The 144,179-nt window shown below is 43.5% G+C and overlaps 4 protein-coding genes and 1 pseudogene across 11 annotated transcripts in view; 2 read left to right on the forward strand and 3 right to left on the reverse strand.

Moving 5' to 3' along the window:
- Positions 1 to 11,691, forward strand: part of PAK1IP1 (PAK1 interacting protein 1) — a 15,007-nt gene extending 3,316 nt beyond the window's left edge. The window contains exons 2-10 of one of the 2 annotated variants that reach the window (XM_079777668.1): positions 580 to 745; positions 5,068 to 5,188; positions 5,264 to 5,338; positions 5,751 to 5,803; positions 6,398 to 6,543; positions 6,637 to 6,734; positions 9,832 to 9,931; positions 10,920 to 11,043; positions 11,196 to 11,691. In XM_079777668.1, the coding sequence (XP_079633794.1) occupies positions 580 to 745; positions 5,068 to 5,188; positions 5,264 to 5,338; positions 5,751 to 5,803; positions 6,398 to 6,543; positions 6,637 to 6,734; positions 9,832 to 9,931; positions 10,920 to 11,043; positions 11,196 to 11,410 (1,098 nt within the window). In that variant the 3' untranslated portion in view covers positions 11,411 to 11,691. The remainder of the gene's footprint in view (positions 1 to 579; positions 746 to 5,067; positions 5,189 to 5,263; positions 5,339 to 5,750; positions 5,804 to 6,397; positions 6,544 to 6,636; positions 6,735 to 9,831; positions 9,932 to 10,919; positions 11,044 to 11,195) is intronic. The other variant, XM_079777669.1, reaches the window with a different exon arrangement.
- An 18,522-nt stretch (positions 11,692 to 30,213) lies between these two features.
- Positions 30,214 to 36,940, forward strand: TMEM14C (transmembrane protein 14C). 3 transcript variants are annotated; one of them, XM_079778381.1, is made up of 6 exons: positions 30,214 to 30,325; positions 31,324 to 31,392; positions 31,716 to 31,792; positions 32,985 to 33,086; positions 35,440 to 35,527; positions 36,449 to 36,940. In XM_079778381.1, the coding sequence occupies exons 2-6, from the start codon at positions 31,370 to 31,372 to the stop codon at positions 36,498 to 36,500; spliced, it is 342 nt and encodes a 113-aa protein (XP_079634507.1). In that variant the 5' UTR covers positions 30,214 to 30,325; positions 31,324 to 31,369; the 3' UTR covers positions 36,501 to 36,940. The 3 variants fall into 3 exon arrangements, with proteins under 3 accessions (XP_079634507.1, XP_079634508.1, XP_079634509.1); XM_079778382.1 differs by having other exon boundaries at positions 30,267 to 30,325; positions 31,310 to 31,392; XM_079778383.1 differs by lacking the exon at positions 30,214 to 30,325 and adding an exon at positions 30,379 to 30,578.
- Positions 36,941 to 38,365: 1,425 nt separating this feature from the next.
- On the reverse strand, positions 38,366 to 40,022 carry LOC307102470 (D-3-phosphoglycerate dehydrogenase-like; annotated as a pseudogene). Its single transcript has one exon. The product of its transcript is annotated as a D-3-phosphoglycerate dehydrogenase-like (transcript).
- Positions 40,023 to 48,328: 8,306 nt separating this feature from the next.
- MAK (male germ cell associated kinase) lies at positions 48,329 to 107,928 on the reverse strand. Of its 4 annotated transcripts, XM_079777664.1 has the most exons (16): positions 107,841 to 107,928; positions 99,823 to 100,152; positions 98,346 to 98,400; positions 97,560 to 97,681; positions 93,642 to 93,721; positions 88,642 to 88,774; positions 76,559 to 76,730; positions 75,168 to 75,335; positions 68,976 to 69,284; positions 63,311 to 63,483; positions 61,111 to 61,259; positions 58,100 to 58,231; positions 56,371 to 56,445; positions 53,853 to 53,972; positions 52,259 to 52,300; positions 48,329 to 49,790 (listed from the first exon to the last, which is right to left on the reverse strand). In XM_079777664.1, the coding sequence occupies exons 2-16, from the start codon at positions 99,921 to 99,923 to the stop codon at positions 49,639 to 49,641; spliced, it is 1,983 nt and encodes a 660-aa protein (XP_079633790.1). In that variant the 5' UTR covers positions 99,924 to 100,152; positions 107,841 to 107,928; the 3' UTR covers positions 48,329 to 49,638. The 4 variants fall into 4 exon arrangements, with proteins under 4 accessions (XP_079633790.1, XP_079633787.1, XP_079633789.1 ...); XM_079777661.1 differs by lacking the exons at positions 52,259 to 52,300; positions 56,371 to 56,445; XM_079777662.1 differs by lacking the exons at positions 48,329 to 49,790; positions 56,371 to 56,445 and having other exon boundaries at positions 51,873 to 52,300.
- Positions 107,929 to 141,070: 33,142 nt separating this feature from the next.
- The window catches only part of GCM2 (glial cells missing transcription factor 2), a gene marked incomplete at both ends in the record, with an annotated part of 12,667 nt that continues 9,558 nt past the window's right edge, over positions 141,071 to 144,179 (reverse strand). The window contains 2 exons of the mRNA XM_079778230.1: positions 141,071 to 142,009; positions 143,220 to 143,345. Of these exons, the coding sequence (XP_079634356.1) occupies positions 141,071 to 142,009; positions 143,220 to 143,345 (1,065 nt within the window). The remainder of the gene's footprint in view (positions 142,010 to 143,219; positions 143,346 to 144,179) is intronic.

Consider the following 144,179-nt stretch of genomic DNA (forward strand, 5'->3'; position numbering starts at 1 on the left):
AATATCTAGGGCTTATTTTAGTACTAATGGAAACATACTATTAATCTTTTTTATTTTTTCTTTTAGGACTTGTGATTATAGTTATCTCTGTGCAACATTTTATTAGTTTGTTTCTCCCACAGGAATGGCAGCTCCATTAGAAAAAGGATTTTCATTTCTTGTGTTCACTGCTATATATCAACTGTCCAAAATGGTGCCAGGCTCATAGGAGTCACTTAGTTTTTGAGTGAATAAATTCAAATCAAAATTGAACATTTGAATGAATGAACAGTATTTACTTAAATATATGTAAGTTTAATAAGGAGTTAAGGATTTAGCTGGGAACTTAAAGTTCCTATAGTCCACTCTTCATAACTGTTTTGGAATCATGATACTCATCATTACAGTCCTATCTTCTTATTTTATCTTCCTTATTCAATTATCAGGTTCTTTGTTTTAATCTACCTATCATTGCATAGCTTTTTCTCCATTTGTAAGATCTATGGGTAGTTTTCAAGAATGTGGAATCACTTATCTGTTTCTAGAGAACTATGATGAGATTGTGACATGGATTGATTGTATGTATGTTTTACTCTTCAGCAGAAATGGACTCCTGTGGCTGACTTCACGCACCATGCCCACACGGCCTCTTTGTCAGCGGTGGCTGCAAATAGTCGTTTTGTAGTCACTGGGAGCAAAGATGAAACAATTCATATTTATGACATGAAAAAGAAGATAGACCATGGGGCCCTAGTGCATCACAATGGTAAGAAATTATATCCTTCAAGACAATAATGTTGAGGTATTATCACTTTACAGTTTGACTTTAGTTGCACAATTCATTAAGCAGATTCTGTACTAGGAAATACAGAAATGAAAAACAATGTGGTCCTTTGTCCTTAAGTTGTTCACAGTCTGTATTGAGAGACAGAAGGGAAGCGGTTAACTCATTTCTGGTGGGGGAGAGGGGAGTGAAGGGAAGGAGGAAATGAATTTTCACTGAAAACTTCCTTAAAAAAGAAATAACAGTTGTTAGCCAGGTGAAGTTTGCAAAGAGGGAGGCATTCCTGGCAGAGCAGGCAGCATGAGGAGCACAAGTAGCAGCATCATGTTGATAGCTAACCTGACTGAAGGGGTAGATGCACCCAGCAGTGTGCCTCAAAGGCACAGTCCTGTTTTCAGTTTATAGAAGAGAAAACCTTGGTTCAAAGATGTTACATGACTTGCCCAAGGTCACAATACAGTGGAACTAGTTGAACCTGGTTCTAGAGCCCACGTTTTTAATCACTAGTGTGCATGGGAAACTGCAAGCAGGTCAATATTACAAGAAGGATAAAATGAAGGTTGGGGTGGCTGGAGAAGTAGATGGGGCCAGATCCTGGTGTTCCTTGAGAGGAGGAGGTTATGGATTGAATGGGAGGGAGGTGTGATCTCAGTTTGAGGAAAGTGCTGGCAGTTTGGATATGAAAGAGGTGCTGACTAAGAACAAGCAAAAGGACTGATGAGAGCTGCCCAGTTGAATTCTGAGGCTGTGATTTGGTAACATCACTGCAGTAAGCTACAGGCATTTCTGTAGAGGAAGGCAAGTTATTTGGTTTGTGCAATAGAAGGAATTGATTTTGGTGAAAGGATAGTTTAGGTTGTCAGCTTAGGGAAAATGGTTTGTTAAGCGTCTGCAGATCTCTGAACTAAGAAAGCAGGCGGAGTGTGAGTGATGGAAGGCATGAAAGGGCTGGAAAGATGTGAGTTGGGGTCAGAGAATAGAGTCTTAGAGTTCAAGAGTTCTGATGTGGAGCAGCTCTAGGTGGCAGCAGTGTTTAGGCTGTGGATGTGAGGGACTAAAATACAGAGAAGGCAAAGGTCACTAAACTTGAAGAAGTCATGGTTGGGTTTTCCATACAGATAGTGCAGTTGCCCAGGATAGTGGCAAGATCAAGCAATAGAAAGACTGAACAGGTCATTTATTTTCTCAGTATTGAACATTACACTGAGTTGCCAGATTATTATGATCTCTGAATGCATAATAATCTGGCCACTCAGTACACACACACACACACACACACACACACACACACACACACACTAGAGGCCCGATGCACAAAATTCGTGCACGGGGGTGGGGGTGTCCCTCAGCCCAGCCTGCACCCTCTCCAATCTGGGATCCCTCTCACAATCCAGGACTGCTGGCTCCCAACTGCTTGCCTGCCTGCCTTCCTGATTGCCCCTAACTGCTTCTGCCTGCCAGCCTGATCACCCCCTAACCACTCCCCTGCCAGCCTGATTGATGTCTAACTGCTCCCCTGCCAGCCTGTTTGCCCCAACTTTCCTCCTCTGCCGGCCTGGTCACCCCTAACTGCCCTCCCCTGCAGGCTTGATCGCCCCCAACTGCCGTCCCTTGCAGGCCTGGTCCCTCCCAACTGCCCTCCCCTGCTGGCCATCTTGTGCCCACCTGGGGGCAGCCATCTTGTGTGTTGGAGTGATGATCAATCTGCATATTGCTCTTTTATTAGATAGGATAGAGGCCTGGTGCATAGGTGGGGGCCGGCTGGTTTGCCCTGAAGGGTGTCCCGGATCAGGGTAGGGGTTCCCTTGGGGCGTGGGGTGGCCTGGACGAGGGGCCTGTGGTGGTTTGCAGGCCGGCCACGCCCCCCAGCGACCCAAGCGGAGGCCCTGGTATCTGGGGTTTATTTATCTTCTACAATTGAAACTTTGTAGCCTGGAGCAGAGCCAAGCCTTCTGCTCCCTCCAAGTCGGCAGCTATTTCTTTTGTGATTTATGTATCTTCTATAATTGAAACTTTGTAGCCTTAAGCGGAGGCCTGGGCAGGCCAGGGTGTGCGGAAAGCTTGGCTTCCTCCATTGCCGGGGGCAACCCTAGCCTCCTGTTCTTCCAGCTCCATGGCTGCTGTCATTTCTATTGTCATGTATTTAACTTCTATCATTGAAACTTTGTAGCCTTAAGTGGAGGCCTGGTCCGGCCAGGGTGTGCGGAAAGCTTGGCTTCCTCCATTGCCGGGGAAACCCAAGCCTCCCTCCTGCTCTCAGTGGCTGCAGCCATCTTTGTTGGGGTTAATTTGCATACTCTCTCTGATTGGCTAGTGGGCGTGGCTTGTGGGTGTAGCAGAGTGATGGTTTATTTGCATATCACTCTTTTATTAGATAGGATATATTAATTAGAGGCCTGGTGCATGAATTTGTGCATGGGTGGGGTCCGGCCAGCCTGGCCAGGGGGAGGGGACATGGGCAGTTGGCCGGCCTGGCTGCTGGTTGAATTCCTGGTCTAGGGGACAATTTGCATATTAGCCTTTTATTATATAGGATATACGCTGAGTGGCCAGATTATTATGCGTTCAGAGATCATAATAATCTGCCCACTCAGTGTATATTCTATTTTCATTGCATTTTCCCAGAAGACAAGGAATGATGGGTTCAACATGTATTCAAGAAAAGGGAATGGAAAGGAAGAATTCAAATTAGTGGAATCAGATGATATGTACTTAGTTTAAGGAAACTCAGCCAAGGAAGTTGGTTTCCTGCAATTAAGATAGGTACCCTTTTTCCTATCCTTTCTTCATATATTTTAGAAGTTCCACCAAAGCATTGGAATCTAGTAATAAATTTGGAGTGATCAATTTCTGTCTTAAATTAGGTAGGCCTTAGCTACTTTGACAAGTGTCTTTTCAACAAAAGCTAGGCTTTGAGTCATTTCGACAAATATTTCTTTTCCTCTCTGTCTTCTGAATCCAGGTTATATAAGGAAGGCTTCTCTCTTTCTAAGGCTTGGAAGAAGTAATTTAAACAAAACCCGTCTGTCCAAACCCATCGGTACAGGTATTCAACAATAAGAAAAGGACTTCCTTAGGTGAATGAAGTAGGACCCCTAGTTTCCTATTTTCCTCATATAAATTCTGGTTTGCTGCCAGTTGATATTACATAAGTTCTTTACCAGGGAGCAGAAGGAGTAGAAGATGTGGGAAAGCAAAATATCCAGAGTAAGAAATAGGATAATAGAGAAACAGGAAAACACCGGCAAAGGTAGCTAAAGCCTCCCACTTTGAGAAGGTGGTGTGTGAGCCCATGTAGTCTTAGTGCGGGAAGGTGGGGTGGTGGTACAGAGTTATTCCTCAGAGACTTTTGGCTCTTTCCATCTTAGGGCAACGTGCAGGATTGACCAGGAGGTGTGCAGATGAACAGTAGTGGCCCAGGGGTTCACATTCTCATTCCATAAATGACAAAGCAGTAAATATTTAGGCTTGTGGCCATATGGTATCTGTTACAATTACTCACCTCTGCCATTGTAGCGCCAAAGCAGCCATAGGTGTCTTATAGCAGAATGAGGAAGGCTGTGTTCCAGTAAAACTGCATTTACTCAAACTCCTCCGGCCAGATTTGGGCTGCTGACCCCTGAGCTATAGGGAAGTTAAGCTGGCTGACACAAGCTTCAAAGGATAGGGAATTTTACTTGAGGGTAAATGTATAATGGCATGGACTGCTTTGGGGAGCTAGAGGAATGTTGGGTTATTCCATCAATTCACCCCCTTCAGCCTTTTGATATTTGAACTATGGGAGGAGATAGAGGGCGTAGTGGAGGAGTGTAACATTTAAGTTCTTATGACAGTGAATGAGAACTGTATAGAAGTCAGGTCAGAAACAACTCTGCAGTGATAATAGCATTGTGGATGATTGGGCAGCAGACAATTTAGCAAGTAGAAGTCATATGCTGTATTAGTATATCTCAGCTTGTTCCCACAGGTTAGCTGTTAGATGGTTAGTTTTGTTTAGCTCTTCAAACATTCTTACCAGCTGTCTTCTAAATTTATGATGATGGGAATGTAGAGCAAAAAAGTGAACTAGTCAGTTCAAATATACTAGTATATCTACAACTAGAAAAACTCTGCTGAAAATATTTGTATAGGCTTGAAACTATTATATTAAAAAAATTAATTTTTCCACAAGTTGTTATGGTTTAATTCAGTAATACTTACATTGGATGTTTTACTTACCACAATATGGCCTTCAAACCAGAAGTGGATTTGCATTCAAAATATTAATTTTGAATATTAATTTTGCCTATTTTGTTTTTCCACAGGCACAATAACTTGCCTGAAATTCCACGGCAACAGGCACTTAATTAGTGGGGCGGAAGACGGACTCATTTGTGTCTGGGATGCAAAGAAATGGGAGTGCCTGAAGTCGATGAAGGCGCACAAGTGAGTCCTGCCCTTTCTGGTTGGCGGTCTCCAGGTGCCAGTCAAGTTGGGGGCTAACTGTTGGTTTCCTTTTAGAGGACATGTGACCTTTCTTTCTGTTCACCCATCTGGCAAGTTGGCCCTCTCTGTGGGGACAGATAAGACATTAAGGTAAGTCATTAATGCCCAAGAGCATCTCTACTTAGTTGTAGTCTTTGCTCTCCAAGTACAACAGGAACCCAAAAAATATTGTGATATAAGGAAAGGTTGAAAGCTAGTGAACGTTTTCATAATGGGAGGGAAAAGTGACAAGCTCTCTGTTCAAACATATACATTACCTTTCAGTCATTGTAGGCTGAAGTGAAGAGGAGCGTGGTCCTGAAAAGAAATGTTTTAGGAAGTGAAACCTCTTGAAACTATATTAAAGGGATGTAGGAATACCCCTTTGCTATAGGAAAGATGGCCATTCTTCTGAATAGCCACGTGTTTAGTAAATTGTCATTTGAGTAAGTCTTCATTATGCTTACCTTTATATTTAGTAAGAGTTACTGATCGTGCCATAAGTGAGCTTCTTGTTTTACAGAACATGGAATCTTGTGGAAGGAAGATCGGCATTCATAAAAAATATAAAACAGAGTGAGTATTTTTGTTTGGAATGTGGAATGTGAATACACAAACACATTAGTCTTTGCCTGCTTGATGGTGGTTACCTCTGAGAGCAAATGTTTTGGGTTACTTGCTTTCTTCATTTTATTTATTTATTTTTATTTTTATTTTATTTTATTTTATTGATTTCAGAGAGGGAGAAAGAGATAGAAACATCAGTTGCTAAGAGAGAATCATGGATCGGCTGCCTCCTGCATGCCCCCTACTGGGGATCAAGCCCGCAACCTGGGCATGTGCCCTTGACTGGAATCAAACCTGGGACCCTTCAGTCCGCAGGCCGATGCTCTATCCACTGAGCCAAACCGGCTAGGGCTGCTTTCTTCATTTTAGATTGAGATTCCTGTGGCTCTGCCACCTACTAGCTCTCTAACCTTGAATGATTCTTTGAACTGAGTTCATGGTCTAAATTTGAACCCCCAAAATATGCATCATAAGTTAGTTGTGAGTGTTCAGCAGCATAATGGATGTGAAAATGTGCATTATAAATATTTGCTACTTTTATTATTACTCTGATCATTTATTTTTTACTTATGAAATGAAAAGGTTTTGTTTTTTAACTTACAGATGCTCACATCGTAGAATGGTCCCCAAGAGGAGAGAAATATGTAGTTGTCATACTGAATAAAATAGATGTCTATCATCTTGACACAGCAGCTGTTAGTGGCACCATCACAAACGAAAAGAGAGTATCTTCTGTTACGTTTCTTTCAGTAAGTAATCAGAATCAGTGGTGGACGTTTAGTGTGTATGTGATGGTCTGAATTGTTTGATATTCTGGATATTATTCTTTTTCTCTCTCTTAGGAGTCTGTCCTTGCAGTGGCTGGAGATGAAGAAGTTGTAAGGTTTTTTGACACTAATTCATTAATGTGCCTCTGTGAATTTAAAGCTCATGAAAACAGGTATTTTTTAACCAATTTATTGTGTGTATGTGTACAGCCTCAACAAATATTATATGCAGTAGTTTCATAAAGGGGCATATATGTTTTATGAACAATTGCAGAGATATATGTATCTGCATATATATATATATACATACATATATATATATATATATATATATATATATATATATATATATGAGTCTGAGAGGATGATGGAAGTGTCTTCGTGGCCTTCTTAAATGCAGAAGTGGTAAAGTTGTTAGGGTCGCCAAAGGAGGGACGCATGAGGCCAAAGTGGTAAGGGATTATAAATTTACTAGCGTTCCCGTTGCAGGAAAAATCCTGCAATAGGGTTTCCTGCTGCACTCTACCCCGCCCCGCCTCAGCTCCTCCCTTGTCCCCTGGCCCGCCTTCTCCGCCAGCCCGCCCCACCTCCACTCCTCCCTTGTCCCCCGGCCCGCCTTCTCCGCCAGCCCGCCCCGCTCTCCTTCCTTCTCCCCCGGCCCCACCTCCGCTCCTCCCTTTTCCTCCCCCCGGCTTGCTTGCTTCTCCACAGCTTTGCTCCCTTCAGCATCTCTTGGCTTCTTTCTACGCTGTCTTGATATGCAAATTAGCTGCCATCTTTGTTGGGGTAATTTGCATACTCATCCTGATTGGTTGGTGGGCGTGGCTTGGGCGTAGCGAAGGTGCGGTCAATTTGCATATTTGTCTATTATAAGGTAGGATTAGCACATGGGCTGAGTCCCAAAATGGCGCCAGCCCCCAAAGACGGGGCGTCAGAGGGTTTTAAAGGACCCTAGGTGGGCTTTCTCTGGGCAGAGAATTCTCTGTCCAGGTGTGGATTCTGGGAAACTCCGGAGGGGAGAGATAATGGTCTTAGCAAGTGGAATGTGTTCTAAGCAGGTGGAATGTCCATTGTGAAGTCCCATGGGGGGGGTATTGATTCTATTATTTAATCAGACCTAACAGTTGACATCAGGACTAGTCACTCGCACAAGATACTTTTTCAATAATTTCATTAGTCTTGGTGCCTATCAACCGTATTTGAATAGGGAAAAATAATTAAACAATCTGAGCTTTGCCCCTGACAACTCTTATCTTTTTACTTTATTCCCCTTGTCCACATCTTCCCTCTTTATACCCCAGTTGTTTTTCCTTCAGAAGAAATACTGGGCATTATAGACTTCTGTTTTGTGTCAGTCTCTTACCTCATACTGCTCACTGTATTTCTAGGGATAGACTCTGAGTCTCAGAGTAAATAGTTAAGTGACTTTGCTATTACTCTTGGGGCCTGAAGTCAACCATATTTTCACTGTTAGCTACTGGAGGTGGGATCCAAACCCGGTTCTATCTGACTCTGCCCCTGCTTTTCCCATTATAATTTTGAAAAAGGTGATAATGTAAAGAGTTATACTTTAATATGCTTCATTTGTATGTTCTACATCTTAAGTAAGTCTTGGTTCTTATTTTCAAAGTAATAGGTTTTAAGAGATCTCTTTATAAATATAGTACTCAGAATACTGTGATCACTATACAGGCCTAGCTGACATCAGGAAAGGGGGAGTGGGACCCTAGGGATGAAAAAGGAACTATTTTTTAAAATGTATTTTTATTGACTTCAGAGAGGACGGGAGAGGGAGAGAGAGATAGAAACATCAACGATGAGAGAGAATGGTTGATCGGCTGCCTCCTGCAGGCCCCACTAAGGATCCAGCCCGCAACTCAGGCATGTGCCTCCGACCAGAACCAAACCCTGGACCCTTCAGTCCGCAGGTCGACGCTCTATCCACGGAGCCAACCCGGCTAGGGCAGGAACTGTTTTTAAAAAGAGGAGAGAACTGCTATCACCGTGGCTCTGAGTAGAGAAAGAGCCTGGTGTATTTCAGGAACAGATAGAAGGCCCGTGTTATTAGGTCACAGTGAGCCAAATGGTACACGGCATTGGGGGATGTGGGGAAGACTTTGAATTTTATATTAAATGCCTTTTAGATTTTGTTGTGTTTATTTCTTATTATGGAAAAATTTAAAGGCAGATAAACCATTTTAAGGAAGCAGCTGCTATAGACTGACCACCCAGCTTCAGCAGTTGTCAGTCTTGCTTCCTAAATATCCCCAACAACTTCCTCCTTTCCTGTGTTATTTTAATGCAGATCTTAGCTTTGTAGAATTTTAAGCCTGGGAGTAACATGATTTGATTGCATTTTTAAAATTTGTTATGGGGGCCTGGCCAGTGTTGCTCAGTGGCCAGTGTTGCTCAGTGGTTGAGCATTGACCTATGAGCCAGGTCATGGTTCGATTCCCGGTCGGCACATGCCTGGGTTGTGGGCTTGGTCCCCTGTGGGGGGGGGGGGGGGCATGTAGGAGGCAGCCGATCAATGATTTGCATCATTGATGTTTCTGTCTCCCTCTCCCTTCTTCCTCTCTGAAATCAATAAAAATATGTTTTTTTAAAAATTATTAGGGGGCAAAAATGAAAGCAGAGAGGCCAACTAGGCTACTTCATAATTCAGGAAAAAATGATAGTACCTTTAATAGGGGATTTCTATGTTTTAATTAGCTGGGCATTTGTGAAATTCCCGAGGTCACCGGAGGAATCCCTCCTGATTTGGCAAATTAGACTAGGGATGGTGGCACTGGAATGACAGGAATGGATATACAGGAGGAAGTTTTGATTCATCTTTTGTCTCACTTTTCTCTCTGTACTGAATGTGTAGTTTCTTGAGGAGAGGGGCTTTAATATCTTTATCTCCTTTGTGATAACCTGATTAAAGTTCTTTTTTAATTGATAGAGAAGAAGGGGGAGAGATAGAAAAAGAGAAACATCACTGGTTGCCTGCTGCACGTGCCTTGACCATAAATTGAGCCTCCACCTTTTGGTGCATGGGATGACGCTCCAACTAACTGGGCCACACCAGCCATGGCTTTTCAACTTTTTTAAAGATATGATTAACCATCAGTTTTGTCTTAGAATTTAGACCCTGAAAAATGACTCACCGACTCATGGGAAGTACAGTGTAGTTCTTGAAAAATCAAGAGCCTGTGTGTGTAGAAGCTTATAACAGTATCACATTATTTGAAGAAAGGATCATTTATGGTGTTCATGTTTCTATTCTAGGGTAAAAGACATGTTCAGTTTTGAAATTCCGGAGCATCATGTTATTGTTACAGCATCAAGTGACGGTTTCATCAAAATGTGGAGGCTTGCACAGGATAAGGTCCGTGCCGTAGCACACTATACATGCACTTCAATGCAAGTCTTACTGTCAGTGTTGCCTGGAGTTAAATGAGATAGAATTTTTCCTTAAGGGGCATAGACAGAGATCTTTAAGCTTTCTAAATCTCTTCCAGGCGTGGGTGATATTCATGGTTTTAAAGTTAGGGTTCCACAGAGCTGCCTCGGGGAGGGCACTGGTGAGTCTGAGCTGGCAGGATCCCAGAACTCCTGCTTTTTCAAAGAAGTGCTGCTTTCTTCTTTTTCGTATATTGATTTTTCTTTGTAAAATTTCATTAGATGAAATACTGCCAATACTGGGGGGAGGGGGAGAGGGGAGGAAATTCCTGATTAATGATGGAACCAATAGTAGTTTTATATATATAAAATTATATATATATAAATTTTTTTAATTGATTTCAGAAAGGAAGGGAGAGAGAGAAAGAGATAGAAACATCAATGATGAGAGAAAATCGTTTATTGGCTGCCTCCTGCACGCCCCTCACTGGGGATCAAGCCCACAACCAGGCATGTGCCCTTGACCAGAATCGAACCTGAGACCCTTCAGTCCACAGGCTGATGCTCTATCCACTGAGCCAAACCAGCTAGGGCCCAACAGTAGTTTAGAATCAGATCTTGGAAAATTAAATTCCCTTCAATGGTCTCCCTCTCAGAGACAGTCTTGGTTTATTATTCTGTGAATATGGTCTGTTAAGTGCCTACTTGGTACAAAGTTATTTGTTAAAACCTGGAAATGAACAAGAGATGGTCCTGGCTCGTTCCTCGGTGAACTTACAGTTTCTGAGTTGTCACAATTGGCTCTGGGAAGGCATAGTCAAGCCAGTCATGAATCCAGTTAATAGATTTCTTCTAAACAGCATATTTTATTCTCCAAGAAAATACAATGTTTTAAGTTAAGGAGTTGCTTATGGAAAAAGAAAGGTAATTATTTAAAATTCCCCTATGTTACAAATTTTTCTTGCTTATTTCAGAAAATTCCCCCATCTTTACTTTGTGAAGTAAATACTAACGCCAGGCTGACGTGCCTTGGAGTGTGGCTAGACAGCGTGACAGACACGAAAGAAAGCGTCCCTCCCGCTGCAGAGCCTTCTGCTGGTAAATGAAATGGTTCATTTTTTAAAAATGGGTAATCTGTTACCTTTGAATTATTGAAGTGAAGGAGATCAGATAACTTCACTTTATTGTCAGCCTGTGATTTTTCCAAAAGGGGATAAACAATCTTAAATGCACTATCTCTTGTGTTTTAGTAAGGAAAGAACAACCCAAAGGCAGCAAAAAGGAATCAGGTGGTGCGGTGCAGGAAGAAGCAAGGCAGTCAAAACCTAACACGAAGAAGCGTGGTTTAACTGGGGTCAGTGAGGAGCCAACCAAAGGAAGAGGCCTGGTGGCAGCCAAGAAGAGGCGAGTGGGAGGAATGTTGGAAAAGAAGAGAAAAAAGAAGAAAATAAGAGTAATGCAGTGAATCCCAAGTTTCTCCTAAGAGAAAAACTTTTTAGATGGACTTGTTCTTTTCATATGTACTAATCCCTCCCTTCCCCCCCTCTTGCAAAAACTAGGAATGTCCTCTTTTGGAGAAAATGTACAGCTCTAAAAAAAAAAAAGAATCACTAAAACTCAGTTTTTTGTTGTTGTTTTTTAAAAGAGTGCCAAAACATTTTCGTAGGAAATATATATCATGATATATATTATGTTAATGTGGAATATAATTTTTACTTTTGTGCAAAGCAAATAAAGATCTTTCTCAAAATAATGTAGCTTAAAATAACACAAAATCTTGAACGCATTCTTTCCCGGAGTTAGATACGAGAGTTGTTTTTTAGATTGCTCACTTAAATTGGGGGAGAATGAAAAAACTGCCTTATTTCAAAGGGTTCTAGAAATTTTGATGTAGATTTTGTTCATTTTAGAGCAGAAAAATGACATATCCAGGTGGGGTTTTTGTCCGATTTCAGGCCATCAAAAAAATTCGTTTAATTCTGTTAATCTAAGAAGTAGTTTTAAATTCAGCCTTTGATTATGTCATAATCTTTTATTCTTTCCTCATAGATTACTGGGTATTTTGAAGACACATTAATAGGGGATCTCTGTGTTTTAATTAGCTGGGCAGTTGTAAAATACCTGAGGCCACCAGAGGAATCCCTCCTGATTTGGCAAATTAAGGTATCGGACACTTGGACCCTGGAAGTGCCATTCCATCGGAGGAAATCATCTAGGAAATGAGCCAGTTGGGTGTCTGACATTTCAGTCTACCTCTGTTAACTTATTTTAGGCCTATAAACAAAGAGGAATACAAATTAGGATTTTTTTGTTTTTAAAACTTTAAGAGCAGTTTTAGGGTTATACAACTGAGAGGAAGGTACAGATATTTCCCAATACCCCTGCCTACACACATGCATAGGCCCTACCATTATCAGCATCACTCATCACAAGAATAGTATAAATTTTACCAAGGATTAATCTATGTTGACACATCATAATCAAGTTTTAACTTGGGGATCACTCTTGGTGTACATTCTGTGGGCTTGGACAAATATATAATAGCATATCAAAATTTACAAAGTATTTCACTGCTCTAAAACAACTGTCCTGCCTAGTCATCTATCACCTCTGATAATCATTGATATTTTATGTCTCCAGAGTTTTGCCTTTTCCATAATGTCATAGTTAGAATCATACAGTATTGTAGCCTTTTCAGATTGGCTTCTTCCATCTATATATATATCTTACCTTATAATAGAGAAACGTGCAAATTGACCGCACCTCCGCTATGCCCACGATTGGGCCGGCAGGAGGCTGGGGGCGGGACTTCGGGTGGCATATCCACCCTTGAGAAGATCAAGATGGCGGTGCCCAGTGGCCGGGCCCATGCCGCCGCTCCCGGGGGTGCCTGGGGCGATCGGCACCCTGGGGGGCGTGGTCGGCCCCTCCCAGGGGTCCCAGGGGGCGATCGGCCACCTGGGGGGGCGTGGCCGTGCCCATCCCACCGCTCCCGGGTGTCCCAGGGGCCGAGGCTTTCCGGGCCTTGGGCACCAGCGGGGAGCCTGCACCAATCGCAGGAAACCACTGGGGGTCGGCTCCTGTGATCGGTAGCAGGGACGCTGGGTGCGGCGAGCCCAAGGCCAGGAAAGCCTGGGGCGGAGGCTTTCCCGGCCTTGGGCACCAGTGGGCAGCCTGCACCGATCGCAGGAAACCACTGGGGGTCGGCTCCTGCGATCCTTAGCAAGGATGTTGGGTGCCGCCACCGCCCGGGGCCAAGCCCCGACCCTGAAAAAGGCAGAAGGCGGTGGCCACAGCCAAGGCCTGGGTCCCTGGTGCCGGCAGAAAACTGGTGCAGGCAGCCAAGTGAATGAAGGTCTATTGCACGAATGAATCTTCGTGCAAACGGGCTACTAGTATATATATAAAAAGGCAGTGACCTTGACCACCCATCGACCAGACGCTCAACGCAGGAGCTGCCCCCTGGTGGTCGGTGCATGGCCCTCCCACAGTGGTAGCAACCGCTCAGAGGGCAGGTCCATAGCCACTGGGCTGACCAGGCTGATCCGCACAGGCTGCCCCGACCAGTGCACAAATCACAGCACTAAAAGCTGGCCCTTACTAAGCACCGTCCTTGTGGTGGGCGAAGGCCGCATACTCCACGGAATCTCAGATAATCCCAGAACCCGCCTCACAGGGCTGATCTAAGGGTTTCTCTTCATAGCTTTCAGAATGGAATGAGATCATCAGCTTTTAAATAGTTGAGGGAAAACACACACTGCTCCTTTTTCATTCTCTTCCTCCCCCTTCTTGCAAGAAAAGGAACAACTGGCTCCCAAGGCCCCGCCCTGAGCCTGTGCCGAGAGCTCACGGGCCCTCAGCTCCAAGTGAGGCTGCCTTCCAATGGCCTTTACACCTAACGCCGCTGCCTGAGCATCTTACTCAACCGTGTCACTGACTGAGCACCGGTGCCCGGGTGCTCACAGAGCAGCAGGGAGCCAGCCGCCCTGTCCTACGGAGCATGCGTTCCACCAGGGGAGGCTTCTGTGTCAGGAGCAGACTGAGGGGGGAGAGGAAGCAGGGAGACAGCAGGAGGCGACAGCACCCTCCCCGAGGGCGATGCGGAGACAGGGGAAACTGGCAGCCGAGGTGGCAGCTTTGGGGTGTGCTGGAGGGAAGCCTGAGCACAAGGAACGATGTGGGGGGAAGGGGCAGGAGGCCCCATGCTCCGCTCGGCCCCTGGGAAGGCAGGGTCTCCGGCAGCTGCTGGCTGGGGGCCGTCTGTTTGGAGGCTCTGACTGTAAAACCCAGACCTTAGTTTGAGCTCCACACGAGGGACGTGGAATGTTCATGACCAGCCTCCCACCCTGAGGTCCAGGAGGCGGGCCATTCCCCGCTGGCTGCCCTATCCCTCCATGCCCCGCCCCCCAAGCTCTCTTCAGTGATGACAGGTGCTTATTGGAAACAAGCAAATGGTTTTCTTTTTGGTAAAACAACAAAACAGAATGTGCAGTATTATGGAAAGCAAACATTGAAAACTAGGAAAATGAAGCCCCCTTGTGGACACACAGATCAGCTGTGCCCGGAACCCGGTCACAGGTGACACAAAAGGGCTCAGGGGCCAATGCAAAGGGCTTGCCCAGGTGGTCCGACTCCAATCCCAGACTCCAGTTTCCAGGACAGAGAGGATCCCGCACCACAGAACAGAACGGCGGAGACCAGCCCCAAGTCCCGCGGCCTAAGGCAATGCCTGTGGTGCTTCTGGAGAAAGAAACGCTCCTGAGACGCTGGGACAGGGCGATCAGCATCCAGATCACTGCCTCCAACTCCACCGGGGTCTGTGGTGCTCCCAGATCTGCCCCTCCCTACCCCTCCCCCGTCCCCTCCCAGGTGAACCTCAGATGGCCCTTCCCACCCTCCACCCTCCTCAGCTCCAATGGCAGGTAGGGAGGGTGGGGGGTCATGCGGGGAATCTGAGGGCCTCGAGGAAGTGCCGCTTGAAGAGCCAGAGACAGTGTCTGTCCACCTGCCCCCCTGGATGAACCCATTAACACAGAGGCCTCATGAGTGCGTGTTTAGAACCGGTCTCCCTCCCTGCGATTCTGTCACTGCAAAACTTGGCTGTTTGGGGCAAGTCGACCTCTGGAGTGTTAATTCTCCTTTAAAATAAGAACAAGAGCCTGGCGGGTGTGGCTAAGTGGTTGAAAGTAGACCTATGACTCAGGAGGTCAAGGTTTGACTCACTGTCAGGGCACATACCCAGGTTGTGGTCTTGATCCCCAGTGTGGGGCATGCAGGAGGCAGCCGATCCATGATTCTCTCTTATCATTGATGTTTCTCTCTCTCTCCCTCTCCCTTCCTTTCTGAAATCAATGGAAGATATCCTATATCAGTGATCGGCAAACTCATTAGTCAACAGAGCCAAATATCAACAGTACAACAATTGAAATTTCTTTTGAGAGCCGAAAACCGTCTTCTGCGCATGGGCCACGAAGTTTCAATCACACTGTACGTGTGTGCCCACATGTGGTATTTTGTGGAAGAGCCACACTCAAGGGGCCAAAGAGCCACATGTGGCTCGCGAGCCGCAGTTTGCCGACCACTGTCCTATATAATAAAAGCCTAATATGCATATTGTCCCCTCAACCAGGAGTTCGACTTCTCGCTATGACGTGTGCTGACCACCAGGGGCAGGCACTCAATGCAGGAGTTGCCCCCTTGTGGTCAGTGTGCTCCCACAGGGGAGCACTGCTCAACTGACTGATGGGCACCAGACAGAGCAGCTGCTGGTGGTACAAGCCTCTCCCGCGGACACTCCCCCTGCACACACCTCCCCATCCGGACTGGGAGCAGGACCTGCATCAGACTGACTGGGCATGAGCCCATGGCTGCTTCTCGGTCATGGACGCGCCAGTATCACCCTAGGACGGGTGCGCAGAGATTGCAGCGAGCCTACCGAGTGGTGAGTGGTGGCAGCAGCAGGCACAGTGGGGTTGGATGAGCGGGAGCGTCGCGGCACCCAGGCTTGGGCTCCTCCCGGCCACCTGCCGCTTTGCATACTACTATATCCCTCTGGGGATGTTGGATTGCCTGTTTCGGCCCGATCCCTGCAGCCCACCAATCGCAGAGCATTGTCTTCTTTCCAAAGTGATTTGGCCTTGCAGTTGATGTTGATGGTTGACCTGGATCAACCCATGACTTTGTGCATTTGGGATTCTCAAAATAAATCCACTTTTCATCGCCAGTCACAATTCGATGCAAAAAAGACTTTCTTTCGTGCCGTTGAAGCAACGTTTCACTGATGACTTTTTGGTTTTCCATTTGTCTTTTGTTCAGTTGATGTGGCACCCATTTTCCTTCCTTTAAAATCTTTCCCATTGCTTGTAAACAATCGGAAATTGTTTGCTGAGCAACGTTTCATCTTTCTGCAAGTTGTTTTTGAGTTTGACACGCATCTTCATCCAATAATGCTTGTAATTGTTGGTCTTCAAACTTTTTCGGTTGCCCTGGACGTTCTTCGTCTTTCACATAGAAATCATCACTTTTAAAGCGTTTAAACCAGCGTTCACAAGAATCTTGAGATGGAGCATGTTCACCATAAGCTTCCCAAAGTATTCAGCAGCGCTTTTCTTCAAAATAAAGTAATGAATTAAAAACTTCCCGCAGATGCTTTTTTGGCACGAAATTTGACATTTTTCAGTGTAAAAATATATACGATGTTAACTCCTTCAGAAAATTTGACATATGGAGTTTTGAAGCCGGTTGTCAATACAACAAAATAGCATACATATCAAATCACATATATATCAACATATGTGTAACTCCATCTATTGAAAAGAATCTGCATTGTTAACCGGTACACCCGGTACATATTCCTGTATAGGTTTGGGAGAGCTTTGCTGCTGGGAAGGGTCTCCTCTGAAGGGTCTCCCCTGACACTGGTGGAGAGGGGACTTGTTATCAGCCAGTGGGGATGAGAGAATGAGCTCCCTACCTGGTCTTTTCTGACATCACCCAGCAGGAGTGTTGGACACATTACAGCCTCTTGAGAGAAAGCCGAGGCTCCCTCTAGGCCTTTGTTGGCATGGAATGGAGGGGGGCTGGTGCATTTTTTTTTTTTTTTGTATTGTTGGCATTTTCAGGCTGCCAGTTTCTTTAGCTGAGACAATTTAGGGAATTCACTCCCATGTTGTTCCTCTGGTTCTGAGGTCATTAGTCGATTTGCTTTCTCTCGGCCTTTCTGAATCTTACATGTGATCTATATTTGATATCCATCATCTGGGTGTCCTCACAAAAAATAGGGGAAATTATGTCTACTCCATCTTCCCAGAAATGGACATTCCCCGAAGAGAGTTTTTAGATTGAAAATGGATACAAATAATTTCCATTATGCCATTCTCTCTGGAATAATGATGTGGGATTAGCTTAGCATAAAGAAGTTACTTGATGAAGCTTCCATATATTTAATTCCAGTGTCTAGGTAGAAAGTGCACATTATTAGGACTGCGTATAATGCTAACATTCCCATCAGCTGTTAGACATTATTGGTGCGCATGCTTCGTTTTCGCCAAAGGCTGTGTTTCCCCGGGTGGAATTACAACACTAAAGCTGTCTTGTGGGACCGGAAGCTGGCTCAGTGGTTGGAGCAAAGCTGTCTCACCAAAGAGGGCTGAACTGCAACACGGGGCCAGGGCCACCTCGCCCCAGGGCTGCCTCCACCTCTTTCCTGGTGCACAGATATGAGATGCACCTTCTATCTGACTCGTTTATTTAGGAGATCCTTTGGTTCCAGGTTTCCAGAATCTTGGTGCTCGCAGCCATCATCATATCCATCCTGGCAAAGAGGGGGGGGTCTAGCTAGAAAGGAGGTGCCAGTGATAAAAGTATGTGGGATTGCTCTGAAAATAGAAAGGAGTCCAAGGCTCAGTGGAGGATGTTAAAGCCTAAAGAGTAAGTCTTCTTTCCAGCACTGATTTTGAACACTGGAGAAAGGAAAGATGGGGAAACAGTAAGTAGGGGAGGGAGGAGAGAAATGATCCTCCCCTTTTTTAAAATCCTCACCAAGTCTACCCAAGGACATGTTTTTATTGATTTTAGGGAGAGAGAGAAAGGCAGGGGAGAGAGAGAAATATCGACGTGAAAGAGAAACATCAATCAGTTGCCTCAGGTATGTGCCCCAACCGAGGGTTAAACCCGAAACCTAAGTATGTGCCCTGACCAGGAATCGAACCTGTAACCTTTTGGTGTGCAGGAAGATGCTCCAACCAACTGAACCACTGTTTTCCACAGTGGCTACACCATTTTACCTTCCCATCAGCAAAGCACAGGATTTCAATTTCTCGACACCCTCACTAACACTTATTTTCTTCTTCTTATATCCATCCTAGTAGGTGTGTAGTATATCATTGTGCTTTTGATTTGTGTTTTTCTAATGACTGATGTCACGTATCTTCATATATAGCACATTTATGTGCTTATTGGCCATTTCATCTTTGGAGAAATGTCTATTTAAGTCCTTTGTCCATGTTGTAGCTGGGTTGTTTGCCTTTTGTTGCCGAGTTGTAAGAGTTCTTTATATATTCTGGATATTAAAATCTTATCAGATATCCTTTGCAAAAATTTCCCCCTATCATATGTTTTTTAAAAATGTATATTTTGATTAATGTCAGAGAGGAAGGAGACAGAGAGAGAGATAGAAACATCAATGATGAGAGAGAATCATTGATTGGCTGCCTCCTGCACACCCCTACTGGGGATCAAGCCCGAAACCCGGGCATGTGCCACTGACTGGAATGGAACCTGGGACCCTTTAGTCCGCAGGCTGATGCTCTATCCAAACCAGTTAGGGCTCCTATCATATGCTTTTAGTGCAACTCATTTATAAACTACTAGAGGCCTGGTGCACAAAATTCGTGCATGGGGGGGGGGTGTCCCTCAGCCCAGCCTGCACCCTCTCCAATCTGGGACCCCTTGAGGGATGTCCGACCGCCCGTTTAGGCCCGATCCTATTGGGATCCTATTGGGATCGGGCCTAAACGGGCGGTCGGACATCCCTCTCACAATCCAGGACTGCTGGCTCCCAACCGCTCGCCTGCCTCTGCCTGATTGCCCCTAACCGTTTCTGCCTGCCAGCCTGATCACCCCCTAACCACTCTACTGCCAGCCTGATCAACGCCAACTGCTCCTCGGCCCACCTGATTGCCCCTAACTGCCCTCCCCTGCAGGCCTGCCCCCCCAACGGCCCTCCCCTACAGGCCTGGTCCCCCACAACTGCACTCCTCTGCTGGCCTGGTCTCCCCCAACTGCCTTCTTCTGCTGGCCCAGTCACCCCTAACTGCACTCCCTGCTGGACTGATCGCCCACAACTGCCCTCCTCTGCAGACCTGGTCTACCCCAACTGCCCTCCTGCTGGCCTGATCGCCCACAACTGCCCTCCTCTGCAGACCTGGTATCCCCCAACTGCCCTCCTCTGCCAGCCTGGTCACCCCCAACTGCCCTCCCATGCTGGCCTGGTCACCCCTGTCTTCCTCTGCAGGCCTGGTCCCCCCAACTGCCCTCCCTGCAGGCCTAGTCCCTCCCAACTGCCCTCCCCTGCTGGCCTGGTCCCCCCAACTGCCCTCCCCTGCAGGCCTGGTCCCCCCAACTGCCCTCCCTTGCTGGCCTGGTCACCCCAAACTGCCCACAACTGCCCTGCCCTGCCAGCCATCTTGAGGTGGCCATCTTGTGTCCACATGGGGGCAGCCATCTTTGACCACATGGGGGCAGCCATCTTGTGTCTTGGAGTGATGGTCAATTTGCATATTACTCTTTTATTAGATAGGATTGGGTTCTTTTTGACACTTCTTTCCCATGATAGCACCATTGCCATTGCCTTTCCCTCTCATGCCTTCAACTGTGTGGCTCATGGTTGGTCTAACGCCATGGTCGGCAAACTGCGGCTCGCGAGCCACATGCGACTCTTTGGCCCCTTGAGTGTGGCTCTTCCACAAAATACCACGGCCTGGGCAAGTCTATTTTGAAGAAGTGGCGTTAGAAAAAGTTTAAGTTTAAAAAATTTGGCTCTCAAAAGAAATTTTAATCATTGTACTGTTGATATTTGGCTCTGCTGACTAATGAGTTTGCCGACCACTGGTCTAAGGAAACCTGTTCTTCCTTTCAGTAGCAGCATGAGGGGCAGGACTAGGGTATCCTCCTGGGTGGAAGGTGACGTCAACACCTCACCTTCTATCTCAAGCCACTAGAATGTGCAAAGCTGTCACTAAATGTATTTGTTTTTTTTTTCACTTGAATGCCTTTACTAGGAACTGTTTTCTCCAGAATAAGTGTTTGATGGTCTAATGAAGAGGCTCGGATGGCACCATCTAACTTGGACTATGGCAAAGGCAGCAGGGTTTTTTTTGTGGCATTGAAAAAAAATACAGTTGGAGTGGACATTTGCTTTTGAAAATATTTGACTCTATTAAAGAAGATTACAGCATTTGTAAACCAGAGGAAAGCTTTTAGGATGAAAGTATAAATACGTAGTTAGTAAGCAGAGTTTGTTAAACGTAGACAGAATTCATAAGATGGGTTAAGTAGTTAATAAACAGAACATGTATTAAAGAAGGATAGAAAGGAATAGAAGGCCTAAGATACCCAGTTTCCTATGACATATGAACACTAAATATCCCCAATACATGAACAACATGATTATGCAATAAAACACGGCTCTTTCGCAGGCCAACAGGCAAAGTCAGCTACTGACCAGGCTTACTTGTGCCTGCCTCTCTTCCCTGGAGCAAGTGTTTGTCATGGCTTGGGTGGTGGTGGGGTTCCCTCTGTGGCTCTGCTTGCTCAAACCTCTGGTCTTCAGAACCATCAGGAGGAAGGCTAATGTTGAGGAGAGGAGTGGGGGGACATGAACACTGTGTGATGCATGGTTCTTGCACCTGGCTTGGAGCCTCTCCTATGGTATTTATCCCATCTCTTTCCCCTTGCTTCTCCCATTGTTTTAAATTTAATTAATCATGTGATTAGAGCATTTAAATTATGGTCTGTGAACTTTTCTGCTTTGTAACCTCTGGCAGATCTTGCCTGGTAATGTACGTGAAGGTCATTGCATTTCCCACATGCTAACAGTTAACACTGAAATATGCAATTCATTTTGGGAGAAGCAGGAGGATTTGTTTCCTGTTTCCTCCTAGGAATGTATAGTTTGCATATAGTCTTAACCATCTTAGGTATTGAATTATCTACTTTGATAATTCAATATGTATAAACAGATTCTCATCACAAATTCACTTATCAATATTTAGAATACCCTATATGCCAGTCATATCTTCCCCTCCATTTGTTTATTCGATAGCCATCTATTGAGGCTCACCATGTGCCAGGTACTATCCTGAACTGCATCCAGCATGGCCAGGGGTGAACCTGAGGAGGGGAGGTGAAGGATTAAAGACAACAGAATACAGTTGGAGCCAGGTGGATCACTATGCCTGGATGAGGAAACAGTGACACAGCCTATAAGCCGAAACTTTATTTTATAATCAGATCATACAAAGCAAAACAAGGGCAAGATGTTTACAATGGCCGAAACCGGTTTGGCTCAGTGGATAGAGCGTCGGTCTGCGGGCTGAAGGGTCCCAGGTTCCATTCCGGTCAAGGGCATGTACCTTGGTTGCGGGCACATCCCCGGTGGGGGGTGTGCAGGAGGCAGCTGGTCGATGTATCTCTCACATCGATGTTTCTAGCTCTCTATCCCTCTCCCTTTCTCTCTGTGAAAAATCAATAAAATATATTTTTTAAAAAAAGATGTTTACAATGTTCTTGTGAATTTCAAATCTGCTTCTTTCCTGTTGTTGCCATTCTCTGAACTCTATCAAGTTTTGTTTAGGCAGCACTTGCTGTACCCCCCGCCCCCACCCCTACCCCTCACAGCTCACATCCCTTAGCTACCTAGGACTGCAGGGTCGGACTATAAGGTCAAGCCTACAACCATAGCCTTTTGGTTATAATTGTGCTGGGAGAGCTTTGCCCTCCAAGCTGGGACTTGTATGTGGCTTTGCCACAAGTCAGTCCGAGGCTTGAACCTGTCCAAACGCTATAGCCACTCTTCACACTATCCCAGATTCTGGGAGCTAAAAGGAAAAAATACGATCCCTGCCCAAAGGACAAAAGCTTTGTAAATAACTTTTTTTGCATGCATTAATGGCCTGGGGTGGTCTGGGCAGCTTGAGGACTTTAGGAAAAGATGAGATTGAGTTTTTGAACAAGGACAAAAAGGCATTTCTGCCAGAGGGAACAGAGCACTGTCTTGGTATTTCAATTAAGAAAGACTCTTCACTGCAAAATACAAAAACTAACTCTGGCTACCAGAGAGGGTGGATTTATGACAAGAACACAGATATCTGACAGGAGCCGGGGCAGGAAGAGAACCAGAACTCAAAAGGGAAGGGTGTAGCCATGGCAACCTCTTCCTCTTATCTCCGACTCTTGCATGTTATCTTCATTCTCCCCTCTGCAGACCAGCCTCTCACCACCCCACATCTACTCATCCATTTAGCTACTCACCCATTATGTGCTAGGCACTGTTCTAGTGCTGCATAAAAACCCTCATTCTCAGGAATTTACTTTCTAGAGTGGGGAGGTGACATTTAGTAAATTATATAGCATATCAGGAGGTAAGTGGCATGGAGAAAAGTGAGCTGTGGAGGGAAATGCAGATGAGTTGCAGTTTTAAATAAGATGATCCAGGAAGGCATGGTTGAAGTGCTATAAAGACTTAAAGGCCATGAGGGATTAGGCCAGGGGTGATCTGGGGAGAGGGCTTCTGGCAGATGAAGCAGCACAGGCGGGTGCTTGAGTGCTCGCAGGTGGGAGCAAAGAGGCTGCAGCGGCATGAGCAAAGGGGACAGGAATAGGGGCTGAAGGCAAGGAGCTAGGTGTGCAGGGCTTTGGGAGCCCCACGGGAGGGTTCTGAGCTGAGGAATGACACAATCGGACTTGTAACAGGGCTATTCTGGTCACCGTATTGAGAAGAGACTAAAGGAGTTAGGGCAGCTCTACCATGTTAGACAACCTCCTTTTCCCTTAATTTCCTCAAAGTGTAAAAGCAGGAGGTAATAGTCTTGGTTGACAGGGTGGGTATGAGGAGTAAATGAGTTCGTCTATGTAAAGCACTTCATTCAGTGTCTGGCATATGATAAGCACACTGTATGTTTTTGCTAATATTATTATTATGGCTCTAACATGTGAAGTCCTAGAAACATGTGGCATATAGGACAGTTAGAAAAAATAGGATTTTTTCCCCATAATTTCACTTATTAATTTCTTGGAGAAAGGTTCATTGAATGGATGATATCATTTTTTAAACAAAATTATTCCTAAAAACCTAAAATTGTAAATGGAACTCATTTCCTCACACAATCTTGGTCACATCCCATTGACACATTTGTGGTTCAGGGTTCCAGTAATTCAGTGGGCTTCTAATTAAAAGCTTACATCACACTAAAAGGTTTTTGCACAATGAAGGAAACCATCTACAAAACAAAAATACAACCTACTGAATGGGAGAAGATACTCATAAATGATATCTATCTACATATATAAAAGCCTAAGTGACCGAACAACTGGTCGACCGGTCACTATGATGTGCACTGACCACCAAGGGACAGACACTCAACGCACAGGATCGGTCTCCCTCCTTTCTGATCGGGCCTGCAGGGATCGGGCCAAAACCGGCTACCTGACATCCCCTGAGGGGTCCCAGATTGCAAGAGGGCACAGGCCAGGCTGAGGGACCCCCACCAGTGCACAAATCCATGCACCGGGCCTCTAGTCTTCAATAAGTGGTTAACATCCAAACTATATAAGGAACTCATATAACTCAACACCCCTCCTCCCAAAAAAAACCCAAACCCCAATCTCATTAAAAAATGGGGCCCTAAAAAAAAAGGGGGGGGCCCTAGCTGGTTTGGCTCAGTGGATAGAATGTCGGCCTGCAGACTGAAGGGTTCCAGGTTTGATTCTGGTCAAAGGCACATACCTGAGTTGCAGGCTCAATCTCCAGCCTTAGTCAGGGCACATGGGGAGGCAACCAATCAATGTGTCTCTCTCTGTCTCTCCCTCTCCCTTCCACTCTCTCTAAAAAATCAATGGAAAAATATCCTCGGGTGAGGATTAACAACAAAAATAAAGTTAAAAATAAATAAATAAAAATAAAATAATTTTTAAAAAATGGGCAGAGGAACTGAATAGACATTTATTCAAAGAGAACATACAGATGGCCAACAGACATATGAAAAGGTGCTTAACATCACTAATCATCAGGGAAATGCAAATCAAAACACAATGAGAGAGCAATTGAGATTTTGCTCACGGGCATTTGTCCTCATTTTGGCTCAAATAAACTCTTATAAAAATGAAAAACAAAACAACAAAAAAAAACCCATGAGATACCATCTCACACCTGTCAGAATGGCTATCATTAAAAAAAAAAATCAAGTGCTGGCCCTAGCCGGTTTTTCCTCAGTGGATCGAGCTTCGGCCTGCAGACTGGAGGGTCCCAGGTTTGATTCTGCTCAAGGGCACAAGTTGTGGGCTCGATCCCCAGGAGGGGGCGTGCAGGAGGCAGCCAATCAATGATTCTCTCTCATCATTGATGCTTCTATTTTTCTCTCCCTCTCCTTTCCTCTCTGAAATCAATAAAAATATATTTTTAAAAAATATCAAGTGCTGGCAAGGATGTGGACAAAAGGGAACCCCTGTGCACTATGGTGGATTGTAAATTGGTACTTGGAAAATAGTATGGAGATTCTTTGAAAAATTAAAAATGAAACTGCCGAAAAAACCAAGATGGCGGCATAAGGTAAACACCTAATTGTTGCCTACCACAACAATTGTGAAACTACAACTGGAAAACAGAGCGCACACCGTCCAGAACCACCAGAAAGCTGGCAGAGTGGAAAACCTACAACTAGAGAAAAAAAAGAGAGGGGGACGCTGAGCCTCAGGAGCTGTGGAGGTGCGGAGATCCATGAGTGCGGAAAGGGTGGGCGGCTGAATACACGGCAGGCTTGCTCGCAGCGCGCGGAGAGGGAGGGCAGCAGACGCTGCGTGGCTAGCTTTCTCGTTTGGGAGAAAAACAAAACCTCCCGACTGCACTGAAATCCAGCTGCGGTCGGGGAGAAACTGGTCTGTTTGGCAGCGGACGAGGCTCGAAAGCTGCCTTCCCTCAGAGGTGTGCAGCCATTGATTAGGGCAGGAAGAAACCAGCCCTCTTAGGGCGGCGCGGACGGAAACCAAGTTTGTCTGCGCCATTCTGAGACTCCGCCCCATCCAAGCTGAGCACAGCCCTCCCAGTGACTGGATTTCTCGTTCGGGAGAAAAACAAAACCTCCGGTCTGCACTGAAATCCAGCCCCAGCTGGGGAGAAACTGGTTTGTTAGGCAGCGGGAGAGACTCGAAAGCTGCCTTCTCTCAGAGGTGCGCAGCCATTAATTCGGGCACGGAGAAACCGCCCCTCTTAGGGCGGAGCAGACGGGAAACCAAAGCTTGTCTGCGCCACCCTGAGACTCCGCCCCATCCAAGCTGAGCACAGAAGCTCTCCCAGCGGAGACACTGCTGATCCTCACAGCCAACTGGCTTGGAGATCAACTCCGCCAGTGATACCAACAATCCCAACCACTCTGAACTCCAGTTTCTGGGGACACGCGGGGGACCCAGATGCCTACGGGACTCTCGGCCATCAGTCGGAGAGTGAGAGTGACTTTTCTGTCAGTGTGGACGACACCAGATTTCAACCACTCTCATAAGGGACACATTCAAGAGGCAGACTCAGTGAGCACCAAAGCCCTACTGTGTCTCCAGCACAGCAATTCTTCCATTATAGACACAGCAGGCCCTCACAACCAAGTGGACCAGAGGTCAATTCCTCCCAGTGTACCAACAGCAATCAGGGCTTTTAACTACACCAAGACTTTCCACTCAGCCCACAAAGGGGAGTACCAAGAGCGACCACCTAGGGTGATTGGGGAAGTTGAGCTACCGGCCCCTATAGGTCACTGACCACACAAAGCCATTCCATCAACACAGGGAGGCAGCCAAAATGTGCAGACATCGAAGTATGTCACAAGTAGGAGAGATAGATGAAAGCAAACTAATGGATGACACAGTGTTCAGAACCATATTTATAAGGTTACTCAAGAATCTTCTAAAAACTGCTGAGAAACTTGAAGAGACCTTCAAGGACCTAAATGAGAATACCAAAAATATGGAAAAGGACCAGTCAGAAATTATGCATACACTGTCTGAAATAAAGAATATACAGAGTAGACCACCGCACCCGAAGAGTCAAACCAAAGATCTGGAATATGAGGAAGAAAAAAACACCCAACCAGAGAGGCAGAAAGAAAGAAGAATCCAAAAGTGTGAGGATAGCATAAGGAGCCTCTGGGATGGCTTTAAGCGTACCAATATCCGAATTTTTGGGGTGCCAGAAGAAGAGAGAGAGCAAGATACTGAAAACCTATTTGAAGAAATAGTATCAGAAAACTTCCCCTACCTGGTGAAAGAAATAGACTTACAAGTTCAGGAAGCACACAGAACCCCAAAGAAGAGGAATCCAAAGAGGACCACACCAAGACACATCATAATTAAAATGCCAAGGGCAAAAGACAAAGAGAGAATCTTACAAGCAGCAAGAGAAAAACAGCTAGTTACCTACAAGGGTGCACTCATACGACTGTCAGCTGATTTCTCAACAGAAACTATGCAGGCCAGACGGGAATGGCAAGAAATATTCAAAGTGATGAATAGCAAGAACCTACAACCAAGACTACTCTACCCAGAAAAGTTATCATTCAGAATTGAAGGGCAGATAAAGAGCTTCGCAGATAAGAAAAAGCTAAAGGAGTTCATCACCACCAAACCAGTATTATATGAAATGCTGAAATGTATTCTTTAAAAAGAGGAAAAAGAAGAAAAAAGTAAAGATAAAAATTATGAACAACAAATACATATCTATCAACAAGTGATTCTAAAAATCAAGTGAATTAAAAATCTGAGGAACAGAATAAACTGGTGAACATAATAGAATCAGAGGCATAGAATGGGAGTGGATTGATAATTCTCAGGGGGAAAGGGGTGTCTGTGTGGGGGGTATGGGAAGAGACTGGACAAAAATCATACACCTATGGATAAGGACAACGGGGGGGAGGGAACCGGGTGATGGGGAGATATAGGGGGAAAAAAGGAGAAACAATTGTAATAATCTGAACAATAAAGATTTATTTAAAAAAAAGAAGAAGAAATAGTACCAATGCCAAAAAAAATAAAAAATATAAATAAATAAATAAATAAATAAATAAATAAATAAATAAATAAATAAAATAAAAATGAAACTGCCATATGACCCAGCAATAGCACTTCTGGGTATTTATATGAAGAAAACAAAAACACTAATTTAAAAAGATATATACAGCCCTATGTTCATTGCAGTGTTAGATAGAAAGCCAAGATATAGAAGCAACCTAGATGTCCATTGATAGATACAGAGAACAACCTGGTGGCTGCCAAAGAGGAGGGTAGGATGGTTGGAAAAAAATGCTGAGCTTCTTCTAAAATATATTAATGCCATTAGAAACATTACTAAACACAAATCATTGTGTGGAACTAGTAGAAATAGAACAGAAACCAGTTTCATTAATTTATTTATGATTTTTTTTAAAAAAACTGTTATGTGTGAGATATGGAATAAATTATATGGCAAGGTGAGTATAATGTGATTAGTCCAAATTGGACAGAATATGAGAAAGTTGTGGGAAATATCTTACACAATTCTTTTGGCTGCAATTCAGAGACCCTATTTTATATTTTATGATGGTCTACACACACACAGAAAACCTGTGTGGTTTGGTTAAGGAATGACACAATAAGAGGCAGTGTAACACAGACATCCACACCTGAAACCTATATGTTTATGTTGACCAATGCCAACTCAATAAATTTAATTTTTAAAAAGAGGTAGCATAATGTAGAGTTAAGGGTGTATGACAGACCTTATTTCAAACTAGAGGCCCGGTGCACAAAATTCGTGCACTGGGGTGCGGGGGGGAGGGTGTCCCTCAGCCCTGTCTTGGCCTGCAAAGACGCCAGCATCCCTCACCCTGGCCTCTAGCCAGAGGTTCCTCCCCTCCTTCTGCACAGCCTCTGGGAAGATGCTTGTTCTGGGGCTCCTCAGGGCCCCGGCCCACGACGCCCTGCAGCTCAGGTACTTGGCGGTTGGGCTTTCAGGTCTGGCTTCCTCACCTGGCATGGTGAGCATCAGCTGCCATGGGAGCCTTGCCTTAGGAGTCACCCCTTGGACTATACTACTTGCGAGTGTGTGTGGGGGGGTGGCCTTGGTGGCAGTGATTTGATGTCTGTAGCATGCCCACTGACACCCACCACCGCGGCGCCACACTGGTCCTGTCTGGACTGCTGGCAGGGGGCTTCCAGTCTGCGACTGGGGCTGATGGGCTGCGACTTGGGGCTGCAGGTGGAGGACCCCGGCATCCATAGGGCTCTGTCAGCATCAGGAACTGGAAAGATCCATTTTTCTGGTTCCTCCCCTGCTGCGCGGATGCTGAGATCCGGGCCCCACAGGGCCCTTCCCTCCCGCCGAAAGGCAGGCCGGGGTGGGGACGTGGGCGCGTGGCCCTGGAGGCCCCTTCACTCCTGCTGCACAGCGGAGGCGTGGACGCTCCCAGTCTTCTGGCCAGAGACCCCTCCGCTGCCAAGGAGCAGATGCTGGGCTCCCGTTGCCAGGGCGGTGCCTCCAGCGTCTGCTATGGGTGCTGCCATTTTGTCCTGGAGTGATGGCTAATTTACATATTACTCTTTTATTATATAGGAGGATAACAGATCTACCAAGGACTAAGATTGTAGGAAATTTACTTAATTTTCTGTGGTTCAATTTCTTTAAGCCTAAAGGGCAGGGGCTGATCATGGGGGATAACTTAAGTTTTGAAACCTGCACCTGCATAGAGAGAAATGAATCTCTAAGTCCATCCAGCTAGTTAAAACAAGTCCTATCTTTGGTTTGTGACAACATGGATGGACCTAGAGATCCTAAGCTTTTCAAGGAGAGTCTTCCATGAAGTTGATGAGGGTCTGGCAATTGCAGTAGGAACTGCTCAGAGTTCTTAGTCATTATCAGCTGTGGCTGTTTTATGGTAAACAAGCTAGATAGGAGCTGCTGCAAGTGGAAAGTTTTTCTTTAAAATTAGAGTACGTAGGTGTTTCAATTTCCTTTCCATTGAAGATTGTATTTATAAGATTTATTCATGTTGATACTTGTAGGGGATGAAGAAGAGACATCACGGATGACACCCAGATTTTGGTGTACAGCAACTGAGTGAATGGTATGGGAAAGGCAAGGAAGAGAAGCAGATCTGCCATGGGAGTGGAGATACTGACTTGTGGGCAGTGGGACATCGCAGAGGAAGTTGTAAATTACATTTAACTTACCCTCTCTCCCCCTTTAAGGTGCTGCTCAAGTAGCCTCACTCTCCAAAGCAAACAGCGAAGTGAGCCAATTACTTACACCAGGCGTCCTCAAACTAAGGCCCGCGGGCCACATGCGGGTGTTTTTGCCGTTTTGTTTTTTTACTTCAAAATAAGATATGTGCAGTGTGCATAGGAATTTGTTCATAGTTTTTTTTAAAAACTATAGTCCGGCCCTCCAACGGTCTGAGGGACAGTGAACTGGCCCCCTGTTTAAAAAGTTTGAGGACCCCTGATCTAGACGGTGGCCACCAAATTCTCTGCAGGTGAAAAGGAGTCCCTGTGGTAGGCAAACAACAGGATCGGGCTAGAGTGAAGATCCTCCTGGATGGCCCGATCCTCCTGGATGGCCCGCAGCTAGCTTACACCTAGTCGCGTGCCCCTCCATTAATGGGGTCCTTCGGGATCCAGCGGCGACGTCTTCCTCCAGCTTCGGTGGCCTCCACTACCGGCCTGACCCATTCATTCGGCCTCTTGCAAGACCCGACTCAAACTCTGGGTTTTCCGCTTCTAGCCACACAGGTTGCTAGCTGGGACCAGCGCAGGAGGGAGCTTTCCGAGGCCGGGCGGGACTCAGGGTCTGGCGCCACGCCCCTTCTCAAGCACCGTCCGCGGGCCGCCCCGCCCCCCGCGCGCCGCCACGCCCCCCGCGGGCCGCCCCGCCCCCCGCGCGCCGCCCCGCCCCCCGCGCGCCGCCACGCCCCCCGCGCGCCGCCACGCCCCCCGCGCGCCGCCACGCCCCCCGCGCGCCGCCACGCCCCCCGGCCCGGCCAGCTTCCGCAACACCAAGCGCGCGTTGTGACATTTCCGGCGCCGGAGTCCCCGCCCACGGCTTGCTCGTCCTCCACCGGCGCGGAGCTCGGAGAAAGCGGTTCGGGTACTGGGCAATTATTTTATGCACCTGCTGTGACTTTGGGGGGTTATGAAAGGGGCTTTGCTGCCCGTGCTCTGCGTCCCCTGGATCCAGGCGGGGCTTTGGGCTGCGTCGCGGTTGCTTTTCTAGTCGCGCATTTTCTGCTTTCTTCAAAATAGGTTGTGAATCTTGCGGAAGCCTTGAGTTCTCGAGGCACATAGCGTAGTGCTGTTTAGTTCCCTGGAGATTTCATTGCTTCCTCTCCTTAGGAATCTAGGTAACTCAGTGCCGCTTTGAATTAATGACCGGGCGGGCCTCCACGCCCCTCCTTTTGTGCACGCGGAATGGACCAAAGGTGGGGTGGGTGTTGCTTTCGGTCTTGGCCTCACTGGATGTCAGGTGCATTTCTTTAAGAAATTAGGAGCTGCTTTAACAAGGGTGTATGCAATGTAATTATGACTTGAGTTTTCCTGTATTTTATCCTCCCTCTCCACCTAATGAGAACTAGGAGTCAGTAGCAAAAGTAAATAATCGTTTAAAAGTTTTACAAACGTTAAATATTGGAAGAGTTTGGTTCTTGGAGCAAAGAAAAGCAGCACCCTTCCCCCCTAAAAGGGACAACTTAAAGGAGTTGAATTAAGGGCACAGAAGATAATTTGCTTTCCGTTTTAGTAATTCATAACTTGGTTAAGTGTTGAAAGGTTAACTCAGCCTGTGCAGAGCTGGTCAGTGAATTTTGTTCACTTTGCTGTGGGCCTATGTTATTAGAATTGAGGTTATTACAAAAATGATTGGTTCAGCACTTTTACTTATTATTCCAATTAGTGCCCAGAGCAGCCCCAATAAATTTGTGCCATTGTTATCCTCATGGGACAGTGAAGGAAACGGAATTTTAGGGAGGTTGGGTACTTGCCCACTACTTCTTAGCTGCTGAGGGGGGTGGAGCTGGGACTTGGACTCCCTTATCCCTGACTGTCAGAGTTGTGCTAGTAACCACCTCTGATCCAGACCTTCCTCTGCAGGTGCAGGCCGGTGTAGTCTCTTTTCTGGACAGAGCGAAAGAGAACAATGCAGAAGGACTCCGGCCCACTGTAAGTGCACAGTGAGTGGGGGTGGAATAGCCAGGAGCTTCTCAAACCGCGTTTTTATCCCCATCTGGAAAGGGCACTAACAGTAGACTGCTGGGGCGGAACTGGGTGCAGGAGGGTGGACATGCAGGTCACGGTTTGAGTCCCATCTCTGCCACTGACGAGTTGTGTGACTTTAGGTTAGTCATCTAACCTCTGGGCTTGGTTTTCATTTCTACGGAGACAGGATTAGTCTGTAATGAAGACCTTTTTAGTCCCCGTCTATGATTGTGGGTCTTTGTTTTCTTAAAACATGGCTGGCACTGGTTTCTTATTCTTGTTTTCAGAGTGCCTTTACATTGGATTGGCTTTGGCTATGCAGCACTGGTTGCTTCTGGTGGGATCATTGGCTATGCAAAAGCAGGTATGGTTTCTAGTTATTAACCTCTTAGGATCTTCACATTGTTCCTGGTAAAGAGTGAGTCCCCAGGGTCCCCAGAGTGCAGACTTATTTGAATGAAGCTTGCTTTAGGCCCTCTGGCGTGAGTTCAGGCTTATGGTCAGTCCTGTAGCAATTCCTGTGGTGGCTGCTCCTGCACTTGCCTTTGGGTTATCTGGCTGAGCTAAGCCAGGCTTCTTATCGAATCACTTGTTTTTGCCTCTTTGTCTAAAGGTGCTGGGCAGGAGTGGTAGCAGATTGTTATTATCATCAGCTACCATACATCAGCTTTGACCCCCGAGTACCATCTCTGTACTCTTTTCTTTAAGTAGCAGGGAACTTCTAGTCTTCACATACTCAATTTTTGAAGTCTCCTTATTAAATTTGGCAAGGGTGTGTCAGAGAGCCCGCATATTTCTACACACACACACACACACACACACACACACACACACCAGAATTCTTACTCTCCAAATATTTTTTTTAATTTACTAACTCTGTTTCCTTCTCCTTTTGGGATGTCCCCAAGGTCCTGTCCATGGACAGTTCCAGTCCTTGACGGATTAATCAGGCCTGTTTAAGAGCCCTTCTTATTTTCCTTCCCTTTCTTTTCTTTTTAGATCAAAATGTTTTTATTTGAGACAGAAAAATGCAAAATTGCTGAGATACCAAACATATTTTCTCATATGCTACAATACTGCCACTATGTACAGAAGATCTGATGATAAGTGTGCACACATAAAAATACAGTATGCATGGATAGTACATGTGTAAAATGTATGGCATTCAAACATGATATGGAATTGATTTCAGGGGTGCAAACAGCAAATACAAATACATGGACCCCAAATTGCCATTATTTTTGTTTCTTAAATGGGTGCTTTAATAAGAAGTAGGAGCCTTTCTTCTTAGGTGAAAGTACCCTCCCTACTAGAGGAGAGTGGAGTGGTATGGTGTGGTGTGGTGTGTGATATGGTATGATCTGAGCCTTACTCCTCTGGTAATTTTACTTGAACTCTTTAGCAAACTCCCTAAAACATTTTCATGCTTGAGAACTCGGTTGTGAACTGTGTTGGGAGTTCTCTTTGCTATTTTCCTTTGTCAGGAAGGGAAGTCTGGTGGATTCTGTCAATGACTAAGTGTCTGACACTACAATATGACGTTTGCTTTCCTCCAGGTAGTGTCCCATCCCTGGCTGCTGGGCTCCTCTTCGGTGGCTTAGCAGGCCTGGGTGCTTATCAGCTGTCTCAGGATCCAAGGAACATTTGGGTTTTCCTAGGTATGTCAGCTTCACTCTCTCCCCAGTCAGTTATCTGTCCAGCATACTCTACCACCGGCCCTAGTTTGGTGGGATGTGTCAGGTTCCTCACATTAAGACAGTTTCACTGCTTCTGCCCAGTCCAAGGGAGGTTTTTAAATTGGGGGAGGGAGGGAGGGCATGGTTATGCTGGTTTCTGCTTTTATGTACAGAATGTGGAAAGGTTTTCATACCTCATGAATTTAGATTTACCCAGTGAAATTAGTATTAAACTTGTATAAGGCAAGCATATGTCTCTTAATCATTGTGATTGCCCATTAAAGACTGTTTGAGCATCACTAAAGGGTCACATGTCTGGGTTAAGTTCTATCAATATTGCATTTTCCCCATTTTCAAAACATTAGCCCTTGGCCGGTAAGCTAACCATGTAAGACATGGGCCTTGCCTTCAAGGATCCTGTACATAAAAAGTGACTCTGTGGGGCTGTTGATAAGATTACTTCTTATCATGGTGGCTTTTGGTACGTTTTATTGAGCTCCACCCATGTGTCTGACAGTCTGCTAGGAGTGTGGGTTCCTCACTTCTCCACAAACCCATAGTATGAGAGAACATGCAGCTCTAACTCCCTTACAAGTGTGGTGGAGATCAAGCATGTTAACAGAGTGGTTTGTACAACTCTGCCTGGGTTGGGAAGGGAAGACAATGATGGCTGATGAGGGGTGTGCTGGGGAAGGAGGAGGTGCCCGGCTCTCAGCTCTGCCTAGCAGCTCCCTCACTCAAGCTCCAGAATGACTTGCAGACCTATTTTCCCATTTGTGAGCCCACATCACTCTAGCAAGTGACCCTCATTGCCTACTTGAAGAAACAATAGCAGTCATCACACGGGGACTCGGAGCTTCATGCCATTGACCTCCACTCCTTCCCTGGCGCTACTTCTCTCCTCTCCAAGGCCAGTCCCTTCATCCTGGCTTTGGGTTTCTTCTGCCATACCTTCTTGGAACTTTACGCTGTCACTGATGCCATCTCTTACTTGCATTCCACCTTGCAGATGGATTCCTCTTATTGATGTACAAATGTGCTCATCTCACCCATTTTTTAAAAAAAGGACCTGTCGTGAACCTACTTCCTTTTTCAGTTGCTGCCATTCTTCTTCCCCTTCAGAAACTTCTCTAGAAAATGTTGTTATACTTCCTGTCTTCATTTCCACACCTCTCATACCAGTACCTTCTTGATCCACTTCACTCTCCATTTCTGTCCCTTTTGTCCATGGAAATACGTAACTCTCTCTGAGGCTGCCAGTGACCTGTATTTTTCAAAATCCAGTGTATATTAGTCATTTTATTTGGCCTGTTAGCTGCTCTCAATACAGTATACCAATCCAATCAATTTTTCACTCTCCTGGTCTTCCTTTGTATTTTCTCGTTCTCTTTTGTCGACCCCCCTACCCCCGCCCTTTTTTCTTTTTTTTTTTTTTTGCCACTAAGAAAGTACTTAAGGCCTGGGCCTTTTTTAAAATCTTCTTTATACTTTCTTGCTTGACAATGTCATTGAAGCCCAGGCCTTAAATTACCACAATATACAATGACTCACAAATTTATCTCTCCTCCAAGTTTGACTCTTTAAAAAAAAAATTTTTTTTAATTGATTTCAGAGAGAAAGGGAGAGGTAGAGAGAGAAAGAAGCGTCGTTGATGAGAGAGAACATTGATTGGCTGCCCCTTCATGCCCCCTACCGGGGATTGAGCCCACAACCCGGCATGCTTGTGCCCTTGACCAGAATCAAACCTGAAATCCTTGAGTCTGCAGGCCGAAGCTCTTCCAACTGAGCAAAACTGGCTAGGGCCAAGCTTGACTCATATGTACAGTTGTCTGCGTGAAATCTAGATGTCTCCAGGCCTGACTTCACTTGCTCACTCACATTGTGTCTTCTGATGTTCTCCCTCCATCCAGGTGTTGATTGCATTCTTCCCCTCCGTCTTTCTAACTCATCGGCAAGTCTTTCTATTCATCAACACTACTTGCAACACATATCCCAGATTATCTCCTCTATCTCCATGGCCACTCTCCTCATCCCAGTCATCCCTCTCTTTCCCTGCATTCCTGAGGAAGTTTCTTAATTGATATCCCCACATGCTCCAGTTTCCCTGCAGTTTGCTCTCCATGGTCTAGGTTGGCTGGGCCCGGACTGTGAGGGCCTTACCAGTATATCTAGTATTTGTGCTTAGTCTCCCAGGACGTGGGTATTGAAGCTCCCCAACTTGAGGAGGTCTGAGATGAGGTCTGGCCCTTGAAAGAAGGGTGAGACTTTGGCCACTTACTTTAGTTCTCCCAAATACAAGATGTCGTGATCTTTGCCTCTTTTTCTTTCCCATCAGTTACATCTGGAACCTTGGCTGGCATTATGGGAATGAGATTCTACCACTCCGGAAAATTTATGCCTGCAGGCTTAATTGCAGGTGCCAGGTACATTCTGTTCTATTGCTGTTCTTCACCCACATAGATTTTAGTTTAATGCTCATAATACTTTGTACACCCTCAGATTTACTTGTTTCAATATACCTGATGCTGGGCATCAACTAAAATGATTTAATTTATGCACAAATAGGAGGAGCTGGGAAAATAGTAGCTGATTTAATGGCAAAGTGAAAAAGTGAAATATATTCATTCATTATGGAAACAGTTTTGCTTTCACATTTGCTCTCTGGTCCATCCTGGCTCCTCCCTACAGAGGAAGAAGCCTCAGTGCTAAGCCACGACGGCAGCTCATTCAGTGTGGGTTCATATGCCTTAGTTGCATGGATGCCCTTTATTATAAAAAATTTTGCTAAAGGAATTTTTATTGATTCCTATTTTCTAATTAACTGATTATAAAATCCAAACCAGATTTTTTTTTAAATGTAGTCCTAAGCATAATAAAGAGACACTGAAGATAGGGGAATTTTTAAAACTTTGTTTTGGGAAAGGATTACTTACAGCTATGATTTTGGTTGTAGTTACAATGCTGTCAGGCAAAGTGTGTTATAGTCAGTGCAGACCGGGTTTGAGGGCAGTAAAGTGGGAGGCTGCAGATCCACCATTAGCTAGTTCTGTGACCGTGGGGAGGCCTTGGTTTCCCCAGCCTCCCGTTTTCTCGCCTCTGAATTATTGGCAGTGAGATTAGGATCGCCGGCTCTACGTACTGTTTTAAGGCCTCAGCACAAGACTGCCCGGGGCGTGTTTTTTCCTTGGTGCCCCCAGGGATGGAAGTTCCATCTCTTCCTGCTTGGCACCTGCTCACTGTGTGGTGAGAGACCCGCAGAATCCTAATCCTTTTAAAAAAATAGTCAAGTGCCTGTTCTGTTCTTTACCTGACATTTTTGCTTTGCGTTGTTGTTTTTTTAACAGTTTGCTGATGGTCGCCAAACTTGGAATTAGTGTGTTCAGCAGACCCCATTAGTCATAGTCATGTGCCAGCTTGGACTCATGAAGAATTGAAGAACTTGTACTATTTTTAGTCTATCAGGAGAAATAAATGCAGCATTTTCACATATACTGACATTTTACTTAAAAAAAGAAAAGATACTGATCTCTGCAGGAGAAAACATTAGTCATTATTATTACAGCCCTAAAGAGGAGGGTATCCTACAACATAAACACTTATTGTTATAATACCCTTATAAATTTGATTCTTGTATGTTGACATTATTCCTTCTTTTTGTATTTTTACATAAAGTCTCAAGGGGTAAATGTTAGGGGTCAACACTGGGGGCCCTGGAACCCCATACCCTCCTTAGAGAAACTGTGTACCTGTTCTTTTGTTCATCTTAGAGCACAGACCTCACTTTGAAATTATGTTAAATGAAATAGCAATGAAAATAAAATTTACTATAAATAGTATTTTCTTTGGTGTCTTCATTGCCAGGGCTGACTGGAACATAAAGTGAGATGTGAATAGTAGGAAGATAGAGGAAAATGAAAATTTTAAAAATATCTTACTTAGGGGTTATTGTTTTAAAAAATTGAAGGACCAAGGGAAGTTATTATTTGATTATACATTGCTTTGAAGCTGGTTTTAAAAATGAACTGTAGTAAGAATGTCTAAGATTAGGGCTGTGTAAACAAAAGAAAAAAATGAAAATTTGGTTAGCTAGTTTATAAATGTGAAACTAAAAGACTCATCCGGAACTTGAATTACCTAGGTGGGCTGCTTTGGACACACTGACTGTATACTGACACATCTTCAGTTCACTTTTTTTCAGCATTGAGAATTAACTCATTCTGGACTCCTTATTTTAGTTTCCCGCTCTTTAAAGAGGAGGGCATATTTGCTACTTACCTCCAACCTAACTGGTATTGGTTGGATTTAGAGTATAATTTAGTCACCTGTTAATTTTGTGTATTTGCTTAAGCTCCTTGAAAGGCATCCTAGTTTTCTCTTCTTCATTTTATGTGACATGTCTGCCAGGGCCCATTCTTACAGTATCGTGCCCAGGGCTATACACAAGGGGTGTGACAAGAGCACTGTATTTTAGACCATGCATTTCTGTTAATGCAACCAGGATCAAAATAAGGTTTTTGGACAGCCCCGCTTCAGCAATGACTCATTGAACTTTGGTTTACTGAGACCCAGTTCTTTTTCTCGAATACTGCTGTTAATGACTAATCATAGATAGCGAAAGGATTAGTGCCTGATGTCACATACTTGCAAACACTTAAAAAAATTTTTTTGCCATAATTCCTGGCATAGTCAGTGATTATATTTTATCATATAACTAGTGGCCTGGTGCACGAATTTCGTGCACGGAGGGGGGTGTTCCCTCACCCCAGGCTGCACCCTGTCCAATCGGGGACCCCTTCGGGGACATCCCTCTCGCAATCTGGGACTGCTGGCTCCTAACCGCTCACCTGCCTGATCCCCTAACTGCCTCTGCCTGCCTACCTGATCACCCCTAACTGCCCTCCCCTGCTGGCCTGATCTCTCCCCCAACTGCCCTCCCCTGCCGGCCTGATCTCGCCCCCAACTGCCCTCCTCTGCTGGCCAATTTGGTTCTGATTGGTCGGTTTCTATGCCAGTCAGTGTCAAAAGCTCCGCCTCCTAGCAGCCATTGGCTCCTCACAGTTGACCCAGATTTGGTTCTGATTGGTCAGTTTCTATGCCAGTCAGCATCAAAAGCTCTGCCTCCTAGGCAGCCACTGGCTCCTCACAGTTGACCCAGATTTGGTTCTTTTTTTTTTTTTTTTTTTTTTTTTTTAGGAGGGAGGGTGGGCTGTTTATTAAGTGGTTATTACAGGGGTCAGACCACATAAGTGGTGTCAACCCCAGGAATGTGACCTCTCAATGTTGATCACAAAGCCCCCAAGGCTGGTCCTGGTGAGCCCCAAGGTAAGAAATGAAACTGAAAGGCCTCGGTCACATGCTGCTTCCAGGCGTCCAGGCTGGGCAGCAGGGAGGAGATGCCCATGACGTGCCAGGTCTCCCCATCAGACACTGCCGAGGTTAGTAGGACAGCAGCTGCACGCCTGCCTCTGCCATGAGCCCAGTCATGGTAGGCAGCATGGCAGGGTTGGAGGGCTGAGCCCGGAACAGGAGCAGGGGCAGACCCCTGTGGAGAGGCACGTCTGATCTGAAGGCAGCTCCGTTGAGTGCCTGCAGCACAGGTCTGGTGCCCTGGACAAAGCCCACAGCCTGGCAGGGGGCACCTGCCAGGGCCACGCTCAGGAAGCCTTCCCTGCATCCTTGCTCTCTTGGCACATTGGGGTTATAGGTGCTTACATTGAGGCCGGCCTCCTTCACCAGCAGCTTGGCGTTCACTAAGTTCACATCCGCATGATTAGAAGCGTCTTTGAGGAGGCTGACAGTGACTGCGGGGCTCAGGAAGTTCCCTGCATTCTTCAGGGTTAAGCCCTGCGTTACCACCTGGATGGTCCCTTTGGGGACCCTGCCCAGGCTCACATCAGAGTCCCCAGAGCTTCTGCCAGACGGGTCCAAGGTTTGGTGTGTGGAGAGAAGGCGCTGGTAAGGGCCTGGGCATTCACGACCCCCACGAGGGCTCTCCCCTTCACCATGTCCACAAACTGAACAGCGTTCTCCTCCCCGCAGCGGCTCTGGGCCTCCTTGGTGCTGGCGCCCAGGTGGGGGCAGCTGATGACATTCTCATGTCCACCAAGGCATGCTCCTGAGGTGGCTCCTCCGTGAACACGTCCAGCACTGTGCCCGCGCACTGCCCCGACTGCGGGGCCCGGAGCGGGGCACCCTCATCCATGATCCCTCTGCGGGCACAGTTCACCACGCGCACGCCCTTCTTGCACAGGGCAAAGGTGCTGTCGTTCAGCAGGCCTGTGGTGGAGGGCAGGAGGGGGTGTGCACAGTGATGAAGTCACAGAGGGGCCAGATCTCCTCCAGGGGCAGCTGCTGAACGCTGAAGGAGGCCAAGCCCTCTGGTGAGATGATGGGGTTGTACCCTACAGTCTTCATCCCGAAGGACTGCATCTGGACGGCCACCTCTCTCCAGATCCTCCCCAGGGCAAGAATTACCAGGGTCTTTCCATTCAACTCGGTTCCCATGAACTTCTTTCGGTCCCATTTGCCGTCCTTCATCAAAGCCGTCGCCTGGGGAATCTGCCTGGCCAGACACATGATCATCCCACAGGTGAGCTCCGCAGCACTAAGACTGTTCCCATTGGGAGTGTTCATGACCAGGATGCCCTTCCTCATTGTGGCCTCCAGATCCACATTGTCCACGCCGGTGCCAGCCCTACCCACTACCTGGAGCTTCTCTGCTGCGTTGATGATATCCGGGGTCACCTCGGTGGCCAAGTGGAAGATAAGGCCTTCGCAGTCCTGCAGCTCAACTATCAGCTCCTCTTGGCTCAGGTTCTGCTTCTCCACCACCTGCAGCCCTCCATCTTGCAGGATCTTCCAGCAGCAAGGGTCCAGGTTGTCACTGATTAGCACTTTCTGTAGATTTGCGAAGGCCATTGCTAGAGCCGGCCTCGGGATCAACCACTCTCCCTGGACAGAAACACCTCTAAGCCCCCAAATTGGATTCTGATTTGTCAGTTTCTATGCCAGTCAGCATCTCTGGGCCTATCAATGGGGCCTGATCAGAAAGGCAGGGCTGATCTGCAGCCCCGGTGAAGTCCTGAAGAGAAATGGAGGCATGGCTGCTGGCCAGACTGGGGGAGAAAGAGAGAGGCAAGTGCTGGTCAAAAGCTGCCACAGAGGTAACGGGTCAGTCCCTGCTTCTCTCTTCAGGCCTCTCTCTGGCCCTGATTCGCAGCCCCCTCAGCATCTCTGGGCCTATCATCTCTGGGGCACAGCGCCTGCAACTGAAGCAGTCAGTGCTGGGTTGCTGTGGCAACCTAGCACTGACTTCTGGTCTGGTCGAGCTTCGGTCCTAACGGTGTTATACCCTGGCTCTTTATTATAGAGTCTAGGGACCTGGTGCACGAAATTCATGCACATTAAAAGGGGATTAATTAGAGGAAATAATTTAATATTTCTATTTGCCCTTTCTCTGTAATAGAAGTGTCAGAGATGAAAGAAAATTAGTAAAATGTATATGAAAACCTTCCTCCTGTCAGAGTCTGGGGCACACCACGGGACCCAGAGTCAAGTCCCCACCCACCCACATGCACCTCAAAATCGTGTGAGACCCAGACCCAGCCGCGCCCCCCCCCCCCCCATAGGGCTAGATCCAGACCCGGCCAGTCCCACTCTTGTCAAGCCCCGCCAGGCAGGGGATGTAGTCTCAGGTCCCCTGGCCCGGCGCCAGGACGGGAGGCATGGCCTGAGGTCCCCCAGCCCAGACCGGGGCAGGGGGCGTGCCTTGAGGTCCTCCATCAAGCCCTGCCAGGTGGGGGACATGGCCTGAGATCCCCTGTCAATCCCCGCTGGGTGAGGGGCACGGCCTGAGGTCCCCTGTCAAGCCCTGCCAGGTGGGGGGTGCGGTCTGAGGTCCCCCGGTCTGGTGCCAGGGTGGGGGGTACAGCCTGAAGTCCCCTGTCAAGCCCCACCTGGTGGGGGGCATGGCCTGAGGTCCCCCAGACTGGCGCTGGGGCGGGGGGAGTAGCCTGAGGTCCCCTAGCCCAGCACCAGGACAGGAAGCACACCTTGAGGTCCCCCGTCAAGCCAGGCCGGGTGGGGGGCGTGGCCTCAGGTCCCCTGGCCTGGCACTGGGGCGGGGGTGCAGCCTGAGGTCCCCCAGCCTGATGCCAGGGTGGGAGGCATGGCCTGAGGTCCCCTGTCAAACCCCACGGGGGTAGGGGAGGGCATAGCCTCAGGTCCCTGCTGATTGCTTGTTAAGGATCCTTATGGGAACTTGGCCTCAGCTGTGGGTGCAGCCATCTTTGTGACGGAGTGATGGTCAATTAGCATATTCCCTCTTTATTAGATAGGATAGTTAAATGTATTTAATAATCCTTGTCAATATTTTATATCCTCCAAACCCAGCCACATGTGCATGTATGCCTGTGACGTACATGTATGTGTGTGCACACACACTAATCCTTGGCTGTTAACAATTAAGGGGACTTGTATTGTGATGATATAAGCATCAGAAGACCATAGACCGTCTAAAGCTACCATCCTTCCAGGCTTCCATAGATATTTTGGATCATGATGTTGCCCTGGTTTTTCATATGGCTGGAGTGTTTCCAGAGGGCATCAGTTTCGTCCTTCTGTTCTAGGGGAGGGACACTAACATTAGACTGACAAGATTCCCTGAAGGTGGGATTAGTTTAGATCTAAAGTAGGTCACTACTGGTCAGTTCTGACCAGGGGTCCTCAAACTACGGCCCGCGGGCCACATGCGGCCCGCTGAGGACATTTATCCGGCCCGCCGGGTGTTTTTGCCACCGCTGCCTGTCCTGCTTAGCAGCCGACTTAGTGTGCATAGGAATTTGTTCATGGTTTTTTTTTTAAACTATAGTTCGGCCCTCCAACGGTCTGAGGGACAGTGAACTGGCCCCCTGTTTAAAAAGTTTGAGGGCCCCTGGTTCTGACAGTTCTAAGGTTGCTCACAGATTGGGGTGGTGGGGCAGGGGACTGGGGGGCAGGGAGCGTCATTGCCAGGCAGCCCTGACAATGCCCTTAGCCAAGTGCCTCCTCTCTTCCTCAGCAACGTGTCCTGAGTACTTACTGTCCTAGGTTGTGCTGGGTCCTAGAAGGAAAAGAAGACCAACATAGCTTGCATTCATGGAATCTAGTGGAGAAGACTTACATCTAAACAAAGCAATCTATATATATAAAAAGCCAGCGACCGTAACAGCCATAACAACCTTAATGACCGGTCGTTATGACGCCCACTGTGGCCAGCGAACCGGCTAGATCAGGGGTTGGGGCCGGCCGGCCAACCTTGCAGCCCTTCCCCCTGCTGGCCTGCTCCTGATCGGACTTTCCCACCCCGATCAAGAGCAGGCTGGCCTGCCAAACGTCCCCTTTCTTCCCCCCCAGCCAGCCCCGCCTCCATCAGCCCGCTCCCCCCACGATAGGCCTGCAGCCCCTCTCCCCAATTGACCCAATAGGGGGTGGGGCTGGCCAGCCAACCTCCTGCAGCCCCTCCCCCAGCCGGTCACACCCCTAATGGGCCCTCACCATCCTGATCGGCCCAAAGCCCCTCCCCTGGCTGGCCCTGCCCCTGATCACCTTCCCCACCCCAATAGGGGGCGAGGCCACCCGCCAACCTCCTGAAGTCCCTCCCCTCACCCGGCCACACCCCAAATTAGCCCCCCACCCCATCAGGGGCAGGGCCAGTCGGCCAACCACCCATGGCCCCTCCCCCAGGCCACTTGCTCCGATCGGCACCCCCTACCCCATTTGGGTGTGGGGCTGGCTGGACCACTGCCCATAGCCCCTCCCCATGGCCAGCCCCCCAACCCCAATCGGGAGTGGGGCCCGCCGGCCAATCACCTGCGGCCCCTTCCCCCAGCTGGCCCTGATCGGGCCCCAATCAGGGCAGACTGGCCAGCCAACCTCCCGCCATCTCCTCCTCCTGACAGGCCCAGCCCCAATCTGCCCCAATTGGGGTCCAGCCGGCCAGACCCCACCTGTGCACAAATTCCTGCACTGGGCCTCTAGTGTAGAAATAAATGCATAACAGAGATAGATATACATTACCATGGGGCACAAAAAGGAGTGGTAAATTCTGTTTAGGGCAGTGATTTCCAACCCTTTTCATCTCATGGCACACATAAATGAATTACTAAAATTCTGTGGCACACCAGAAAATTTATTTTTTGCCAATGTGACAAAAAAAAGTAGGTATAATTTTGATTCATTCACATCATTGATTTAAATCTGTCTATCTATCTATTTATCTATAGACTAGTGGCCTGGTGCATGAAATTTGTGCATGGGGGGTGTCCCTCAGCCCAGCCTGCACCCTCTCCAATCTCGGACCCTTCAGGGGGATGTCTGTCTGCCGGTTTAGGCCTGATCCTGGGATGTCCACAGGATTGGGCCCAAACTGGCAGTAGGACATCCCTCTCACAATCCAGGACCACTGATTCCTAACCGCTCACCTGCGTGCCTGCCTGATTGCCCCTAACCACTTCTGCCTGCCAGCCTGATCGCCCCCTAACAGCTCCCCTGGCAGCCTGATTGACGCCTAACTGCTCCCCTGCTGGCCTGATCACCCCCCAAGGCTTTTATTAGTATAGATATGACCATCACAGAAAATTTCACTAACCATGCTTTACAACAAGGGCTTGACGATTGAATCATTGGGGCCAGACACCACGATTTCCTTTCTTTGAATAGTGGAGGGAATAATTATCTTGTCTTTAAGTTGCCCCGAACATCAAATGGGATAATGACTTAAAAAAGTATAAAAGCACCATATAAAGACAACTGTCTTTTTCATGTACTGAAAAGACAATAAAGTGGTAAAATGAAAAACACTATTTTTATTCTCCCCCTTCCTTCCTTTACAACCTTTATTTAAACTCGGAAATTTATAAAAATTTCACTCCTATTTTCATTTCTTTACATTCAATATTATTTTGTATTGGTTTCAGGTTTTATATTAGTTACAGAATAGTGGTTAGACAATCATATACTTTACAAAGTGTTCCCTGATATTTCCAGTACCCACCTGGCATCATACCATCATTACAACACTATTGACTATATTCCCTATTTAAGTGACAATGGGTTTACAGGTTCCTTCCAGTCTTTCTTTTGTGTTGCTTGCCCTTCCTTTTCTTTCTCACTTCTTTCCTCATTTTCCTTATATAGTATCTCAATTGGCCCTCAAAGCTCAGTGAAGGCACTGGGACACGCTTCATCCATTTTACAAACCAGGACACTGAGGCCAATTCCAGTTGGCTGTGGAACTGCACTCAGCGCCCAGGGAGCCCTCACAGCTGTGCTCTCCGCCCTTCCAAGGGACAGCCCCCGGGGCAAACAGAACAAACCTCCCGTCAGGCTTCTGAGCCTCTTTCTCAAGCACCTCTTCATCGTGGATGCTCCACATTCTTTCCTCTCCTCCGCCCCTGGCCCCGTTCTTTACTGCCCCCCTTCTGGGGAGCAGGTGGTAGGCTTCGCACCCGTGGTGTGGGGTGGGAACTGGGGGCAGGGTGGGCGCAGGCTTGCTTTTGGGCCAAGGTGGGAGCAGGAGTCCAGGCCTCTCAAGTGTGCAGGCCTCAGCAAGGCCCGGTTGGCGCCGGGAGCTTCACCGAACCACCGCAGTGGGGTACCTGGCAGTGCAGCACCCCTCCACTGAGGTGGCGCCGCCCCTCAACCCCTGCCTCAGGGCTACGGGTCCGCGCCCCTCCTCCCGGGCGTCCTTCCGTGCTGGCAGTCATCGCCTCTTGTTTCCCAGTCATCGCCTCTTGTTTCCCGTCTGCTGACCCACTACAGAACCTCACTCTCCCGGCGAGGCAGATCCCCGCCTGCCGGCCCCCTGCCCCGGCCTGAGCCCCCTCCGGTGCACCCCGCCTCTGTGCCACTCTGCGCCCCTTGGGCCGCCGCCTCCTGGCCGGCCACTTGGTCGAAGCCCCGGCCCTCGCCCAGGAGCCTCCTGGCCGGCTGCTTTTCCGAAGCTTCCTCTTCCTTCAGGCGCTCTCCTCAGACCCCCGGGAGCTTGTCTCCGCAGCCCAGCCCCTCTGTGGCTCCCTGGAGCCCCCACTCTACTCGGCTCTCACGGGCCTGTCAGGACGCTGCCGGGGCGCCCTGCTGCGGGCAGCGCGGTCCTGGGGCAGGGTGTTGGGGTGTGGGGAGCAGCTCCAGTAGTTTAGTAAACCCCAGGTCTGCGATGGGATTCGGTTGTGGGCCGTGGGGGAGTCTGCCAGGGCTGGACGAAATCACGCTTAGACCCCGAGTGCCCTGTAGCCACGCCCACCCTGTGAAAACAGTTGTAACGTGATGGCATACCGGACAAATTTGCATATTCCTCCATTATATATGTAGATAGATAGATATATAAATATAGATAGATAGATACAGGCAGTCCTGTTTACGTCAGACTCAACATACGTCATTTTGTGGTTATGTCGCCATCTCCATTTATAAAAAAAAAAAGTTCCGTCATTTCGACGTATGTACATATGTGCTTTATGTTTTTTATTATTTATTTACCACAAGTAAAGGTCAGGAATTATCTTTCTTTTAATTTTTTTTTTACTGTTTTACTTCATTACTGGTCCATGTGAGTGACGTAGGTGCTTATGTAGGTGGGTTCTGACTTACGGTGAGAATCGCGTTACGTGGCGCCGTAGGAACAGATCTCCGACATAATCCAAAGACCTACTGTATATATAGATATATAGATATAGATAGCAGAGAGGAAGGGAGAGGAAGAGATAGAAACATCAATGATGGGAGAGAATCATTGATTGGCTGCCTCCTGCATGCACCACATTGGGGATTGAGCCCACAACCTGGGTATGGGCCCTGACTGGTAATCGAACCATGACCTCCTGGTTCATAGGTCAACACTCAACCACTGAGCCACACTGGCTGGGCCTGTGTTCTTTACTAATGCTATGTAATTCTTCGTAATTACTATATCTTTTCTCATGCTATTGAGTATCTTTGTCATCATCATTCTGAACTCTGTATCTGATAAGTTTCTTATCTCCATTTCAATTATCTCTTCTTCTGGAGAATTCCCTTGTTCTTTCATTTGGGGGGTGTTTTTTTGTCTCCCCATTTTGGCTGCCTGTTTGGGTTTGTGTCTATATATTAGGTAGATCTGCTAAGACTTTTAATCTATAGTGCAGGACGATGTCAGATGCTGTTTCTGACTGGCCCTGAGTACCCTGGTTGGAGCTATCAGCAAGTCACAGCTTGTGGCTCCCTCTGCTGGGGCTGGGTGTCTTTGCAAAGGACCAAGATGAGCATGCACCAGGGTCTGCTTTTCCTAGCCACAGGCCCAGGAGATCAGGCAAAGACTCTCTTATTTCTTATTTTATACTTTTATCTTTATTTTTATTACTATTCTTTTTCTAATTTTGTAAGCTAACTGGTCAAATTCAGCATATTTTCAGTGTTACTTGATTTTTTTCATAAGTGGATCAAGTGTATACTTTTTCTCAGATCTATTTTGGCTGAATTTGACAAGTTTAAATACAGAAGTCTATCATTGTTCATTTCTAAGGGTGTCTTTCATTTTTTATTTTGACTTTTCTTTTGGGAAGGTTTTGATTACTTATTCAGCCTTCTTTTTTTTTTAAAAAATATTTTATTGATTTCAGAGAGGAAGGGAGAGGGAGAGATACAACCATCAATGATGAGAGAGAAAATTCATTGATTGGTTGTCTCCTGCATGCCCCCCTACTGGGGATTGAGCCCACAACCCCGGGTATGTGCCCTTGACCGGAATCAAACCCAGGACCCTTTGGTCCGCAGACTGACGCTCTCTCCACTGAGCCAAACCAGCTAGGGCTTATTCAGCCTTCTTATTCATTATTGGTCTGTTTAGATTTTCTCTTTCTTTCTGATTCAGTCTTGGAAGGTGTCTAGACGTGTTTCGAGGAATTTATCCATTCTGTCTAGGTTGTCTAATTTGTTGGCATACAGTTATTCATATAAATGGCTTTCTTATTCTTCTTTTCCTTGTTTATTCCTGTTCCACTAGACCCTCAGATAATAACATACTTATTCAACACAATTATGTATGCATCTAGCTTGCTGACCATTCTGACGCCCTGGTTACCCTAGGCCCCTCCTCCTAGTCATGGTCCCATACTCTAACCTTTGCTTTTAGATTATTAGATTTCATCTTTGCTCTTGTATAGCATCTGCGTTGCTTTTCCCAATTGATAGTTCTGTCGTAATGTAATCGTGTTTGAGAAGAAAGGCTCTGTACTAAGACTATCTGGGCTCAACTTCCAGCTCTGCTGTCCGCTGAGATCTCTTCATCTTCATTTCCTCCTCTGAAAAAGGAAGAAACAGTAGTTTTCTAGGTATCGTGAAATGTAAATGAGATAAAACAGAGTGTCTCTAATGGCCAGATCTATCTCCAGAAGAGATTGGGGTTGGGGGCGGGGGAGGGGGCTGTTATTTAGGGCGGGAAGGGGATCTTTTGAAATTGTTTTAAAGCCTCTTTGGCTGTGACCTCCTCTGTGTGCAGGTGAGTTCCATGCTCACTCTTGACTGCAGCATACTGCAGGGGAACAGTGGGCTATTATTTAGTGATAAACAGAAATGAGATATCAAGCCAGGAAAAGACAGGGAAGAAACTTAAGTGTACATTAATTGAAAGAAGCCAATCTGAAAAGGCTACATAGTGCATGATTCCAACTACATGGTATTGTGGGTAAAGAGAAATTATAAAGACAAATAAAAGGATCAGTGGTTGCCAGAGGTGTGAGTTGGGGAGGGAAGGATGAATGGGCAGAGCTCCAGGGGTTTTAGGCAGTGAAACCATTCTGTATAGTACTCTCATGGTGGACACACGTCATCATACATTTTTGTCAAAACCCATAGAATACACCACACAAAGCATTCACCCTAATGTAAGCTATGGGCTTTAGTTAATAATGTATAAATATTGACTCATCGGTTATCACAAATGTCACACACTAATGCAAGATGTTAATAGTAGGGGAAATTTGAGGAGGGGTTGATGAAGGAGTATATATGGAAACTCTGTACTTTCCAATTAATTTTTTGATAAACTTAAAACTGCTAAAAAAAAATCCCACAACAACTCACAGTTAGCTAACTAAAACAATAAATAGGCCTCAAAATATAAGTATAAATTTTAAAAATGTAAAGAAAAGACACTAGTTAACCATATGAATTTTAATATCTTTTAAGAATTTAAACAGTCCCAGCAAAATAATTTTTTAGCATTGAGACAGTAATTAAAACTGTACAAACATATAACCATTACCACCAACATAAATTATTCTTTAGATTTTAATATTTTTCAACAAGGAGAGCTGAGTCTTCTGTATAAAAATACCAAATTATTACTATAATGTGCCTTTGGATAATGTTCACAAGATGATACGGATTACGTTAACATTTACTACAAAGTCATAAAATACATAAAGTTATTAGCAATTGATAACATTACTCTTTTAAAAGAACATACAGTACTAATATCCAGTCCATAAAATGGCAGGTTTAAATAAAGTTGTCATAAGTTCAAAATGTCTATTTTAAAAACCAATTTAGAAATAAAACTAAGACAAAAAATGGACTAAGTGAAAGCACTGCTATAGCAGCAGCTGAATGCATTTGCTCTTTAGAGCACATGTGAGTGCTCTGAGTTAGTGCTGAGTCAATGATCAGCAGTGAGAGTTTGCTTTGGGGAACCAGCTGACATCCTATCACCCTATGTCCAATAGGAACTCAGAAACAAACATATTTTGAAAGTCTGATGAACACACATCACAGTTTTACAAACTTTCTTGAGGTGAACATGAGAGAATCTTGACTTGGTTCATTTGGGAGTCGTCAAGCCATTGGGTTTGATAGTTACCATGAATTCATAGCAATTATATTGGTCAAAATTAAATAATAGGCTCTTTCCCACTGAAATCAGATGGCATAATTTTGAAATCTCTATGTTAAAGATAAATTTATTTCTAAGAAATACATTCTGCTCAAGATTGGCATTATCTTTGCTTCTGTAATTTCCAAGTAGAAAAACAAATGATAAGATACCATGTTCCTGCCCTTGTCGAAGTGGTGGAGTAGAGCCTTGGCCATAACTGACAGCCCACAGCACTACCTAATTGCTATAAAAAACAAAAACACAACAAACCTCTGAGGCCAAATGATGAAATACTAAGTCGTTTAGGCAAATATACAACACATAAAAACTAAACACTTCTGGAGGCATTTTTTAAAAAGCTTCTTGTACTTAGTATCTATTAATTTGTATATCAAGTACTTGATACTTTGGCAAATAGTTTATTCAATACTTTGTAAAGTCCTACCCATATATCAGTCCTACCCATATATGGGCAACAAAGCCAAGAAAATGCATTTCATTTTTAGGAAAGAAAATAGGAGATGATTTTTGCTCTTCAAAGTACCACTATTACATAGTTCTTCCAGAACTCAGTAGAAGTAGACATCTGTAGACACTTCCCAGGGTCCGAGGACTCTGGGGCAATGCTATGGGGCTTCACAGCGGCTCCTACCGGTGGCCTCCGTACTTGGCCACCCAGTCTGTCCTCCCATGCACTGAGGGAACTGGCTGTGCACGGTTCACAATATTTATGTTCTTGGCTGTAGGATTGTAAGTAGGTCCTGAAAATTGCCCCCGGCCAGTTGTGTTCCAGGTATATTCTGAAAGAAATCAGAATTAGAAATTAGAATGTTTTATTTGATAATTAAATTCAAAATAAAGTGATCATCCTCTCATTTTGTGGGGAAATTTTGAATTTATCTTTAAAAGATTAATTCGGTGGTCTCTAAGGGTTTTTCAAATGTTAAAACTAGAAATTCTAGTGTAGTATTTTGTTGACACCAGTTGGAATTTTCAGTAGCTTCAGAGCTATTACTCCTGGTTTACAGTTCTGATACTGCTGCTCTTTCTGACTTGAGTTGCGACTGCCCATCACGTTTAGATAGGGAACACCCAACTAAGATGACCAAGTTCAAGTTCAATGAGCAGTATGCATAGTGTTAGTGGTTCATAAAATTGCACTGTGGTAACATCTAAGTAATCTTCAAACACAGTATGACAGAAAATGTTTTCAGAATTGTTAATCCTATGAAGTACTGGCTTCATGAAGCTACAAATAGATTTCTTTTTAAACATTAAAATGTAGTTTTTAGAGTCAAACTTAATTTTTTATTGGCTAAGGGATGGATGATACAGAATCCCTCTAAAAGGTGAGCCATTCCTAGGATTCCAAACCTTTCATCACAAGGTTTGTTATACATTTGGCTGAGTAAAATTTTGTGAAATTTTATATTGTTGAACATTTGTTATCTGAACAATTTGTTAAAGTTGCTTGAACATCTCAAATGACAAAGCAGTAAGTCACTTTACAGAGAACTTCAGTATCTTCAGTCCCTCCTTCACCCCCTCCTCACTTCAAACTGCGAGCTAGGCAGGTGTCAGGTATTCTCTCTAAGGAGGATTGTTTGATCTTTCCATTTGGAATTTAAATCTCTTTTCACACTGTGTGGCTGCTGTCATTATGGATTAAACTGAGTCTATTTTGAAGGGAGTCTGACCATTTTGTATACCTGACATAAATAGGTATACTCTACCTGTGCGGTGTCCCTGGTTTTTCTTTATTTCACTGTAAAATTGGGAATGTAGGAGGGACTTATGGAGCATGTGGGTCCTGATGTGCTGCTAACAGTTTAAAGGGAACAAAACATTAAGTGAGGAACCACCCTGGTGACAATCACTGTCTGCTGTGTAGTCTGGTTGGGACAGAGAGTCCAAGAGCCCTCCCCTTGGTATTCGGATAGATCATTTTATTCTACTCTTAACTCGTTTTAAAATCTTCAAAGGTGAAGCCAATAAAAGCGACCTCACAAAGGCAGGGACAAGGTATCTAGAAGGCAGTTAAATACATCCTGGTGTCCAGGCCAGCCCTTTAGTTCGGACCCCCTAACACAGATGAGCATCAGTCTGTTCATTCAGCGAGCTGGTGCCCCCAGCAGGGGAGAGAGCAAGTTGAGGGGATGGGAGTGGAGGGAGGAGGGAAAAAGAGGCCATGAGCCCAGGTGATTCAGAGAAGGGGAAAGGGGACCCATTCTTAAGTTAACGTTGGTGGGAAGTGAGGGGCTTGGGGAACGAAAATCAGACAAGCTTTTTCCCAGGTCCTGACAGCCAAAGTTGGGTCCTCAGTGCATTTGAAAGAAACTGTGTCCAGGCGGAGATTTGTAAAACCGTCAAAAAAGGAATCATTTTGCCAAGAAGGCAAATGCTGACATTTAGGATTCCTTTCTGAGAAGTAATAGTTTTAGGACTCAAGTACCTTTGGTCAAGAACTAGTCACTGACAAAGGAGGCCAGATCACACGACAGGGCAAGAAATGTTTTTTGTGCCTTAGCTGGAGCACGCTCTGCATGGCAGCCCTCCTGGCTGGGGCTCAGTCAGCCCCCTAATCCTTGCTGTGCATTTCCTTTAAAAACTGCAGGTGGCCTATTAAGGGCATTTCAGTTCCTATACACAATGTCTGCTGAAGGAAAAGGTGGCTACCTCTAGTTAAGGATTTAATCAGTGCAACAAGATTATTAAAAACCCTCTAAAATGGAGATCATACAGGGTAGGGGAAAAGTAGGTTTAGTTGTTTGTATGGAAAATAATACAAGAATAAATAATATAAGAATAAACTCTGTGCTTTTTGTACTCATGACTATAAAGCTACTTTTGCCCCACCCTGTAGTACCTTCTGTAACGGAGTCATTGGGAGGGTTAAATGAGTTGATGTATACTCGTATAGAGCTCTTAGAACAGGGCCCTACAGGGCGGCTCTATATGAAAGAAATCACCCCTCAAGTCTGTGTTACTGTCAAGGCAGGGGGTGAGGAGGTTTTAGCAAGTTTGTGATGAGAGATTACATGGGGAGGAAGAAAGAAATTTGACTTTTTTTTTCTTTCAAAATCTGAGAGTAAGGAAGAGAAACAGCAGAAAAGGAGACTCTGAGAGGAGGGAAATAGTTGAGTAAACATGGTAATGACCTGTTTTTTTCCCGGGGAAACTGTGACACAGGTGGGAGGGCTGGAGGACAGCTTACAGACAGTGTTTCCTAAGGGTCTGCACTGACCACGTGGGAATGATTAGTATTTACTTCTTTTTGTCCCTTTCCTCCTATCACCACCGGTAGGAAAATCTGATAAGCAGAGTAAATAAAGAGATGAAAAGTTACGAGGAAGCATTTACTTTAAAAATGAAAACAGGAATATGCATGCTAATCTGACAAAATAATTCACATAAAAAGGTCTTCAATATCCTATAAAAATATGTTTAAAATACCCATTTTCATCTTCTAAAAGCAGGTACTCAGGTAACAAAATTAATTGTAACATTATGACTTTCTGCTTTTACATTAAAAATTGCTACTGCCTGGCTGGTGTGGCTCAATGATTGGGCATTGACCTATGAACCAGGAGGTCACGGTTTGATTCCTGGTCAGGGCACATGCCCAGGTTTTGGGCTCAATTCCCAGTAGGGGGCATGCAGGAGGCAGTCGATCAAGGATTCTCTCTCATCATTATGCTTCTATCTCTCCTCCCTTCCTCTCTGAAATCAAGAAAAATATATTTTAAAAAAATTTGCTACTAAGCCATGGCTAATAACTCATTATAAGGCTGGCTTAAAAATTTGAGGCTTCATAAAAATTATTGCTGTATATAAGATGTTTATATATTTTGTTTCAGCAGAGAGGTAATGAGGCAGTTCTTTCCACAGCTAAGGTAACTTAGTACTGTTTAAGCAGCTGTGATAAGAAATAAAAAATTACAAAAGTTCAATGCTTTTTACAATTTTAGCTCCAATAGTGTAAACTTTTAAGATTGGCAACTCCTACTGGAATTTTCATATAAGATGTGAGAATACTTGTGGAGTCAACTTTTAAACTAAACTACAACTAGTACTAGTATCTTACCAAACTTCTGATTATCCACCTTAGTGTTTATTTTAGGTGCTTTAATGCGGATATCTACTTTAGATGGTCATAATTTAGAGAACATTTCTAGTCAAATCTGGTCAGCTCAGTACAAAATCATCACCCCAATTTCATGAGCATCCCCTGACTGTGGCTGTCACATGCCACACCACTGCAGAGCAGGCGACCTGGGAAGTCACACACCGCAGGCTGGAGGGACACACCCTGTCACCACCCGCAAAGCGGAAGCCAGCGACAGCTCTGCCACAGTTCAGTTCCGGGCTCCCAATGGGACCACAGCCGACGGCCTGTTAACGGATACGTAACAGACGCTCGGCATTCATTAAGCTTCCACGCTGGGCGGGCAGCTCTGAAAAATGCATCTTCTCACGTCTCATGATGCAGCACAGCACACTCTTTGGAATCAGACAGTTTCTCTCCGGGCTCCACCACTTACTAGCTGTGTGACCTCAGGTAAATGACTTAATGGCAATTCCCTGGTCTGCAAAAAATCTACCACCAGGTCCCTATGAGGATTGCATGGTACAGTCTGTGCATCTGGCTGAGTAACCACTTAATCAGAGGGAGCTCTTATGTATTGGACTCTCAAACCACAGCTTTGGTTAAAAAACAGGACATTTTGCCAAAAACAACTAGAGCTGTTGTTAATAAAGTGAGACCAGATTAAACGTCTTCACTTGGGAAAAGTGACCGTGGGAACATTGAAAAGCTCCTGTCTGAGTATAATCCTCACACACGCACCCGAAGCCGTTCTTACCTGGAGCCCCTGTGCTGAGAGGCGCTAAGTGTATCCTCTGGCCAGCTGACCCCACTTCTTTCTTGAGAAAGGAAGGAGCGTATCCTGACTGACCATAAGTAGCGTAACTTCCAGGATTTCCTAGTGATATGTCATAAAGTTTCACTGTCAGAAGGTGAGTATTTTAAAGCACCAGAGAGAGTAACTTTGAATACTACCCCTACTAATTCTACATTCTATCTTTGAGCATCTGCTAGATTCCAGGCACAGCACTATGGTTTAACATATTCCTATTCAGTCCATATAACAACCCTCATAGATGCATATTATTATCCACACCTGCAGCTCTTAGACTTCGCCGCAGTTCTCACAGTTGACAAATGACCAAGCTAGAATCTTAACCAGAGGCTGAGTTCCCCTGAACATACCAGGTTTTTAGGCTCCAGTTCTTAACACGGGGGTGTCTCCGGCCAGAAGCCCCCTCCCTGCGGTGCCCTGTGCTCCTCTTCATTTCGTAAAATCTCTGTGACAGTGAACTATCCTCAGGGTTGTTGTAGGGACTGAATGAGATGCATGCAAAGCACTGAGCACAGAATCTGTGTTCAGCAAGCGTCAGCTGTCCTCCTCCTCCTCAGCACTATTAGTGAGTGACCAGTCGAGGGGCAGCATAGGAACGGGTTGAAAGGGGAAAATCTAAGGCAGGAGACCAGTTAGGAGGGCACTGCTAGAGCTGCAAGGGGAGATTACGAAGGTCTGAACTAATGCAGTCCCAGAGGGGACGGAGAGGCAACTGAGTGGGTATATGGGGTGGGAGGGGAAGAGAGAAATATGTCTGACATTTTGGTGACTAAGGCCAACAATATGAGGAGAATCAGGTGTTGGGGAAGATACGGGGCCTATGGGGTATTCAAGTCGCAGAGACAGAGCAGGTGGGAGGTTTGGAGTGACCAAGTAAGGCGGTTATGGAGCTGCGGGCATGGAGGAGTCATCTCAGAAGGACTGCAAGAGGAGCTAAGACCCAGGGTAGAACCCCAGGGAGCACTAGCATTAGGGGAGGGAAGAGGCCCGGTGGAGGAGAGAGAATAAAAAGGTAGATGGTAGGAAGAGCAGGCTCTGAAAACTCAAGAGAACACAGCGTGTGGAGACAGGAGGAGTTGCAGACTAGGCGCAGCGGTCTGGAGGGGCGGCACTGCCCACCGGAGCTGGCCACCGGGATAATGCGGGCGCTGCTTCAGGAGCCCGAGGACAAACTCCAGGGAGCTGAGCAACCTGAGAACATGAGGAAAAATGAACACAGCTGCTCTGTTAAGGAGCATAGCTGTGCTGGAGAGGAGACCTGGCAGAGGAAAGGTGAGTCGGTGCTCACAGCTTTGGGGGCTTCAAAGAGCTGTTCATGTGGTAGCTACCACGGGAGCACGCTTTACATGGTGTGATCTGTTCGCCAGTCTGGACTCCGGCCTTCCATGTCCCTGATGTCTGCCACGGGGCTGTGCACAGTAGGCTCGCAATAAGTGTTTGCTCTTGAACCAACAAATGTCAAACCACAATGCTACTTCTCAGACACTAAAGGATTTCACACAGTAAAATCAGTTGATACAATTTTTAACAATACTGAATTTGGCAGAAGCACCGCGGTCTTACTGGACATTTACTTGCCCTCCAGTACTCATTTTAAATCACAAGTCAGTCCTTTACTTCAAAAGACTTTTTGTAAGGAAGTTCAAGGCAGTGGTCACATTTAGTAGCAACTTCAGAACATCTCTCTTGCTTTTATCCTTATTGCCAGAGCAAACACTTATTAAATACTGTTTGACAAAAATCCTAGGAATGGCTATATAATAATACCTGGGTAAATACTATTTCCTCCATTTTATAGATGGGGACACTGATTTAGGGACCCTACATAACTCGTCCAAAATGGCAAGGCTGGTGAGTAACAGAATGGTGTGTGTCGGACTCTAAAAACTACACACTGAACATCCCAGGAGGCTTCTGCCTATTGGGGGAAGAAGTTGCTCAGGAAAAATGCATACAAAATGACCTAAAGAGAAGTCTTCTTAAATTATTTTGGCTTATCACGTGACGTACCTTGTGAGCTGCCAATTTTCAGGTTGGAGCCAACAGTCAGTACTATTTAAAGCAGCAACACCGACTCTCTACAAAATGCACCATCTCTATTCACCTGGGCAACCTTTACTTTTTAATGATTGTTAATGCTTAAGAAATAAGTTTCAGAACTTTAAAAAATACAGGAATATCTATTACAAAATTAGCAAATATCTTTTTCGGTAGGCTTACTTAATTTGTACAAATTGTCATAATTTAAGAAGACAAGCATAGAGCTTCAGAGCCCCAACTACTGCAGAGAGGTGTTCCTGATGTGGAATGTGTCCCTTCTCCTCTGATCTGGCTCCGAGAGCAGGAGACCTTGCCCTTCACAATGGCCTTTTATGACAAGATTTGGGGCAAATGTTGAGAAGAAAATTGAACAAGAGGTTCAAAGAGCAAGTTGCACTCATCTATAATGCCCAGAATTTACCTTGTGGGTCCTCTAATTTCTCAGGAAAGCTTTCATTGCATGATAGTTTTTCAATTGGTTTAATTATGCTTTCTTCTACAGAGAAGGCAGATGGAAAGAAAGAATAATAAGGAAAATGTTTTAAGAAAAGTAGAGAAAAATGGATTAGATGATTAATGAAAAGATCCATAAAGAACCCTTACTATGAAAAAAATCTTCTCATGTGTTATCACAGCTTTCATTTGATGGCAAAGTTGCAGTGCTGTCATTTGCACTGATTTGTATTTAAGTGGCTGGTTCAGTAAGTAGTATTTTTTTTTAAACTGAGAAAAAAATAAGTAAGTTACAGTGCTGCAATGTTGACACCTGAGCACATGTTAGATGGGGAGCCTGAGTCTTCAAAGTGTCTGGAAAACTATAAAATGCCCAAAGTGAGTTGATGTTGTATCAGAACGACTGAATTGCTACACAGTGATCCCCTAACTTTTTGATCCAAAACTACCTACTTTTTAAAAAAAGAATTCTTTACTTCTTCACACACTTGAAGCTGATATATAAAATTTTTCACCCTAAGTTTTAGTTTCAAAAGATGTAATTTATGGCATATTATACTTATAGACATTTAAAAACAAAACTATTACATCTCTTTAAATATAACCAAAGGAGTCTAAATATCATAGTGATTTTTATGCCTACCAATACTGACTTAAGAAACACATGAACAGGTTTTATTTCTAGAAGCTGGAAATTTCATAATAATCCCTTTTCTCTCTAGAGTTTTACTTTGATTCATAACTCCCAAATATTACCCAAATAATTATTTTAGGCTTAAGAGTCTTTAAGTTGTAAACTGAAATCTTTAAAAACTTTCTTGTAACCATAAGCATATTAAAATACTTTTTTCTGCATTAAGTTAGTAATAATGCTTTACTGTATATAATTAATCAAAAAGATGAATATCTAAATTTTGATTATTACACATGAAAAGTAATTTTGGGGGAAATTAATCTATTAACTTCCCCCCAAAATTAAAAGACAAATATGGGACCTTTTTCAAGTCTTTATGTATCCACAAATGAATACTACTTATTGCTAAAATCAGACAGCATTCAATATCAATTCTATTTATTTATTTTTTTTAATTTTTGGGGGTGGAAGTCCTAAAAAACCATGTTATTGTAAACCAATAGTTGGGAATGAAAGGTGTTTTGTTACAGCTTTATCACTGTAGTCTTATTAAAGTTATAGACCAAAAGTCATATAGTGATCTCATAAAAAGTGATTTTTACTTATCTGTGAGCTAATAACTCATTTAGGTTCTCCTTCAATTTTTTGAAAGTTAAGAATTGGAAACCACTTGACTTAACAAGGCTTTGTTCCCCAATCATGTTCTCAACACTGACACCAGTACATCAAACTATCCCTTTCATAGCCACCCCAGATATTTTTACACTTTGGGGAAATAGGAAACACACCATAGTAGACAGTGAGAAGTCTTCTTTTCTTTTGTAAAGTAGGAGAACAGAAACACTTGCTCAGGCAGATTCATTTTAGGAAAGAATCCATATGGAAGTTGAGATCTGGCAAAGGATTCCCTTAAAACTATCTGTGCTCAAGCACCAGGTGGAAACCCTTTGTGTTCCCCCAAGGGTATCTTGGTTGGAAGGAGGCAGCTGCAATATATTTAAAAGTAAATATCTGCAGAAGAAAAACAATGAAAATTTATACTTTAAATGTATTCTTGCTTTACCTGCGTTACTCCTTTTGAAAGCAAGTTCTGCCCCAATGGGTCCCAATGACTTAGGAAATAATTGATTACTCCAAGTATATGGATTTATATCCTTTCCACTGGCTATTAAGGACACGTTCTTAGGATTTACACCTTAGAAGAACAAAATAGTCATTTCAAAGTTTAGAGTGTGATCATAAACTTGAAGGAAAAAATACATTATACATACAAAGATTAGAAATAACTTGGGGGAAGAGAATGGAAATAACTTTTGTTTACGTGTCGCAAATACTTGCTTTTTTCTGAATCTTAACATGATCCTAAGCCCTAATAAGCACAATCACCTGAAATCCTCACAGTTTGTTTCATAAACGTAAGATATTTTCTAAAACACAATAATTAAACTTTGGATTTTTTTTTTTACTAAAATGTCTAGTAAAAATTACAGTGGTACAAAAATTTTCTTCAAAAAGGTATTTCCAAGTCATCACTTATTTTGAGTGTGTGCTCTGTGCCAGACCCTCAAGGACCACAGTGTGGCTGGGAAAACAGACACGTGGCCAAGAACGCTGGGAGCCTGGAAGTTCAGAGTAGACATGTAAAGATTTGTCTGTGAAGCTTGCTTGTATATTAGAATAAAATCTAAACAGTTAAATTATTTCTGATTTTCTGAAATCTGAAATGTGGAGTCAACCTCAGGCTTTGGTACCAGTAATCAAAAGGTGTTATTTTAACCCACTTTTAAGAGATTGAAATCTTCTTGACTTGCTTTCTTTTTACTGACAATTAAATTGAACAATTAAGTAGGAGGCACTAGAGACATAACGCAGTCTAAAGCTCTGGGTCACACCTGTGGGTTCCCGTTAGCTAGCACAACAGAAACCCTCACCGAGGGCTGCCAACACTGCAGGAAGTTAGCAACTGTTTCCAGGTAGTCGGAGCTTCTGCTTTCACAAAGGGAATTCCTCAGCAGGGCTTCACAGTTATGAGACATGTAATTGCAGCTTTGTTTTGAAGCCAGAAACAAGCCTGCTTTTCTGTACCAAGCTTCAAGATGACCTATCATCAGTTTTCTAAGGAAAACACTCCATCAGGTAAATAATTTCCCTTTTTTATAGGATGTAGCTCCTTATGGATTTTGGTTTCTAACAGAACACCTACAAATAGAACTACGGTAGGCTGTATTACCTGACAATAAAGAAAATACACTAGGTAGCAATTACTCATTAAAAACATTTTTACAATAAAAAAATCTTTATTCAAAAACAAAGTGCAAACCCTTTCTAAACCATTTCCTCTTTCATTCTTTTCTCTCCTCAATTACTGACAACAGGAGTGGGTCCTTATTGGATTCCTAGAACTGAAATTTATATTGTTGCCTAAAAGGTAAACAGAAAAATACGTTACGCATCAATCTCTTGCTATCAGTCTAGTCTCAACCTCTTCTCTCATCTTCCTTACCCTTCCCAAACAAGCTTCTGGGAAGTAAAGACTGTGGCTTACTTCTGGAGGCTGCGGTGTGGAAAGAGAACCTTCCTTAGATGAACCCAGTGGCCTGCTTATTACATTCAGAAAGCTGTAAATGACTGTGCCCATGACAGCACAAAAGAAAAAGACCATCTCCTCCTCCTGCTGGACTAAAGATGTATCTGTATACATAAACAGTGATTTAAAAATTGATTCCCTTTAGACTTAATCGAATTTTAAACTTTTAAAAGTGGATTTTGAAGAGAAAATTCTATTAACATAAACTCCCCACCATCTGTCTAGATCTTTCCCCTAAGCTCCAGATTAATACACCCATTGTCTATTAGATACATCAACTCAGATGTTTAATAGGCATCCCAACCTTAACTCCTGATTCTCTACTTTCACACTCCAGTCCTCTCTTAATCTTCCCTTTCTCAGTTAAAGTCATCACCATCCAACCAGTTGCCAAGTCAAAAACCCAGAAGCCAACACTTAACTCCTTCTATTCTTTACCATTAACCATGTTAATCTATCAGCAATTCATATCAGTTCCACTACTGAAATACATCTAGATTTTACCCAGTTCTCTATCTGCCTTTCCAACTATGGAACACACCATTATCCTTTCTATCCAGACATATACAATGGCTTCTTGACCAATCTCCTTGCATGTCTTGAGCCTCTAGCACAGTGGTTCCCAACCTTTTTTGGCCATACTCCACCTAAGCATCTCTAACAATCTGATTGCCCTCGCCCCGACCGCCCGCCCCCCTCCCGCCGCCGTGACATATAATTCTTATTCAAAAAGTTAACGCCTATTCATGTGGAGGAAGCCTAAAAGGCCATTAACTTGGTCTAAACAAGCTTCCAAAAGAACATGGCGTCCATGAAAGAGAAAAATAAAAGAACAAAAGGACAGTTGAAAATTACTAAGAAATTGTTAAAAAATATATGAAGTGATATGAAAAAATAGCAAATAAAGTTTCAAAACATATAATAGAGAACTGAAATGTATAAATATGTCACAATATATATTTATATACTCTATATGAAGCCCCTAGAACCATAAGAAACACAAAAAATTCACTGTTAATAACTCATTCTTGAATTGCCCCCCTTAAAAATCAAATTGCCCCCCTGTGGGAACCACTGTTCTAGCATGTTCTACTCAGCAGCCCAAATGATCTTTCAAAAGCATAAATCAGATCATTAGGGAAACAGTATAAACATTCTGCATTTTCTAAAAAGCTGTAATGGGAGTGTAAGCATTGTTTTAATAAAATGCAGCATTTCCTAAAGGCATAGCTTTCCTGGGGGGAGGGTGCTATTTTTTTGAGTCATATTCTTCATCCTGAGTTTTGTCTGCCAGGCACTTCGAGGACAGTATTCACAGAGGCGGGAGGCCCAGAAAAGCACTGGTAACAAGTACTGACAAGGCTGAGCCAGCCAAGAGCATGTGATTATATTATTTCACGGGTGCCCTTTCTACAAGATTCCAAGACACGTGAGCCTGACTTATCTATATTGTTGTTAGCAGTAAACATGTTATTTTCTCTGCTTACCTGGAAGGTACCTGGATTGTGTTAAGTAGTACTGTTTAGCTGTTGAAGCCGTTGATAATTTGGAATCAGATTTCAGGGAAACAGCCGCAGGTAAGCTCTTGTTTCCCACTGCGGAGTGGTTGGAGCCTGAGGGCACGGACTCTGGAAGCCTTGGAAGTCAACAAAGGGCAGCATTACAGAGTGCAGAGTGAGAAGAGGACGCTACTGCTCACCCCCCTTTGCACACCTTTTCAGTACAGTCAAGGTGACCTCACAAATGGTTCCCATCAGTCTTTTTGCTGGTAGGAGCACTAACTGACAACCTTTGCCCCCAATTAATATAGGCAGTGCATAGAATCATTTCTAATACTAGACATTACACGACAGAAAGCTTTCTAACTGAGCAGCAAATTGCCCGTGTATATGATTCTACTTTTCCTACAATTGCTATAGTTGTGGATTTATAATGTGGGAAGACATGCGGAAAGGGAAGGCAATCATAGCCATGTCAACTGTCTACTAAAGCATATACTATGTAAAGTAAGTTTTGGGGACTCTGTTGGCTGCCCTTTGAATTTCTGGCCACCCAGCCCACTTTAGGAGAAGCCGAGACACAGGAGAAAGACTGCCACCCATTTCTGATGTCTTCCCTCCCCTCAGCCCACTGTAGTTACACCAATTGCTGAAATTCTACCAATTTTCAACATGGTTACTTTAACAAGTCTTTCCTCTAGCAACTAACCCACTGATGTCAGTGACACAAAACATTCTAGTACACTTAAAACTAAAAGCAGCTCTAGGCTCTGGTCCTTCAAGTGGTTCTGAATTTCTATGCTTTCTAACACATACTGAAATACCCTATTTGTCACACAGGCTTTTCCTCTTAGGAGAAATATGCATAAGACAAGGATCGACAGAAAGCCTTTAGAATTATTTGAAGGTGCGAGTCTTCTGATTTCTTCCTTTGTTTAGCTCCATTCAGGTTATTATACCCTTATGCCATACAAGATTTGAAAAATGGCTGAGAGGTGACTCTCTGGCAAAGTGGGAAGTAGATTAAGCAGGTTTATTCTCCAGCTCATATATTTTAGGGAAGAATACTATGGAACTCTAAGAATTATCCAAGCAGGCCCTGGCCAGGTAGCTCAGTTGATTAGAGTATTGTCCTGAGATGCCAAGGTTGTAGGTTCAATCCCCAGTCAGGGCACATATAAGAATCAACCAATGAATATATAAATAAGTGAATAACAAATCCATGCTTCTCTCTCTCTCTCTCTCTCTCAAATCAATAAAAATTAATTTAAAAAAGAATTATCCAAGCAGGTATCCCCTTTAGAGAGTCTTCATGCACCTTCACAGGTATGTGTACTTCAAAATGAAGATTTCAGCAATATATAATACCAAACAGCGATTAGATAAATTTTCCTGATTCATGATACATCTTTTCTCCCTGTTTTTCTTCTGATCCAAAGAGGGGGGAAAAAGAAAATATTTTCCCAAAACGTTCATCAAAACTTAACCCACCCTCACTTCAAAGTTGAGTAAAGTGCTCATGATTATTCAACTTATAAAAAGGGACTGCCAGCCCTAGCCGGTTTGGCTCAGTGGATAGAGCATCGGCCTGCAGACTGAAGGGTCCCAGGTTCGATTCCGGTCAAGGGCACATGCCCGGGTTGCGGGCTCAGTCCCCAGTGGGGCGTGCAGGAGGCAGCCAATCATGATTCTCTCTCATCATTGATCTCTCTCTCTCTCTCTCTCTCTCTCTCTCTCTCTCTCTCCATCTCCCTTCCTCTCTGAAATCAATAAAAAAATATTTTTTTAAAAAGGGACTGCCAGAGATATTAAAACTCCAGAAAAAGCTCAGGAAATGATAAAAAAAAAAAGGTTTAGAATAGCATGCAAATAGTTGAATCTGGACACCATCTGGGTATGCTTTGCTTTTTGCAAGTAGGCATGTGAATTTCAAACGGGAATAATGGTGATCATAATTCAAGAGGGCACACTAAAACTTTAACAAGAACCCCTTCCTCCACCCACCCACAGCACCCAGCCATCAGTACTGAGAATCATTACTGGGAGAAGTCAAGTATTACCTTTTTAGAGGTAAGTTAGTTTTAAGCTATTTATTATCTTTTAATATCTACATTCATTTATACTTAAGGAATAAAATAAGGTTGATGCATAATAAAAATATACTTTCCAGAGGAATCTGAAATCTTACCGAAATGGAGAATCTTTTTTCCTCTTTTCTCTGAAAACACTCATGCTTGGTTTCTTGGTTTGAGAGGTTCCAAAATCACTGTCCTCAAAGTCTTCCCAGCTATCTCCAGACTTGAATACAGTCTGACCCCAGCGCCTCCTCATGCTCTTGTGCCCCAGCATGCTGCTTGGCTTCTGTGGTGGAAAATCAGTCATCAGCATCTTTGATCACTTGCTGAATGCTTTTATGTACAAGCTATTATATTTGATACTAAGTGTCCCCATTCTTAAGGAGCTTTCCTATAGTTAAGTAAACAACATACATATATATACATACATTTAAAAGTATTACCAAAAATAGAGGTAGCACATGCTAAAAATACGGCAGGAATTGAGAGAAGGGAGAGATCTCTGTAAACTTGGTTTGGAGGGAGACTTGAAGACTTAGGATCAAAACTGATGTGTGGGCAACTAGCAGTGTCTGCCACATGGTCCTTTGACCTCTTTTGAGATAGACATAAAATCCAGACTTTTTTCCCCTTGTTGATAGCAAATGTATTCTTTCCTGAGCATTCCAAACACTATGAAACTGTTGCCCCTGTCACTGCATGCCACTGTAACTTTAAAGGCCTCCTATTTGAACCTGACCTTTCTAGCCTGTTGCCTTTATCACATTGTTTTGTGTGTGTGTGTGTGTGTGTGTGTGTGTGTGTGTGTGTGTTTTCTATTGTTCTCTATTACCCACAGGGTAGCTGCAATTTCTTAGGCAGACATTGAAGGCCCTTCATAATGTAGTATCCTTCTGTCTTTGCAACCATGTCCTCCACTACTTCAGCACAAATGTGTAATTTGGAAAACTGATGTGTGGTTTGGAAAACTGCCATGTGTTGGCTGTCTCTCTTTAAGAAGTGATAACTTCTCAAAGCCTTAGTTTCTTCCTTCTTAAATGGGAACATATAGTATTTATCTAACTTGGTGTTTATTAATTTAACAGTAAAATACATTGAAAGTCCTTAGGATAGGGCCTCACACATAAGACTTTCTAAAGGTTAGGTATTATTGCTGCTGTTGTTATTGTTATTAGTTTGGAAGAGGACATGTATAAAGTATGGCTTTTTAATAGGAAAGGGCCAGAGTTTGTTCCAGGAAAAAAGGGTAGACTAAGTTTACAGAAGCAGGTGGTTTGTGCTGAAGTAGTGGAGGACATGGTTGCAAAGACAGAAGGATACTACATTATGAAGGGCCTTCAATGTCTGCCTAAGAAATTGCAGCTACCCTGTGGGTAATAGAGAACAATAGAAAAAAAAACAACACAAACACAAAACAATGTGATAAAGGCAGCATGCTAGAAAGGTCAGGTTCAAATAGGAGGCCTTTAAAGTTACAGTGGCATGCAGTGACAGGGGCAACAGTTTCATAGTGTTTGGAATGCTCAGGAAAGAGTACATTTGCTATCAACAAGGGAAAAAAGGTCTGGATTTTATGTCTATCTCAAAAGAGGTCAAAGGACCATGTGGCAGACACTGCTAGTTGCCCACCCAGTAGCCATCCTACCTTCTTCCTTATTAATATTTTGTTCAATGCAGCAATATGCCCAGTTAAAATATCCAAAATTGCAGCCTCCCTTGCAGCTATATGAAGACATGTGATATGATCTAGCTAGTGAGCTGAAAGTACAAGTCTATTGGGAGGGACTTCCAGGAAAGACATTTTTAGACTTTGCTAGCATGTACCAGTGTTTTTCACTCTTTCCCTTCTCGAGGCAGATGCAACCCGACAGGAGCAACAATCATCTTATGTCCATAGGAATAAATGCTGCCTGCTAAGGGGTAGAACAGGAAGACAAAAGCAGTCTGGCCACTTTTACCAGCAGCACCAGTCCTGGCTTGCCCACCACCTGACTTCTTATAAGAGAAAAACAACCACTTATTGTTTAAGCCACAGTGGTCAGGTTTCTGTCATAGTCACTACATGTAATTCTAGTGGACACAGAGAAAGAAAGGCCAGGACACTTTAAAAGTTTGAGCCCGACCATTTCAGAATGGTGATTCTTTTACTAGAAATAACGCTGTGGTAAAAAAAGAAGGAATTCTTACCATTTGCAACAGCATGGATGGACCTGGAGAGCATTATGCTAAGCAAAATAAGCCAGTCAGAGAAAGATAAATATCACATGATCTCACTCATTTATGGAAAATAATGAACAACATAAACTGATGAACAAAAACAGATCCAGAGACAGAGAAGCATCTTTCAGACCGTCAAACCTCAGAGGGAAGGTAGGGGAGGGTGGGGGTAAGGAGGAGAGATCAACCAAAGGACTGGTATGCATGCATATGAGCCTAACCAATGGACACAGAAAACAGGGGGGTGACGGCATGAGTGTGTGTGTGGGGGTTGAGGGGCAATGGGGAGATAAGGACACATATGTAATACCTTAATCAATAAAAATAAAAGAATTAGGAAGAAGACCTGATTTGGGCAGACAATGAGTTGGTTCTATTAAAATTTACATGGGGTTGTCTGAGGACACGTAAACTAAAAAATCCAAAAGGCAATTAAAAGTAGGGAATTTGGAAGCAAGGTCAGCAAATACAGCTATGTTGGGAGCAAGAAGATGCTTAAAGAATGGATATGCTATTATTTGAAGTTGATGGAGTCCCAGTGATGGAGGATGACAAAAAGTGTTATTTGCCAGATTCTGTTACACCATTGTTTTCTTTGCCAGGGAGCATGAGCTCCAGACTAAGGAGAATAAAAAGATTTAAAGCCTCAGATGAGTGGAGTTAATCAAAGGTTATACTTAGCTGAGTTTAAGACGTTTATTTCAGCTGAATTGATTTTAGGGAGCTGATGTTGTATGCTGCTAAACAATGTCAGTTATATGAAGTAGTCTTGTATGTCTGCAAAAACTGGAAAGGGGCAATATAAATCATTTTTATAAAGTAGAGGGTGGATTTTTACAAACTGCATATTAATAAGGTTGGTATAGGATGAGGGAAAAGGTTCTAAAATTAGTTATAAAGGGAAAGTTTTTGAGCACGGAGTAAAAAAAAAAGTGTTAGATCATATAGGCCACCATGTAGTCTACATGGACTTCAGCACAGCAGGTGACAGGGTCTTTCATGCTATCAACAAAATGAAGGAATGAAAAGACAACAAATGTGCATCAGTACTGTTATGGACTGAATGTTTACATCCACCCCAAATTTATATGTTGAAATCTATATGTTTCCCCAAAAGTTATGCTCCATTGTGATGTATTTGGAGATGGGGACTTTAGGAGTTAATTGGGGATTATATATGAGGCCATGAAGATAAGGCCCTTGTGATAGGATTAGTGTCTTTATAAGAAGAGACATTAGCCCTAGTTTGGTTCAGTGGATAGAGCGTTGGCCAGTGGACTGAAGGGTCCCTGGTTTGATTCCTGTCCAGGGCACATACCTGGGTTGCAGGCCCAATCCCCAGTAGGGAGCGTGCAGGAGGCAGCTGTTCAATGTTTCTCTCCCATCATTGATGTTTCTATATCTCTCCCCCTCTCCCTTCCTCTCTGAAATCAATAAAAAATATATTTTAAAAATATTAAAAAAAAAAGAGAGACATTAGCAGGGGTCCTCAAACTTTTTAAACAGGGGGCCAGTTCACTGTCCCTCAGACCGCTGGAGGGCCGGACTATAGTTTAAAAAAACCTATGAACAAATTCCTATGCACACTGCACATATCTTATTTTGAAGTAAAAAAACAAAACGGCAGAAACACCCGCATGCGGCCCGCGGGCCGTAGTGTGAGGACACCCGCCTTAGAGAGCTTGCTTCTCTCTGCCACATAAGGGCAAGGCAGGAAGCACTGTCTGTGAACCAGGAAGAGGGTTCTCACCAGAAACCAAACGGGTTTCCGTAATAATTGACTTCCCAGACTCCAGAGCTGTGAGAAAATAAACTTCTGTTGTTTAAGCCACCCAGCCTACGGCATTGTGTTATGGCAGCCCTAGCAGAATGAGTACTTAATTCAATAATCTGACTAAGAGTACTGCTTAATGGATCAGTGTCATCTAGAAGAAGGCTCGAGTGGTCTGCCCAAAGGCTCATTGTTCGTCATAAAGGTAAAGGAGAAAAACCAAATGAACAACTAAATGAATCCATAGCTGGTGACAAGCTGGATAGAATAGTTAAACTGAGAAGACAAAATAAGGGTTTAAGTACACTTATTAGAAATTTGAGAGGTAAAAATAAGGTAATTTTTTGAATCCTAGAGATCAAGTACACAAAGAAGGTACAGAATATGTGATTTAGCAGTTGTAAAAAATAATCTTAGGAATTTTAGTTGACAAAATGCTCAATCCCAACTCTGGAATTTATTAGCTATCTAAAAATTTAGGATGAGGTTATTGATTACTTTAACTTAGTGAATGCATGCTAGGGAGTGCCTAGCAGAGTGCATGACACTTAGTAGTTACTCAATAAATATCAACTTCCTTTCCTTGTCTCTCCCTATGAATTAACATTTGATGTTCACTCCAAGAAAAATAAACAAAAACAGAAATGTAATCCTTAGTGGCACAAGTGAACATATGGCTCTGGAATGTTGGAGGTGATTCACCCTATTTTTCCCTCCTTACCTGCTGTCTGCCTCTAGTTCTGGCAGCCTCATTTTACATGGGAAGTAGGTGGTGAGGGGACTCAAAGGCTCCTTCATACACAGGAACCAAAGGTTACTCAGCCACTGGTGAACAATGTCATATGTGGAGTATGTGAGGGGACGGGGGATGCTTCTCCTAGAGAAAAGGGCAGATGATGAAGGGCTATTTTCAAACATCTGAAAGGCTGCCTTCTAGAAGAGTGCTTAACCTTTGTTAAAAGCTACAGAAAACCAGATTTTAGCTCAGTATAAAGAACTTTCTTAGAAAGTATGGCTTCTTCAAGACCCTGGAGGTTGCTCAAAAATAGTGTGGACATACATTCACTCACCAGATATTTGTTGAGAATTTACCATGTGCCAGTCCCCATTTTGGTTTTTGGGTCTGTATTGATAAATAAAACAAACATCCCTGACTTTATGGAGTTTAAATTCTTATAGGAAGAGCAAGAAAATAAACAATACACATAAGAAACAAGTAATCAATAGTATGTTAGAATGTTGCTGCTATTGGGGGCAGGGCTTACTTATATCAGGCCCGCAGGACTGGATAAGGAATTAGACACTGTTCTTTAAGATCTCTTTCAGTTCTAAAATCCGCAAATACAATGCATTTGGGAGTATAGCATACATCTTGAGGAGACAGTTAAAATACATGGCACCTGACAAGCTCCCTGAAATGAACAAAAGAAGTGGGAAGAGGAAGTTTTATATTATGCCTGACACTTAAAAAAAAAACCCATTCTGTTCATCAACATTTAAAAACAGTATAAAATTACTATTAAAATTCTTATCAGCTCTCTTTTGTCCCAGAGTTCTTGTGAATTTAAGTAACTTAAGAAAAGTCCGTAGCATACAAACTTTATTATGTTCATTCTGAGGTTTTCTTTTTAGAATTTTATCTCCGGCCAAGCTCCTGCCAGAGAAAGCAGAGGCTTTAAAAACACAGAATAATCTTTTGTATCTTCCCTGACATTTTCAGGAATGCCTAGAAATGCAATCCTAATTGAACTAGCCAAACTATTGCATCTCAAGCACTATGGGCTACTTACGGTTGGCATGTTCCTGACAATACTCGGAAACAGTGTTTGAGGCTGTTTCTGTTGGCTTTGCTGCTTTGGCGCTGGCTGGACACTCACGTTCTGTGGCAGCTGGATGGACTGCAGTGGCTGGTGGCTTTTTGACTGGGGCTGTCCGACAGTTTGATCATTTATGTCTGGCAGAGGCGTAGGCTCCAGATCAATTAAAGGTGGCTTCGATTCTAGTGGTTGTACCTGCTTATGTAAAGGCTGTTTCGATTCCAGATGATGTGAGGAAGGGCCTAACACCTGACCAACTTGAAAATACGGGTGTTTCAACGCCTAAAAAAAGCATGGAAATAACAAATGGAAAATGGTTTCACCTAAATTTAATGCATATAAACTGCTGTTTGACATTGGGCTAGGCATATATCACTAGCCTAGGTAAGTTTCAAAAATTTAGAGAGTATCTAATTTCTCCCATGTGGTGACTTTAAAAAGATAACCAGGAAAAAATGATGTGAGAAATAAATTTCTCAAGAGAAATAAAGCACAAGTTAGTAGAAAGAATGTAAAACTCACTTGTAATTTTAACATCAAGGCACAGCAACTATTCTATTTAAGATTTTATATGAAAACAAAATCTAGCTTATAAGCACTGGTTAAATTTAATGTGACCAATTCAAACTAAAATGCTAGATACTGATAATGGTTTAGAGTCCATCCTAAAGCACTAAGAAATGAGTTAGAAAACCTATGTAGACTATTTAAAACTAGAGGCCTGGTGCACAAAATTCGTGCACTAGGTGGGTGGGAGGGGGGTTTCCTCAGCCTGGCCTATGCCCTCTTGCAGTCTGGGAGCACTCAGGGGTGTCCAACTGACAGCTTAGGCCCGCTCCCTGCGCTGCTGCAGAGGCGGGAGAGGCTCCTGCCAGCACCCCTGAGCTCGCCAGCCATGAGCCAGGCTCAGGGCTTCTGGCTGAGCAGCGCTCCCCCTGTGGGAGCGCACTGACCACCAGGAGGCAGCTCCTGCATTGAGCGTCTGCCCCCTGGTGGTAAGTGGGCATCATAGTGACCTGTCGTTCTGCAGTTCGGTTGATTTGCATGTTAGCCTTTTATTATATAGGATGATTAACTATAACATATATAAAATTCAGGGTACTCTTAGCCTAAGTATAACAACATATTTACTAGCAATAAAAAACTCTTAAGAAAGAAGATTATAAATGCATACATGTTAAAGCTTATGTATCAATACATTGGCAAAGAGATGATATTTATGGGAAGAAAATATAAAACTACTAATGAAAATGATCACGGTTTGGGTTTTCACTAGCTCAGTCATCCAACTGCTGCTATTGTATGGGGTTGGAGGTGTGGGGCCTGGTGACCATCGGGATGACAATCTAGAGCAGTTCTTCTCGCCTGTGGGTGATTTTGCCCCCCAGGAGACATCTGGCAATGTCTGGAGACATTTTTTATTGTCATGACATGGAGGGTAGGAAATGCTACTCACATCTGGGCATGCTGCCAAAAATGCGCTTAACATCCTGCGTGAACACAACAGTCCCCACAGCAAAGTTATCTGGTCAGGACTGTCAGTGCCGAGGTTGATGAAACTTGGTCTAGACAAGCGGTTGTCAACCGGTGGTCCGTGGACCACTGGTGGTCCATGAGGTCCGAAAGGTTGGTGACCGCTGGTCTGACAATGTCTGAAGCCTTCTGTGCAGCTCAGCTGTGGATGCTAATCCTCCCATCAGTGTCATATGCCTTGATGAAGAGGGTAAGTGCCCAGTTCTGCTGAGTTTCTATTTGGGGGACGGTGGGGAGCCTCCATAAGATAGCCAAGCTGTTTTCCCGCACTTCCTACCCTATGTGAGCAAAACCCTAACCCAGAGTTAACTTCTTGGGTGTGTAAGGGAAGGAGGCAGCTCTCTACATGGGCCCTGTATCCTATAACTTAATCCTTCACTAACTAGGTCTCCTTACTTACGCAAAAAAGCAGGGCTATGAAATAGTGAACAAGAAAATGGTTAAGAGTAGGGAGGAATATTTTGGCAGAGGTGAAAAGAGTTATTAAGATGCCCCTTGCCCTAACTGGTTTGGCTCAGTGGATAGAGCGTCGGCCTGTGGACTGAAGGGTCCCAGGTTCGATTCCAGTCAAGGGCATGTACCTTGGTTGCGGGCACATCCCCAATAGGGGGGGTGCAGGAGGCAGCTGATGGATGTTTCTCTCTCATTGATGTTTCTAACTCTCTATCCCTCTCCCTTCCTCTCTGTAAAAAAATAAATTTTATATATATATATATATATATATATATATATATATATATATATATAGATGTCCCTTACCACAACTGATGTATGTGTTAATTATCCTGACATTGCTAAGTAGAACTCAACAAATATAGATAATTTAAATATATCAGTACCTGACACACTGAAGGTACTCAAATTCTGAATTAAGTCAGATTAATTAGTACAATAAACCCTCAATTTTGTAGACCTCGATTTAATGGACTTTGAATTTAACAGACTAAATTTCCAGTCTGTATGCCATATGTGCAAATGAATACCCTGTTAATTTTAAAATGCTTTTAACCAAGATTGCTTATAATTAAATTAACAGGTTATTTTTTGTTATTAATTTAGTTATTTTTAACCATTTTATAGGCCATATGTTGGAAAACACTATAGTAATTTCATCAACATAAATAAATATTACGTATCTATAATTATAGTTCATATATTTCAATCCAAGAATCACCCCTCATAAAAATGTTCCGAGAATGATTAGCACATGATCACAAAGCATCATGAGCAGTCATTGGTTCTATTGTCACATGGTCTAACTTTCTGCAGCAGTTGTAACTCTCTCAGGCTGATGTTCCCATGTGTTTTAAGTCACACCCCAGACCCCAGCCGTGTGCATTTGTTTACTCTGTGACTGGTGACCGCATGTATTTATAGACCTATTCAGTATAAATTTAAAATTACTGTAATACACATAGAAAATTTTTCTGTGAAATTAAAACTTTTCATACATACTTAAATTTAACTACACAAATGTGTCTACATAAGTAAAAACAGGTTAACTAATTTGTCAATTTTTTAACATATACATTTGGAAAACCTACTTTATTATAGTACTAGAGGCCTGGTGCACAAAATTTGTGCACTGGTGGGGTCCCTAGGCCTGGCCAGTGATCAGGGCCTATCGGGGACAGTCTCACCCAGTCCCATTGGGTGGGGCTGCTGGGGCTGCCAGCCGGGACCTGGGGGCCTGCTGGCTGCCAGACAGGGCCTGCTGGACAGGGCTGGAGGGATGAGGGGAGGGACCACGGAAGGTTTGCTGGCTGTGGGGAGGGACTGGGGGAGGTTGGCTGTGGGAGTGCACTGACCACCAGGGAGCAGCTCTTGCATTGAGCATCTGCCCCCTGGTGGTCAGTGTATGTCACAGCGAGTGGTTGAGTGGCCTTAGCATATCATTAGCATATTATACTTTGATTAGTTGAACAGATGACCAGATGACCGGACACTTAGCATATTAGGCTTTTATTATATAGGATGGATTTTCAGCTTTAACGTACACCCCCTTGCCTAAATTAGTTCCTCATATCGAGGTTTTACTGTAAATTAATACTCCTAAATTAATAATGCACATTTTGGAGCTAGAACCTTTATGAATGTGTTTTGTAAGTTCAAAGCTTCATCTCTAACAACTTTTCATCTTTAAGATACCAGCTACCCTTCTTCAAGAGAATCTTTTTAAAAATTAATTTATTTTTTCCTGTTTATTAAAGTGAATATTTGACCATTGCATTGTATAAGGAATGTACAGAAAGTTGTCAAGAAGAAATTAAAACCATCTCTAATGCCAACACCAAGAGAAAACTACTGCTCACATTTGGATGTTTTTCTGAGCAGTATTTTTTTAATTATATAACATATACATTTAAAAAATAAAATCATATTATACATACAATGCAGCTTACTTTTACACTTAGCACTTGAGAATTCTCTGAAATGGTTACTTTCTTTTAAAAATTTCATATTTAATGGTGGCATCATAGTTCATAAGAATGTATATACTTTGAATGTTCCCCTAGAAACATTTAGGTTTATACTTCCAATGGATAGTTTTAAATTAGCTTTGAATATCTATGGGCATATTCTTTACCAAACTTTCTGGTTGTTTTTTAAGTTTCTTTATATACATTGCAAAATTACTTTCCATTAGTACTTAAAGAAATAGCCTTTAAACTTTTTATTTTTTGTTAATTTGATAGGTAAAAAGTAGTACTTAATTTTCATTTGCATTTTATGATAGTGAACAAGGGTTGCACATTAAGAAATATTTTTGGAATTTAAATTTCTTTTTCTGTGATTTTTTTTTCATGGCTCATGCACACTTTTTTTTTTTCTTAAACATACTTTAATTGATTTCAGAGAAGAAGGGAGAGAGAGAGAGAGATAAACATCAATAATAAGAATCATCAATGGGCTGCCTTCTGCACGTCCCCTACTGGGGATAGAGGCCACAACCTGGGCATGTGCCTTGACCAGGAATCGAACTGGTGACCTCTTGGTTCCTGGGTCAGTTGATGCTCAACTGCTGATCCCCACTCAGCTGGGTCCCCCTTTTCTTTTATAAGTACATTTTAAAGACTTTTATTATAAAAGTAATAAATGTTTAGAAACATAAGTACACTATCATGTTTGTTAAAAATAATAGTTTGCCTTTCAATTTTAAGTTATATAAGAGAAAATTTTTAATTTTTATAATCACATCTTCTGAGTTTTCCATTTGTTTTCTTTTATTACTTTTATACCTATATTTTTCTTATCTTGAAATCAAATATTCACCCATACTTCCTTTAGTTCTTAATAGTTTAGTTACCCCCTCCATTATGTAAACCTGTGATTTACTTGTAAAGTATGGTAAAAAGTAAAACCTAAATTTACTTTTCCCCTAAGAGTTAACTGTTTGTTGTCTCAGTAACATTCACTGAACAGTCCCCCCTCTTCCCTCTCCCCTCCAATTTGTGATGCCATGTTTACCTTACACTGACTTACAGTCTTTGCAACTCTGAGCTATTGTCAATTCTCATGCTAGTACCCTCACTGTTGACATTATCATCACTTTAGACTATTTTATATTTGATAGGGCAAGCTGTCCACTCCTACCACCAGCTTCCAATTATTTATTTTTGTTCAAACCTGTTTTGACTATCCTTTCCCATTTGTTCTTCCAGATGACCTTTAAAAAACATTTTCTCAAGTTAAAATTTGTTTAAAAGCCAAATAATGTTTTGGTAATTTTAATGCTGAATTTACATTTAAATGATAATAAGAACACAATAATCTTAATATGACATTTTAATTTAAGCCTTTTAAAATTAAAGCCCATGTTTTTAATTTAAAACCATGGTGTTTTAAAGACCATGAAACTTGACATATAATACAATACACGCCATCCTCAGGTTATGTCGGACTCGACATATGTCGTTTCGGAAAAAAATGTTCCGTCATTTCGACATATGTACATATGTGCTTTATGTTTATTATTATTTATTTACCACAAGTAAAGGTCAGGAATTGTTATCTTTCTTTTAAATTTTTTTTACTGTTTCACTTCATTACTGCTGTGTATGTGCTCCATGTGAGTGACGCAGGTGCTTATGTAGGTGGGTTCCCACTTACGGCGAAAATCACGCTACATCGCACCATAGGAACGGATCTCCAAAGTAACCCGAGGATCTACTGTAAAGGTGTAGTCACAAAGGAGCCAAGCATGAGTGCCACGTGCTGCCCTCTTGTGGGAGAGTGAACAAGAATCCACCTCAAAGGTAAGCATTGGAAAGTCAATTACATCCCTGACTAGAGAGATGCCTTTTTACTGCCATGACTAGTTTCTTCCAAACTAGCCTGTCACATACATGAATTTTTTATCTTTAGAGATTTATTCCTTTCAGCCTTAACTTCATAGTGTTGTTCATTTGAACCACAAAACACATAAAATCACTAGCTATTTTTGCAATATTCCCAAGGATCTTAGATGCCTAGAAATTAAATCATTATATATACTGGGTGCCTCAAGGCGTTAGGACTTAATTCTCTTGGTAAACCCTGGTTGAGAATAGACTTATCTTTGCAAAAGAAAATATCCCTGATATTGTAAATCCTCAACATTTAACAAAAATATACCAGGGAGATTCATTTTACCTGGCTTGCTGTTGGTCGTTTTTTTGGATCCCAATTCAACATTTCAGTCATAAGCTGAATAGCTTCATTACTGGCATTGGGAATAAGAGTTTTTAAGTTTATAGGAACACACTGGGGAAAACGGAAATTCATCGAGGATGCAAGCTGATACCCTTCTGGCCAGTCGCTCTGTTTAAGAAATATGTAAGTTGCGGGGAGAGCAAAAAGAAATTAGCAATCAATTTAAAAACATAGAAATAATACACAAATCACATGTGAAAATTTCAATGTTGATTCATATAAATAAATGTGAGAATGAAATACCAGGCCATATATACAATTCAGTGCTACAAACAGTATATTAAAAACATTGAACTGAGAGTTAGGGAAAAATGAGAAGGCACTTTTATAAATTTCAAAATATTAAACTCTTATCTAGTATTTGGATGATGATGATACTGATGATGATGATGATGATGATGACACCCCAGTGACTTTAAACAAATAAGGACACCTGCTTTACAAAGTGTCTGATTATGACAAAGATCCTCATTATATGTTACACATTGCATCCAATGTTAAAAATTGTACATAGCTGGGAAATAGCAATTATCTTAAAAAGCTTTAATAGCTACTGTTAACCATAAGGCACACACTAATTGAATTAGGCTATAATTATGTATACTTAAACTTATTAAGTATATCCCAGAAAGTAAGATCTAGCTTAAGGAAATAATTAATTGAATAGCATTCAGTTCAGCCCAGCCAGTGTGGCTCAGCGGTTGAGCATCGACCCAGGAACCAAGGGATCACTGGTTTGATTCTCAGTCAGGGCACATGCCCAGGTTGCAGGCTACATCCCCAGTAGGGGGCGTGCAGGAGGCAGCCAGTGGATGATGTTTCTCATCAATGTTTCTCTCTCTCTATCCCACTCCCTTCCTCTCTCTTGAAAAAAAAATCAATAAAATACATTTTAAAAAAGAAAAGTATTGAGTTCAAGAGATCAAATGTCCATGGCAGAGGTATATAAAAGGAAACAAGAAAAGGTTAAGAGAAAATAAGATCCAGGACACCTGGGGTAATGGACATTCACAGAGCAAGTAGGAAAGTTTCTAAGCAAGAATGTCTATGTAATTATCAGTTGATCATCAACCCAGAGTTAAATATACAGAATTCTAAATATAGAGCATTTTCCCTTTGGTTCTTAAACAAATGCAAGCACCTTTTTTCTTCAGTCTGGTGGGATTCTTGCTTTTTATTGTCCTCATTCCACCCCAATTTAAGAAAAATTCAGAATTATAAGAAAATTCACCATTAAATCCTAAGCCTACCTGAAAATGAAAATATCAGATAGCTAGGTAAAAGTTATAAATAATCAAAAGTTATAACAACTTAAGGACAAGAGTACTTACTTTTTTTGGAGTCCCTAAAACTTGGCAAATTTTAAATATTTCATCAACCTCACTTGTCCCTGGGAAAAGTGGTCTTAATGTATATAGTTCAGCCATTATACTCCCAACAGCCCACACATCAATGGGAGAGCTATAAACTGAAGATCTTAATAAAACTTCAGGAGCACGGTACCTGTGAAAATAGAAAACAAAATGAAACAGACTATTTTGATTGTGGTTTCAAAGATGGAGTGGCAGTAGGATTCTACTCTGTTTGGTCAAGCTTTTCAGTCACAGAACAGGTATTAAGTGCCTTCTGTGCATCAGGCACTTGCACAATGTGCTGGGGTTAAATTGGACATCACACGCTTTCCCGGACCACAAAAATCAGTAGGGCTGGAGACTAATATAAATGAATTATCCAAAATGTCTATGATAGGAACGCAAATGAATGAATATGGAAATGCAGTATGTGATATATTAAGAAAAAGGGGTGGGAGCTCTGAATGGAAGCAGATATATTCTGAATGGCTACAGTTGCATAATTTTACAAAGCATTATATCTGTGATATAACCCTATGAAGAATAAAAAAACAAAAGATTATTCCTGAATAGTGGGTTTTTTTCCTTTTTTTTGCTTATCAGTTTGGAAGTCCTGATTCCCTCAGCTGACTCAATTTCCTCAATTGACAATATTTTTAATAGATAAAAATACTTTACCTATAAGAGCAAAAGTTCCTGGTGGAGGATAGTCTCAATTCTAACTCTTTTTCAGCATTGAAATGTGTAAATATTTCAGCCCAAATGTTTTGCAGTATTGCCTTTTGCTTTCATTCATAGTACCTTTGGCAGCTTTACTGAGCTACAATTCATATAATATACAACCCATCTGTTTAAAAGTGTGTGATTCAATGGATTTAAGTATATGCACAGATTTGTTGTATCATCAGGAACAATCAATTATTTTCATTATCCTAAAAAGAAACCCACACCTCTCCAATATTCCCTATGCTGCCAGCACTAATTTATTTTCTGTCTCTATAGATTTACTTATTGTGGACATTTCATATCAATAGAACTATACACTCTCTAGTCCTTTGTGACTGGCTTCTTTCACTTAACATGTTTTCAGGGTTCATCCATATTGTAGCATGTATCAGTACTTTTTCCTTTTAAATCTCTATATATAAAAGCCAAGCGACCAAAATGCTGGAACGACCAGTACGACTCGTCACTATGACGTGCACTGCAGTGGCCAACTCGCCCAATCAGGGTCCCGATCGGCCCCCCAACCTCAATCGGGGGCAGGGCCAGCCCGGCCCTGATCGGCCCCCATCGATGCGGGCCGGCTGGACCCCACCCGTGCATAAATTCATGCACTGGGCCCCTAGTACTGAATAATAATCTGGATTGGTAACTACACAATACAGTGTACAGATGATGTGTTGTAGAACTGTGCACCTGAAACCAGTGTCACCCTAACAAATTAAAAAAAAAAAGTTAATTAAGACTGTATTCTACTAAGTAAACATATAAATAAATGCCTAATAATAGTCCATTGTATGGACATATCCCGTTTTGTTTATACATTCATCAGCTGTTTTGATTATTGTTGCTGTTTTAATTATCATTGCTCTGTAGTATAATTTGAAGTCAGGAAGTGTGATAACTGCAGCTTTGTTCTTTTTTCCCTCAGGATTACTTTGGCTATTCAGGGTCTTTGTTGGTTCTATACAAATCTGGTAATTTTTTGTTCTATTTCTTTGAAAAAATGTCATTGGGATTGTGATGGGGATTGCATTAAATCTGCATATTGCTTTGAGTAATATGAACATTTTATGTTGATCCTTTCAATCCATGAACACAAAATATCTTCCCATTTCATTGTCTTTTAAAATTTTATTTCAAAATGCTTTGTAGTGTTCAGTATATAAGTCCTTCACATCCCTTACGTTTATTCCTAGGTATTTTATTCTTTTTGTTGCAATTGCAAAAGGAATTTTTTAAAATTTCTTTTCCTGAAATTCCATTATTAGTATATAGGAATGTAGTGGATTTTTGTACATTGATTTTGTATACCTGAAACTTTACTGTATTTATTTATTGTTTCTAATAGTTTTTTTGCTGGAGTCTTTAGGGTTTTCTATATAAAGAATTTGACCCCAAAGGCAAGGGAAGTAAAGGCAAAAATAAATGAATGGGACTATATCAAAATAAAAAGCTTCTGCACCACAAAAGAAACTGACAACAAAATAAAAAGGCAACCAACCAAATGGGAGAAGATATTTGCAAACAACAGCTCCGACAAGGGGATAATATCCAAAATATATGGAGAACTCATACAACTCAATACTAAACAATCCAATTTAAAAATGGGCAGCCCAGCTGGTATGGCTCAGTGGTTGAGCGTCAACCTATGAACCAGGAGGTCACAGTTCAATTTCCAGTCAGGGCACACATGCCTGAGCTGCAGGCTCGATCCCCAGTGGGGGCATGCAGGAGGCAGCTGATCAATGATTCTCTCTCATCATTGATGTTTCTATCTCCCTCTCCCTCTCCCTCTCTGAAATCAATACAAATATATTTAAATAATAAAATAAAAATGGGCATAGGACCTGAGCAGACACTTCTGCCAAGAAAACATACAAATGACCAACAGATATATGAAAAACTGCTCAACTTCACTAGCAATTAGGGAAATGCAAATCAAAACTACAATGAGATACAGCCTTGCACTTTTTAGAATGGTTATTATCAACAAAAGAAGTAATAACAAGTGTTAAGAGGTTGTGGAAAAAAAGGAACCCACATTCACTGCTGGTGGGGATGTAAACTTGTATAGCCACTATGGAAAACAGTATGAAAGTTCCTCAAAATAGAGTTAAGAATAGAGTTACCATATGATCCAGCAACCCCTTTTTTCTGTATCTATTTGAAAACATTTATTCATAAAGACATATGCACCCCATGTTCATTGCAACATTATTTACAATAGCCAAAACATGGAAACAACTTATTGTCCTTTGCTAAATGATTGAGTAAAGAAGACATGATATATACAATGGAATACTTAGCCCTAAAAAAGATGAAACACTGCCATTTGTGATAACATGGATGACTCTTGAGAGTATCATGCTAAGCAAAATAAGTGAGAGAAAAAGTTAAGAACCATATGATTTCACTCATATGAGGGATAAAAAACTGAAAGCAACAAATGAAGAAATAAGAAAAACAAACAAAAACTCATAGACACAGACAATAGTATGGTGGTTACCAGAGGGAAGGGGGTGGGGGAGTAGTAAAGGGTAAAGAGGGACAAATATGAGGTAATGGAAGATTTGACTATGGGTGGTGGGCATACAATGCAATATGAAGATAATGTATCATAGAAACCTACATAATCTTATTAACCAATGTTACCCCAATATCCTATATAATAAAGAGCTAATAGGCAAATCGACCAAACGGCAGAACAACCGGTCGCTATGACATGCAGTGACCAACAGGAGGCAGACGCTCAACGCAGGAGCTGCCTCCTGGTGGTCAGTGCACTCCCACAGGAGGAGCGCTGCTCAGCCAGAAGCTGGGTGCAGCGGCGGTGGTGGGAGCCTCTCCTTCCTCTGCCGGCAGCACTAAGGATGTCTGACTGATGGCAGGGAGCGGGCCTAAGCCATCAGTCGGACATCACCAGAGGGCTCCCAGATTGCAAGAGGGTGCAGGCCAGGCTGAGGGACCCCCTCCACGCACCCCTAAGTGTACAAATTTCGTGCACCGGGCCTCTAGTCCTACCTAATAATAGACAAATATGCAAATTGACCATACCTCCGACACACCCACAAGCCACGCCCACAAGCCACACCCACCATCCAATCAGAGCGAGTATGCAAATTAACCCAAACCAAGATGGCTACAGCTACAGAGAGCAAGGTTTCCTAGGTAACAGAGGAAGCCAAGCTTTCCGCCTGCCCTTGCCAGGCCTAAGCCTCCACTCAAGCTACAAAGTTTCAATTATAGAAAGTAAACAAATTCGGAGAAACCAAGATGGCGGCATAGGTTAAACACCTAACCTACAGCCGGGCACAACAATATCAAAAACACAACTAAAAGTCAAAACAGACATCATCCAGAACCACAGGAAAGCTGGCTGACTGAAATGCCCACAATTAGAAGGAAAAAGAAAACCACAAGGAAAATCAGAGAAGCCGTAAAAGCTTGAGGTATGGAGACACAGGCGGAGACACGAGCCCGCGAGCGTGCGGGGAAGACGGAGCCGGAGAGGAAGGGGCGGCTGACGGCCTGGCTGGCGTTCTCTGGCGGGAAGGAGATAAAAGCGCCAGATTGTGCTGAACCCCAGCTCCGACTGCACTGAACCCCATTTCCCGGCGAAACCCTGGGAAGCCGGGCTCATGCTGGGGGAGTCTGAGCTGTGGGACGGAGACACAGAGGAGCTGCGCCGGAGCCGCGCACGGGAATGCGCGCAGAGGAGGGTCTGTTGCCTGTGCCGCTGGATTGCCCTAGCGGGAAGGAGACAAAAGCTCCAGACTGTGCTGAATCCCTAGTTCCAACTGCACTGAACCCCAGTTCCGGGAAAGACCCGGGGAAGCCAGGCTCATACTGGGGAAAACTGGGCTGTGGGGCAGAGATGCAGAGAGGCGGCGAAGAGCAGAGCACCGGAGGCGCGCAGGGGATTGTGCGCGGAGGATGGGCTGTTGACTGTGCCGCTGAGTCGCCCTGGAGGGAAGGAGACAAAAGCGCCAGACTGAGGTGAGCCCCAATTCTGACTACACGGAAACCCAGTTCCGGGAGAGAATCTGGGAATCCAGATTCATTGGGGGAGAGACTAGACTGTTTGGCAGCGCGCGAAACTCCAGAGCGCTTTTCTCTCAGAGGTGTTTGCTGGGAGTACAGAGGGACACAGGAACCTCATAGGGCGGGGCTGACAGGAAGCCAAGGCGGTAGGCTCCGCCCTGTAACTCCGCCCCATCCAAGCTGAACACAGAGGCTTTTACAATTTTGCAAGTCTAGTTGAATGGGGCTGTCTCCCGGCATAGACACAGCTGATCCTCACAGCCAATTGGGCCGGAGGTCACATCCTCCCAGTGTACCAACAGCAATCAAGGCTTAACAACACCAAGACTTTGCACTCAGCCCACAAAGGGGGATATCAAGAGCGACCACCTAGGGAGATTGGGGAAGCTGAGCGATAGGGAGGCAGCCAAAAGGGGAAGGCACCGAAACAGGTCACGAATATAAGGGATGCTGTAATTCCTGCTGAGGGGCCACAGGCAGTAGCTGACCTACACTACATTGGAGACCCAGAAATGAGGGCATCTAGTGGTCGGTGTGAGATGACACCAGACTTCGACCACTCCCATAAGGGACACATTCAAGAGGCAGACGCAGTGAGCGCCGAAGCCTTGCTGCACCAAGACCCGGCACATAGGCGTGTCTTCCGCACAGCAACTCTTCCTTTATAGACACAGAGGGTCCGCACGGCCAATAGGCCTGGAGGACAATTCCTCCCAGTGACACCAACAACAATCAAGACTTAACTATACAAACAAGGACCAAGATGGAGGCATAGGGCAGAAGCCTGATTGCTGCCTACCACAACGGTTTTGAGACTACAACGGGAGAGCAGAGCAGACACCATCCAGAACCACCGGAGGGCTAACTGAGCGGATGCTATACAACTAGAATAAAAGAGAGGGGTACGCGGGATGAAGCTGATGCCGGTGACCCAAAGACCACACTTTAAAAACTACGGCTCAGGCGACACAATGGCGGCCTGGAACGTGCTCGGTGCAGTTCCCCCAGCGGTCTCCGGCTGAGGGGAAGGCTTCACTCGCTGCCGAGCACGGACAGACGAGCCCCTGGGAGACATGGGGCGGGAGACTACGCGCTTGCTGACCTCCGAGTCCTTCAAGAATCTCAACACCCCGGAAGCGGCCAGGTGCGCACGCTCGGCGACCAGCCACCGCTGCAGACCCAAGGGCCGACGAAGCCACCCCGGACCAGCCCGCCGCCGCGCACCGGGCACACCGGAGCTTCGCCGAGCCCGCCGCCCAACGAGTTCTGCGGTGGCTGCCCTGGAACTCTGAGAAAATGGCCGAAGGAATTGCTGAGAGGGAATTGACCAACAAGAATTGGGATCAAGAAGACGAAACCCCGCTGGGTCCCGGATCCGGGTGAAGCCGCGTGCCCCTGGGTATGGGTGAGGCTGGGAACTGGGTCAGGGTGAGGCTGGGCCCCGGGTCCGGGTGAGGCCACGTGCCCCTGGGTCCGGGCGAGGCCATGCGCCCCTGGGTCCGGGTGAAGCTGAATCCTGGGTCCGGGCGAGGCCGTGCGCCCCTGGGTCCGGGTGAGGCTGAATCCTGGGTCCGGGCGAGGCCGCGGGCCCCTGGATCCGGGTGAGCCCCTGGAGCCGGGTGAGCCCTGGGCCCCGGGTCCGGGCGAGGCCGCGGGCCCCTGGAGCCGGGTGAGCCCTGGGCCCCGGGTCGGGGCGAGGCCGCGGGCCCCGGGAGCCGGGTGAGCCCTGGGCCCCGGGTCCGGGCGAGGCCGCGGGCCCCGGGAGCCGGGTGAGCCCTGGGCCCCGGGTCGGGGCGAGGCCGCGGGCCCCGGGAGCCGGGTGAGCCCTGGGCCCCGGGTCGGGGCGAGGCCGCGGGCCCCGGGAGCCGGGTGAGCCCTGGGCCCCGGGTCGGGGCGAGGCCGCGGGCCCCGGGAGCCGGGTGAGCCCTGGGCCCCGGGTCCGGGCGAGGCCGCGGGCCCCGGGAGCCGGGTGAGCCCTGGGCCCCGGGTCCGGGCGAGGCCGCGGGCCCCTGGAGCCGGGTGAGCCCTGGGCCCCGGGTCCGGGCGAGGCCGCGGGCCCCTGGAGCCGGGTGAGCCCTGGGCCCCGGGTCCGGGCGAGGCCGCGGGCCCCTGGAGCCGGGTGAGCCCTGGGCCCCGGGTCCGGGCGAGGCCGCGGGCCCCTGGATCCGGGTGAAGCAGTGCCCCTGGGTCCAGCCGAGACCAAACCAGAGGGAGTCGGACCTGCATTACCACCATTTGTCCACCATCCAGAGCTGAGGGGTCAGTGCCGACATGTACTCATAGGGAACCGGTGGACATTGATATTGGGTCTCAAAAGAACTGTTGGTCCAGAAAGAAACTCACTACAGACTGATTCATTTGCCTGTCAGCATAACTATTATTGCTCGTCGCACATTCAATTCTTATAAGTATATCTATAGTGACACATGATTTCGCTCATCTAGGGGAAATGATGAACAACATAGACTGATGAACAAGAACAGAACCAGAAACAAGGAGGCATCGATCGGACTATCGGGCCTCAGAGGGAGGATAGGGGAGGGTGGGGGGAGGGGGGAGAGATCAACCAAAGGTCTTGTGTGCATGCATATGAGCCTAACCAATGCTTAAGTTCAACAGAGGGTTGGGGCATCCAAGGGGAGGGGTGTGGGATGGGAATGGGGGGATGAGGACAAATATGTGACACCTTAATCAATAAAGAAATTTAAAAAAAAAAATAAAATAAAAAAAAAAAAAAAGAAAGTAAACAAATTCAAACAAATGGTGGCAGGATGGAGCTTGAGAGAGCAGGCCAGGGTTGCCGCCGGCAACAGGGGAAGCAAAGCTTTCCGCACACCCTGGCTGGGCCCACCCGCTTAAGGCAACAAAGTTTCAATTATAACCCCAACAGAAATGGCTGCCGGCCTTGGAGGGAGCCCCAGGCTTGGCTCCGCTCCAGGCTACAAAGTTTCAATTGTAGAAGGAAAATAAATTCCAGATACCAGGGCCTCCGCTTGGGTTGCCAGGGGGCGTGGCTGGCCTGCAAACCACCACAGGCCCCTCGCTCAGGCCGCCCCACGCCCCAAGGGAACCCCCACTTGATCCGGGACACCCTTCAGGGCAAACCAGCTGGCCCCCACCCCTGTACCAGGCCTCTATCCTATCTAATAAAAGAGTAATATGCAGATTGATCATCACTGCAACACACAATATAACTGCCCCCATGTGGACACAAGATGGCCACCACAAGATGGCCAGCAGGAGAGGGCAGTTGGGAGGCACCCGGCCTGCAAGGGAGTGCAGTTGAGGAGGACCAGGCCTGCAAGGGAGGGCAGTTGGAGGTGATCAACCCTGCAGGAGAGGGCAGTTAGGGGTGACCAGGCTGGCAGAGGAGGGAAGTTGGGGGCAAATAGGCTGGCAGCAGAGTGGTTAGGGGGTGATCAGACTGGCAGGCAGAAGTGGTTAGGGGCAATCAGGAAGGCAGGCAGGCAAGCAGTTGGGAGCCAGCAGTCCTGGATTGTGAGAGGGATAACCAACTGCCCATTTAGGTCCGATCCCAACGGGATCGGACCTAAATGGGCAGTCGGACATCCCTCGAGGGGTCCCATATTGGAGAGGGTACAGGCTGGGCTGAGGACAACCCCCCTCCATGCACAAATTTCGTGCACCGGGCCTCTAGTATTTAATAAAGAGAAAAGGAAAACAGGCATTGGCTGAGACTGTCCTGGGCAAACAGGGACAAATGGTTACTCTATCTAGCTCAGTCTTCTGACCTCTTCTTTTCTCTAACTACATTTTTTCCCTTAGTGACTTAATTCAATCTTGTGCTTTTTAACCCTTTGCACTCGCTTGCTTTTTTCGATTCCTTTATTCTACTGCTAACCATGTCGAGTCACACTCGACATCCGGTGCAAAGGGTTAACATTGAGGTCTTTTAACTTTACATCTTCAGCCCAGCTCTCTCTCCTAAACTACAGATCATAGATCCAGCTATCTACTTTGACATCTCCCCGTTTGTCTCATATACATTCACTCACCCAAAACTGAACTGTGCTTCCTCCACCTCCCTCACCATTCCCTAGCATTCCCTATCTCAATTAGTCCTAACTCCATCGTTCCAGTTATCCAGGGGAAAAACTTGGAGTCTTGACTCCCTTATATTATAGCCCCACATCTGATTTATCAGGAACTCATGTTTGCTCTACTTTAAAAATATACCCAGCATCCTACACCTCTCACTACCTCCACAACCACCAGATCCAAGTCACTATCATTTCCTTCTCAAATTATTAGAACAGTTTCCCTGCTTCTGTCCTTGTTCCTCTATAATTGATTTTCTTTATTATTATTATTATTATTATTATTTAATCCTCAACTGAGGGTATTTTTCCATTGGTTTTTAGTGAGAGTGGAAGGGAGAGGGAGAGACACAGAGAGAGAGAAGCATCAATGTGAGAGAGACACATTGATTGGTTGCCTCCTGCACGTGGCCCTAGGGCAGGGAGCCTGCAACCGAGGTATGTGCCCTTGACCAGAATTGAACCTGGGAACTTTCAGTCCTCAGGCCAATGCTCTATCCACTGAGCAAAACCAGCTAGGGCTAAAATCTATTTTCAATACAACAGTTAGAGTGATACTTTTAAAACATGTCAGATCATGTCTAACCTCTTCTCAAAATCCTGCAATGGTTCCCCAGTCACTCAGATTAAAAAGCCATTACAGTCCTTTCATTGACCTATGCGATCTGCCGTCCCCAAATGCTCACCTCATTTCCTACTACCACCCTCCTTATTCATTCTGTGCTTTGCAGAATCCACACATGGTGCTCCAGTATCAAGGCCTTTCCCCTCAGCATTTTCTCTCCCAGAAAAGCTCCTGCTTACCAGGCATGTCTTCCCAGGCTCTTCTCAGCGAGACCCTCTATTTACAATAGCAGCATTCTCTTTCTCCCCTTATCTCCCCCAACTCCCTGTCCCTTTCCATATTTTACTTTTCTACATTTGATATACAAATATTCTTATTCTTACTGGAGTATAACATACATACAGAAAAATGTACATATCGTAAGAGTACAGACTGATGACTTTTCACAAACACAACACCCATGGTCCCAGAACCCAGATCAAGAAACTGAATATTATCGGCATCCCAGAAGGCCCCTCTTCTGCAAGCTTCCAGTCACTACTACCCTTCCCACCTCTGCCATGTAACTGCTATCCTGACTTATTTAATAGCATAGATTAGTTTTCTTTATTTTTACACTTTATATAAACTAGATGCCCAGTGCACGAAATTTGTGCATGGGGGCGGGGGGGGGGGGGGAGGGAGCAAGTCCGGCCTGCAACTTCTCCAATCCAGGACCCCCTTGGGGAATGTCCAACTGCCGGTTTGTGCCCGCACTTTTAACAGATGACAGCTCCATTGTTGTTTCTTTCTTTTCATGCTTAAACCCATTGGAATTAGTAGGTATTTAAAGTGTGTATACATTTTGGGGGGACACCCTGTATATGTCTAGTCAGCGGTGAAAGGAACCAACAGCGGATTTGGAACCCCCAGACAGGGAACCTTGCTCACTCCCGGTATGTCTCCCCCCTCCACTTTCCACCTTTGCGGGCAGCAGGAGAATCAATGTTTTCTCTCATTAACTCGGAAAAGCAGTCCTGTCACCCAGGAGTGTGCTAGGCCCCAAGCGAGCAAGGCTCAGTCAGGGCAGCCTTCGCTCATGGGTGCTGGCACCCGAAGTGCACATTCCTCCTCTGTGGTCACCCTGACTATCCCACCTTTTCACTGAGAGGACGGAACTCCTCGCCTCCTCTGGGTTCTCAATCTTGAATGCTGACTGAAGGCACCTCAGCGAGGGCCGCCAGTGCCCACCAGGTGTGTCTGTCCACACCTGCTCCCACCTCAGCACCTGCATTAGCCCCACGGAGGTGACCTCATCGCTGTATTGGCCTCCGTAGGAACAGGGCATCACCACTCCGCCCTGTCACTGTCATCTCACAGGCGCCCATCCTCAGCACCCAGAACACCCAGACACTCTCCAAAGGACGTGAGCATGCCAGAGGGGACGTGCGTACGTCCTGTGGGGGATGTAGGCATGCTGGGGTTGATGCAAGTGTGGCGGAGGGGTGGGGTTGATGCAACAGCGCCATGGTCTGGGACTGTTGCAAGCGCGCGTGGGTGACAGCGCGCTGGGAGACGTTCGCACTCCAGGGGGGGAGGAGAGGATGCATGCACCGGAGGCCTGTGGCTGCGCAGATCCTCAAGCCCCCGTGGCATGATCAGGAGGACGTCAATCTGGCCCGCCACAGTGGCTGTTCCTGCGATCGCGCACCTTCTGGGCCAGGAGGCGGGACTTGCGCAGCCATTCCTCGGTGCTGATGGCCTGCAGGCGCTACTTCAGCTCGGCCCGCAGGCTCCGCTTGGCGTGCTCACGGCTGCCGCCGCCATGTGGGGAGTACAGGCCGCCCTCTGCCAACCTGCCTCCCCTGCCCAGAGGTTCTCCGCGGCCACAGGTTCTCTGCGCGTCACGCCCTGCCCCGGCCGCTCCACGCCTCCACGCCTGTGTGCTGCCCACAGGCCCTCCATGGGCGGGGTGGGGCGGAAGGCCTGCATTGTCGCCGTGGCAATGACGCAAGCGTCCAGCCCGGCCACCGCCATCTTTGTCGCAGAGTGACCCTCAATTTACATATTCCCTCCTTACTGGCTGTGGGCCCGCCACATTTGTCGTGGAGTGGTGGTCAATTTGCATATTCTCTCTTTATTAGATAGGATGGGTCATACAATATGGTCTCTTGTTCTCAATATTATATCTGGAAGATTCATCCATATTGTTGCATGTAGTTATAGACCTTTCATTTTCATGGCTGTAAAGCATTTCACTGGGTAAATATATCATGCCACTGGTGATATGAGTAGTTTGAAGTTTGGGACTATTACATGTGTTTTGATGAACATGTGTTATGTCTTTCTGTTGGTAATTCATGATATTTTTAACTTATTTGTGTATGAGGCAGGGTTTTTTTTTTTTTTTTTCTGTTTAGTTCACTTCTGTGTTCCTAGTGCCTAAGATAGTATCTGGCACATAGTAGGTGTTCAATAAATAGTTGCTTAATGAATGAATGAAATCCTTTTTCCTTCTCTTATTTCATAATTTAGTATATTCTGAACCAATCCTTTTTCTCCAAAGAATACAAAGTCACTTCTTTATTTTGTTTTAAATACTGGATATGAAATATCCAAATGATGTCACAATCCATTGGAGGAAAACTTCAACATAGACATTTGCCTCTGGAGAGTTGCATGAAACTACTCACCATCGGGTAGATACATAATCAGTGTATGGTGGCTGGGATCTTAATTCTCTTGCAAGTCCAAAATCAGCAATTTTCACAAGTTCTGGACCCATACAAAGTAAGTTTTCTGGCTTCATATCCCTATGAAAAAAACCTGATAGTAACAATAATAAGTTATCATATTTAAATGTATTTGACTTATAAACAAATAGAACTGAGCCTCTCTATTATAACTAGGAATGTGAACTGGGCGGGGGTGGGGGTGGGGGTGGGTAGGGAACAACCATGTTTATTGTCTAAAAGGTGATGGGAGGTAGAGCCTCTGCTTTCAAAATAATTTGGCAAGAAAGTACACACAATATAAGGTCATTAAAAATAGCATGCATTTCTATTTGTGAATCCAGTAAATTCAGGCACTGGCTAGATACTGTCACATTATGATAATCTCCATTAATTTGCAAAACAAACTTAAGGTGGTTTATGATCACTGTTTGCAACAGATGAGGAGATTGAGGCCCAGAGAGAAGTAGCCCAATTAAAGCTTGAGGAGGGCTGTGTAATCAGGCTTCAGTTGATACAGCTGCTCTTACTACTGGTCTATCGCATTTAACATGAGAATCCTTGAGTATAATCACTTACTGGAAAAGTCTACTAAACAAAAATAGAACTCCACACATTTTAACCAATTTCTTAATTAAAAAATATTTTATTTAATAGCTCAATTCTTCCATGGGAGCTGCTTTATTGAAAAACATGATAATAAAAATGCTTATTTACCAAACAATCTTATCTAATAAAAGAGTAATATGCAAATTAACCATCACTTTGTGATAAAGATGGCAGCACAGCCAATAAGGAGGGAATATGCAAATTGATGCAACAAAGATGGCGGCTCCGGCTGGAGCCATGGAGCCAGCTGGAGCTTGACTTCCTTGGTCGCCCCAGCCGGCTCCAAAGCCATGGTGGCAGGGCTGAGGCAGAGGCGGTTAGGGGTGATCAGGCCAGGAGGGGAGGGCAGTTGGGGGTGATCAGGCCAGCGGGGGGGGCAATTGGGGGTGAGCAGGCTGGTGGGGGGGGCCAGTTGGGGGCGAGCATACCAGCAGGAGGGGCAGTTGGGGGCAATCAGGCTGGTGTGAGGGCAGTTGGGGGTGAGCAGGCCAGCAGGGGGGGCAGTTGGGGGTGATCAGGAGGGCAGGGGGGCAGTTGGGTGTGATCAGGCCAGTGGGAGGGGCATTTGGGGCCAAGCAGGCCGGGGGGGTCAGTAGGAGGTGAGCAGGCCAGCAGGGGGGGCAGTTGGGGGTGATCAGGCTGGCAGGCAGGTGAGCGTTTAGGAGCCACCGATCCCGGATTGCAAGAGGGATGTCCGACTGCCTGTTTAGGCAGTCGGACATCCCCCAAGGGGTCCCAGATTGGAGAGGGTGCAGGCTTGTCTGAGGGATCCCTCCCATGCACAAATTTCGTGCACTGGGCCACTAGTCTATACTAATAAAAGGGTAATATGCTAATTAGACAAGGAGACCTTCCAGGAGACCTTCCGGACAAAGCCATGGTGGTGGGGCCAAGGCAGATGTGGTTAGGAGTGACCAGGCCAGGAGGGGAGGGCAGTTGGGGGTGATCAGGAGGGCAGGGAGGGGAAGTTGGGGGTGAGCAGGTCAGCAGTGGGGAGCAGTTGGGGGGCGATCAGACCGGTGTGGGGGGGTAGTTGTAGGTGAGCAGGCCAGTGGGGGGGCAGTTGGGGGCAAGCAGGCCATTGGGGGCAGTTGGGGGGCGAGCAGGCCGGTGGGGGGGCAGTTGGGGGCGAGCAGGCTGGCAGGGGGGAGAGTTGGGAGGCGATCAGGATGGTGGGGGGGGGACAGTTGGGGGCGAGAAGGCCGGTGCGGGGGGCAGTTGGGGGCGAGCAGGCCGCCAGGCAGAGTGGTTAGGGGCAATCAGGCAGGCAGGCAGGTGAGCGGTTAGGAGCCAACAGTCCCGGATTGCGAGAGGGATGTCCGACTGCCGGTTTAGGCCCTGTGGGATTGGGCCTAAACCAGCATCGGACATCCCCTGAGGGGTCCCAGATTGGAGAGGGTGCCGGCCGGTCTGAGGGACACCTCCCTGTGCATGAATTTTGTGCACCGGGCCACTAGTCCTATATAATAAAAGGCTAATATGCAAATCGACCAAACAGTGGGACGACTGGTCGCTATGACATGCACTGACCACCAGGGGGCAGCTCCTGCCTTGAGCGTCTGCCCCCTGGTGGTCAGTGCGCTCCCACAGGTGGAGCACCACTCAGCCAGATGTTGGGCTCACGGCTGGCTGGCAAGCTCAGCAGCAGTGGCAGGAGCCTCTCCTGCCTCCGTGGCAGTCGGACATCCCCTGAGGGCTCCTGGACTGCAAGAGGGCACAGGCCAGGCTGAGGGACACCGCCCCCCCCCACCAGTGCATAATTTTCGTGCACTGGGCCTCTAGTATAGAAAATAAATGATTAGCTATGGAAGATAGAAGGTAGCCCAATAAAAATGAGGCAGAAAGCCCAGGAAGAAGAAAAACATGAAAGCCCTCTTTGCAAATTTCTATGGGAGATCTAAAGCACACTGCTTGTACACAGATGTGTTCTAATGTCCTTGAAACATGGTCATTGGTTGTAGTGATCATCATGAGAGGGTTTTCATGTAGCTTTGGACTAGGGACACTGTTTGAGCCTAAACTCTCTTAATTCCATCAAAGCCAGTGTGGTCTCTATATTTGTGAAATCCCAACAGTTCTGAACTCAGTTTACCTGGTACTTCTTACTCAAAATAGTTGTTACGATCCATTTCACTAACTTCCAAGAGAAATATATTGCACTTTTATAATATGAAGCTAGGAATGGGAACACATGTGATGGTATAGTGACATTAATCCATAAAATCATAGAATAAAACCAATTATATATTTGTACAGTTCACATTTTCCCCATCCTCATTAATATAAATATATTGGAAACTTGGTCCTATTTAAAAAGTATTTTCTCAAAATATTGCATCTGGGATGCTTATCAACTACAGTGAAATAAAGTTTTGTTAAAAGTTCTATTATTCTTTTAAAAATATATTTTTATTGATTTCAGAGAGGAAGGAAGAGGGAAAGAGAGAGAGAGAAACATCAAGGATGAGAGAGAATGATTGATTGGCTACCTCCTGCATGTCCCCCACTGGGGATCAAGCCCACAGCCAGAGCATGTGCCCTGACCAGGAATTGAACTGTGACCTCCTGGTTCATATATGGGTCAACACTCAACCACTGAGCAACACTTGGCAGGACAAGAGCTCTATTATTTTTAGAGTCCAGTTTCCCAAATCACTGTGTAGTCAATTATATAGCTAACTCTAGATTATTCATGTTTTTACTTTCAGCATAAATTTTAAAATCCCAAACTAACTTTCTTCAATCCCTTGTCCTCTGAAGTTGCTGATAGTATATATATATCCAAGGAAACTAAAACAATTGTATTACTAGCCTAATAGTTAATATATATCCAAGGAAACTAAAATAATTTTATTACTAGCCTGTATTTTATTACAATAAAACAGAAACCTCTTTCCAAAAATCAAACAATCCATGAGGCTTTTGATTTTCCACATCACTGGCTTTAGTAGCATAAAGTAACTCAGGCCAATAGCAAGAGTTAACATGCTGAGCAGTTTCAGTGGCATGTTATATTCACCCAGTTCTATATTTTGGGTTGAAGATCAGGAATCTATCATGAAAAATTAAAATAGCATATACACTGTTTATTTCCATGTAATTAACAAACGACTGACTTTTACCAGTGGGTTGTAGTATGTTAGCATGGGTTTTAGACTTTTAAAATCCTTAACAGTTTATATAAGACAAACAACTGGGGATTCAGTAATGTTCTTACAATGCTTCTATGGAATTCCACATCACATTTTTAGAAAATAAATTATTTCCTGTAGCAGTTAAAGGAAAAAGAAAATATAAAATATGGAATGAAACATGAAAGGAGACTAATGATGGTGTTTTTCGAGTGCTTATGTTCAGAATGCAGCAATGGTATAGCAAAATCTTTCTAATTTAATATTCACACATCTAGTGATTCTAAACAAATGTTTGCTGATTTTTTAAAAATAATACCATACTAACTTTTTGGAGTAATTGTTCTGGTTTGATAGATATGCAAAAAACTATATAAATTAAGATTACATAAATAAGAAATTCATAAAAATAAGATCACTTGCTTTAATTTCACTCAAAGAATAGAGACAACTAAATGTAAATACCAAGGGAAACTATAAATTATCATAGCATGGGTTATTTAAACTACTTAAATATCAATAATTGGTCTTGGTAGATGGAAGTATTCCCATCTTTTCCAAAAGTGGGGCCATATATATGTATCCTATATAATAAAAGGCTAATATGCAAATTGTCCCCTCGACCAGGAGTTCAACCAGCAGGCAGGCCAGCCAACCGCCCATGTCCCCTCCCCCTGGCCAGGCTGGCCGGAACCCACCCCGCATGAATTCATGCACCGGGCCTCTAATAGACACACACACACACACACACACACACACACACACACACACACTGAGTGGCCAGATTATTATGCGTTCAGAGATAATAATAATAATCTGGCCATTTAGCATACACACACACACACACACACACACACATATATGTATATGTATATATGTATATGTATATATATGTATATACGTAATTTTTTTATTTCTATGGTAAAATTAGGGGTATAAGGTTGCAGGATGGGTTTATGATGACAGACTTAAGGCTTACGATGATCAAACTGTTAAAAAATTCTACTATAAAGGAAGATAATTATAGATTATAGAAATTTTATTTTATATAGAATAAAAATTCTAAATTACTTAAACAAAATATCAGTATGTGTAGGCACACACATACTCCAAACTTGCAGTTATCCAAATATAACAGTGTTTAACAGTTATATACAATTCCTGTGCATAATCTTAACAATAATCCAAAGAGGCAGGAAGTGAAACTTAAAAGAAACCTACCATGTTTATGGATAAATGCCAGCCCTTGTAATATTTGATACATAATATTTCTGATGACTGACTCAGGGAACAACTTGTTTCTGTGAAGAAAGGAAACAAACAGTCATTTAATGCTGCTAACCAACCAACCAAAAGCAATAAGAGGGTTCCTCCTCCCTTGAAGCCCCTGTGGCCTCATAATACTGGATAAAGGTATGCTGTACGATTTCATAGTGCTAAAGATCATAAATTTCAAAAGTGAAAATTAGAATTGTTTTTGTTTTACTGGGTGGTAAAAACTCAAATAGCTAAATTCTATAGCTAAATTCTAAACTGTCTCAAGAGGAGCAAAGTAAATTGGAAAACTCATAACTATCAGAGAAGCCAAGTATGCAAATCTGTGCCATGTATGTAGGCTTTGAGTTTTAAGGACATAACTGCTTCAGTTGTACAGTGTGCATTGGTACTGTCCAATCCTATATAATAAAGAGGTAATATGCAAATTGACCTTCATGCCCTTGCACAAGATGGCCGCTCCCATGTGGTCAAAGATGGCCAGCAGGGGAGGGTAGTTGTGGGCAATCAGGCCAGCAGGGGAGGGTAGTTGGGGGGGGGACCAGGCCTGCAGGGGAGGGCAGTTGGGGGTGACTGGGCTGGCTGGGGAGGGCAGTTGGGGGCAACCGGGCCGGCAGGGGAGGGCAGTTGGGGGCAATCGGGCTGGCAGGAGAGCAGTTAGGAGTCGATCAGGCTGGCAGGGGAGTGGTTAGGGGGTGATCAGGCTGGCAGGCAGGCAAGCGGTTGGAAGCCAGCAGTCCCAGATTGTGAGAGGGACATCGCCCAAGGGGTCCCAGATTGGAGAGGGTGCAGGCTGGGCTGAGGGACCCCTCACCCCAGTGCACAAATTTCGTGCACTGGGCCTCTAGTAAAAATATAATGAGCCACAAATGAGACCCACTTACGTGTTTAACAATGTTTTACTTAACTCAGTATATACAAAATATTACTTTAATATGCAATCAATATAAATAAATTACTAATGAATTTACATTCTATCTTTTGTTCTAAATTTTTAAAATCTGATGTGTAATTTATTTTACACTTATAGCTCAATCCAGACTAGCCACACTTCAGAATTGCCCTATGTGACTAGTAGCTACTGCATTGGACAGTGCAGCTTTATATGGTATTTACACAAGGCCCAAAGTAAGATCCAAATAAAAGCTAAATTAAGGCTGACAAATATTAATCAATAGTATACCACAAATTAATGTGGCCAACATTAATTATTTGGTGCTGAATTAATTCTTCTTTGACCCTGAAGCCATACTATGTTTTGGAAATACTAATCATTTTAAAGTTTTTCAATTTTATTATAATTTCAACATTTTCTAACATGTTTATTTCAGCATGATTGGCTGGATTAATTTAGAATGTTTATTCGAGCATTCAACATATGGGAAAAGGCCTATTTTTTAACATTATATTATTAACTATATTATATTTTTATGTAGTATTTTAAAATGTCCCACCAAATGGGCTAGAAGCAAACAATAGAGAAAGATAAACACTGATCAAATTTGGAAATAGTATTTAAAAATTTTTTATGTGTCGATTAATTTTGTCTTGAGAGAAAAGAGAGAGAGAAGAGAGAGAGAGAGAGAGAGAGAGAGAGAGAGAGAGAGAGAGAGAGAGAGAGAGAGAGAGAACAGACACACATACACACACACCCTGACCAGGGAAGAAACCCATAACCTTGGCATAATGGGGCGATGCTCTAACCAACTGAGCTACCCAGCCAGGGCCTAAAAATGCTATTGATCATATAGTATTGAAATATTTTTAAAACTCACATTCATAAACTATACATTTTTAAAGAAACAAAATATTTTTATCCTTGCCAATAATTTAATTTTGCAAAAAGAATGCTATATGCTGAAGGTACAGTTTATAGTATCAGAACAAAGGTTAATGTATATTGGTCTCCAATTGAAATGGAAATGTTTACTTGAACAAAAAAGGCTTTTAAATTAATCTGGATCCACAAAACAATGTTTCAGGAAGTTAAGCTACCAAAAACTAAGTGTAAAATTACCACTTAATCTCAAACAGCCTTTTACCATATACACTTGTTAATGATTAAATTTGTACCTTTGATAGTGAATAATTTTCTAAATATCACTTTTATTTCCACTTAATTTAGAAAAGCAGAATTGAATAATGAAATTCTAAAGTTGATTCTTTTTAGTGTTCATTTGCTATTACATTGACCACTTCCACTGACATATATTTATATGTACTTGATTTTTTTCTTCAACAAGTACATTTCAATATATCACGCATATGTTTATCATTTCATATATTTTAAACAGCATAATTAGAAGCCAAAAAGTTAAGATTACCCATAATTTCACCACCTAATTAAGAAACTATTTTGATTTTTCAGTATTCTAATGCAATTCTAATCCATTTGCATATATAACTTTTATATTGTGTCAATGTTATATAGATGCAATTTTGATTTCTGATTTTTATCTACTTATAAGAATTTTCATAATCTTATATAATTATTACTTTTAATGGCTACAAAATAATTCTATCAATATTATGCACTATAATTACCAGCTTATTCTACCATTGATAGTTATTTCTTTTAAAATAGTTTAGAACTAACTAAAGCTTGGTATAGTCATTTAACAGAACATACTGTAATTATGAAGATTATATATCAGCATTAAAAAATGCCTGTAAGTGAATGAATCAAATAAAATAGTATCACCACTAAAATTACAATATGCAAAAATCATGCATGCTTGTATAGATAGAAAGAACTCTAGAAAATAAATACTGATTTGGGAGGTAATGTTATGATGATATCAGCTTGGAAAATCATAGGCATTCAATCAGTATTTTTTTGAATGACAGAAAAATATGATTTAAGAAAAATTCCCTCATCATCCTGAGGCCTTGAGTATATGTGTGTACGAAAGAAATACCGAGAAAGAAATCAACATCGTTCTACTGGGAAATTTATTTCTAAAGTATCTGAAGATCGTTTGTTCAACTCTAGCTTTAAAAGCAGGCAAAATTTTGGACATTAATCTCTCAGATGTGACGGGCAGCTACCTCCAAAATATTATCCTCCCCACCCTGCCTGTGTGGCTCTGCGGTTGAGCGGCAGGAGGTCACGGTTCGATTCTATGGTCAGGGCACATGCCCAGGTTGCGGGTTGTGGACTCAATACCCAGTGGGGGGAAGAGGGGGTAGGCATACAGAAGGCAGCCAATCAATGATTCTCTCTCCTCATTGATGTTTCATCTCTCTGTCTCCCTCTCCTTCCCTCTCTGAAGTCAATAAAAATTGTATTTTAAAAAATAAAATATTAATCTCTGAAGCTCATGGCAGATGACTGAAGCTTTCCTCTTTAGATTCTGTTCATAGGCTTAAAAATTAAAATGAGAATTTCCTTGGGATGGGTAACATTAAGTTTTATCATTCACTTAAGCATTCTAATTAATGAGTTTATTAGGTCCTTTTTAGAAAGCTACCCATCCCTCCATCCATCCTTTATTAACCTTTCACAAGATACTTGGGAGAGCAATAAAGATAATTTTCTCAATTTTGCCCAAGACCAGTTTTACTACTGAGTATTAAATTATAAATAAATAGATCTTTGTTTCAAAAAGTATAGATAGTATGGGTGTTTTTATGAAACATTAATTTTGACTTTTAAAAGATTATAGCAGAAAAAAATGGTGGCTATGTCATAGCTAGTTCTTCAATGTTAGATATTATCCTTTGATGATGATAACTAATTAATTTAAATCCACCTTTTGAAGAGATAATCTGAACATTTTAAAGTGTGACATATTGAAGGGATCTGAAATTTATGGAGTATCGAGATAATGGGGAAAATATAATTTTCATAAAATACAGACATACCTGTCTTTCATTAATTGATAGAGGTTTTCTTTCATATATTCAAATATAAAATAAAGATGGTCATTTTCTCTGATAACTTCTTTTAGTTTAATCACGTTGGCATGATTAAGTTTCTTCAGAGACTGCAACACAGCAAATAAGTAATAACATTCTTATAGCAAAGTTATAGAAGTTGGCAAAATCTCATCAATGCTAGGTATGATAATGATCTTAAGTAATAGTCTATTTCTTATGCATTCATTAATGAATTAAGTTTTAACATCTACAATATTTATGTCTAAAAAATCTTAGAACACCTATTTAAAGTAAGCAGTAAACTGTTTTAAGCAATGAATGTAAGTGTGAAAATAAACCAAGTCAACAATATGTCACTTTTTTCTCAGTCTATTAACTAGGTTGACCTTTGGTCTGATTTTACTATCTAAAATCCCATGCAAAAGTCTCCAAAAAATTTATAGAAGTCATACAGCATAAAATATAAAGAAATGGTATATAGTGAATTAAAAAGTTGTCTTTCCTTTGATAATATAAGTTAAAATGCTCTTTTACAAGTGAGAGTGTACTTTCAAATATATAATTATAGTTATTTTCTGTTCTCTACTGACATTCTGATGAGAAATGAGAAATTACTTTAGAAAGATAAAGGAAAAAGTAAAAAATATAATTATTGTTGTACTGCTTCCTACAGAGAGAAGAATAGTCTCCTTAGCCACCATCCTCAGAAATGAGAGAGCTGTGAGGTAGAGCTAAGGCCTTCTCCTGTTCGTTTCACCTCTAGGATTTTACCTTAACTTCTCTCAAGTTCATACATTCATCCCAAGAATAGAACTTTCTCTTCATCCTGAAATTTAAAGAAGTTAGTTTAGTGTATGGGGACTAAGAACTTGAAAACATAAATTATAACGTTGGCTTTCTTACTGGTATTAGTTCACTTTGGGCAAGCTATGATATCACTCTTCTCTCCTCCTTAAAAACAAATCACCTCCCTTCTATACATCTCAAGGCTATTTGGTACAAGTTCGCGACTTTGTCATATGTTTTATTTAAAACATAAATATGAAATACTATAATTAGATGGAGTAGGGAAAGAAATGACAAATTTTGGCAGCAAATTTAGTAAAATATTTTGTCTGACAACTTGTATATCATTACCTCAGCTTTAAACAAGAGGCCCATAAAGTTAACTGATTTATTTAAATCAACAATAATTCAGAAGTAACCAAACTTTAGAAATAGCTTTCTTGAATTTTGTTTTTACTTCCCCTCTTCCATGCTAATGTTGGTTACCATCCTATATAATAAGAGAGGAATATGCTAATTATCCATTACGCCTTGAGGCGTAATGACCAACCAACCAACTGACCAACTGCATAACGACCAGATCTGCAGGAGGGTGGGGCAGCGAACTACAAGTGGGCAGCAAAAAGCTAAGGAGGGAGCAGGGCAGCAAGCTATGAGGGGGCAGGGGGGCGGGGGAAGCTACAGGAGGGTGGGGCAGCAGGCAGAGAGCTACAGGAGGGCGGCAGAGAGCTAGTGGTGCATGGATTTGTGCACAGGGCTACTAGTTAGAGATAAATCTATAAATAGTGAATTTAGGGTAATAAAGTAATTCCACTATATATACCATAGATAGAGATTATATTATTTATATGAATGGATTTTTAGTCACCATATAAAATGGGAGACAAGAAAAAATAGGATTCATGTTCTAAAAAATGTTTCTTCAGGTGTAGAAATTACAAGGCTGGATAATGAAAAATAAAAACCCTATATGCCCTACTGTTTTCATTTAGTATTATAATTTCCTATTGAAATGTCCTAGAAGATTCCCAGGAAGCTTAGAGTTTTCCTTATTTATCAAACTAACCCATAGGGATTATTCTGAGCCTCTACAAGAGTGTAATACACAGGGGTAAGGAAATAAATAAAGGAAAGGCAGCACAAAGAATTAGCAACACATCATGGTAGTCAAGAATGTAGCTGTGGAACTGTTCTGCCTGGATTCAAATCCTCACTCAGCAGCTCACTGATTATATGACCTTGGAAAGATTACTTAATAACCGCTCTGTGCCTTAAATTCCTTAGCTATAAAGTAGAAACTACTGCATAAAAAAAGCTTATTGTAAACTGCTTAGTTCAGCACTCAATAAATACTAGATGTACTAAAATATATGATCGTCTATATAAGACATGTATTCACAAGCACACAAAGGAAAATAAAGATGTGTTTCAAAGGTAAACTTTGCAGGGTCCTATACGGTACCTTTTGATGGCCACCAGCTCCCCAGATTCATTACTCTTGCCCATCAGCACACTCCCATAGGTGCCATCCCCCAGCTGTCGCATGGTCGTGTACCGGTTCATCTTGGAAAAATAATGCGGCAGAAGTTGTTGATTGCAATGGCTTCTTTGTCGAAAATAAATTTAAATGCTTCTTTATTTTTATTTGTTTTTGCTGTTAGACTGTTGTTGCTATACTGGTAACAGGTTTGTCATCATTAAACACAGGCTCTTCCCCAAGATTATGTAGGTTCATGAGCTACAGCAATAAGGAATGTGGCAAGGAAACAGTGTATCCATTCTTATGAACACCCTATAAAAACAAGAATAAAAACCATTTTCATTAAAGAATCTCTTTAAAAAGTTACTGGTAATCTATATTACAGGGGAAAATTATCTCTATATATAAAACCCTAATATGCAAATAGACTGAATGGCGGAACAACCAAACAACTGGTGGCTATGATGTGCGCTGACACCAGGGGGGCGCGTGCAGAACATGGTGGGCGTTGGCCATGGCAGGATGGTGAAGCAGGTGAGCGGGGGCGCCAGACCAAGGTGGGGCACCAGTTGCTGTCATTGGGGCGAGTCTCTGGTGGTTACTGAAAAATCTTTGCTCCCGTGCACCGCGGTCCCGCCCGGTGCTGGCACCTGCTGCCGGCAATAGCCCTGCTTGCACCCACTGCCAGCACTGATCGCCCCTGAGGGCTTCTCCTGAGGGGCAATTGGGGCAGTAGCCACTGCTCGCACCCACTGACGGCACCGGCCCCGCTCACACTGCTGGCACCAGCCTCAATCACTCCATGCTGTCAGCAGGTGCGAGCAGGGCTGGCGCCATCAACGCAAAGGAGCGGCGGAGCCAGGAGCGGGGCTGCTGGCAGACAGGAGACTGGGGGCCACGGCAGGAGGGGCTGGGCGGGGGTGCAGAGGATGGGCCAAGACCCGCCCCTGTGCCCACCACAGCCTGTGGCCCACAGTTCCTTTCAAGGTGCATGAATTCATGCACTGGGCCCCTAGTAAATAATATAAATACCAATGTGTTAAACATTTGTTAGCAAATCATTTGTGCCTTTTAGAATGAAGTTCACATATAGCAGAATAACACTCATTTGGCGATTGCTTCATTTACATGGTACTGTGCTATCTATCCCATGAGTGTTTGATAAATATCGGCCAAATGATGTGTGTGATTCCTTTTTTATTGAATACAATCTATATTATTCCAAAACAGACCTTGGAAAATCAGACATCTATACTATATCAATTATTTGAATCAATGTCTGCATTGTATTTAATCTGACCCACAATCCCTTGCGTGAAACTCCTAGGCCAGATTTGTTTGGAATCCAGGAGTTTTCACGTTTTAGAAAAGTAATATGCTGCATATACCATACTAGAGGCCCAGTGCATGAAATTTGCGCACTTGTGGGGGTGTGTCCCTCAGCCTGGCCTGCGCCCTCTCGCAGTCCGGGAGCCCTCTGGGGAAGTCCGACTGATGCAGAGGTAGGAGAGGCTCCTGCCACAGCTGCTGTGCTCGCCAGCCGTGAGCCTGGCTTCTGGCTGAGTGGCGCTCCCCCTGTGGGAGCACACTGACCACCAGGGGGCAGCCCTGCATTGAGCGTCTGTTCCCTGGTGGTCACTTAACGTCATAGCGACCAGTTGTTCCACCGTTTGGTTGATTTACATATTAGCCTTTTAGTATATAGGATGTTATATAATGCCTCCCATTAGCCTCATAACCATACCTACAGGAAAATATATGAAAAGTATACTAAGTAAAATAAATAAAGACTATGAATGGCCTCACATCATTCAGGTCATATTTTGTTGCAAATGAGTTTGCACAAATTTATTTTTTAAATTTCATCTTTCAGAACTTTATGGATTTTAAAACTACAAATAAGGGATTGTGGACCTGCATGTATTTGAAGGGTACAGGTTCCAATAGATTCTGATTTTATTACTATAATTACAGAAAAACAAAGCACTAGCCTTAGTGTTTACTTCATTACAATATTTGTTTCCTCCATTGTTCTCTCATAGTTCCACATTTCAAGGAACTATTTCTTAATTCATATCTATTTTTCATTCTTATTTTGCTTTTTAATATCTCTATTACTTACAAGGCTTTATGCTTATTGCAGAATTTTGGCACCATTATAATAGAGTGTTTCAAAATGCCTTTTAGAAAAAATATAAATAAATAAATAAAATGCCCTTTATAATTTGGTACTTCATTAAAAAAGTATTCTCCTTTCATTATAACACTGTTTAATTTCTACAGAATCAAATCAAATCATCGAAATTGTTTGTCTATTACATCCATAAATTTAGGATCAACAAGGAGTGATGTCGTTCTCAAAGTAACTAAGTTTTCCAATGATAGGTTTTCTGGAGAAAGAACAAGTATAGAGAAGTACAGTAAAACTAGTTGTTTCCTATATTCAGGAATGTATTTGTTCACAGGAAAATTTGGAAGAACCCTTTGTGGCTTTTCAATAAGAGGGAGTGTGTATTAATTTATCATTTATTTTACTTCATACACGATTTCCACCCCTTCAAAGCCACAAGGGAAATCACTTAGGCTATGTTAATTCTGTGGCCAAGATCTGGAAAAAGAGATCATGATAGTAGCTTCCAGTTCTATTTAGGGGTTCCTTCATTTTTTCTCAGCTTAGGTCAAAGCAAATGGTTTTATCAAAGGCCAGCAAATGATTCCATTTATGTAGTTTTTTTGCAAATGGCCTTTACATTATACAGACACAGATTCTAAATATTAAGGTACTAATATAGAAAAAGGCAATATCCCTTTGCAGGGTACCTGACCAAAACATGTATTTGCTTTTATTAATTTTTACTTTACCTGTATAAGGAAATATAATTTTGAAAGCTCTCTTGGGTTGTTTGTTTCATACTATGTGTTATGGTTAAACTATGGACTGAAATGCATTTTCTTTGATCATTTAGAATTTTATTAAATCAGTATTTTGCAATTTACTATCAACATGTTAAATTACTTGACATTCTTTTCTAGCTACCCTATTTAAGGTGACATACTCTCTTTTAAGGAAATGATGCTCTCTATAGGTTTACTGCATAAATAACAATACCGAGAATATATTTGTCCAAAAGGACATGATGGCCATCATACCAGTAAAATCCTATCTAATAAAAGAGTAATATGCAAATTAGCCATCACTCCGCTACACGCACAAATCATGCCCACCAACCAATCAGGAGCACATATGCAAATTAACCCAACCAAGATGGCTGCAGCCACGGAGAGAGCAGGAGGCTTGGGTTTCCCTGGTAATGGAGGAAGCCAAGTTTTCCGCACACACTGGTGGACCCAGGCCTCCATTCAAGACTACAAAGTTTCAATTATAGAAGATAAATAAATCCCAACAAAAATGGCGGCAGCCACAGAGCTGGAGAGAGCAGGAGGCTTGGGTTGCCCCTGGCAATGGAGGAAGCCAAGCTCTCGCAGCTCTGGCCTGCCTTAGCCTCCACTACAAAGTTTCAATTATAGAAGATAAATAAATCCCAACAAAAATGGCTGTGGCCACGGAGCAAGCAGGAGGCTTGGTTCCGCTCAAGGCTACAAAGTTTCAATTATAGAAGATAAATAAGTCCCAGATACTAGGGCCTCCGCTTGGGTCGCTGGGGGGCATGGTTGGCCTGCAAACCACCACAGGCCCCTCACCCAGGCCACCCCACGCCCCAAGGGAACCCCTACCCTGATCTGGGACACCCTTCAGGGCAAACCAGCTGGCCCCTACCGGTGCACCAGGCCTCTATCCTATCTAATAAAAGAGTAATATGCAAATTGACCATCACTCCAACACACATGATGGCTGCCCCCATGTGGTCAAAGATGGCCGCCAAAGGATGGCCAGCAGGGGAGGGCAGTTGGGAGGGACCAGGCCTGCAAGGGAGGGCAGTAGGGGGCGATCAAGCCTGCAGGGGAGGGTAGTTAGGGGTGACCAGGCCGGCAGAGGAGGGAAGTTGGGGGTGACTGAGCCTGCAGGGAAGGGCAGTTGGGGGGGACCCAGGCCTGCAGGGGAGAGCAGTTGGGGGCGACCAGGCATGCAGGGGAGGGCAGTTAGGGGTGACCAGGCCTGCAGGGGAGGGCAGTTAGGGGCAAACAGGATGGCAGGGGAGCAGTTAGGCATCAATCAGGCTGGCAGGGGAGTAGTTAGGGGGTGGTCAGGCTGGCAGGCAGAAGCAGTTAGGGGCAATCAGGAAGGCAGGCAGGCGAGCAGTTGGGAGCCAGCAGTCCTGGATTGTGAGAGGGATGTCCGACTGCCCATTTAGGCCCGATCCCAGGGATCGGGCCTGAACGAGCAGTCGGACATCCCTCGAGGGGTCCCAGATTGGAGAGCGTGCAAGCTGGGCTGAGGGACACCCCCCAATGCACAAATTTCGTGCACTGGGCCTCTAGTTATAAAATAAAAACATAGAATTAAATAACCTATCTATGATCAGATAATCAAAGATGGAGTCAGTCTAATACTTGCATTAGCCTGAAACTGTGGGTTTTTAAAATATTTTTTTGTTGATTTCAGAGAAAGGGAGAGAGAGATAGAAACAGCAATGATGAGAGGGAATCATTGATTGATTGGTTGCCTCCTGCATGCCCCACACTAGGGATCAAGCCCACAACCCAGGCATGTGCCCTGGAGAATTGAACTGTGATCTCTTGATTCATAGGTTGATGCTCAACCACTGAGCAACACTGGCCAGGCTGAAACTGTGTTTTTTTAGTGTAGTCCCTAACTTCTAAACAATTGTCTTTTACAATCACTGATAGAGCTGAGTGCAAGAAACCACTCCTTTCTCCCAAACCATTCAGAATTACCCTACAATAAAAGCTACCCCCACCTACAGATTCCTAACCCAACTCTTTACCCTAAAATACCAAGATGCTACTGACAAATTGGAAAGTACAAGTTGTGTTCATCAATTAACAAAATCCTGGGGCTACATCAGGCTTATCCTATGCCTGAAGGACATAGTAAAAACAATAGGCCAGAAACAGTGAGGGGAAAGAAAATGTAAAGAAGAAAGGCATCTACCTGGGGCTCCCCTCATGAAAATTTTATGCTTTACTTCACCCTGAAAACTATTCAATTAATACAATTAATAGGATAATAGCATTATCTCTCCTTTGACAATTTGTTGCATACACAACAATTGTTTTCATGTGAACACCTCATTGCTTGAGAAGGAAATTAAAGAGGGAGCTGCCCAGGTGGGAACAGAAGTTCAGAGGTAAGAGGGTGTCAGAAATAGTAGTCAACACTTTACCTTGCAGGACTTAACAGCCTGTAAAAGTGGAATTAATTGGCTTTCTTTTCCACTATTAAGACCATGAACCACCACCATTACCAGTGCTATTAGCACAACAGATCATTCAGTCATCAATCACTTTCCAAATTTGGCCCCAAAGCCCAAACAGTTTAGAGTGGTTGTTGGAAACTTTGTTCCAGGCCTGACAAACTGACTTTCAAATGTACAGTGGGAATACAAAGTCTGTTTCAAGTGAGATGGCTATAGGATAGGACACATTTTTTAAACTTAAACTTCTTCTAACGCCACTTCTTCAAAATAGACTCGCCCAGGCCGTGGTATTTTGTGGAAGAGCCACACTCAAGGGGCCAAAGAGCCGCACGTGGCTCGTGAGCTGCAGTTTTTGGACCACGGGGATAGGGTATACTTACATTCAGGGCAGAATAAATTGGACATGGTCATTTCCCAGCTTCTTTCATGGGGGGGAGGGCGGGGTAGAATGGTGAAAATCATAGGTATGACCCTACCTGACCTTTTAGTAAAACAAATTTACATACTGTGCTCCCAAACAAAAATTTTGGCAAGGCCTCTTTTGATTCATATAATTACAAAATAAATAGCTTTCCAGGATGAGATGCTAACCATTTCAGCTGTCCCCTTACAATGGCCTAATGTGAAGAGGCATAGACATAAAGTTTTTTTAAAAATAAAATCATTATTCCCATGTACCTACTCACAGAAACAACTACTTTTATAAGTGTAGCATAGCAAGGTCCTAAACTGATTATTCGTCAAAAGAAATAGATTTAATTTAAGAAACAGACTGCCTATGGGTCCCCAGTTCACACACTACACTATTTCTCTACAAGTTACATATATTCTTCTCTGTTGACCTATGAAAAGCTAATTCTGCAAAATAGGCAGGTAATAATATGATTTCTTATGTACATGAAATTTCCATACATATTTATTTCCATATATATGCAGCAAGGCAAAACACAAGTACACGCAATGTAACTATGATCCTCAATTTAACAGAAATGTTAGGAACTTGGAATTTTCTACAATCAAGCTACAATATTTACTTACTTTCCTATGGGTTAAACAAACCTTATATTCTGATTTCATGAAGAAGACATTTATTTAGAGGCTTAATTATAGATCTACATTAAATAAAATACCCATATAATCTCTCTCCCATTCTCTTTTTCATATTTTTATCTAAGTGCACAATTACTGTAAACTTAGCTTTATTCTGAACAGCTTCTGCCAGTTAAGTTGGGATTTAGATAGGATTAAAGATTAACATAGAGGGCAAAAGGAGGGTAAGACTTGTGTCTGTCTGCCAGCCACTTAACAGATATCGTTTGGATATCTTCTACTTGTCTAAGTAGAACCTGCTGTAATGATATCACTCCAAGGCTGGCATTAACATTTATTTTTTAAAAAGTAATGTCTTAAAAATCACTAAATTGTTTAAAAAGCAAAACAGAAAAATGATTCCAAACTAATATGTTTACAGAAATTAAAAGGGCAGCTTTTACAATGGGAAAAACAAAGATTCTGTATTAAAATGTAAAAGCATGAGTGCTTTGTGCTAATATTCACAAATCATTTTAAAACTAAACAAAACCAAAACCCCGACGAAGAAATCAAACATCCTTGTCCAAGACCAGCCTCGCCTAGGCAGTAGCCTCCTTCCCAGAAAGTACCTCCCTTCCCCATCAGGCAGTGGTGGGTGAACTGGGGGGTGGGGGACATAAAGGAAGGCCCAAAGACTGAAAAGTAACTTCTGTCTCCACCACTAGTTTGACTCAATGGGTTGTCTGTCTGATTAAAATAAGTCTGATAACTTTGACTCTATGGAATTCCGTTATCATTAGAACAAATGTTCGCTCACTTAAAAAAATTAAACACAATCACATGAATCTTTCCTTTTAGAATTGAGGTTACAAACCACTAAAGACCAGTTTGCTCCCCCCACCTTCCAACCCATCTTATTTGCAGTAAAGAAACGGTTTTCGTTACACCGATGCTCTGAGCCTTTTTCTGCAAACCTTAAAAGGCTTCTCCCTTTTTTAGGTTGTAGTGTGTGATCTGAACTCAATTCGCTGCCTTCGGGAGACCCCGCCCGCCTTCACTCCGGAAAGTCATTTCCCCTCGAGCCAGGCTGTAGAGGGAGCGGCGGAGATGTGAGTGTGTGTGTGTGTGTGTGTGTGTGTGTGTGTGAGTGTGTGTGTGTGTGTGTGTGTGAGTGTGTGTGTGTGAGTGTGTGTGTGTGTGTGTGTGTGTGTGAGTGTGTGTGTGTGAGTGTGTGTGTGTGTGTGTGTGTGTGTTTGGGGCGGGGGTGGGGGGGTGGAGGGGGACTAAGGAAGAGGTTCGGGGGAGGGGTCCCTCAGATCACGGGTGTCCCGCCGTCACCCTCCCACCTGGGACCAAACCTCGCCGTCTAGAAGCGCAGGAAAGTGATCGGGGAGCATCGGAGAGCAGGACCGCGTCGGCGCAGGCCGCCCGCCCCGCCCGCCCCGCCCCTCCCGGCCTCCTCCCGCTACCGGCGTCCAGGCCCCTTCTCTCCTTGGAGGTTGGCCCTGGTAGGATTGGGCGTCGAGGGGACATGTCGGGCCGGCCACCACGACAGGTTCGGACTGGGCTGGGCGGAGGGCGGAGGCCCCGCAGCCGGCTCAGGAATACCTGCCCGCGCCGGCCGCTTACCTCTTCTGCTTGGGTGTGAGGCTCGGGCGTCTTGTGTGTTTCATCTCCTAGGAAACGGCAGGGGCGCGCCAGCTCCTGCGCATCCGGCCGGTTGACACCCGCCCACAGAGGGGCGTGGCCTAGACGACAGGCCCCTCCCACCCTGCCAGCCCCGCCCCATCCTGCGCAGCTCGGCTCCCTGAAGGGCGGGGCTTCCGGGAACACCTGGGCGTCCTTTGAGCTCATTTACATTTCTGCCTTTTGGGTCTCTGCCATTTAGATTTGGGGTTTGGGAGAGTCTTGATGACCTTTTCAGTTCTCTATAGAAAGTTGATTGGTTTGCCTTTTATTTTGTTTGGTGTTTGCTCCAATTCATTCTACCAAGTCTTGCTTGATTCACTAAATCTGGTACCCAGACTTGGGAAGGGCAAGATAGAGCATATCTTGGCTCTTCTATTGCATTTCCTCTTATATTGGTCAATTCCTCAAGTGTGTGTTATCTCTTAGGCCACACTTCTAAGTTTGTTTTTATTTATTCATTCAGAGAACCTACTCAGTTGCAGTCACAGTGTTAGATGGTGGTATTTACACGATAAATGAATGAATGTGTGAATAAATGAATAAACAGTAGTAGCTAGCCTAGAGTTTGAGAGGAGGATACCAGTACACTTATGTTACTGCCAGAAAACCCAAAAAAACACCCTACAACAGGAACTTGCATTTTACAGTCTGGTAGGAGCTGACTTTTAGGCTTGGTTGACTTTTGTTTTTACAGAGATATTCTTATCAAATTATTCCTTGGATTTGTTTTACTGAGCCACTGCTTTGCATTAGAAGCATTTAAATTTTATTTTAAACATAGAACAATTTATTTTCATTTTTTTCAAATATAAATTATTGGATAAATAAAAAACAGGCAAATTTAAAACGAGAAAATGAATATTATCTCCCTCTGTTTACTGTTTAATAATTTGCTATATTTTTCCCAGTTTATTTTTAAACCAAAAATGTTATTAAACATAAAAGCTGGTATCACTTAAGAAGCCAGTCCTCTAAACAAATAAATGATTTTCACACTAAACAAGGAAAACCATTTATCACCATATAAATAGATTTTCCACTAAAGCAAGAATATGGATGTGTTGGTTTTTACCATGTTCACAGCTTGTAGCTTTCTACCAGAGCAAGTACGTCAGTGCCACTCAATGATACACAACATTGTCTTGGCTAAGTGCTGAAGCCCTCTAGACCTTCATCAGAGACTGTCCCAGAAGTTGCAGGCAGAAGCCAGGGAGGGGCTCAGTCCAAAGACATTAAACCCAAAGCACTTGATTGGAACTTTAGGCACAAAACATCCCTGTGGAGGACCATGACCATGTTGAAGGGGCGGGGTTGGGAACCTGAGATCAGGCTTATCTGTCAAGAAGCAACTACTTTACTGCATTATGTTTAAACAGACTATTCAGTTGACTTCATTCCTGTCACAAATAAGTCTGTCCTGCTCAGGAGGAAGTAATAAATTATATCACCTTGAGTATGTTTGCTTCTGTCAAATGAATTTGTGGAACTGATCTTTATCTATATGTTTCTAGGTCCAGCAATTTTGTTTATATGTTACATTCACTGACTTAGGAGATTTTATTGTAATATGATATATCATCAAGTTCCTGTTCAAAATGAAGCTCAAAAGTTGAAATAAAAATTTAAAAATACTAGAGGGACATCATAAAGACAAGTGACTAATGAAATTCCAATTTTCATTCCCAGCTTTTTTGATTTCTTAAAATGCGTATTTCTTGATTGGAGTCAAAATGGAACATTTGGGGGAAGTTATGTTAAAAAAGAAACCACTTCAGGAAATCAAGGAAGCTTTTTAAGAATAGGAGGTACATGTCAGGAGGTACATGTATGCTTTCGATCTTTAAAACACCACACAAGTCTTTCAGTGTGGTTTTTAATCGGCTTCATACAGAGATTTTAGAGCTATTTACTTAGATATGATTTTATAAGGTCAAGATATATAGTTTTTTTAATAAAAAGACATTTTTCTTTCACGGCCAGTGTTGCTCAGTGGTTGAGCATTGACCTATAAACTAGGAAATCATAGTTCAATTCCTGGTCGGGGCACATGCCCAGGTTTCTGGCTCGATCCCCAGGGTGGGGTGTGCAGCCAATCGATAATTCTCTCTCCACATTGATGTTTCTATCTCTCTCCCCCTCTCCCTTCCTCTCAGAAAATGATAAAAATATATATATTTTTAAAAGTAGTAGTTTTAGGAAAAAATAAAATTAGCGTGTGATGGTTCCCTGATCATATGTATTGCCTATGTCAATGAGAATTTTAATATATGTGCATTGAAAGGAAATTAATGAGAAGAAATATTTTAGAGGCCGGGAAGGGACCAAGGGAGGGCTCCAGGGCGTGTCCAGCCTGTCTCACCCAGTCCCGCTGGACCCTAGCAGCAAGCTAACCTACCGGTTGGAGCGTCTGCCCCCTGGTGGTCAGTGCGTGTCATAGAGACTGGTTGAGTGGTCGAATGAACAGTTGGATGCTTAGCATATTAGGCTTTTATTATGTAGATACTGATTCTGAGGAATTCTTTGTTGTCTGGCTTTTTAGTGGATCATCTTAGAGCTGAAATATATTTAGAATTTGAATATGGTAAATATTTGCAGCTGAGATGACTCCAGCTTAATTGGCTTCTGCTAGCAAAAGATGATTTATACAGTAGAGCAAAAATAGTCCACAATTATTTATGAAAAAATGACAGTTCTGGAAATTTGCTGCTGTTTTTTTATTAGAAACTAGAGGCCCGGTGCACAAAATTTGTGAACTAGGGGGTGTCCCTCAGCCCAGCCTGCACACTCTCCAATCTGGGACCCCTCAGGGGATGTCCGACTGCCGGGATTGGGCCTAAACTGGCAGTTGGACATCCCTCTCACAATCCAGGTCTGCTGGCTCCTAACCACTCGCCTGCCTGGCTGCCTGATTGCCCCTAACCGCTCCCCTGCCGGCCTGATTGACACCTAACTGCTCCCCTGCCAGCCCGATCACCTCCAACTGCCCTCCCCTGCTGGCCCGATCACCCCCAATTGCCCTCTTCTGCAGGCCTGGTTGCCCCCAACTGCCCTCCCCTGCCAGCCATCTTGTGACAATGTGGGGGCGGCCATCTTGTGGTGGCCATCTTGTGATGACATGGGGTGGCCATCTTGTGGCAACGTGGGGGTGTCTATCTTGTGGTGGCCATCCTGTGATGACGTGGGATGTGGCTATCTTGTGATGACATGGGCGGCCATCTTGTGATGACGTGAGGTGGCTATCTTGTGATGACTTGGGGCGGCCATCTTGTGATAACGTGGAGGCAACCATCTTGTGACAATGTGGGGCAGCCATCTTGTCACATGAGGTCATGAGGGTCAATTTGCATATTACCTCTTTATTATATAGGATGAGGAGTCTAGAAAATTCAACAGCTCTCCACTTCCCCACCTCAACAAACACAATTCCAGACTTTTAATTTTTTAGCTATCTGAATTGCCTCAATTTTCATGTTCACTTTGTAGGTATGGATTTAACTGATGTTGAAGCCAAATGATAAATGCTGGAAGAGGAACATCATTGAATTTGATCAGTGGGTTTCACCGTCTTGCTGATCATTTCAGGAGAAAGTTGCAACATCAACACATGCAGGATCTCTACATTCTTCCCTTCTCTTTACCTTACCAAGATGTGGTGGGATGCTAAGTGATCCACAATGTGTAATCCTCATGAATACTCCTTCCATAAATGTAAAAAAAATTTTAAGTGTCTTGGAGTAACTTCAGAGTGGATACACATCTTCAAGAATATAGCAGTTTCTCATGAAAACACAGTAGAAATAAAGGACTTCCTTTAGACTATTCTTCTTTTTCTGAAGTTATTTCCTTTCTAGAGGAATATTTATATAGAGGTGTCTAGTTTAATTTAAGAAATGCAAGGATTTCACTTTATAAAAATTTGAGGTAAGATTTATATACCAGACCTTAAGTGTACAATTCATTGGGTTTTTATAAATATATATCCCTGTGTTATCACCACCCTGATTAAGGGATAGAACATTTCCTTTATTCCAGAAAGATCCCTCATGTCTCTAACCTGCCAATCCCTACGCTTCTTCCCTATGGGCCATCTTCATTAATTTTTATTATTATAGATTAGTTTTGTCTGTTCTTGAACTTCATTTAAATGGGATCATAGAAGATGTACTCTTTTTGTGCCCTGCTGCTTTTGTTCAACATATGTTTTGAAATTCATCTGTTTTGTTGTGTTTATCTGTAATTTATTTTTGAAATTACAGAAGAGCATTCCATTGTATGAATTTACCATAATTTGTTTATTGACCTTCCTGTTCATTGACATTTGGTTAATATAGAGAAAACTGCTATAATAATTATTATGTAAATCTTTTTTGTGGAAATATGCTTTCATTTCTTTGGAGTCAATATCTAGGAGTGAAATTGCTGGGAAGTATACATTAAACTTTAAAAGAAACTGCCAAATAGTTTTCTAAAGTAGTTGTACCACTTAATGATTCTACCAGCCATGTATGACAATTCAAGTTTGCTCCACATCCTTGCTAACATTTGGCATTATGCTTTAAAAAAGAAAATTAGCCATTCTACTAATTGCACAATCTCTTATATAGTTTTTTAAAAATTATCTTTATTTTTGAAAGTATTACAGATATCCCCTTTTTCCTCCCATTGACCCCTTCCACCCTGCCCCTCCCCCTGAGGCCTACTGCACTATGGTTTGTGTCCATGGGTTTTACATATCCTATATAATAAAGCGGGAATATGCTAATTGACCATCACACCCTCACAAAGATGGCAGCGCCCATAGCCAATAAGAAGGTAATATGCTAATTGACCGCCACACCCTCAAAGATGGCGGCGCCTGCAGCCACAAGATGGCGGCACCCAGTTCCCTCAGCCCCACCGGGGTGGCAGGTGTGTGGCATGGCCAGGCCCACCCCCTGGCGGGTCTGGCCGCTCCGCGCACCTGCCTCTGGAGTCCCCCAGTCTCCTCAGCCCCACAGCCACCCAGGGCCGGCCCAAGGCACAGGCAAGCCTTGGATGTTGGCTGCCCAGCTGATGGCCAAGGTGCAGGCAAGCCTCGGATGGTGGCTGAGGCACAGGCAAGCCTCGGATGGCGGCTGCCCAGCCAAAGCCTGAGGCTCAGGCAAGCCTCAGATGGTGGCTGCCCAGCCGCCCAGGGCCGCCTGAGGCTCAGGTAACCAGGGCTGGCCGAGGCTTGCGCTGCCGGCAGTGGCAGCAGCAGAGGTGTGATGGGGGCATCGCCTTTCCCTGATCGCCGGGTCGCCTCCCGTCCCTGAGGGCTTCCAGACTGTGAGAGGGGGCAGGCCAGGCTGAGGGACCCCCCTCCAGTGCATGAATTTTTATGCACTGGTCCTCTAGTATGGATATAAGTTCTTTGGTGAATCTCTTCCCTCTGAGATTCATCAGTCTGTTGCATGCTTCCATGTCTCTGGATATATTTTGTCCATCAGTTTACTTTGTTCATTAGATTCCACATATAAGTGAGATCATGTGATACTTGTCTTTCTCTGACTGGCTTATTTCCCTTAGCATAATACACTCCAGGTCCCTCCATGCTGTCTCAAAGGGTTAGAGATCCTTCTTTTTTACTGATGCATAGTATCCCATGATGTAAATGTACCACAGCATTTTTATCTACTCATCTACTGATGGGCACTTGGGCTCTTTTCAGAGCTTAGCCATTATAAATTGTGCTGCTATGAACATAGGAGTGCATACATTCTTTCTGGCTGTTGTTTCGGGTTTCTTCAGATATATTCCTAGAAGTGGGGCCACTGGGTCAAATGGCAGTTCCATTTTTAAGTTTTTGAGGAAACTCCATACTGTTTTCCATAATGGCTGTACCAGTCTGCATTCCCACCAGCAGTGTACTAGGGTTCCCTTTTCTCCACATCCTCACCAACACTTGTCATTTGTTGATTTATTGATGGTAGCCATTCTGGCAAGTATAAGGTGATACCTCATTGTCAGTTTAATTTGCATCTCTCTGATGATTAGTGACTTTGAGCATTTTTTCATGTGTCTCTTGGCCATCTGTATGTCCTTTTTTGGAGAAGTGTCTATTCAGGTCCTTTGCCCATTTTTAAATTGGATTGTTTGTCTTCCTTTTGTTAGTTGTGTGAGTAAAAGACTGTACTTGGAAAACTATAGGACATTGAAAAAAGAAATAGAGAATGATACAAACAAATGGAAGAATATACCATGTTCATGGATTGAAAGAATTAACATCATTAAAATGTCCATACTACCCAAAGCAATCTATAAATACAACATTATCCCTTTTAAAATACCAATAGCATATTTCATGGATCTAGAACAAATATCCCAAAAACTTATATGCAATCAAAAAAGACTCTGAATAGCCACAGCAATCTTGAGAAAGAAGAACAAAGTAGAAGGACTCACAATACTGAATATCAAATTATACTACAAAGCCATTGTAATTAAAATAGCCTGGTACTGGCAAAAGAGCAGGCATATAGATCAATGGAATAGAACAGAGAACCCAGAAATCTACCCAAGCCATTACACTCAATTAATAATTGAAAAGGAGGCAAGAGCATACAATGTAGTAACAATAGTCTATTCAAAAAATGGTGTTGGGAAAATTGGATAGGTACATGCAAAAAAAAATGAAACTAGACCACCAACTTACACCACACACAAAAATAAACTCAAAATGGATAAAAGACTTAGATGTAAGTCATGAAACCATAAAAGTCCTAGAAGAAACCATAGGCAGCAAAATCTCAGACATCTCTTGTAGCAATATGGTTGCCGATACATCTCCTAGAGCAAGGGAAACAAAGGAAAAAATAAACAAATAGGGCTACATCAAAATAAAAAGCATCTGCAAGGCAAAACAAACCATCAACAAAATGAAAAGGGATCCCACTGTATGGGAGAAGATATTTGCCAAGGATGTATCTGATAAGAGATTAATTTCCAAAATATATAAAGATCTCATTTAGTTTTAATTTTCATTTCCTTGATGACTAACAACATTGAGCATTTTTTTGCATATATTAGCTATTCATACATTTTCTTTTGTGAAGAACTTGTTCAAGTGTTTTGGCTATTGTTTATTGTTGTTTTTTTGTTTTCTTGTTACTGATTAGCTTGAGTTTTAATATATTCTGCATACAGTTTTTTTTGTCAGATACATATTTTGCAAATATTTTCTTTTTGTAGCTTGCTTTTTCTCTTTCTTAGTGGTCTCATTTGCTAAGCACTTTTACATTTTGATAATGTCCTACTTATCATCTTTTCTTTAACAATTAGTGCTTCTGTGTTCTCTCTAAGAAATCTTTACCTACCACAAGATTGCAAAGATATTGTCCTATGTTTTCTTGAAGCTTTATAGTTTTAGCTTTTACATTTAGGTCTATGATCTATCACAAACTAATTTTTGTGTGTAGTGTGATGTAGGGGTTGAGGTTCATTCCCCTCCCCGACCCCCCAGGTAGATAGCTAGTGTATTATATTAACTTCTTAAATGTTAAATCAAACTTAACCTGGGATAAACTCCACGTGAAAGTGATGTATCTTTTTAAATGTGTTGTTTGAATTTAATTTAATATTATTTTGGTAGGGATTTTTCAATTGTGTTCATGAGGGACATTGATCTCAATTTTTTTTCTTACTATATTTTGTCAAATTTTCCTTTTAGCACTGTGCTAGACTCATGAAAACAGCTAGAAAGTGTTCCCTCTTCTTTTATTTCCTGAAAGAATTTGGGTAGATTGATATTACTTCTTTTTTAAATGTTTGGTAGCATTCAACAGTGAAACAATCTAAGCCAAATATTTTCTTTGTAGAAAAGTTTTTAATTACAAATTCATCTTCTTTAATAATCATAGATTTATTCATAATTTTTATTTTGTGTCAGTCTTGGTAAGTCTTTTTTTCAAGGAATTTTCTTATTTCATCTCAGTTGTCTAATTCACTGGCTTCCAGTTATTCATAATATTTCCTTATTTGATGCCTGTAGGATGTGTCTTCATTGTGCCTTCATTTTTGAAAAACACTTCTGCTGGATATGGAATTCTGGGTTGACATGTTTTATTTTTTTTCAGAACTTTGAAGATGCTATTCTGTCCTCCATTATTTCATTTTCCCTAATTTTATCTAAAGATTTTAAGCTTTTTCTCTTTATTTTTCAGGTGTCTGAAAATGATGAGCCAAGGTGTGATTCTCTGTGTATTTCTCTTTTTGAGATGCACTGAGCATTTTGGATCTGTCTGTTGATATTTTTCAGCTATTTTTGTAAATTCAAGAGTGTTGACTTTATTTTCAGTAGTCAGTTACCAACTCATCACTTGGAACTTATGGATGCTTGGTGTTACACTTTTAAAGATAGGATTGTTTTAGTTTTGCTATTAGTTTTAGGGTAAATTCTTTTAGACCTAAGATATAACCTTTACTCTCTATGGCCATTTTTAGGGTTTTGATGGAAAGCCTATGGCCTTTACCAGACCCTTCTAACTGGGTGAGATGCAAACTCCAAATTCGGTCTCCTTTACAGTGGGCAGCAGAGGAGACTGTTGCTCAGCTTTTGCAGCTTTCCAGCTGTTGCTTAGCACTGTTCTCCTTGTAGTCTTGTCTATGCAAGTAGAGTTCAGGGGTCAGGCAAGAATTTAAAGTGAATTTATACACAGATTTTGGGGGTTACTCTCTGTGGCTTCCTCTATTCCACAATTTCCCCTCTGTTTCCAGCTACTTTGACAGCTCAGATTCCATCCTCTAACAAGCCAGCCACTGCCGTAGTAGGCTCCTGTTCTAGCAGCTTCATGTCATGTGGACCCTTCTCTCAAAGGTCCAATTGCCTTCAATTTCTAGCTAACTTGGTGATTTTTCCAGGGCTTTTAGATGGTTAAACTTTATATTTCTCCAGAGTTTATATCTGTTACCTGAAGGAGAATTAGTCCAATATAAGCCATTCTACCATTTCCAGAACCAGAAATTTAAGAATTTACTTTTGTGTTGATACTCAAAATATTTCAGAAAAATATTGTATTTTATGACTCCAAAAATTTGTAGCTTCATGGATTGATATGCAGATATGTAACAGCTAAATGACAATACATATATTCTGATTTTCAGTATAACATCAAGATTTGCAGTGGCTTAATAAAATCATTATTCTTGGGATTCCTCCCTATAAACCCCTATCCTTATGTTTCCCACAAATGGTTTCATCCTCAAAATATCACATTTTCTTTCTTTTTTAAGAAGTTCTCCCATCGCAGACACAGCTGATCCTCACAGCCAATTGGCCTGGAGGTCAGTTCCTCCCAGTGATACCAGTAACAATCAAGGCTTAACTACAACAAGACTGTGCACACAGACCACAAAGGAGTGCACCAAGAGTGTTCACCTCAGGTAACTGGGGAGGCTGAGCCACTGGGCCATATAGGACACCTAGCACACAAAGCCACTCTATCAACTCAGGGAAGCAGCCAAAATGCGGAGACAAAGAAACAGGTCACAAATGAAATAAATGGAGGAAAGCAAATGACTGGATATGGAGTTCAAAACCACAGTTATAAGGTTTTTCTAGAATTTTCTAGAAAAGGCTGATAAATTTAGTGAGACCCTTGAGGATATGAAAAAGGACCAACTAGAAATTAAGCATACACTGACTGAAATAAAGAATAATATACAGAGATCCAGCAGCAGACTAGAGGATCCCAAAAATCAAGTCAAAGATTTGAAATACAAAGAAGCAAAAAACACCCAACCAGAAAAGCAAAAAGAAAAAAGAATAAAAAAATATGAAGGTAGTGTAAGGAGCCTCTGGGACAACTTCAAGTGTACCAACATTCAAATTATGGGGGTGCCAGAAGAAGAGAGAGAGCAAGATATTGAAAACCTATTTGAAGAAATAATGACAGAAAACTTCCCCCGCCTGGTGAAAGAAATAGACTTACAAGTTCAGGAAGCACAGAGAACCCCAAACAAAAGGAATCCAAAGAGGACCACACCAAGACACATCATAATTAAAATGCCAAGAGAAAAAGACAAAGAGAGAATATTAAAAGCACCAAGAGAAAAACAGTTAGTTACCTACAAGGGAGTGCCCATATGATTGTCAGCTGATTTCTCAACAGAAACTATGCAGGCCAGATGGGAGTGGCAAGAAATATTCAAAGTGATGAATAGCAAGAACCTACAACCAAGATTACTCTACCCAGCAAAGCTATCATGTAGAATTGAAGGTCAGATAAAGAGCTTCACAGATAAGAAAAAGCTAAAGAAGTTCATCACCATCAAACCAATATTATATGATATGCTGAAAGGTATTCTTTAAGAAGAGGAAGAAGAAGAAAAAGATAAAGGTAAAAATTATGACAACAAATACATATCTATCAACAAGTGAATCTAAAAATCAAGTGAATAAAAAATCTGATGAACAGAATAAACTGGTGAATATAATAGAATCAGGGGCATAGAAAGGGAGTGGACTGACAATCCTCGGGGGGGAAAGGGGTGTGGGGGGTGCGGGAAGAGACTAGACAAAAATCATACACTTATGGATGAGGACAGTGGAGGGGTAAGGGCAGAGGGGGGTGGGAACCGGGTGGAGGGGAGCTATGGGGGAAAAAATAGGAACAACTGTAATAATCTGAACAATAAAGATTTTTTTGTGTGTGTTGGAGACACCCTTATGAGGCAAGACTTGCTTCAGTGGGGCTTTGGTGCTCACTGAGTCTGCCCCCTGAGTGTGTCCCTTATGGATCTGAGGAGTTGTAATCTGGATGGTCCCACTCTGACCCCTGGGTACACTGGCTCTTGGATCTCCAAGGAGGTGCTAATTTAAGCCTCTGCCTGAGGCCACCCAGCAGGAGGTACAGAGAGATCTGCAGATTCCTCTTCTTTGTTTGGGGTTTGGAGGTGCCCAGATGAGGCCCAGCTGTGAAGCAATGCAAGCTGCTGTGGGGCCTTGGGCCTTCTTTTGCATGTTCTGGGTCTCTCTGACTCAGCTGCAGTTTGTTAGGTAATTTTAGATTTCAAAGGACCAGGCCATTCATATGCAAAAGCCTCTGCGCACAGCTTGGGTGGGGCAGGGTCTCAGGGTGGAGCAAACAGCAATGGCTGACTGTCAGCCCTGCCCCAAGAGGCCCCCGGGTCTCAGTGTCCCGCGGTAATCGCTCCAAGCACCTCTGAGAGAAAGCCACCCTCGAGTTCCGCCCAAAGCCAGACATTCCAGTTTCTCCCCGTGTGAGTCTGGGTCCCCACAGTCTCGCCCGGAACTGGAGTTCAGAGCAGTCGGGAGCTTGTGTCTCCTTGTGGATTGAAAAAGCCAGCCGCGTCCTCAGTTGCCAGCCCTTTCCACGCGAGCCTCCGTACCTCTGCGCTTTACTTCCGCAGCTCCTCTGTGTCTCAGTGTGCTTTTCTCTTCTATTCTAGTTGTAGAATTTCCACTCAGCCAGCCTTCCCGTGGTTCTGGATGATTTCCGTTTTGTCTTTTAGTTGTAGTTTTGAAGTGGTTGTGTGAGGCAGCAAGTTCAGGCGTTTACCTATGCCGCCATCTTGGTTTCCGAACCTCAAAATATCAAATTTTCAATGGTTAATCTTAGTAGAGGCTACTTTAAATTCTCCTAACAGGATGGGGTGTTCAAAAGTATGTATATTTTTAAACTACCAGCATATTTCTTATCAAAGATTGGCCAAATATCATTCAGTACTTGATTGTTATCAAGACGATGACTGACCTAGCAGCTTCATGCTTCTTTAAGACTGTGCATTTCACATTCAAGCTTTTCTGTTCCTAGGAAGATAAGCATTCTCAAAGATGTCATTACAGGGCCTTCTCAGAACTTCCGACTTGATAATACTTTGTAAGCCTAAAATCAGTTAAGAACCTCTGAACTGCTTAGTATTTAAGATCAGCAATAAAATAGTTAAGAAGTAGAATAAGAAGTTAACACTTGCATATGTCCTATTTTCCAAAAACAATTATATACTATTAAGAATATTTTTTTAAAGTATCTTTGGTATTCTAGAGTTGTTAGTAAGCCAATGGTTGTTGCTGTGTTATATGCATGAATAATTACTAGGTAAGATACTTTATATTTGAATAGCATTTTACAATCTACAAATGCCAAATATTCTATGATAATTTCCAAATTTGTATCTTCAAGTCTGTGTCTCTAACCTAAACTCATAAGTCTAACTGCCTACTCAACACTTCACTTAGAAATCTAATAGTTTGATCTTAACATGTTAAAAACTGAGCTCTTAATACTCTCTTCTTCCTCTACTTCCCCAAAGTGCTTCTCCTTCAGCCTTCCCCATCTCAGTTGATGGCAGCTCCATAATTTCAGCTGTCAGATCTTCTCTCTCTTATTCTCCACATTAGCAGAACCCATAAATTTGCCTTTATAATATCCTGAAGTTGACCATGTCTCACCATCCCTGTTGCTTACAACTCTGGTTCTAGCTGCCATCATATATCATGTGCATTATTGCAATAACTTTCTAACTAGCCTCCCCACTTCAACACTTACCCTTCCTCAGTCTATTTCCAACAAACCAGAGTGATTCTCTTACAACACACACACACACACACACACACACACACACACACACACACACACACACACACACACACCAGATCAAAATCTTTTGCTCAAAACCCTCCAGTGTTTTCCTGTATCACTCCAATAAAAGGTATAGTGCTTATTAAGACTTACAAGTCCACTAGTCTCCCCTCACTTACCCAGCTACAGCAAACTGGAGCTTCCAAACATGCTGAACGTTTAATGTACCCTCTGCCTGGAATACTCTGATACCATGTAGCCACATGGCCAGCTCTGGCATTTTCTTCAGACTGTTACCCAAAGGCCACATTCTTAGTGACTCTCTAAATTTGAATACTACCTTGCAACATATGCTTTCGAATTCCTTTTGTCTGCTTTATTTTCTTTCTTATCACTTATCACTATATGCCACACTATATATGTCCTCATTGAGATCTTGTGTGCTGTCAATCTCCATAACTAGAATGTAAACTCAGTGAGGGCAGGGACTTGAGTTGGTTGTTCTCTGCTCCATCTCCAGTGCCTAGACAGGGTCTAGCACACAGTAGAAGCTCCAAACACATTTGTTGAATGACTCCACCTTCCTCCTTTCTCCTTCCCCTTCCCCTTCCCCTTCCCCTTCCCCTTCCCCTTCCCCTTCCCCTTCCCCTTCCCCTCCTCCTCCTCCTCCTCCTTCCTTTCCCCTTCCCCTTCCCCTCCTCTTCCTCCTCCTTCTTTTAATCCTCACCTGAGGATATGTTTTTTATTGATTTTTTAGCACATGTGCAAACATTAATCAGATCGAACCCGCAACCTAGGTATGTGTTCTGACCGAGAATCAAACCCTCAACTTTTTTGGTTTTTGGTGTACAGACGATGCTTCGACTGACTGAGCCAACCAGCCAGGGTTACACTGCTCCACCTTAAAGTCGAGATCAGTGTAGCTTGTGAATCATCTGAAACGAAGTAAAAGCAGATGTTTTTATAAACCAAGGAGAAGGGGATTTTCAGGTGTTGCTATTTCTATATTATTATAATACTTCCTCCAAACTAATAAGATTTTTTAAATTGAGGTGGGATTTACATAATATAAATTTAACTATTTGGAAGTGAACAGTTCAGGGGCTTCTAATACCTTCACAATGTTGTGCAAGCACCACCTCTAGTAATACAGAATTTTAATGATAGGTTTCCTTTCTTCCTTCCCTCTTTTCTTCCTTCTTTCTTTCCTTCTTTCTCTCTCTTCCTTTTTTGTTTTCTTCAAATCATGCTATGCAAATATAGAGACAGGTCAGAAGAAAACTTAGAGAATTCATATTCCTTTTCGTGAATCAGTTCCTTCTTTTCTAAACACTGATGTTTTTTCTACTATGTTCATTGGACTATTTCTAGGCTTTAGTACTTTGGAAGTACTCAGAGGGCTTTGGAAGAAAAATAGCTTACAAATAGCATGGTGATATATGCACCTTTTTGATGTCTGATTAGTTATTACTAGTCACAGCATGTTCTTATACTTACATGAGCATTATCCATAAATTATCTGGTGTCTATTAAGAGCTCATCTTTGTCTGTAGGCTTTCTGTAAAACTGTAGTTTACATTTACAAAGTGTATTTATTATTATTTTATTTTATTTATTTTAAAATATATTTTTATTGATTTCAGAGAGGAAGAGAGAGAGAGAGAGAGGGAGAAAGAGAGGGAGAGAAAGAGGGAGAGAGAGAAAGAGAGAAACATCAAAGATGGGAGAGAATCATTGATCGGCTGCTTCCTGCATGCCCCCTGCTGGGGATCGAGTCCACAACCCGGGCATGTGCCCTTGACTGGAATCAAACCCGGGACCCTTCAGTCCGCAGGCCTTCGCTTTATCCTCTGAGCCAAACCGGCTAGGGCTATTTACTATTATTTTAGTAACTACATATTATATAACTTATGGCTAATTTATATAAATGCCATTTATTCTTGTGAGTTTGTCTCAAGAACATACCAGGCTCTGTCCTGTCTTGAGTCCTCTCAGTGTGTTCACTTTTCCCAAATGCCATCTCTGTTCTCTACATACCAAATTCTCTCCGCACCCAACGACTCAGGCCGCTTCTTCTGTGAGGTTCTCACCAGCACCTCAGTGTCACTGGTTTTCTTCCCCCCTCTGAATTTATTCTTCTGCTCTTATTGTCTGCACCCATGATAATCACTCCATTACCTTGTCTCCTTTCTTGTTCATTATCATTTCATCACTTGCTACTCTGGGCCCCATTGCATTTTCCATAAACTGAAAAGATGAAACTAGATGCCCTTTAAAGTTTCTTCCTTTGCTGAAAATTCTCATTGGTGTAATAGTTTTTTCTTCTTGGATTCTAGACTTCTTGAGACAGATACTAACCTACATGTGCTATGAGGATAGATACAGAAACTTTTTTTAATCCCATAAGGTCTCTGTTCAGCATAGACAGGTGTTTAGTAAATGATTAGCCACTATAAGCATGCACATTTATCTGTGTGTAGAAGTGTGATCTGACTCCTAGAAATGATAATGATGTGTTAGATCAAATTAACAGACATATAGTGTTCGGGTCTTGGAAGTGTCAGTCTTGCTACTTGTGCTGGTTATAACACACAGGGTGATGTGTTCCACTCTGGCAGGCCCACGTTAGGGTAGAGATCTTTCAATTGAATACCAAGTTGGGTAGGCTCTGGAAACCACTAACGGTATTTAGCCTGGATAACAAATGATTAATAGGAGACAAGAACACTGTATTCAAATGTTTACAGATATAGAATGAGAAACAATTATTCTGGGAGGTCTAGAAGATAAATCTAGGACAAATGGATGGTCTTTCATACAGGGATGATTTCAGCTTAGCATAATAACAACTTTCTCGTAATTTGAGCTGTTTAAAAATAGTCAGTCGTGCTCAGCTGGTGTGGCCCAGTGGTTGAGCATCAACCTATGAACCAGGAGGTCACAGTTTGATTCCCAGTCAGGGCACATGCCCGGGTTGCAGGCTCCATCCCCAGTGTGGGGAGATTCTCTCTCATCATTGATGTTTCTATCTCTCTCTCCCTCTTCCTTCCTCTCTGAAATCAATAAAAATATATTTAAAATAAAATAAAAGTAGAATGAGCTACCTGCCTCATTGGATCTATTAATTGTACAAATATTTATTAAATGCCTACTATATGCCAGACACTGCTTTTGATGTGAACAAGTAATGATAGTCATGGACCTGCTGTAATAGAACTTACATTCTAGTGGGAGAGATAAATATGTATGTATTTTTTTTCCACAAAGCAAATAAAATTTCTATGACAAAAATAAAACAGAGAACTGTGATAGAGAAAATGGGGCAGAAAGGGTTGCTGGGCAAGAATAGATAAGTGGCCAGGGAAAGTGCCTGTGAGGATGACATTTGAGCTGATACCTAAATGACCAGAAGAACTAGCCATGTAATAACTCAGGGAAAGGCATTCCAGGCAGTCAGGTGCAGTAAGGGTAGATGTTGGAGGGCCCTCAGCCAATGAACCTGAGGGTTTAAATCTGACGCCCAGTTGTTTGGTCAAACACTAACCTAGATGTGCTATGATGATGGTTTATAGATGTGATTAACATTTACAACCCATTGGATTTAAGTAAAGGAGCTTACCCCCATACTATGGGTGGGTCTCCTCTAATCAGTTGAAGGCCTTAAGAGGAAAAATTGAGGTTTCTTAGGGAAAAAATAATTTTGCCTCAAGATTGCAGAATCAAATTCTGCTGAATTGCCAGTCTGCCAGCCTGCTCCTCAGATTGCAGACTTACCAGTTTCTACAACCATCAGAGGCAATTCCTTAAAATAAATCTTATATATTGTGTTTATACATATACTAGAGGCCCGGTGCACGAAATTCGTGCATGGGGGTGGGGGGTGGGGGGTGTCCCTCAGGCCAGCCTGCACCCTCTCCAATCTGGGACCCCTCTAGGGATGTCCGACTGCCCATTTAGACCCAATTAAACGGGCAGTCGGACATCCCTCTCACAATCTAGGACTGCTGGCTCCCAACTGCTCACCTGCCTGCCAGCCTGATCACCCCCTAACCACTCCCCTGCCAGCCTGATTGATGCCTAACTGCTCCCCTGCCAGCGTGTTTGCCCCTAACTGCCCTCCCCTTTAGGCCTGGTCACCCCTAACTGCCCTTCCCTGCAGGCCTGGTCCCCCCCAACTGCCCTTCCCTGCAGGCCCGGTCACCCCCAACTTCCCTCCTCTGCTGGCCTGGTCACCCCTAACTGTCCTCCCCTGCAGGCTTGATTGCCCCCAACTGCCCTCCCTTGCAGGCCTGGTCCCTCCCAACTGCCCTCCCCTGCTGGCTATCTTGTGCTGGCCATCTTGTGTCCACATGGGGGCAGGATCTTTGACTCCATGGGGGCAGCCATCTTGTGTGTTGGAGTGATGGTCAAACTGCATATTACTCTTTTATTAGATAGGATAGAGGCCTGGTGCATGGGTGGGGGCCAGCTGGTTTGCCCTGAAGGGTATCCCGGATCAGGGTGGGGGTTCCCTTGGGGTGTGGGGCAGCCTGGGTGAAGGGCCTGTAGTGGTTTGCAGGCTGGCCACGCCCCCTGGTGACCCAAGCAGAGGCCCTGGTATCTGGAATTTATTTACCTTATACAATTGAAACTTTGTAGCTTGGAGTGGAGCCAAGCCTCCTGCTCGCTCTGCGGCCAGCAGCCATTTCTGTTGAAATATGTATCTTCTATAATTGAAATTTTGTAGCCTGGAGCAGAGGCTTAGGCCAGCCAGGGCTGCAGAAGCTTTGCTTCCTCCATTGCCGGCGGAAACCCAAGCCTCCCGCTCTTTCCAGCTCAGTGGCTGCTGCCATTTCTGTTTGGATTGGTTTACCTTCTATAATTGAAACTTTGTAGCCTTGAGTGGAGGCTTAGGCCTGCAATGGCAGGCGGAAAGCTTGGCTTCCTTTGTTACCGGGGAAACCCAAGCCTCCCTCCTGCTCTCTGTGGCTGTAGCCATCTTGGTTGGGTTTGTTTGCATATTTGCTCCTGATTGGCTGGTGGGCATGGCTTGTGGGTATAGTGGAGTTAGGGTCAATTTTCATATTACTCTTTTATTAGCTAGGATACACTATACATATATAAACACAAATACATACATATATACACACACATACACGTTATAGTATTTGTGTGTGTGTGTGTGTGTCCTATTTGGTCTGTGTCTCTGAAGAACTCTGACTGATACATATGTCTTCTGGGGAGTTTCTGTACTACCTGGAATGAAGTGTCTATGAGTCCACAGCCAATTGAGTGAGTATGGAGAGTAGACACTAATGGATTATGGTGCCAGAATTATTTAGGGACCAAAAAAGCTGTGGGTGAGACTTTTAGAAAGTATTCCTACATCACAAGTATTTCTGCTGTCTATTGAATCCTACAGTGTAGTGAGGTAGCCTACCAGAGCAAATCTATATTATAAAAAGCCAGTGGCCATGACGGCGTAACGCCATAACGACCAAACAACCGGTCACCCAGAGGTGCATTGATGGGTCCCGCGGCAGTGGTGGGAGGGACTCTGGGTCTCGCGTGATTTCATGCGCTGGCCCTCTAGTGTTTAATAAAAAATGGAGAATTCATCTCTTACTCCATTTCTGCATTGAAATATATATATTCATTCTTGATTTCAGAGAGGAGGGAGAGGGAGAGAGAGAGATAGAAACATCAATGATGAGAGAGAATCATTGATCAGCTGCCTCCTGCACGTCCCCTACTGGGGATTAAGCCTACAATCTAGGCATGTGCCCTTGACCAGACTCAAACTGGGACCCTTCATTCTGTAGGCCAATGTTCTATCCACTGAGCCAAACCAGCTAGGGCTCCATTTCTACAATTTAAAATTGATTCCTACTTAAGAATTTCCCTCAGAGAACATTCAGAGAGTAAGAGGTAATTGTGGGAGTTCAAATTAGATCTGTCTTTTCTTTGCTGGATCATTTAAAGTAGACATACTTATATTTTTGAGAACAATTTTTATATTTACAGTCCAGGGGATACTCTAGAAATTCAAGGTGGAATACATGATGATAGAAGCCAGCAACCATTCTGATTTATGATCTATTACAAATACCTGTGAAATCACCTGGAAATTATTTTCCTGGCATTTGTACAACTGCTACAGGTCACTGATAACATTTGTTATTCTGTCACCACTTGCTACTCCCTTCAAATTTAGCAAATGCCTGGTATAACATTTCACAGACTCAAGGCAACTTGTCCTCATCAGAGAACTGAATCTCCAGGGTCTCCTGGCCATAGCTGACAATCATGGGTATATCTTCAATATTTTCCACCAACAGTGCAAAATGTAGAAGAATGTCATTAGCTACCAAATAGCTGGTAGCAGAGTAAAAATTACAGATTACTATGGTAAACAAAAAATCTTACATATATTAGCTTGGCATATTATTAGTTCTCTTTTCTTCTCCATACAAAATACATTTTATTTTTAAATGAATAATCTTGTCTAATATTAAATTGTGCTAGTTAAAATTTGTCAAAATAAATTAAGTCAGTATTCTAAGCTGTGTGTTTCTGAATAGGCAGTTTGTAAACCTGACTTTTAACTTTTGTCCTGAACAAATTCTAAAAGAATACAAAACAAGAGATGTGTGATGGAAGTCAGTATTTGAAGTTGTGGGAAGCCGGCATGGCCATGGCTTACTCAGCCCCAGGGAGCCTTATGTGCCGCGCCAGCTCAGCCAGGTTCAGTGAACCCGAGTGGGGGCGGTGAAGGATGAAAAAAGACAGACAAGAGAAGGAAAGCTGGGACTCGGTGGGACGCTGCTTCCCTGATGGGGAGCCAGCAGCACCACGGACTACAAGTCGTGTCGTTATTTTATAGCCGATGCCACGAGGCAAAGGAAGGGCGTGGTCAAGATGTTTACAACATTCTCGTGGGTTTCGGTCCTACTCAATTACATGCACCTGATCAAGCTTTGTTTACTTGTATCACTTAGGCAGGTGGGGCCACGTGTTCGGACCATGGGTTCAAGCTCACAACTACAGCTGTTGGCTATAATTGTGCTGGGAGGGCTTGCCCTCCAAGCTGGGACTTGCACGTGGCCACGAGAGGACTGTGCCTTCTCATCAGTCCAAGGCTTGAACCTGTCCAAACTCTGTAGCCTCGCCCCACAGGAAGTGTTGGAGTGTCACCTTTTATCTTCCTCCTAAGGATGTACTGGTCCCATTTTGAGAGGGCTTAGCTTGATTCAAGAACTCCAAGGTCCAGGGGAAAGGTTCTATGATAACAAAATGCTTTTGCTTAACTGGATGCATTATTTTCCCCAGTCTTCTCCTTTGCACCTTAAATGGGTTGATTTTAAGGAAACTTCTTAACATCCTGTTTTCTGGTTCACCTTCATCCTTAATTATCTCAGATTGTAAAGCACATATTTCCCATGCAAGTCTTTCAAATAAGGAGACATTTCAGGTACTCTGAGGGGAAGAAATACAGCCTTTAAACCATCCCCAAAAGGAACTGCTTACCGATCTTCACAGAGCACAAAATCTCTGAGTTCAGATCCCCACTCTCACTAAATAGCTGTGTGAGTTCTGCAAAATCCATTCTCATGCTCACTATTTTTAGTTTTGTCTGAAGAGCATGCCCCTAAACCCTACACTATACTACTTAACCCCATCTCTGTACAAGGTTACTGCAAATATTTCTAGACTTTATCATGAACCATCTGTGTCTCTCCTTCTAGCTAAATATCCCTGATCCCTTTCATTTGCCTTTATTAAGTATAATGGTTAATTTTATAAGGTCACATGGCTAAGTCAAGCATTATAGTTGTTTGGTCAAGCATTATTTTAGAAGTTTGTGAAGGTATTTAAAGACAGGAATAAACATTTAAATCAGTAGACGATGAGTAGAGCAGATTACCCTCTATCCTTCCATTAAGTGGATGGGCCTCATTCAATCAGTTGAAGGCCTTAAGAGGAAAGACAGGTTGTCCAAAGAAAAAACAATTTTACCTCAAGACTGCAACAAAGAAATTCTGCCCGAGTTTTCAGCCTGCTCCCCTGCAGAATTTGGACTCAAGACTGCAAATCAACTTTCACCAGAATTTCCAGCCTATAGGCCTTCCCTACAGATTTCTAACTTGATAGACCCCCACAATTGTATGAGCCAACTCCTTAAATCTCTCTCTCTCTCTCTCTCTCTCTCTCTCTCTCTCTCTCTCTCTCTCTCTCTCTATCTCTCTATATCTTCATCTAGATACTTACCTATACCTATGTATCTCTTCCTCTGCTGAAACTGATCATTGTCACTAATAGAGAAATGTGAAAAGGGAATCCGGAAGGCTGGTCAACCTTAATTGCTCTGAATGGTCGGAGCTAATCACTCATTGTTTAGTTGAGACATTGGTAGTTAAAGCAACCTCCACCTGTTAATCATATGTAAATTCTTGCTGATTGTCTATTATTGGAATTTCCTGTCTAAAGGATATGGGTGTATCTCATAACCTTAATAAAAGGGATACCAAAGCCAGAGCAGGGGTAGTCCTCCCCCTAGAGGTGGACTCCTGCCTGGCCCCCCATTTCCCAAATTAATTCTTTTCTAGCCTCTCTTCATTTTGCGCGCGGCCTTCTCCAGAACCCGAACCCTGAACAGGAACCTTGAACCTCGCGGGACGTGAAAGGGGCTCTCACATTCCTCTGGCAAGCCCTAACTAAAACATAAAGCAACAATTTTTTTTTCATTTTTTTCAACCTCCTTATTGTTTTCTGAATATGTTCTAGGTTACTAATACCTCACCTATACATAAGGTATGATAAGTACAAGGTGGGCCAATATTACGGTATTTCCATCTCATCCTAGCCCCATATAATTTATGGCTTAAGAATAAAGGCTTGTATAGAGAGAGAGCCACATTTAAGTCCCCATGTTACTAATTTGTGACTTAAACCAGTTACTTCAATCTCAGTTTCTTCAAATCTCTACGTGAGGAAAAAAATAGTAACTACATTATAGGGTTTCAGGACGTGATAATAAAAAGATACTCCACTCCAAGGAAAGAACCAGTTCTTTGGCTTTAGCAACAAGTAATCATCAGAATCAGGTTTAATCCCATCTGGATTGATCAATGACACCCTGCCACAGTAACCAGTAAGCCAACCAGTGGCAGCTCACATTTAAAAACAGTTGATTAACAGTAGCCTCACTATACTTCTAAAGGGCAGCCTATCAACAGCTGTCTTACTCAAATCACTATGTTTCCAGAGCTAAATACCAACTAGTGCATCCCCAGTACCTCTACTACATCTGAAAAGCACCGGTGCCTGAACTCCATGCTTGCCTAAACCCTATGTAAGTGCAGCTCTTTGCTCTGCTCAGACGCTGCTGCATATAAGCACAGCTCTCCCTCGTTTAGCAATGCTTCCAGCTTCTTGTTTCAGGCATTCAGTGGTGGCCACATCTTTTGACAGAGAATAAAATAGAATCATATATGAAAAATATTTAGCATAATGCCTGGCATAGAATAATCACTCAATACATGTTAGCTACTCTCTTAACATTTAATCCTGTTGCTGTCCTCTAAAGTTACTTTGGCTTTTTTGCTAGCAAAGGCTGTCAGCCTGGGAACGAGGTTGAGGTAAACACCCACACACAAAATGGGCATGAAGCCAACATCACATTGGGCCTAGAGGTGACTAGACCAAGGAATGGCCGATCAGGGAGGATGATCAAGACAATAGCAGTTCACTGGGAAGACCTGTGACCATGGCCACATCTTGTCTAGCCATGCTCCTGTCTGCTTCCTGAGCTGCTGTCTGAGAGTAATCCTATTACACTGTTGAATCCCAGCGTCAGCTAAATCCCAGAGTTCTTTCCATCGGGGCTGCTGATGACCCATTAGTCCCAAGCTGCATTTGTGTGTTTGTTAGACCCCAAACTAGCAGGATGGGACACTTATCCCATTAAATTTTATCTTGCTAAATTTGGTTCAATGCATTAATATGATTAAAATCCAATATAATAAAATGCCTTCAAACATATGTGGATGCAGGATATAACAAGGTTTTAGACACATAGACAAAGACATGTTTGCCCTTTTTAGTGAAAGGCTCTGCTCTATTATTCTTTTGTGTATGGGATCCTGCTGACAAAGATGGGACCCAGGAAGATAGAATATTTATTTTGTACTTTAAATAGACTTTATTTTTTAGAAGTTTTAGATTTACAAAATAATTGAGAAAATAGTACAGAGTTCACCTATGTTCTGCACCCAGGTTCCTGTTATTAACGTCTTAATAATGTGATGTGTGGTACATTTGTTATAATTAATTGATACATTATTATTAAAGTTCTTATTTTATCTTGACTTCCTCAGTTTTTACCTACTGTCCTTTTTCTTTTCCAGGATTCCACCCCGGATACCACATTCCATGTGGTTTTCAGGTAAGCCTCTTTAGGGTCCTCTACACTGTGAGCCTCTCAGGCTTTCCTTGTTTGATGACCTTGACAGTTTTGAGGAGTACTCTTCTGTAGAATGGTCCTCAACTGGGATTCATCTGTTGTTTTACTCTTGCGTATGTTGGGATTCTGGTTTTGCGGGGAGGAAAAGCACAGAGGCGAAGCGCCATTTTCATCACATGATATCAAGGGTACATACAATCAGTATGACTTATCACTGTTGATTTTGACCTTGATCACCTGGCTGAGGTAGTGTTTGTCAGATTTTCTACTATAAAATTACTCTTTTTTTCCCTTTCCATACAGTACTCTGGAAGGAAGTCGCTATGCACAGCCCAACATAAGGAGTGGGGAATTATGCTCCATCCCTTGAAGGTGGGGTATTCCACATCAATTATTTGGAATTATTCTGTACAGAATATTTTCCTATTCTCCCTCATTTGTTTAATCATCCTAATATATAAAGAGCCAGGTGCCGTCACGACCGAATGGACGACTGGTCACCATGAAGTGCATGGAGCACCTCTCGGCCCCCCGAGCCACTCGCCATGATGGGGGGTGGCAGCGGGCAGGATTGGGGACTGTTAAGCGGCGGCAGCAGCGGTGGGCTGCTTCACGGGGCAGCAGCGAGCTTAGCAGAGCAGTCACCAGGTGGCAGTGAGTTTCAGGGAGCAGTCGTGGGGCAGGGAGTTTCACGGAGCAGTGGTGAGGTGGGGGGAGCCTGGCAGAGCAGTGGCAGGGTGGGGGGAGTTTCACAGAGCAGTCGAGGGGTGGGGGGAGCCTTGCAGAGCAGTGGTGGGGCCGCGAGCATCGCAAAGCGCCCCGGGGTGGGGAGCTTCACGTAGTATTGCAGGGTGGCAGAGGCCAGCAATGGAGGCCATGCTAGGCCTAGGGACCCTAACCGTGCACAATTTTGTGCGCGCTGGGCCTCTAGTGTATTTATATCAGGATGGACTCATGGATTTTTTTTTATATCTTGGTTTATAACCCAATACAATTTTTTTCTTAACTTGTTCCAGCTTTGGCCATTGGGGGCTCTTTCATATAACTTCTGTGTCCTTTTGACATGACCTCTGTCACTGTGGGGGTTTGTTGTTGTTGGGTTTGTTTGTTTGTGTGTTTAGCACTCCCTTCCTTTCCAGCGCTACAAGATGCTCCGGACACATCCTGTTCACCTGGAAGTAGAGGAGACTGTTTCACTGAAGCCAGCTAAGGCACTGACACTCAGAAGTAGGCTTGGTGATGCCTACCTTACCAAGTCCCACACGGGAGGCTCTCCTCTACTTGCAGACTGAACCCAGGCAGCCTTCAGGGTTCTCCCCTTCTCTGTTTCAACACAAGGTCTCAAGTCTCTCAGCTTCAGCAGAGGATGGTGTGAACCATCTGGCAGGGGGTGCCCAGTGGATAGCCAGTGGAAGACAGCAGGATGATAGGAGTGAATTTCTTGATGAAGGACATTTATTGGAAGCCAATTTTCCAAGCAGCCATTTATCTGACTTTAAAAAAACAAAAACAAAAAGACAAAACAAAACAAAAAACAAAAACAAAAAAAACAACTTATAAGGTTTATAGTAATTACTATTGGGTGGGATGTTTTTTGTTTGTTTTTTAAAGTTTCAAGGACTTCTGCAAAATTTTGGGTTCCTAACAGCATCTTGAAGAATATTTAATTTGTTTCTGCCTCAAATATCTACTGCTGTGTTAGAGGGAATTAGGCAGAAAGAAGATTTTTTTTTGCTGGGGGAAAGACAGGGAGCAGAGGTGGAGAAAATTAGGACATTAAATTACCTTTCTTACTAATATTTCCTAGTTATAAGAATATACATAATGTCCTGGCTGGTGAGGCTCAGAGGTTGGAGGATCGGCCTGCGCACTGAAAGGTCTCATGTTTGATTCCCAGTCAAGGGCATGTACTTGGGTTGCAGGTTTCATCCCTGACCCCTGTCGGGACTTGTGCATGAGGCAACCAATCAATCAATGTATCTCTCTCACAATGATATTTCTCTCTCTCTCTCCCCCGTCTCTCTTTTTCTCCCCTCCCACCCACACTCCCACTCTCTCTAAAAATCAATGGAAAAAAATGTCCTCAGGCCTGGCTGGTGTGACTCATTAGTTGAGCATCGACCAGGTCATGGTTTGATTCCCAATCAGGGCACATGCCTGGGTTGTGGGCTCAATCCCCAGTGTGGGGCATGCAGGAGGCAGCCAATTAATGATTCTCTCTCATTACTGATGTTTCTATTGCTCTCCATCTCCCTTCCTCTCTGAAATCGATAAAAAATACTTTTTAAAAAATGTCCTCAGGTGAGGATTAACAACAATGAAAAAATAATATACATAACATTTTTCTCTTTATTGAGAACACTAGAGGCCCAGTGCATGGGTGTCCCTCAGCCCAGCCTGCGTCCTCTCGCAATCCGGGACCCTTCTGGGGATGTCGGGCCTAAACTGGCAGTCGGACATCCCTCTCACAATCCAGAACGCTGCATGCACCAGTGACCATACTTTTCATACAGGTGAAAGGCATCTTGCTGTTGTATGGGTAGCTACATTATTTTTGCCCTGATTATAAAAAGTAGTACATAACATGGTCCTTCTGAGGCAGTAGTACCATTTTCATCTTATGGGTGGAAAAACTGAAGCAGAGAGAAGTTAGGTAATTGGCTTTGTCACACAGTTATAAGTGTCAGAATCAGAGCTGACCACAAAATGTGCAAGCCAGAGTCCTTGCATATCATCGCTGCATCATCCTGGTTTTTCAGTGTTAGAGTAGCCTTGCCAGGTTTTAACTTTTAAATCTAAGAGACTGTTCCCAATATATAGGGTAGGATCCCTATTCCTGGCCGGCAATCAGGGCCATCTGTGGGGCAACTAACGGGTATCCACTTTGGCTAGTGACCTGGCGCCGCCTGCTGGCTGGCCCCACCCCCTGGTTGCCACCACAAGTCACCTCCCTCTCAGGGGCAGACACTCAACACATCTGCCCCCTGGTGGTCAGTGCACGTTATAACAACTGGTCATTCCGCCTTTCAGTCAATTTGCATATTAGGGTTTTACTATATAGGACTAGAGGCCTGCTGCATGAAATTCATGCACGGGGGTGTGGAGGGTCCCTCAGCCTGTCCTGCACCCTCTCCAATCTGGGACCCTTCAGGGGATGTCTGGCTGCCGGTTTAGGCCTGTGGGATCGGGCCTAAACCAGCAGTTGGACATCCTTCTCGCAATCTGGGACTGCTGGCTCCTAATTGCTGGCCTGCCTGCCTGCCTGATTGCCCCTAACCCCTCTGCCTGCTGGCCTGATCACCCCTACCTTGCCCCCCTGCTGGCCTGATTGACCCTACCTTGCCCCCCTGTCGGCCTGATCGACCCTAACTTGCTCCTCTGCTGGCTTGATTGCCCCTAACCGTCTCTGCCTTGGCCCCCGGCCTAAGCTGCAGTCTGGTTTCCCTCTGCAGGAGGTGACCTGGCAAATCAGGGGAAGGTGCCGCCCCCATTACCCCACTACTGCTGCCACTGCCAGCCTGAGCCTGGGCCCTTCGCAGCCACACCTCAGTCCTTACAGCTGCTGCGGCTTTGTCCAGAAGGTCGTCTGGAAGACGTCCGCCCTAATTAGCATATTACCCTTCTATTAGTATAGATATTCTTTTTTAAAAAAATATATATATTTTATTGATTTTTTACAGAGAGGAAGAGAGAGGGATAGAGAGTTAGAAACATCGATGAGAGAGAAACATTGATCATCTGCATTCTGCACACTCCCCACTGGGGATGTGACCACAACAAAGGTACATGCCCTTGACCAGAATCAAACCTGGGACCCTTCAGTCAGCAGGCCGACGCTCTATCCACTGAGTCAAACCGGTTAGGGCAGTATAGATATTCTTCACAAAAAATGTAAACTCCATGGGAACAAGGACCAGGCATGGTGTCCATCACTTTATTGTAGGACCTAGAACAGCATCCTGCACATTGTAAGTGTTCAAATATTTGCTTGAATAAATGATCATACATATGTTCATTACGAATATGGACATATATAAAGCCTATCTTTAAAAATTGACTCTTTAGCCCAGCTGATGGGGCTCAGTGGTTGAGCATCAACCTATGAACCAGGAGGTCACAGTTCGATTTCAGGTCAGGGCACATGCCTACATTGTGGACTCGATCCTTAGTAGGTGGCATGCAGGAGGTAGTCAATCCATGATTCTTTCTTATCATTGATGTTTCTATCTCTCTCTTCCTCTCCATTTCTCTCTGAACTAAATAAAAATATATTTTAAAAAATAGGTCCTTTAAAAATGGGAACAATGTCATATTTATTCATTTTAAGTATGTTCTTATGAATGTATTAAAATATTTATAATCAAGAACATATTAATGAATATAGTCACTGAATATATTCATATTCATGAAGAAATCTTCCATAAAGAATATTTCATGAGAAAATTATTTTTGAGGTAATTTGAAGAATCTGTACAAGAAGAATTTTAGAAGAAAATCTTAATAAGAAAAACACTAATGAGGAAAATATCTTAATAAAAAAATGATTAACCCTATATAATAAAACAATAATATGCAAATCAACCGAATGGCAGAATGACCTGTTGCTATGACATGCACTGACCACCAGGGGGCTGACGCTCAATGCAGGAGCTGCCCCCTGGTGGTCAGTGCACTCCCACAGGGGGAGTGCTGCTCAGCCAGAAGCTGGGCTCATGGCTGGCGAGCCCAGCAGTGGTGGCGGGAGCCTCTTCCACCTCAGCTGCAGGCAGGCGGTAAGGAGCGAGGGGTCCTAGACTGTGAGAGCCCCAGACTGCGAGAGGGATGTCCACCTGCCTGCTTAGGCCCAATCCCATCCCCTGAGGGGTCCCGGACTGTGATAGGGCACAGGACTGGCTGAGGGACTCCCCCTCCCCTAGTGCATGAATCTTGTGCACTGGTCCTCTAGTGTGAAGATAAGAAAACGTTAAAAAAAAAAGAAAAGAAAGAAAATGTTGCTTATCTTCCCCCTCCCTTCCTCTTGGGGGAAGAAGGGGGAAGAAGGGAGACTCCGGAATCTCCCTTCCCTTCATCGTTTCTTTGGCAGAAGGTTGCTTTGCCCAGCTCCTCCAGCTGCTGTCAAATTCCACATTCACAGCTTAATGTTTTCAACAACTCTAAATTAGAAAGGAAAGATTCTTAGTAATAATTAAAAAAATATTACAGTGCACATGATAATGTAGCCTTACCTGCTATTTAACATGCTGTTTGGCATGTATCATTTCTCTTGCTTACTAGAAAGTTCTTGAAGGCAGAGACCCCATATGATGCTTCTCTGTAATTCCTAGAGTGAGCACTTTGCATACGGCTGGTGAATGAACATACTCTGTTGAATAGGTCACACTTTTTCAGTCATTTTTGCAGATATTGTTTGAGGTAAACTTGGATTTTTCTTTTTCATTCATAAAACCAAAATAGCTTTATGGGCCCTTGTTAGAGTTCTATGATGACTGTGATATTTGTGTAATAAGGATAATAACACCCAAAGCGGAAATGGTTGGGCTTGCAGGAGCACCCGAGCCTGAAGGCAGAGACTGGAATGAATGATTTCTGCATGCTCCTTTCTGGTGTCCCCGTTCAGGGTGCACTTGAATTAATGTGTTGTGGTTTTTTTTTTTGGTTTTTTTTTTTTTTTTGGTACATATTGGCCAAAGCCAGAAAACGTCTTTAAGGGCATAGTGCTTAGAGTGGTTAAAAGAAGGAATTCAGGTAGTTTATGGAAACCTGAATAAATAATAAGGTCTATTAAATAAGCCATCTCCAGGCAGAAGGCTTATTCAATTATTGTTTTTTTTTAAACTTAGCCCTTAAGAAGCTTTAGAGCACAGCCAGTGTGGCTCAGTGGATTGAACACCAACCTATGAACCAAGAGGTCACATTTCAGTTCCCAGTTAGGGCACATGCCTGGGTTGTGGATTCAATCCCCAGTGTGGGGTGTGCAGGAGGCAGCCGATCAATGATTCTCTCTCATCATTGATGTTTCTCTCTCTCTGCCTCTCTCCCTTTGAAATCCTATCTAATAAAGAGGGAATATGCTAATTGACCCTCACACCATCACAAAGATGGTGGCGCCCACAGCCAATAGGAGGGAATATGCTAATTGACTGCCCCGCCCTCAAAGATGGCGGCACCCACAGCCACAAGATGGTGGCGCCCAGCCCCCTCAGCCCCCCAGCTCCCCAGGGCCAGCCCAAGGCACAGGCAAGCCTTGGATGGCAGCTGCCCAGCTGCCCAGGGCCACCCAGAGCTCAGGTAACCAGAGGCCCGGTGCATGAATTTGTGCATGGGTGGGGTCCGGCCAGCCTGGCCAGGGGGAGGGGACATGGGCGGTTGGCTGGCCTGCCTGCTGGTCAAACTCCTGGTTGAGGGGACAATTTGCATATTAGCCTTTTATTATATGGAATATACACTGAGTGGCCAGATTATTATCCATTCAGAGATCATAATAATCTGGCCACTCAGTATATATATATATATATATATATATATATATATATATATATATATATATATATATATATATATGGCATTAGAAAAGAGAACGTTTATCATCCATAGGCAGAAACCTCCATAGGCAGCCAGTGGCATTTTTACTCAGTAATGTCTTCACAGGTGGCTGAGGTCTGAGAGTAGCTTCTTAAATCTCTTCTCTCCATGCCCCAGCCCCAGAAGAACTCATCTTTAAAAAGATTTATCAAACTGTAAAACACAATGTTATGTGGGTAGCTTAGCTATGAGAGGATCAGAAGACCAAGCTCTAATGGACTAATTAATGGACAATCCATTACTGATATATGATATGAAGAACTCTCTTTTGCTTTAACCAAGTGGTATAGAAATATGAATAAATAGAGTGACTATTAGCTGAAGAGGTTAGAATCTGGTTGACTGTTCAATGTGGTTTGTAAGTAGAAATATTAAAGGGTGATTTTTGGCTGTTAAAACTCTTTATTAAGTTTATGATGTTTATACTTTAAAGGGTGATAAAATCTATTCTCTCTCATTAAGTAGACTATACAGTTAAAATAAATACTATTTCCTTGGAAAAGTTCAACAACCCAATTGTTTTATGTAAAGACATTTTTAGTCTTAGTTCATCAAATGTCATTCACCATATTTTGAACAAGAATGAAATTGAATTATATTTTTACCAAGTAAAAGTGCCAGGTAAAATACAGGACATCCAATTAAATTTGAATTTCAGATAAACAATGAATTGTTTTTGTATGTCCATGCAATATTTGGGATCTACTTACACTCAAAGATTATTTATCTTAATTCTAATTTAACAGGACATCCTGTATATTTATTTGCTAACTCTGGCAACTGTATCACCAAGGCAGGTATCACCTCCCACCTGTTAGAATGGCTATTATAAAAAAAGCAATATACAGAACAGACTGTGGAATCTCAGAGGGAAGGCAGGGGAGGGTGGGTGGGTGGGAAGGGATCAACCAAAGAACTTGTATGCATATATGCATAACCCATGGACACAGACAATAGGGTGGTGAAGGCCTGGTTTGGGGGTGGGAGCAGGCTAGAAGGGGTCAATGGGGGAGGAAAGGGGGACATATGTAATACTTTCAACAATAAAGATTCAATTAAAAATAAAAACAATATAACGTCCCTGGCTGGTGTGGCTAAGTGGTTAGAGTGTCAGCCTGAGCACCAAAAGGTCACTGCAGGTTCAATCCTGCCTCAGTCAGGGAGCCTTCAGGAGGCTACCAATTGATGTATCTCTCTCTCCCTCTCCCCCTTTTCTTCTACTCTTTCTAAAATCAATGGAAAAATATCCTTGGGTTATCAGAGTAACAACAACAACAAGAAAGCAATTGTGGGTGAGGATGTGGAGAAAAGAGAACACTTGTGCATTGGTGGGAATGAAAATTGGTAAAACCACTATGGAAACAGTATGCACGTTCTTCAAAAAATTTAAAATAGAAGTACCACATGATACAGCAATTCTACTTCTGGCTATTTATTTAAAGAAAATGAAAACACTAATTTGAAAGTATATATGCACCCCATGTTCATTATAGCATTATTTACAATAGCCAAGACAGCAGATGAATGGATAAAGAAAATGTGGCATATCTATCTACCTATCTATCTATCTATCTATCTATCTATCTATCTATCTATCTACCACTTTATACACACACACACACACACACACACACACACACACACACACACACACACATATATATACATACACATATATAAAGTATATATAACTTTTTATATAATATAATGGAATATTATTCAGCTATATAAAAGAATGAAATTTTGCTATATGTGACAATACTGATGAACTTTGGAGGCATTATGCTAAGTGAATTCAGACAGGAAAAGACAAATACCATATGATTTCACCTATATATGCAATTTAAAAAACAAAACAAACAATAGAATTGAGCTCATATACACAGAGAACAGATTGGTAGTTGTCAGAGGTAGGGGGTGGTGGTGGGTAAAATGGATGAAGGGGGTGTAAACCAAAATTAAATTTAGATTGTAATAAAGAATATTTGAGTGAAAGGAGCTGTAGCTCCAGAGACACAGAGTCAGGTAACAACCTAAACTGTGCTCCAGAGAGAACAAAGGCAGGGTTTATAAAAGCAAAACCCAGAAAATGTAATTCTTTCATGCAAATAAAAGGCTAGGTTAACAGGGATTGGTTAGTTCCAATATGTAAATGAGGAAGGTGAAACAACACTGTTAAAGAAGGTAATATGTTCTCATCTATTATAACAACTGTTTCTCAGGTCATAATATGAACAATATTTTTTTCTATTTGTTTTGAAATAACTTAAGCATCAGCTACATTACTCTAAAGCTTCTTTATTACATTTAATTGAACAACATTATCAATTACATTTATGAGAAGTAACAAAGGAATGGTAAGCTATTTTTGACTAAAATATCTCAATTCTAATTTTAAAACCTAATCAGAAAGACTATAATTAGTATAATAATTCTATCTAATAAAGAGGGAATATTCAAATTGACCATCACACCATCACAAAGATGGTGGCACCCATAGCCAGAAGATGGCAGTGCCCAGTTCCCTTAGCCCCGCCAGAGTCCCCCAGTCCTTTCAGCCCCACTTGGAGAGGGGTTGCAGGTGCACAGAGCGGCCTGAGGGCAGGTCCGGCTGCTCCTTGCACCTGCTGCTACCAGAGTCCCACAGTCCTTTCAGTCCAGCTGGGGGTGGGAGGGGGGTGGGTGGGTGTGGCAGGCACATAGTACGGCCAGACCTTCCCTCAGCCCCCCAGCCACCAAGGACTGGCCTGAGGTGCAGGCAAACCTCAGATGGCGGCTGCCCAGCCGCCCAGGGCCGCCTGAGGCTCAGGTAACCAGGGCCAGCCGAGGCTTGCGCTGCCGGCAGTGGCAGCAGCAGAGGTGTGATGGGGGCATCACCTTCCCCTGATTGCCAGGTCGCCTCCACTCCTGAGGGCTCCCGGACTGTGAGAGGGAGCAAGTTGGGCTGAGGGACCCCCATCCAGTGCATGAATTTTCATGCACCGGGCCTCTAGTAATTAGTATATAAGAGGAATAGTATAATAATAATCCATTAAGTACACATCATAATTAGGCTGTCTCTGTTATGAAGACATTTGTCAATGCTAATAAAAGCTATTCAGCTGACAAAGGAAAACAAATTATCTCAAAAATAACTGCATTTTATCATTGCAATCGTGTAAATATTTTAAAAAGCTGTAGACAAAAAATTTGGAGGTAAAGTTATCAAAATTACTACCTGAAACTATTTTAACAGGTTTTAAATGCTAAATAAAAATCCCGAGAAGTGACTCCAGAGATAAGATGGTAAAGATTTCTTCCTGAAGCTGTTTGACAACCTCAACGTGCCAAATAAAGATTCTCTAATACTGTCTAATGGGAAAAGTCTTAGAATGAGAACCAGCTTTAACTTGTAGTCAGTCTTCGTGGTCTCCAGTTTGCTCATTTGTTCATTTAACGAAGTCACATTCCAGACCTTATTCTGTGCAGTGTAGTGGGTTTGAAAATGTGGTACTACGTAAATTTCCCAACTCAACATGAGAGAGTTGCCATTTCCTGTTCCATTGGCAGCATGGCCACCAATATTATGTTGTGAACAGGTGTGCTGTTTAAAAGTCCTCATGGTCATAGCTAAAGAACGGACTAACTCTGCCTGAATAACTGATTCTAGACCCCAGTCCGGATGCACACACATCCCAGGTCTCTGCTCGGTCTGTCCTGGAAGCAGCTGACTCCTGAGGAAAAGCCACAGTGGGTCTGATGGCCCTGCAATCTCCTGGAATTTTCAAGGGAAGTGACATCGATGGAGAGGCTGCCCTGGTGACCGTAGCTGGAAGGTCCAAGGCTTCTGGATAGATGGGCATCGGGGTGTTTTCAGAAGCATAGTTACAGCCCCAAAGACTCCTAGCTTCCCGCACGTTGTCACAGTATTTCAGAGCTGGCGGCTGGTAAGCCTGGTAGGACACTTTGGTGGTGGTAGTGATCACCGTCTGTAGGGCTGGAGCACCTGGTGGGGGTGTGGTGAGGTACCTACCGGGAAGCTCTGCGTTATAAGAGGGGCGAGTGGCCATGGCCTGGAACTGGCCAGGGTCAGTCCTCTCCCCAAGGCCAGGTTTTCCAAGAGCTGGTTTCCAGCCGTATTGTTTACTGGTGAAATCACAGCTGCTCTGGAAGCTGCTGTATGACTTGACGTTATACTGTAGCGCATTCAGGTGGATCCAGTCTGTGTCATTAGCGTTGCTGCTGGAATCTTTAGACAGGGTGGAGTATGCATTCGAATTTATATAACCAGGACCTGCCAATTCATAGCTGCAAGGAGACCTAGGCAAATAGATTCTTGGGTTTGGATATTTCTGAAAGGGTGGCATTATGTCTCCTTGAAAGGTGGCTAGGTCACAGGTAGCTTTATAAGCGTCAGAGTTTTGGAAGGAAAAGCAAGACTGCCCTAGAATAGGAAAGCCAGTGTCAGCGATTATATCAAATTCTTCTGGATTTTCCAGGGGAGGTATATTGTTGAAATGTCCACTGTTGTCTTGATCCTCTCCTGCCTAAAAAGATATACATTTTTATTTGTAAATAAAATGCAACTCTCACCTGTAATAGTAGCCAACCAACCAACCAAAAATCAACTTCCATCCCGCCTGTGCAGCTCAGTGGTGGAGCATCGACCTATGAACCAGGAGGTCATGGTTCGATTCCTGATCAGGGCACATGCCTGGGTTGCGGGCTCAATCCCCGGTAAGGGGCATGCAGGAGGCAGCCAATCAATGATTCTCTTTCATGATTGATATTTCTATCACTCTCCTTCTCCCTTTCTCTCTAAAATTATATATATATGTGTGTGTGTGTATATATATATATATATATATATATATATATATATATATATATATTTAAAAAAAACTTCCAATTGGTGGGTTCTGTGTTGTGAGCACTACATAGCTTAGGACATAAATTGGGCTCCTGGTCCAGGGGTTGCATAGCTGGAGCTTGCTCAGGTGTGAATAACACATAGCTGCACGGGGGTCCACAGTAGCCAGGCAAGCGTGGGTCTGAGTGGCAGATGGTCCTGTTCTCCCCTATACTATGTTTGTAGGAGTGGAGATTCCAGAACCTGACATAGATCAGGGTTCAAATCCTGATCCTGCTCCTCATTAATTGAACAAGTTACTTAATCTCTGTGAATCTCAGATTCCTAATTTTAAAAATGGGGCTCAATAATAGTAACCTCCTCTTCAGGCTTTTGTGAACGTCTCATGTGTGAAACTTTAGACCTTATGTGCCTAGCACATAGAAAAAGCTCAAACAATGCCTGTTTCTCTTATCCTCAGACTAACAGTCTGCCTGCTTGGCATGCTTTGGTTGAAAAGCCAAACTGGGTCTAGCTGGCCAAACAAATGCTATCTGTTCTATGTAAATAATGTAAAGGGCTCTCTCAAGGATGCATGTGAACTCACTGTTGGTATGCACATATATCTTTCTTTAGTACCATCATATAGCTGTCCTTGTATCGGGAAGTCAGCATACTCACTGTATTATTGACTGTGTAGGTAGTTGGCTTTTTTTTTAAAGAGAAGATATGAAATTGGAAACACTATCCAAAATGTTAATTCAATGACATTTTGTTGGAGATACACAACTTTCACAGATAATCAAACCTTTTAAATTAATGTCTGACCTTAACATTTTACATAATTACCAGTATATGTTGTGATGAAAATAAACACAGACCACAATGTAATGTCAGCGCCCCATTACCTCCGGTTCTCGAATTCTCTTTTTCTGAGTTTGATAAGAACAGGCCATTTGTCTCTTGATGGCACTTCTTCTAGCTTCTGTCTCTGATTTACTCTCTGGTCTTGGGTGATCATGAACCCCCTTGGCCTGCATTAATAGGGTAGGAAACTGGAGATATTAGTAAAAATTATGTCTTTCCCAAGATCCCAAGTTCATGTCTGTTTTTTCAAACTGACAGGAAAAAATGTCTTGAACTAATAAAACAGCATCAAGATCGAAGATGGCTGCCGAAAGGAAGGCTGGCTGCAAGATAGTGTGTGAGTGAGAGAACGAAAGGAGAGTGTGTGGATGTATGGGGAGTGTCTATTTGTGAGTGAGGGACAGCTATATTCCAAGGGACTGTTGGGGACTGCCAGACGAGGCTCCTTTGATCGGGCAGCCTCCACTGCAGCTGAAATCTCTCCTGGAGCAACCAGCTCTGCCGCAGAGACCAAGCCATCTTGAAGAGGAGAGTGGCTGTGATCAGAAGCCTAGCCTTACCTTCAACCTGGAAGAATCAGATAACTCCCAGGACTCTACAACCACCACACCCAGGGACCAGCTACGAACCCACGAAAACTGGGCCTCAAGCAGCACGAATATGCGGATTTGGACGAGCTCTGCAACTTTTCATAGAAAGGTCAGATTTTGCCCAGAGAAAGTCAATGCAGGAGAGAGAGAGAGCTACATAACCAGACACCCGAGAGGAGAGATCATGGGGAGACAAAGAAACAGCCCGCATATGAAAGAAAAGAAGGCATTACCAGAAAAGGAAGTAAATGAAACGGAGGCAAGCAATTTGTCATAGAAAGAATTCAGAGAAATGGTCACAAGGTCGCTGAAAGGTTGGAAGACAAATTCAACAATATATGTAAGAACCAAGAGGAAATGAAAAATGACATCACTGAAATAAAGAATTCAATAGAAAGCATCAACAGTAGA

The sequence above is a fragment of the Cnephaeus nilssonii genome (genome assembly GCF_951640355.1).
Source record: "Cnephaeus nilssonii genome assembly, chromosome: 7".
NCBI classification, from domain to species: Eukaryota; Metazoa; Chordata; class Mammalia; order Chiroptera; family Vespertilionidae; genus Cnephaeus; species Cnephaeus nilssonii.

Coding starts and splice junctions, on each gene's coding strand:
- TMEM14C (XM_079778381.1), top strand. CDS start 31,370: ATGCAGAAGGACTCCGGCCCACT. Junction 31,393..31,715: donor CAGAAGGACTCCGGCCCACT/GTAAGTGCACAG, acceptor TCTTGTTTTCAG/AGTGCCTTTACATTGGATTG. Junction 31,793..32,984: donor CATTGGCTATGCAAAAGCAG/GTATGGTTTCTA, acceptor GCTTTCCTCCAG/GTAGTGTCCCATCCCTGGCT.
- MAK (XM_079777664.1), bottom strand. CDS start 99,923: ATGAACCGGTACACGACCATGCGACAGCTGGGGGATGGCACCTATGGG. Junction 97,682..98,345: donor TGAACTTGAGAGAAGTTAAG/GTAAAATCCTAG, acceptor GCTGTGTTGCAG/TCTCTGAAGAAACTTAATCA. Junction 56,446..58,099: donor TTTCAAAAGGAGTAACGCAG/GTAAAGCAAGAA, acceptor CCTTCTCTGTAG/AAGAAAGCATAATTAAACCA.